At 31.2% G+C, this 105770-nt stretch overlaps 6 protein-coding genes, 2 long non-coding RNA genes and 3 pseudogenes across 13 annotated transcripts; 7 read left to right on the top strand and 4 right to left on the bottom strand.

Moving 5' to 3' along the window:
• The first annotated feature begins 14968 nt into the window (after positions 1–14968).
• Positions 14969–19322, top strand: LOC149882132 (uncharacterized). The gene is made up of 2 exons (XM_090067564.1): positions 14969–15034; positions 18290–19322. Exon 2 carries the CDS (start codon positions 18447–18449, stop codon positions 19101–19103), a length of 657 nt encoding a protein of 218 aa, XP_089923690.1. The 5' UTR covers positions 14969–15034; positions 18290–18446; the 3' UTR covers positions 19104–19322.
• Positions 19323–20567: 1245 nt separating this feature from the next.
• Positions 20568–22135, top strand: LOC149882133 (uncharacterized). Its single transcript, XR_016445283.1, has 2 exons — positions 20568–20715; positions 21131–22135. It is a non-coding gene; the product is annotated as an uncharacterized LOC149882133 (long non-coding RNA).
• An 11168-nt stretch (positions 22136–33303) lies between these two features.
• LOC149882134 (uncharacterized) lies at positions 33304–43240 on the top strand. Its single transcript, XM_090065894.1, has 3 exons — positions 33304–33882; positions 39919–40070; positions 40496–43240. The coding sequence occupies exons 1-3, from the start codon at positions 33351–33353 to the stop codon at positions 43238–43240; spliced, it is 3429 nt and encodes a 1142-aa protein (XP_089922020.1). The 5' UTR covers positions 33304–33350.
• LOC149882135 (uncharacterized) lies at positions 34273–36909 on the bottom strand (annotated as a pseudogene). Its single transcript, XR_016445046.1, has 7 exons — positions 36582–36909; positions 36404–36505; positions 35841–36278; positions 35319–35488; positions 35024–35088; positions 34505–34611; positions 34273–34408 (listed from the first exon to the last, which is right to left on the bottom strand). The product of XR_016445046.1 is annotated as an uncharacterized LOC149882135 (transcript).
• Positions 43241–66367: 23127 nt separating the features above from the next.
• On the top strand, positions 66368–71656 carry LOC145191243 (long-chain fatty acid transport protein 4-like; annotated as a pseudogene). Its single transcript, XR_016445085.1, has 4 exons — positions 66368–67668; positions 67838–68087; positions 68917–69064; positions 70907–71656. The product of XR_016445085.1 is annotated as a long-chain fatty acid transport protein 4-like (transcript).
• Positions 71657–79524: 7868 nt separating this feature from the next.
• LOC149882136 (uncharacterized) lies at positions 79525–81034 on the bottom strand. Of its 2 annotated transcripts, XR_016445117.1 has the most exons (3): positions 80098–81034; positions 79841–79928; positions 79525–79695 (listed from the first exon to the last, which is right to left on the bottom strand). It is a non-coding gene; the product is annotated as an uncharacterized LOC149882136 (long non-coding RNA). The 2 variants fall into 2 exon arrangements; XR_016445116.1 differs by lacking the exon at positions 80098–81034 and having other exon boundaries at positions 79841–80086.
• An 11-nt stretch (positions 81035–81045) lies between these two features.
• On the bottom strand, positions 81046–81770 carry LOC149882137 (uncharacterized). The gene is made up of 3 exons (XM_090065895.1): positions 81190–81770; positions 81091–81117; positions 81046–81049 (listed from the first exon to the last, which is right to left on the bottom strand). Exons 1-3 carry the CDS (start codon positions 81486–81488, stop codon positions 81046–81048), a joined length of 330 nt encoding a protein of 109 aa, XP_089922021.1. The 5' UTR covers positions 81489–81770.
• Positions 81771–82328: 558 nt separating this feature from the next.
• Positions 82329–85699, top strand: LOC145191091 (selenide, water dikinase 3-like; annotated as a pseudogene). Its single transcript, XR_016445074.1, has 6 exons — positions 82329–83155; positions 83288–83510; positions 84025–84241; positions 84567–84657; positions 84872–85184; positions 85326–85699. The product of XR_016445074.1 is annotated as a selenide, water dikinase 3-like (transcript).
• Positions 85700–89795: 4096 nt separating this feature from the next.
• On the top strand, positions 89796–96161 carry LOC145191092 (uncharacterized). The gene is made up of 2 exons (XM_090066990.1): positions 89796–89907; positions 95300–96161. The coding sequence occupies exons 1-2, from the start codon at positions 89812–89814 to the stop codon at positions 96020–96022; spliced, it is 819 nt and encodes a 272-aa protein (XP_089923116.1). The 5' UTR covers positions 89796–89811; the 3' UTR covers positions 96023–96161.
• LOC149882138 (uncharacterized) lies at positions 89918–95288 on the top strand. The gene has a single exon (XM_090066989.1). The coding sequence runs from the start codon at positions 92735–92737 to the stop codon at positions 94358–94360; it is 1626 nt and encodes a 541-aa protein (XP_089923115.1). The 5' UTR covers positions 89918–92734; the 3' UTR covers positions 94361–95288.
• A 128-nt stretch (positions 96162–96289) lies between the features above and the next one.
• On the bottom strand, positions 96290–101936 carry LOC149882139 (uncharacterized). Of its 2 annotated transcripts, none has more exons than XR_016445061.1 (2): positions 100475–101936; positions 96290–99664 (listed from the first exon to the last, which is right to left on the bottom strand). XR_016445061.1 is itself a non-coding variant. In XM_090066991.1 (2 exons), the coding sequence occupies exons 1-2, from the start codon at positions 99825–99827 to the stop codon at positions 99405–99407; spliced, it is 312 nt and encodes a 103-aa protein (XP_089923117.1). In that variant the 5' UTR covers positions 99828–99907; the 3' UTR covers positions 96290–99404. The 2 variants fall into 2 exon arrangements, 1 of the variants encoding a protein (XP_089923117.1); XM_090066991.1 differs by lacking the exon at positions 100475–101936 and adding an exon at positions 99776–99907.
• Between the last annotated feature and the right edge of the window lie 3834 nt (positions 101937–105770).

Here is a 105770-nt window from a genome sequence, read left to right on the forward strand (position 1 = left end):
TTTTACAATAAATGTTTTTTATTTGCTTTTAGCAGCCATAATATTGCTGGCAATTATTGATAATCCAAGTGTCTTTAAATAGTTAGATATAATCGACTTCTATTAATAACTTTGTCTCGAAAACTAACATCATTACTGCTCCAGTTAAATTGCCGAGGAGTAGTAAAACCAAATCACTTGGAATAATCTGTTGCTGCCCCGTACATAGGGGGGCAATTTCAATCTGCTTCATCTGTTTACGCAAACTATTGAAGTTTTTCTTTGACCTATACTATAGTCCCATATCCGTTATCGCGAACATCTAACACTATGTTCCGAACTTTTTCATCTTTGGTAACTAAAGTTAACTCAATAACATCGCTAGAAGCTACTTTTGGAATTGTAAAAAACATTTCCGCCTTGACCATAGATCAGCCCATGTCTACTAGTATCTCCTATGGTTTCCTTAATCTGATAGGGAGAAGCAGTAATACGGTTATTACCCCATTTACTGACTTGAGCACGTATTTCTCTTGACTCCTCTTGCGCTTTTGCCGCATAGCAAATAGGAGCAGCAAGAAAAGTAAAATACATCAGTTTATTACCGGCTCCTGTCGTCTTAATAGTGCGAATTCCTTCAAGATAACCAGCTGTTAGCTCAAATTTTAAGCAAATATTGTACTTCTTTTGAACCAAAAACCTGCTTGCCAAAACTTCTATTAAGAATTTCATTTGCAAGTACTTCAAGCTTTTTGCTATTTATTGTCATGTTCACAACAGTAAAATATATCAATAGGTTAAACATCTCATGCTCTTACTCTGCTGAAGCAAAATATTCCCTAAGCTTTCTTAATCAAAGGTAACCAGACAAGGAACTATATTTTACTAATAAATCGCGCTTGTGATCAGCAGTATCAAGTGTCAGATGAAGCATGCCACTTAAAAACAGCATAACTGCTCGTCATGTTCTGCCTTTTAAGTTTGTTGCTGTTTTTTCTGACTCCAATAACTTTAAATATTATTAACCATTTCAGCACTAGTAGCTTGCAACATTGCTTTCTCTGTTCTGACACTGCCCTGTTTTGTTATTTTTTATTGCAGCCGTAAATTTGATGTAATTTTCTGACACCTTGTGCAGAATACCTGTACCAGAATATCTTGTGCACGCTCTTCTACTTTGCAAAGTGTAATCTCATAAGAGCATTTTTCAAATATTTTGCATAAAATTTGTTGTTTCTGCCCAGCCGGGTTATTCATTCCTGAAAATCAGGGTAATTGTTGACTCTAGTTCTAGCTAAATTATATCTTTGTTGTTTTGCTTCGCTAAAACCTGGCCATAAGTCCTGCGTGTTTATGTGCAGTTTAGTGCCTGTAATACGCTCCTGCTGCATTTGCTGCATACTGATCTCGCGAATTAAATCTACAGATTGCTTCCAGGATGAAATACTAAGCTTTGATCAACCATTGCCGCCGTTAATTAAAAGGCAGTTATCCGTATCCATAATCAAAAATGTGGCAGTTTATTTGGTTTTCATATTTGAACTCTGATGTATAAGTTATTACTTTACCTATGCTCACTTCTGCCTTGGCAAATATAATTCAGATTATTGTTTTTGCATTACTATCCTGAATATTTGTGACTATTGATAATATAATACCAACTTCGCCATTGTAGACACCGCTTCCTAAATAATGAAAAGTTTTGGTAAAGACAATTTGTTCATTCCTGCATAATTCCAGTTCTTTGCCTCGGATATTGATGTTCCAATAGGTGCGTTATCTAGAGCGAAAATAGCACAATTGGGCAATCCTGACAATCTGCGATAGTCCCTGGTTTTATCCAAGACCTTGCCAGTTTCTGTAATACTTACCAGGCCACTTAGTTTATCCCTTCCATTATATGCAATCGAGGCAATTACGAGTGAGATCGCCGTGATCTCTAAAAACGAAGTTTGCTAAAATACGCCTTTCGGAATTTTTAACGACTTTTCCTCTGCAAATTTCCACCAACCAGATACTTTACCATGGAAAAATAGGAGCTGTAAATTTTGAATGCCTGCAACTAGCTTACTTCGGAGACTGTTAGAAGGGTATACGATTCTCTCCTAACAGTAGGTGTGAATCTTTAAGAGCGTGCAGGTATCAAACAAAGTTGATTAAAGAAAGTTGACTTTCATTGAATATTGAGTTCAGTTTAAATGTAATCAATTCAAACTCCGATAAAAAGCTCAAGAGGAAAATCCAATTCATCATCAGCAACACACAAAGCAGACACCAGAAAGAAAAAAATACCAGGTAGCTTAATAATCATAGCTAAACTCGACCACCTCTATCAAGAGCATTTTTGAATCCTCAACGGAACGCTCCTTGACTGCAAAAATGCTCTGCAATCTAAGCCAGACATAGCTCAAAAATGCTTGGAAAGATTTACCAGCAAAAAGTAAATTAGTTACATTTTTGTGCAGGAGGCAATCTAACAAAAATTCATTTCTCTAAGTATTTGATTTTATCAAATACTTTTTTTCATTGGTGTTTGGTCGCATTTCTACTGCAGAAATTAGGCTGAATATTAAAGAGCAAAAAATGCGCACCAGGCATTTTATAAGGGTAGGGCGATTAGTTGTTAAAGCTGGCTTAGATCATATTCCTTCTAACACTTTAAAAACTCCCTTAGTGAAAATGAATCAATTAGCGATCAATCACATTTTATCGGTAAAGCAGCTTTTGATTTTGAAGTTAAAGTTAAAAATGCTGTGTTTTTAAAAACAAGCCCAAAAATGCTGAATTTAGAGCTAAAATTAGATCCGTTGGGGCATAAATAGACTTCCTTACGTCTGGAGGGAGTACAGGTGGGATGTTGAATTGGGATCTTTGAAAGGAAGATTATAAGAAATAATTTCTTATGTTAATGCTATTTCATTCAGGAACTAGCTAATTTGGTATTAACTCGAGGTGAATCCAAAATTTATCTAGTCTCAAATATCAAGGAAAATTTAGGCTTTTTAAAACTCTCTGAGCTAAATATGAAATTATGGAATAATTATCAGGCAGAAATACTCTGCTTACTGATAGAAATATTCAATTACGGCTAAAATGGTATTTCTATGAATAGAAAGTCCCTGAATATTACTCTGAAGCGATTAGAATAGAATATAAAAAAGATGAAATAGTTTAATAGGAAATGAACAACCAACAAAACAATTTTGACATAATATTATAACGGAAAATAATTAAATTTACGGAACGACAAAATTATTTGCATAGGTAAAACAGATTTATTTACGGGTTGGAGGGAGGCGTATTACCATAAGTAATCTAAACTTTTCAGTCAATTACCGTGGCTTTCATAAATTTAGACGCACTCATATTTGAGAATGTAAATTTTTAGTTTTTTAAAGATAAAACAATAACGAAAAAAGATTTCGGTTTAGCTTTTTTTCTATTTATTAGATAAATACATACAGAATACAAAATTTTTAAAAAATTTACAAAAAAAATACAAATGCTAAGTAATAATTAGGTACAACTACATGGTATTAAAAAAATAAGACAAAAAAATTGTTCATAAATTTAGACGCACGATAGATTAGGAAGCGTAATTTATGAACCAATCAATATTTTTTGTATCCGCTTTTTGCTTTAATACAACTAAGAACTCTTCTAGGCATAGACTCAACAAGATTTTTGCACATCGCTTCTGGGACCCTATACCAGGTCTCCTTAAGGACGTCCTTCAGCAGGCCAAGTGTGGAAATTTGAACCTTTGCCAATTCACGGTCAATCCAAGCCCAAATGTTTTCAATCGGGTTCAAATCAGGTGAGTATGGAGGCCACAGTATTGTCTTGATATTATTATCGTTGAACCACTCCTTTGCATAGAATGGAGTATGTGTAGTAGCGCCATCTTGTTGAAGTTTCCATGGTTTATCATTGAGCACAAGCAGGTCAATTGATGGAACTAGGTTGTTTTCCGGTACTTCTACGTATATACTGGAGTTGATTCTTCAGGTGTATGTTTGGCACATACCAACACCTTTGTAATTGAAGCATGTCCAGATTCCTCCACTTTGTACAGTCGGTCTAATGTACCTGGCGTAATACTTTTCATTTGCCATTCTTTTGACTGTTATGTTAGATTTGCGATTGATAAGCTCAAATTTACTCTCATCACTCCACATAATATTTTTCCATTGTTCTATTGTCCAATACCTTCTTTCACGACACCATTTTAGTCTCCTTTGTTTATCATATGGACGCAAGAGCGGTTTCTTCAAATTAGAGTAGACTCCAATCTTATATTTGATAAGTGTTCGGCGGACTGTGCTTTGATAAATAGATAAATTTCGCGTTGTATTGAATTCTGTGTTCAATTCTTTGTAACTAATTCTTGGATTAGCTCTGACAGTTCTAAAAAGGGCACTATCGTCCTTTTTGGTGGTTGACAAGGGTCTACCTGGCGTCGTTTTCTCGCTGGCACCACCAGAGTAAAGAAAGTTTTGCTTCGTTGTCCAAACCCTTTTCTCAGAAACTTCAATTAACCTGGCAATCTCTCTATTAATTTTGGTTCATTCTTTGATGAGAACAATAATTTGCCATCTTTCACCTTGAGTGATACGTCTTTTGCCCATTTTTCGCGTCTTTTTAGTGCAAAAGTAACTTAACTTTTGTTTATTTATTAAATAATGATTAATTAATTGCAGGTAACTTATATCTATATAAGGTTTTTTGACAAAATCAATTAATTTAGGCCTATTAATGAGAAATATGGAGAAAAAACTACTAATTAACTATCAATTAACAAGATATAAGACTTTTTTGATTGCGCGTCTAAATTTATGAATAAAATAAAATCAAGCTTATCAATTAACTTTTTTGTGTTAATTGGTATAGAATGAGTAATAAACATCCTGTAAAAAAAATTTTGGTACTCTTTAATAGGGTTTCACTTCCTCTACTAAATTATATATCAAACATAGCGGCAGCGCTTTTATTTTAATTTTATTTTAAGTATTTTCTTACATTTATGTAAAAAAAAAATGAGTGCGTCTAAACTTATGAAAACCACTGTATATCATTAAATATCATAAATGTACAAAATGATAGTATTTTCATCGTTCATATTATCAATCAATAACTCGTTATATTATAGGTAACAGGAATAGTTTTGTTTGCTTTCATCTCATCCTCATCCTTCGCTTTCAACTTATCCAATGAAGTCAAGCTGTAAAATAATTTCTTGTACTATAACATCAAGATATTTCATCTACTTATAGAAGTATTTGTTATATTATTCGTAAAGTAGTGCTACAGCTCTAATTACTCTATAAGGAGTTACAGTTGCAACAGAATGGTCTTTGTCTAGGGCGTTAACTTCAGTTAAAAGTATTGGTATATTGCGCAAATAGAAACATACTAGTTTTTGGTACTGAACATCTTCCTTTTTTTTATTCTTTCTGCAAATGTTTATATGCCAACATGTGCGAGAACGGCTGTACCATCTCGAGTATAAGTTCCCAAAAGTAGTTTTAAAAAGTTACGACATATCATACTACGACGATGAGACAATTTCTAATATGACTGGATGGTTTTGCAGTGCCTTTTATCAAACAAATGTTGTTAGTTTTCTGTAAACTAAAAAGCCAGTGATATAAAATCTGATATTATTATAAGAATACTTTCATTTCTCGATTTGTCATAGGACAAACGTCGAGATTGAGGTTACTTAGTAAAATGAACACAGTGGGTTGCTATAAATGATTCTTCAGATATAATATTCGTATGATGAACATTACGCATCTCAATAATCTCTATCTGACTCTTCTGGCCTACAATTTTATCTATATTATTATATTTCAGATTCCTTATGTAACTTTGTACCTTGTTATAATTATCTGTTTTAAATCGTTCATCTTTTAGTAGAACTTTAAAGAGTATTATTTCTGAGTGCTGCAAAGTGTAAGAGATACTTTGTGCAGCTAATTTTTTTTCCACAGAACTAATGGATTTAATTCTATTCAGGTACGATTCTTCATGACTAAGGTTCATACGCTCTTTTCTAATTAAATTTTTTGCATACATACCATTTAATTCCATATCTACAAAAGAATCTAATAAAGATTGAATATAGAAGTCTTGCAATACCGTATCAAGTAAATACACCTTTATGTCAACACATCCATTTTGCTCTAAAATAGAAGCAATTTCTAAAGCGATAAGACCGCCTAAAGACCAGCCAAATAAATGATAAGATGTTTGAACTGTACTAGACATTACTTCAACTATAAAGGTTAGATAGTACTTTGCTAATTGGTTTAAATTTTGAATTTTATCTTGAGAATATTTATTATAAGAATCAAGACCATAACAACAAAAGAAATCTGAAAGCTTCTCAGAAAGAGAAGAATACACCTCAAAACCAGCAGCAGCTGGATGAATCATAAAAATAAAAGGTTTACCATTGCATTTACAAAGTTTAACTAAAGTTTGATAACTTTCCTTTGTTCGTAACAATCTACTAAGCAAAGATTCAGCCTCCATGAAATTAGTAACATCAACCAATTTTAAATGTGACTTAAAAGCATTATTAATCATACTTAAAAGTCTTGTAGCAAGTATAATATTACCACCCAGCCTAAAGAAGTTATCTCTGATACCAACCACATCTAGGTTAAGTCCTAAGACTTCAGCAAATAAAGAGCATATCTTACGCTCCAGCTCATTTCTTGGAGCTACGTAAGAATCAGCGTCCCCAATAAACTCAGGATTAGGAAGAGCTTTTCTGTCTAGCTTGCCGTTTATGGTAAGAGGAAGAATGTCTAGATGAACAAATGCACTTGAAGTCATGTAATCTGGAAGTTTAGATGAGACGTGATCGCGTAGAGCACTATCTTCAACCTTCCCTCCTGTGATGCTAGTGTAGTAAGCTACTAGATACTTGCTGTTTCTCTCATAAGAAGTTTCATGCTCTTTTGATATAACAACACATTGCTTGATGTCAAAAGAGCATGAAACTTCTTATGAGAGAAACAGCAAGAAAGAACACTCTCAACCTCACCGAGCTCTATCCTGAACCCACGAATCTTCACTTGGAAGTCTGTCCTTCCTATGTATTCTAAGTTAGCATCTGGAAGCCATCTAACAAGGTCACCTGTTTTATAGAGGCGAGAGTGTCTTCCATTTGGTCCGTAGGCGGTGTCATTCTTCTCTTCTTCTGTCTGGAACGAATTTGGAATGAATTTGTGATTGGTAAGTTCTGGGATGTTTAAATAGCCTCTTGCAAGACCTGCTCCTCCTACGTACAGTTCGCTTATGGCACCAACTGGCAGAAGCTGTAAGTTGTTGTTTAAGATGTATGCTTTAAGGTCAGGTAAAACACGCCCAATGCTTGACGTGCTTAATCCTATATCTTGTTCTGTAATTTCTTTATACGTCACATTTACAGTAGTCTCTGTGGTGCCATACAAGTTAACAAGTTTAGGTTTATTATAGCCATACAAATCGACCCAAGGTTTTAACTGAGAAAAATGGACTGCCTCACCACCGAAGATTACATACTTTAGGTCATTTAGTTTGCCATTATCTTTTTTATCTCTATAGTCTTTGGTTATTTTATTAATTGCAACATAAATAAATTGATAGAAAACACCCGGAGTTTGAGTTAGTATAGTAACTTTGTTCCTTCTGTATAATTCATAGAGTGCATGTAAATCTCTAGTTACTCTATAAGAAGGTATAACGAGTTTTCCTCCATAAAACAAGGCTCCCCATATTTCCCAAACAGTGGCGTCAAAGACATAAGAATTGAACAATGTCCAAACATCTTTGTCACTAAATCCGAACCAGTCATCTGTTGCAGTAAATAGTCTTATCACATTACCGTGCAACTGCATGACTCCTTTAGGTTTTCCAGTAGTGCCTGATGTCATTGTTATGTGATGTTACATTGCAATCCGACTCAATGGATAATACTTTAAATAGGTCACTACCATCTATAGGAATTATTGCTGCTTTGGTTCTAATTCTTCTTAATCTCTCCACATACCTCTCATTAGCAACCAACACACCAGAACTTGTATCATCCAGTATGTATCCAATCCTTTCGTCTGGATACTCTGGATCAAGAGGAACGTAAGCTCCACCTGCTTTGAGCACCCCAAGTATTGCTACTATCATTTCCTCACTTTTATCTAGAAGGAGAATTACTAAGGACTCTGCTCTGACGTTGTGATAGTTGATGAGATAGCGCGCTAGTTTGTTTGCTCTTTCATTCAGCTCTCTGTAAGTGAGTTTGACATCTTCGAATATTATGGCGATGTTCTCTGGTGTTTTAGACGCTTGCTCTTCAAACAGTCCATGAATTGTTTCTTTATTTGGGTATGGTTTTTCGGTATTTTTCCATGTTTTTATTAGGATTTGCTCTTCCTCTTTCGTGAGATACTTCAGATCATTAATTTTTAGAGTAGCATTAGCACTACCCTCTTCAAGAATACTTCCAACTTGTTCGAGTATAGTAAGGTAGGTACTTATAAACCTTTTTACAGTGTCTTCTTTATAGAGATTTACTCTGAAGTTGAACGTACCTCTAAGTATATCACTACTATCATCTATAAATTTCTCTATGTCAAACTTAGCTACGCCGTAGATATTGTTTTCATTGTTGCTAGTATCTGGCTTATTTTTTTTCTTTCAGCGCCAAATCCGTGTACGCCAAAGATTACTTGGAAAATTGGATGCCTGCTTGTATCTTTTGGAACTTTTAGCACGTCAACAAGTTTCTCAAAAGGAAGATCTTGGTGTGTTTGCGCATCTGTTACGTCAGATGCTATGCGTTTCAAGAAGCTTGTAATTTTTGAGTTGGTATCAATGCTCGTCCTTAAAATAAGAGTATTTACGAAGAAGCCAATTAAGTTTTCTATTTGAGTGTAGTGCCGATTTGCTACTGGAGTACCTATTACTATATCGTCTTGTCCTGAATAGCTCTGAAGCATTAGATAGTATGACGCTAAGAGAAGATTATATAGACTAACTCCTAAGCTCTTAGCCACCTCTCTTAAAGAGCTGGATAACTCTCTATGTACCTCAAAATGTACACTTTTTCCTTTATAATCAACTTCTAATGGTCATGGATAATCCGTAGGTTTGTGTAGGATATCATAACCTTCTAGTTTATTTTTCCAATAAGTCAATTGCTTTTCTATTACTTCCCTTGTGAAACAATTTTTTTTATTGCACTGCATGGTTTTTATTTTTTTAATTTTTCTTCTTTCGTTATGATGAATTATTTTGTTTACAGGATGCTCTTGGTAATTCGTCTTCAATCTTTCTATAATCAAAGTATAAATTTTTTTGAAATGTTGGTATAGAATTTGTTTGTTTCTATCAAACTTTAATCTGTAGTATAATCAAAAGTTTGTTTCCTTGGTAAGGAGATTTTTTTTTATTCTTGCTTTATTATTCTTTTAGTGCATCTTGATTGATAATAGGTTTCAATACTTCCATTGTGATATAGAAATATTTGAAATGGTTTAATACAAACCTATGAGATGATGTCGTATTTTTATCGCAAATTTTTTTAAAAGCATTTTAAATTAGGGAATGTCCGGGTCCGATTGGAACCGAGCGAAACCCGACCTGAACGGGTATCGGACACAGATAAAAGCTAAAATCAATTTTATTAGACTCCGATTACCCTAACGGGTTGGGTAGGTGAAGCGTTTAATACCCGACCCGACTAAATGTTTCGGATAAATCAAATTTTCTGTACACAAAAGTTATTGACCCTTTCGTTTCCAGATCCTGATAACCTGTTAAAAATTTAATTCCTGAACGGTTGTGTTGGGTATTTTATTCGAAAGTAATTGATAGTTCTAAAACAATTACGAAGGTGGAATATAACCTTAATAATCGTAATAATTACATTTTTACTTTGATTTTTTGCAGTTAAATAAAATTTAGTATAGTTCCTTATGCTATTCTTTCCCGTTATTTGAAAATCTCAACTCTGATTTGATGATACGAATAAGTCAAGATAAGCAAAAATCAGCAAAAATGATCGTAAGCATTATTGTGTGTTTTCAGAAATGTTTCCCTTTTCCGTTTCATGAAATGATGTTAGAAAGGTTGTAAATTTAATATTTTGAAATTAAAATCGGACACGTATACAAGAGCAAAACATTTCGAAAATATTTGCCAGCCAGTCAAGTGTTCTATCATCACAAGGTCTATGTGATGATGATACTAAAAACGAAAAACGAAGTGAACATAAAAAATAAAATCCAACTTTATCTTAAGATCCAGTTGACTTGCCTCCCCATAAATGCAAAGCCGATAAATTAGGCAATAAATTGCCAATTAGTTTAAAGACTTTGCTAAGTACCTGTTAATTTTAAACTAGGTGTAACTGCCTTCAAGCATTGCTTAAAGTTGCAAAGAACTCCAGACAATTTGTTTACCTGGCTTCAAACTACTTGAACTTTTGTTACAAATGTGAGTGAAAAATCATTTTAAAATATTACTAGTCAAAAGTTGCAGTCTATTTTTATTGCAAGTTCCCAATCCACCATCAGACGTACCAATTGTCAAAAGTTACATTTTAAGTTGGTAATATAAATATGTGCTGTAAATGATCTAAAGTAATGCAATCAGTTGCGAATAACTAAATGAAATGCAAGTAATAGGGAATAACTTCGAATAATTCCGAAAATGTAAATAGTTGGTTAATGTATGAATAAGTCTAATTATCTGCCCTTAAAGTCAGTATTTTTGCCCATTAAAGTTAGACATTTTTAAATCTTTTGTAATTTTCAGACCAATAAGCCGACTTCTTGAAGACCAAAATCAAAGAAACTAAATTCAGTCTCCAGATATTGGCCAAGGATCCAGATGAGCTATCATAGAGTTCTTGTCAAGTTTTTTCGGCAAAAGTAGGAAAGAATATTTCGATAATAATCCATTCCCTGTCAACGACAGCCATTGGCACTCACAATTTGGAAGTTTCTCTTTGAGCGTTAAGCAGCTAAAGAAGCAGAAATAAAGTACGATTGGATTAAAAAGAGAACATCTTGCCTATGAAAATGATGTTAAGGCAGTTTTTGCATGGATGGGAAAGCTTATGCAGTTCTGGGTGACAAAACGGAACGTCTATCTACTTCTTTCCAAAGCTTCCTTTGCTATCCTGAGCATTTATGCAAGAGCAGCATCCTTAGCGCTGCCTTCATATCCAAACAGGAGCCAGAGGATAACATCTAGGAAGCCTCTGTTGATGCAATTTACGTTATAGAAAGGTGTCATTAAAGAAGACAAAGAATTTGACGAATATGATTTTTTAAACCTTGGTTCAGGTTTCTTTCAATTTAATTCATGCTTAGGAACTCCTGAAAACAAACAGCACATCTCCAAATTTTAAATACTTTATAATCTGTGAAAGATAATAGTTCAAATTTTTTTCAAATGCTGGTAAAAATAGCGTTTTGCAAAAAAGCGAAAATGCTATATTGCCAGTGTTTTTTCTCTATAATCACTAATGTAACTAATGTATTTAGAAAGTTAACTTTTGGTACCTTAACAGCATTTATTTTCACATCATTTAACCTCTTTCATTAACTCATGTTGTTTAATTAACTGAGTCTATATATACATATATATATATATAGGGGAAAACCTCAATGAATGGGACAGTTTTTGCAAAATGCTTTTTAAACGTAGATAAAATTGTTTAATATATATATTTAAATATGTTTGATAACCACCGACTCTTGCTCAATAATATAGTAAAACAAAAAAATTGGATTTTCATTTGGCTATTGAAAAAAAGAGAGCTTTATTGGAGCATGACATTTGTCCCATTCATTAAGTATATCTCATTGAATGGGACAAACATGAAAGAATTAAAAATAAACGTATTTAATTTAATCATTTTTCAAATTAGTTTATTAATTGTAAATGTAGTTAAATATATAGATACATACATAAAGACCACACAAAAAATATTTTTAACTTTAAACATTTTAACTCTAATTAAATTTCAATCAAAGCAGAACTTTCTCATTTTAGAATATTATATTTAGTTATTTTTGTTTAAGCAATATTTTGCAGTATAAAAGTGTGTAAATAATACCCATTACCCATGGGGATAAAAGTAAGGGACTGCAGCATCCCTCTGCTGAGCTGTAAATAATACTTTGTTCAATTTATTCAATAAGTAGTATTTTGTCCCATTCAATATGCGCATCACTTTATCCAAAAATGATTAGTCACACCAAAAACACCATTAATTAAGCTTGAATGTTTTACTCACTGTAGTACTAGAGACTGTTATCTATTTAAGCATGGAATTTTATTTTCCATAACTTCACAAATTGCTGCAAAATCAGAAAAACACAATATCATCTATTGTAATTGCGGTCATAGAGCAATAGATGGATGAGTCGGTCAGCTGAGTTCTTGTTTCTATCACTCTTTGTTACAGGAATTTGAACATCCTTACATCGATGCTTCTATAAGAATCTGAGTTTGCCCCATTCAATAATCGTCTCATTCATTAAGGTTCTCCCCTGCCTCTTTAATTAGCTCACAGCTTAAATAAATTTAATTTAGCAGCATTTTTAAATTTTAGTTCATCCATTTAACATGCTCTTCCAAAGATGCTATAATTACCGTAAGCAACAACTTTTAGCAAGTTTTAGCGACTTTCAGTGATTTTTGCAGTTTTTGAAAGTCTTTTTGAAACTCGTTTTCGGGTAGTTGATAATTTATCGGTTTCGGTTCTTTGGATGTCGTTGCTCGTTAACCCGTTTGATGATTGGTTATCGGGCTATCAGGTATTGAACAGTTCTATACCCAAAAGGGCTCGAAAAGATTTTTAAATTACCCGTTTGACGGCCGAACTTGACCCGAAAACATTCCCTAGATAGAACGCAGATGAAGTTAGGAATGGGTTTAAATGTGAATGGGTAAAACATGGGAAATAATGGGAAAAAAGCAAAAAAATAAAAATATCATACAGTGACGCTCAATAACTCAATTAGCTGATGAATTGCATAAATAAAGAGAAAAGAAAAATGGTTGTTTAGATAAAATGTGAACTACTCATCCTGTTGATATGTAAACATTCTCCAAATTTATCAAAGAAATAAAATTCTAACTATTGCTGATATGTCCTGGTGAATCTTTAATAAAAATAAAACTGGTAACACTTTCGCGAAAGCGTTTAAGGTTTTGTTTAAGAGAAAGCCAAGTAAAATTTGGGTTGATTTAGGTAAGGAGTTTTATAATAAAGTTATACACAAAGTATTATTGAGATTTTCTCTACCGAAGATGAAGAAAAATTGAGTGTTGTAGAAAGAAACGCAAATGGCAAAACAAGATACATTTAAGATTGAAAAGATATTAAGAAAAACCAAAACAAAGTCTTTAGCAAAATAGATTGGTTATCCATTCTTATCTACCATTATTGAAAAAAGTTATTATTGAAGATCTTGATAACTTAATATAAAGAATGCGAAAAAGAGTACAAACACTGAATTATAATTTATGACTAACTTCCTTATCATTGATTCAAAACCATGCTATTGAGGTGATTTGTTTATTAACACTCATAATTTTTCATTGTTTTTATTGCTAAATAAATTCAAAAAATTGAAACTTACTTTAATAGAATTAAATTTGTATTGTTTTAAACAATACAAATTTAATTCTATTAAAGTAAGTCGGATTCGTCGAAAATCCTTGGTCTAGCCTAACCAGTCACATCAACTTTCTTTTACTTATCAAAGATAACAGCAAGAGAACCAAGTTTTAAGCTTAATTTTATGTAGATAAACATTCTTGATATTTTATGAAAAACCGCGAATGATGAAAGGAAATTGAGATCATTTATTTGACTAATTTAGTAAATATAACTTGAGATATAATAAATAATACAAAATATCAACAAATATTGAAGCTACCTGAAACTCAATAGTTCTACTATAATGCTTTAGTCTGTAGTCTTCCAGTTTATGAATATTAAAAAATTTTCTATCTTGGCTGGCTCTATCAGACACTATAGCCTTTAGTTTAAGTCCAATGTATTCCATTATCAATATATATATATATATATATATCTGTGTCTGTGTGTGTGTGTCTGTGTGTGTGTCTGTGTGTGTATATATATGTATATATATACATATTATATACAATTAAGGATAAATAATGCATAAAATGAATATAAATACAATAAAGAAAAAAATAATTTGTCACACTTTTAAAAAATTTCGCGAAGCCAATTTATAGCAAACCGCATATGATTTACCAGCTGTAAACAAACTAAATTTTATTTAAGAAAAACTAATGGGTTTTTATGTGCTTTTTATGAGAAATGAAATAATATATGAAATATGAAAAACGAACACATGAAATATCTGGCCGCATTTTGCAAGATAATTAAAAGTTTGAACAGCTTTTTAAAGACTTTTGCTTTATCAAAACAAATTAAAAAAAAAAAACAATTAGAAACTACGCCTACTAAAAATGAAGTGCATAGTGGAGTATTTATTATGGAGCTTATAGTCGAGGAAAAAAATAGCAACATATCAAAAAAATATTAAAAATATACACAAAAGGCTAGTGAAAGACCAAGAAATTGAATGAAACCAGATCTTGACGAAAAATTTTATTTATGCATATTCATATTTCGCTATAACTTTTTTAGTTATTTTAAAAATTATCCTTCGAGGTCGATTTTATCATTGACAGACTTTGTTTACATGAAAAAAGTTCCCAAATTTACAAATGTTCATCTTAAAAAAATAATGAAAATCTGTTCGTGCCGGCAACTAATTTTCTTTACCTTGATTTAATTTGTTTAGTAGTTTGTCAACACATGAAGTGGTTACTTTATCCTGAACAGTCTTTTTAAACAAATGCTATAAACGTTTAAACTAATACCACGTGATTGTTTCGGTTTTAAATCTGTCGGCAACCATTTTAATATATATTTTATTGACAGCGGAAAATTTAGAGTAAGTCAGAAACTCGCATGGCTCGCTGATTTCTGCGACCTCTTAAATGTAAAACAGTAAGTTGCACTTCCTCTCTTATACGCCCAAGACTAAGCAATACAAATAATATATTCCTTACTGTTGAATTCTCTTTTTAGCCGTAATTAGGTTCAGTAGCATTAGCAATCCCCTAACTATTAACCCTAACTTTGTGTGTATTTTATAATTAATGCATGTCGTTAACAACGATTGGATTAAATATATTCTTACTGTCATAAATATCTTTATTACTACAAAAAACCTCTCTATTGGCTATGTTCTTATATTTAGTTATAAGCTCAATGCGAAGACTGAATGCATTGAGCAAAGCAAACCATTTTATACGCTGATTTATAAATGCCAAATGATCTTGTAGTTTGTTAACGAAACTTTGATTTTGAAGAACTGATGTCAAAATATCAAATTAATCTGGTTGAATAAAAAATATTTTATTCAACCAGATTTTTTTACTTTTTCAACATTTCGTTGTCCATAACTATTTTGTGTAACTGCGCTTTTGTATAACTTTTGACTATATATAAATTTTGACAACTTTTCTGTATAATTTTTTTTTCGTATGGAAATTTGTACCACAGGGAAGAGTATAATGTATTAGCAAAAATCAAAAAAAGTCAAATAAAACCTTCATTTACACAAAACAATTCTTCATGAACAGCCACATAAAGCCTTTTTTAAATCTTTTCTTCAAACTAGGTAACTTTGTTGCAAATGTGCTCAAAACGCTCTACGTACGGTTCGAAAAAAAAAAGAAACGAAATAACACGAGAACTTTTAAGATAACGGAAAAGTTGCACTCCATCTTCTTTCATTTTTTTATAACAACGCCGTCCTTTGGTTTGTGCTAGGACATGACAATAGATGGATGTTCAATGCCTTATTTCAAAAATAAGAAATACGTGTTACGGAATTGCTTAAATAACAATAGCATAACAATAGGTGACAGCTGCAAAACGTAGAAATATTTTTATTGGATTTGCCGTCAAAAACAGATCTCTACTATCCAATCAAAATATCTTAAAAATTTTTTCTGAGCAGTGATAAAATGAATATGATATATAATTTAAATGATAATTAAGAATATTAGATTATAAGACTATTCCTTTTTGCTTGAAAAAACTAATAATGAAATTGAAATTGAATTGTGGAGGATTCTCTTGAGCTACATCTTGTTATCAGAGAGTTTCGAATGCTCATACCATCAGCAATTCCGACAGAGAAAATTCCGATTGCAGAGGAAGAAATAAAAAAGCTGTAAAAAATAGAAGAACGGTTAATGAATAAATTTACCTATCCGAAATGCCATAATAAATATTTTAGAATACTAAGTTTTAAACAGCATGAAAAGAAATGTTACATTGGGACTAAAGGTATGTTTATGCTCCCAGGTTATGGAACAATTAGCCTAAACTGGTGATATTTTATATTTGCGATCCCTCCGAAATTTTGAAAATATTGCAACAATTCTTCATTTTGATTTCAGAAACTATTCCTAACTATAAGTTGTTGAAATGTACTATTGAAATTAAATAAAGAAAAATGCAAGTTTTCTTTAATACATTTTTTACATATACCGGTGTAAGAAAATGCTGACAGTTAAGAAATGGGTGCATAAAGATTTGGTTGTATTGAAAAAATTTAGAATTAAAATACTTTCAATTGCAATGCCAGAGTAGTTTTAATTGGTCAAAATATGTTTACAATATCTCTTCAATTTAGAGAATCATTCATAACCTTAAAACAAAAAGGTGTTATAACTTCTAAAATAAAAGCTTAGAAAGACTTAACAGAAAAAAAAAAATCACCGTTTTCCTAGATTTGGTTAAGATAAAAGATAAAGATATCAATTACTTCTTGATATTAAAATCTTAGAAACATTGTTGAGTGCTTTTTAAACTATGGTAAAATAATTATTTATGAAATTTAAGCCTTGTTGGTTTTAATATCCATATATTAAAACCAACAAGGTTAAGTTAATAATAAATATTGAAAAAAGTAGACTGCATGTAAACTATAAATGAGACAAACATTTATATTTATAATTACTATTATTATTATTATCATTATTATTATCATTATTATTGTTATTATTGTTATTATTGTTATTATTACTATTATTATTATTATTATTATTATTATTATTATTATTATTATTATTATTATTATTATTATTATTATTATTATTATTATTATTATTATTATTATTATTATTATTAGTATTATCATTGTTATTAGTATTAATGTTATTATTATTACTATTATTATTATTATTATTATTATTATTAGTATTATCATTGTTATTAGTATTAATGTTATTATTATTACTATTATTATTATTATTATTATTATTATTATTATTATTATTATTATTATTATTATTATTATTATTATTATTATTATTATTATTATTATTATTATTATTATTATTATTATTATTATTATTATTATTATTATTATTATTATTATTATTATTATTATTATTATTATTATTATTATTATTATTATTATTAAAAAAAAACAACTCCTAAAAAACTTGAGCTCAACAGGTCCACTTAATCCATTCCCCTTAAGCACTCTTGCAAAAACAATCCTCAAAAATATTCAAAAACAACCCATTTTGCCGGTCTGGGCGTGGAGTTAAATGAAAAAAGTTTGAAATTTTTTTTTTCTGGGATGTCTTTACCTATGCATTTTAGTAAAAATACATGGTATCATAGCCTTTTTTTCAAAAAAAAATTTTTTTTTAATATTTAGATTTGAAAAGATTACAATATTTGATAATAATTTTATGTTATTGAATTAAATTTACTTATAGAAAGTTAGCTTGAACGTCTTCCAAGTGTTCTTAAAGCACACCGTACTTTTTCAACAATTAGCAATGTGTTTTGTTTATCTTCCTCATTATTGTATCGGTGAATAATTTGTCGCATCATTCCAACAGATCTTTCTAAATGATCATTTAATACAGTTAAAAATTTGGCATAATTCGGAAAGCTTTTAAAAACTCATTGACTAAACCAATACTCAGGGTGAAGCGAAAGCCATTTTTTATCATTTGTTCTTCTAATCAAATTCTATCAAGCATAAGATTTGAAAATTTATCGACTAACAGTGCAAAGGAAAAGTTATGTTCATTAATTTCGTTGACCATTTTTGTTTTATCTTTTTTTGCATCTTTGATTTGTTCTTAGTATTGTACAGGGTGGGCCAAAGAAGAATGTAAAAACGAAATAACTTTTTTATTTTTTGGCATATTTATTTTTCTCTTTTTTTAGGTTATAATTGAATTTTTGGAGATTTATTATAGAACCATACAGAACAAAACAGCGCGTTAAAGTTATCAAGTTTTTCTGTTCTTGTCAACGATCAATTGTTTTGACGCAGCGTAAATATTAGCAACATTATAATTCCAGAACAGCTCCCACAGCCTTCATGATTAGGAGTTTGGTTGGTCGTTTTGAGGAACTGGGTTCAGTGGCCGACCGTCCTGGACGAGATACCCATCGAAGTATTCGCACTGAAGATAACGTGGAAACTGTGCGGCAAAGTGTTGCAAATGATCCATCTGTCTCAACTCGCCGTTATTGCAGCCAATTGGGCATCTCCAGAACAACATTGAGTAGAATTTTAAAGTTGGATCTTAAGATGCACCCATACAAAATTCAAATTGTGCAAACACTACTATCGCAAGATCACCAACAACGACTACAATACGTTATTCGTTTTACACAATTAGCCACACAAATTAATTTTTTAAATAATGTTTTGATGTCGGATGAAGCGCATTTCTATTTAAATGGTTATGCCAACAAACAAAACTGTAGATTTTGGGGCTCTAAAAATCCAAGGGCAACACACCAGCATCAATTGCACCTATCTAAATGTACTGTTTGGTGCGGTGTTATGGCCACTAGAGTTATCGGCCTATATTTCTTCGAAAATGAGGATGAAACGCCGGAATCGATTTCAGGAGCTTCTTACAGAACAATGATTAAAAACTTTTTGCGGCCAATGGCGGAGCAGAATCCTAATTTGTGGTTTCAACAAGATGGAGCAACTCCGCATACAAACTATGGACCTGCTGCGTGAAAGTTTTGGCGAACGTCTGATTTCAAAAAAATTAGATTTCCCTAGGCCACCTCGTTCACCAAATTTGACTGCGCCCGACTATTTTTAATGGGGATATTTAAAAGGCAAAGTGTTTGTTAATAAACCAGAGACTGTTAGACAGCTGAAGCAAAATATTCCAGACGAAATACTGAGCCTTCAACCAGAAACATTAAGTGGTGTAATGGAAAACGGGTTAAAAAGAGCCAATCTTTGTATCGAGAAAAATGGTGGAGATTTGTCTGATATCATATTTCACACATAGTTTCTATAAAATATATTTAATGTATAAAAAAAATTAATCATAATAAATGATTATTGCTAAAGTTATCCATGTTTAACATTATTAGGTCTTCTTTGGCACACTCTCTGTACCATGTTGAATTCGGCATTTTAAAAGTAAGAATTGCTTTCGCAAGCTTTGCTTTCTCCTCTTATGACATACCATCATCCAATAGAGTAAGAGGAATAGCTGATATGTAATGCCAACTTTGTGTACATTGCCAACTTTGTATGACTCCTATTTTTTAGGGGTAGACTAACAAGTTGATAGAGTTGGGCTCTTTCCTAAGGAAAAACCCTTCCTTACTGACCAACTCTCTTATTAACCATAAATTCAACTCTCTAAGATAGGCAAAGCTATGCTAATCTTGAGAAACCACACTGAGACCTACGGCTCGGCAAACCATATGCTTGCATCACAGGTTGCTAGTAGAAAACATGGTCCGAAGGACGCGCCGTTCTCTGCCACATTATTGTCAACTTTCTCCGTAAACCTATATAAACGTTTAAAACCATATGCTCGTGTTTACTGAAACATAGGTGCCAACAAGTCAGCGCTGTGGACACTTGGCACAGCTAGCAAGCGACAGGGTTATGCAGCCAAAACAATGAGCACTCAATATTTTTTTCTATTTAGAGTATCTATAATATAATTAGTACAGAAACGTTTAACGTTTAACGTCGTTTCGTCATTAGTTACTAGGCTTTGAATTAGTTACTAGGCTTTGAAAAAGCGCGTTCTTCAAATGCACGCGGCCATTGGAGAAAGATCTTTTGAGCGAGTTAAAGCTTTTTTCCTTTTGAAATTTAATTATTAGTTTAGATATATTACATAAAGAATCATCTTAATCAATTATATATCATATTATAATTTAAGTAAGTATACGAAATAGTTATATACACATTTTTATCAGATAAAGTAGAAAGGATTAAAATTTTTATTAGATAGAGTAGAAAGGATTTAAAGTAGAAAGGATTTTAATTTTTTAAATCGTTTAGATTTTGTTTGTTTTAGTTTTTCTTTTAGCAGTTTTATTTTTATTATTTTATTTTTTAGAAAGAAAATAGGGGTATGGATGTTATTTAAAGTTATACTAATGCTATTTCCATAAAAGGGTTATTAGTACTTTGAAATTTCTGTGATGCTATTAACTATTTTTGTTCTTTTTTAGAAAATTTAGAAAAATAAATTAAACTTTTGTGCCGACACTGACATGGCATGTCACATGTTATTGTATGTAAAGGTTAAATTTTGTTAAGAGGATTACAGTTCTTATGAAGAAAAAGTACAGTTCTTATGAAAAAAAAGAAGGTAAAAAGTATTGTTTGTAAATATATATTTTGTATCTTTTTAAATTTTCTCGCATCATTTTTAAAGTTTTTCTTTGCACACGTTTATTGTTTGCATATATGCTTTTTTGATATGTATGTGTATGTGGTAATAAGTGCTTTATAGTTGTTTTATCAATGTGTTTTTAAAATAATGTAAAGTAGTACAATAATGTAAAGTGTTTTTATTGTTTGTGTATGTGTTAATATGTATTATGTAATTGTTTTAAAAATGTGTTTAAATATGTATATAAGGTATATACTTAACCTTATATACATACTTAAACGCATTTATTGTGTTTATAGTTGGTACATATGTTTATATTATATTGTTTCCGTGTTTTCAAAGTGCTGTGACTTGGTAAACGTCTACCTGAAAATCAATTTTTGTATTTTAGAGAAGAAGCAGAACAAATGGCTTTAGATCGTGCAGCTCAACGTGATACGCACCTAACAGCATGGTTTAAGTTAAATACTGAAAATGAAAGAGCACATTGCTATTCTTATGTAGACATTCCTTATCACTTTATATTTGATGATAAACATTGTAAATGGAAGGTTAGACAAAGGGGTGGTAATAAGGTGATAGTAAGAATGAAGTGCGTACTGTTAATGGTATTGTCCTTGAAACGTTTCGTGAAGCATGTGTTTTGAAAGAATTGTTGACACTGAATGGCAGAATACTCTTTCTGAGGCGGTTTTAACACTTACGCCAAAGCAAATTAGACAGTTGTTTTCAATTATTTTGACCTTTTGTGAATCTGACAATCCTTTACATCTCTGGAATACATGCAAAGCTTTTATGATGGAAGATTTCATTCACCTCTCAATCCCACTTCTAATAGCTGAACAAGCTACTCTTCATCAAATTGAAAAGATTATTAATCAAAGTGGTAAAATGCTGACTGATTACAATCTGCCTGTTAATGATGAGTTTATTGGCTTAAATCTAGAAAATTTTGATGAAAACGTTCAACAACTGAAATAGTAGAATTGTGTATAAACACAACCAACTGAAATGGTAGAATTTTGTGTAAAATGTTCTTTGCATTAGCAATAGGTGCAGAAGTTTGCATTAACTGAAAATATGAGAGTACAAGATGGGGAAGGTGAATTTTCCCAATGGCTACTAAAACTTGGGACTGGAACAATACCTGTCAAAGAGGAGGATCCTTTTAAAGGATGCATTAAAATACCAAATCAGTGCATTATTAGAGAAAATGAATCAGTTGTTGAAAAGAATTTTGGAGATGCTGATCAAAATGATTATTCTAAACGTGTGATTTTAACACCAATTAATGTTGATTCATTATCAATGAAGAAGTGCTTGAATGTCTGCCAGGTGAGGTCAAAATTTATTTAATTGCTGATCAAATTGATACTGATGACCTTAATCAAAGAAATAATTTTCCTGTTGAGTTTTTGAACACCTTAACTCCTTCATGTATGCTACATCATTGTTTAAAATTGAAAATTGGTTGTGTAATTTTGCTAACTTAGAAATTTAGATCTCAAAGCTGGGTTATGTAATGGTACTCAAATGAAAGTTAGTGCTCTTGAAAATAATTACATTTATGCAGAGGTTTTGACAGGTGTTTCTGGTGGTAAATGGGTTTTTGTTCCTCGAATTCAGTTGGCTCCTTCAGATTCTAATTTACCTTTTGTTCTGAAACGTCGTCAGTTTCCTGTTAGATTGGCTTATTCAATGACAATTAATAAAAGTCAAGGTCAAACATTTGATAGAGTTGGGGTATATCTCAAAAAACCGTGTTTCTCTCATGGTCAACTGTATGTTGCATGTTCAAGAACTAGAGCATTTAATAGTTTGTTTTTTTAAAATTGATAAACATCTTATTCAAGATATGGTAGGTGAAAAGTGTTACACAAATGTTATATTTTTTTTATTACTTTAATATTTTTTTCATAGTATTTGATAAATATACCTGTCATTTAATATGTTTATATGTGTTATATGAAACCATATTTGTTTATAGCTGTATATATGTTTAAATTATGTTGTTTCCATGTTTTCAAAGTGGTGTGAGTTGGCATTATATTGAGCAAGATTGATAACCTTGCCAGCCAAGCGGTGTACTTATAGCAGAGGTGTGACTTGGCAGCATTTAGTGTCAGGCGGTTTTACTGCTTTAGAGCTAGGTTGTGTTGTCTAGCCTTTTTTTAATTATTCTGGAAACACAATAATGTCTGTTAATGTTTAGCGTAATGTGTATGGGAGAGTTTGCAACCTTGATCTTTAAATCTAGGGTGTTTTCATGTCCTAAATTTGAAGTAATTGAATAACTAATATTGAATATAAAAACAAATATACTTTTATGTATTTATATGTTTAGTAAAAAGATAAATATATAGTTAAGTTTAAATTGGTTTTCTATTTTTGCCTTTCATATTTTAATTTGGTTTGTTATTTTCGCTGGATTTTAGGATCAAGGGTGTAAATATTCTACTGTTATGTGTTATTGTTGTGATGTTTTGTGTTGATAGACTGATTGGCTTACCTTCACGTTGGTGTCTATTGTTAAAAATGAGTAATAGGTAGTTTCATTATTGGAACTTACTGCTTTTATTTATTTACTAAAAGCCAACATTATGCTAAAAATGCAGTTTATATCTTAATTTGATTTTTTTTTTTTAATTTATTTTAGTATTGTTAATCCTTTGCACTTCCAAACAGATTTTATAGTTACATTTTCGATAAATGTTTTATTAACTGCCATGTCAAAATAGGTTACTATAAATAGGTAAATCGATTTTTAGTTTTTATGTGGTTTTTTTTTTTTCTTTAAGATTTACGATTGACGCATTTATACGATTTATAAAAAGAAAACCTGATTACCTTTTATTGTAAATTTTTGTCAGTTAAAATGATATAAATAGATGCAATTAGTTCAATTTTTTTTTAATTTTCTCTATTTTATGCCTAAAAATATCTGTTGTACGTAACTTAGGGGATCTTTTTAAACGGGGGGTGAATATTGTAGTTTTGCGCATTTGTCAAATATCGAGTTACTTAAATCTTATTAGGTGTTTAACTAATTTGGTGTTTAACTAATGTTTTAAAATTTAATGTTAAAATTTTATTAGGTGTTTAACTAATGTTTAGCTTAATTTTGAGGAAAGAAAAATTCTTATATATGATAAATTCTTAAATCATTGTTTCACATTTTATTATTCTGGTAAAAGGTCTTCATCAAAAACTTGATTACTCTTAAAAATAGCTCTATTCTCCTGACCACCATTAAGGCAAAAACGGGGAAGGGAGGTCCTTTATTAGTGTCAAAATATTTAAGAGAATTAAATTTCGTGTAACAAAAGGAATTTTTAGTAAATGGTAGCAAATTACCGTTTATTAAAAACTGTTGAAACAAAGAGGCCATATATGGAAATGGTCAGATTAGTGCCATAAATAGTAATGGTCAAATGTTCAAATATTTTTAATTTATTTTGTTGTGTACATTAAACGTTTTAAAGACTATTTCCTTTTTCAAAGAAACATGTATCAAGGGGATACCAAAAAATTAATAATTCATGTATAATTAACGTTCGCTTTATATTACTCTTATTAATTAAAGTTCATGTTATAAAAAATATAACAAAAATTTAGCTTTTTTCGTCAATTTAAAGCATGATTAAGTGTTTTTATTTTCTGTCAGTAACTAAAAACGTATTGTTTTGAACTTTGTAATGTCGAGGAAAATGGTTCTGCCTTACACTGATGTGACCTATGTCAGTTTAAAATTTCTCAAATGATGTTAAATAATTGGTAAATTATTTTACCTCCGCATACTTTTTGTTTTAATTTTACAGATGGTTTAATTTTTTAAATTTGAAGGCGTTTTTTTAAAAGGGTATTAGTAATGGTTTCGCAACTTTAAATTGTGGAAAACAGCCATCATAAATTAACAGACCGACCATAACCCGTATTACGGGTTGCTTATTGCTAGTATATATAATATAGATAGTAACCATAAAGCATTGCCCGTGCCACAGTGCAAGAACTCAAGAGCCATCTCAGAGAGAAAATGATAACTTTAGAAAAGTACCTGGAGGCCTTTAAGAAAAAGGCAGCTTCTTTAAGTTAGCAAAATGCCCCACTCCCCGATCAATCCCACCAAGACCACCAGTACCCAAATTAACCTTACCGCCATGAGCACCAGCACCTAAACAATCAGTACACTCAATTCAATCCCACCACCACGAACAACCGGATCGAAATCGAGCCCACCACCAAAAACACCAGCACCCAAATCAACCAGCACACCCAAGTTGGCCCCACCACCAAGACCACCCGCACCCACAACGGCCAAAACATAAAGACTACCAGCACCCAAACCAACCAGCACAGCCAAATTGGTCCCACCACCACCACGACTACCAAAATCGATCCAACCACCTGCACCAATATTAACACTGAGAAGTTCCCTGACCAGATACTTGAGACTCCGGCTCAAGCGATTAGGGATGAAGATGTGATCGAGTTCTTCAGAGAGTCAGGACGGGAGTGGAATTAGATGTCTATAATCCAACGAATATTGCCAGACAAATCGTCTACCTGAGGGCAAGGCTGAACCGATCCTTAGCAAAAATAATATCGCTGATATGCTAGCGAGATTTAAGCGAAGGATCATAATATTTAGGCAGGAGCCTTGGCTGGCTAAGTACATCAAGATAAACACAGGAGTTGATAAAAAAAACCATTTCAGATTTTGAAAAAAACTTCTTTAAGCTAATGAACAGCAGTGTGTTTGGCAAAACAATGAAAAAACCTCAGGAAACGTATACGTGTTGAGCTTGTTCGCACCAACGAGACGAACCGATTGCGGTAGATAGTTGTTAAATATCCTATCGCATAGGGTATTTAACAACGATCTTGTGGCTATTCACAGTATAAAAGCATGTCAAAAGCTAAACAGACTAATCAACGTCGGACAAGCCGTCCTAGGAATGTTGAAAATTTTGATGACATTTGGTAACCAGATCAAGGCTAGTGATAGATATATCCGAAGAAAAGGGAAGAACTCAGATCTATAAAACAATAGCAAATATCCCATGAGCCATTTCTGCTTTGTCAAGCAAAACAAAGTGGTTGTAGGGAAAATCAAGGATGAATGTACGGGCTACCGAATTTACAAACTCATCGGGCTCTGACCGAAAATGCATTCGCTGCTCGAAGCCGGAAAAACTATGAGGAAAGCTCAGAGAGTTGCCAAAAGTATAGTTAACATCTTTGGCACGAGTCCTATAGCAAGTGCTTAAAAGATCAAAAAGCGATGAGTCCACGCAAGTCACAACCAGAAGTCAAGGGCACCAGATTGGTGTCCATGAGCAAGTGAAGACCTCTCTTAAACTAATCAACGACAGCTACTATGCGCACCTGTACTCCATGATTCCTGAGGATCTTGGCAGCTGCCCCGAGAAACATGCTGGTGTGATCTACATGAAGCAGGAGTGGCCGCGTCAGCAGATTGCGCTTGTATATGTAATTGATAGTATCAGCGACTTCTGCCGCAGTCTTGCTTGGTAGTGGCTTCGCTTCTTTATAACGACGAGCTACAATGACAAAAACTAGAGTATGTTTATACGTCCACCTGCCGAATTGTTATGTGGCAGATAGAGTAATTCGGCTTGGTGGACCGCATTAGGTTTGCTCTCACCATCTATATAGTGAGGGACTGGCAAGTAGATCTACCAATTAGCCTGCTTCCTCAACCACTCACCTCCAACCTTCTCAGAAACTTTTACTGCTGCTGCGATTTTCTTGATGGCGGGTATCCCGCGCCTGTACCGTTTTGGGCTATAATATACTGTACATAGTCTCTTATCCATTGAGAACGTAGGAATAGCCAGATAAGACTCCAACTAGAAGTAGGGCAGTGAAACTCCAGAAAAAAGGAGGCGAGAAGGATTGCATGGTCAGACTAAACACTCTGGCGAGTTCCCCAGTAAGGCTGTTAGTGGCATTTGCAAGCCTTCGCAAGCCCGCTCTCATATTAATTGAGCTGACTTGGTCTGCCATGCAGGTAACCGTGGCAGACCAAGTCAGCTTGATTAACATTTGAGAGCGCGCTTGCAGCAATCTCTTTACCGTGGCAATCGCTTTATTCAAAGCTAGCGCAGCTATCACAGCCAATACTACCACAGTCTGCATCAAAGTTAGTGCAGCTACAACGAACACTATCAAGACCTCCACCTGACTTACAGTTAACGCTGCAGCAACTATGTCAGGATGTAAAAGCGTAACTTGTCAATTTCTTTGATTTGCTTTTCTATTCCTAGTTATGCTTACAAAACAGATCACACCTCTTACAAGCATCAAGAGTTTCCTGGTTAGTACCAACCTCATCTAGGTGTCTACAAAACTGATTTAGCGCATTAGTGCAGGTGTGCCCGTTATCATGACGAGAAACTAACGCCTCATTTATAGCTCTGGGTTTACCGATATCCCATTAAACATCAATATCAAGACCTATGCTTGTCGTGTCCTTAATGAAAGCAATTGTTTTAAACGGGATAGATGAGAAATTATGATCTTCGGGCCTCGCGGGTCTTATTTTTTAAAGGCACATTTTAATCAGCTGGTACGTCAGCTTTACTGAGACGTTTTTTCAGTAGACCACTTCGAATCTCGTAATCCAGCAACATGTTTGTCAAACTCTTCTCTATTTGCTTTGATCAGGTCTAACAATTCACATGGTGGGTTTTTCTGAGCTTTTCTCCAAAAGACATCATTATGTACACTGCAAGTTACCTCACTATACTGAATGAAAACTTTTTTCTCTAAATAAAAGTTAATCTTGAGCACCACGAGAGTCTGGTGCTCCATGAAAATCTTCTCACAAACGTCCATAAGGTCTTAAAGAGCCTTCTTAAGTGTAGGATACTTTTGATAATTCTTCATATAATGTCTGCAGCTGAGACGTCTCTTAGCAGCACGGTAAACATCATCAAACTCCATCGCGACGGCTTTCCTCACTAAAGAGAAAAGAATTTTTCTTTGCCAGAAAGTCACTGGATCATCATGTATCGAAGGGGGTAGGGTGTCATCCAACGCTGAATCTATGTTGGCCAGGGGTTTAGCTAGACAGTGGTGTTGATTGACGCTTTATTAGAAATCCGGGAAGCCTCTATATATACTCAGGAGAAATACTCAGCAAGAAAAAATAATGGCAACTGGTGTGATAAATCTTCAGAACCGCCTCGGACATTGTGAAGGCTGAGTTTCAGCGCCACGACAGCCTCTAGGCAGCATACGACCAATCCCATGCCCAATGACAGTCAGCCCTCACCACGTGAATAGCGCAGATCAACAAAGCCTTCGTATCAGTAGGACAGCCTGGCAATCCTGTGGACCTCGCTATCGCAATCCCGGCATACACAAACGCTCTGGGTGCCAGCACTGATGCAAACCTAGTATCACTCAAAGCCTATTCGGTAAATCTTTGGCCTTGCCGGTGCGTATTTTTTTCTTTTAATTTTTTTATGTCTCGCACCTGACGTGGTGTACCATCCAGCGAGTCCCCCAGCGACTGCGACTGCGGTTGCAGCGACGTAACCATAGTCTCACACCATCTAAGCCTATAATAATTTGAGATTTTGAGTTTTTTAGAAAGACTGAGAATTTCATCATTGGGCTCCTCTCTTTGGCACTCATCACCTCGCTGTAGAGATGGCTCGCTATTACATAGTTATCGAGTCCTTGATACTAGCTTGGTTTTCTCTAAGCCATATATCATATATCGTCAATATATCACAACTTTAATTAGAATCTAATGACCAGTCAAGTCCTATCTGCTCTCTTAGCTCAGCTTTTTACACAATATTGCTCCAAACTTAAGGTGTTGTCTGATCGAGATGCCTGCCTGTTCTTTATAGAACCCGAATTCAATCAAGTGTTCCATCTTGAGGGTGTAGTCCTCAATAAACTTACACTGTTTTCTTAGCTTTTCAACATTTCAGCCAAGTGACATAAGTAAGACATGCTGGGACAAAGGCATAGCGCTCATTCACTGCAACCATGATGTTTATACTCACTCTAACAAAATTGTCTAATTGGTAGTCATCATTTTAGAATGATTGTGCATCACTAATTGGAATGGTAAACCTAATAGAAAGTCATCTTCTTTGCGTCGACGCGACGAACATCGATAAAAAAAAAGAGAGCACAGGTAAAACCTGTTCGATTACCATAAAGATTCTGATATGCCCCACGCTAGATTGGAATAAGATTTACCACACTTCCAACGTGAAGCGCGATAAGAAGTTTCTTATAGTAAAGCGAAAAATCATGAATCTCATCGACGTCCAGAAAATTCTCAAGGTTCTTTCCGAAATAATCGTGGAGAAGAGTGCATCTTCATAATCAACGACTGCATCACTGAAAAGGAAAAAGACTCTCAAAAGTCCCCGCTCTACAAGATTGCCATATGCGAGCACCACACAAAGCATAGCCTATGGATCATCGCGCAGAAATACACAGCAATCCAAAGGCTCGAAAATGATCAGCTGAGTGCCGTGGCGATCCTCCCCTTTAAAAAAAAAAGGAGCTCCTTCATCCATTTAATCAATTAGAATGGAGGTGGTGTAGACTGATGTAAAGTTGATGAATTCCCACTTATATTCGTCTATGGTGATAGGGGTGTTGAGCTGCTATGGTTATAACTTTTATCTAATAGTTTTTGCTAGCGATATATATATCAGCCCTGACTTGTTTAACAATTTGGAGGAAGATCCTGTACAGACATATCTTAAAGTTTGTAATTTCGGAGATCCTAGACGAACTGCTAAGAGATAGTTCGGATTTATCAAACGAGGTTACTCCAGAGCCCCAAAAAGACAGCTCTGTAGAACTCTATCGTACTCGGTTGGCCGCTGCTGTTAGCAGTGGATACAGTAAAAAGCTGATTGGGAGGAAAATAGCGCATGACAATATTAGCAAGAAGGAGCCGGAGGAAGAGTCTGCTGTGTTCACGGAATATACCGCAAGGATGGGCAGGACCATGGGTAGTCAAATGGTAACGTCTTTGTTCACAGGACTCATTAAGAGATTCTTTCCCGTGGATGATCATGCTGCCGTTAAAAATGATTTCGAATTTAACTCAGTACTGCAGCATGCTCTGTGTTTATTCAAGAGAAGTATACCAACGTTTCGGTTTAGGTATAGCTCCGTTGACCTTGATATTGAGCAACGTTCAGCAGGTTTTAGAACTTTCAAAATGGCTACGGACCTTCGTTACAAAATTAACTTGGCGCTACTGCACTTTTGCATCCCCCTTTTTTATAATTGATTACGATAGAGAATTTCATGCTTATTCAGAAAAATATAACAACATAGACTTGAAAATCAACGGGAAGTGCTCTAATTCGAAGTCTAAGTTTTAAAAAATCCCACTTAAAACACTAATATTCGCCAATTTTTATTATAAAAAAATTTTTAACTTAAAGCAATACTCCACGCAAAACTGACTAAGTTTACACATAAAAAAAAAAAAAAAAGAAAAACCTCAACCAACTTTCAAAACGCGTGGAAATTCTTTTAAAAAAAATCGCATTTATCCCAATAAATAAATATTTTAAGTAAATTTAGCAAGTAAAAAAGCTTGGAACCAATAAATATATATATTTTAAAATATATTTTATCAATCAATTAATTTAATTAAGTTTAATGAGTTTAAATTATTGATTCGTACAAATAAAAGAAAAAATTTGTGTTTCAAATAATTTAGGAGTAAATCCGTAATAAGAGCATGCACCAAGTTCCTTTTGTAGTAGTTCTTTCCTTAAAATTTCCCTCACCGAAAGAACGTTTACCGACATTTCATACTATTTTTTCCATTACAATATGGCTCTTCGAAAACCAACTATGGATGAATTCGACTCTATTTCTCTAACACAGATTGGAGCACGATTCATGAACAACTTGGACTCCACAATACTTTGGTGCAGAGAGTCTGGTTTACTGGCAGTCTCTATGAATTGTAACGTATGTGGCGTACTTTGCACACAGCAAAATTATACGCGAGTAGTGGATGAAGTAATTTGGAGATGCCACAATAAACGTTGCCGCAGAACTTTAAGTATCAGAAAAGAGAGCTTTTTTGAAAACTCACTCTTGGAGTTGTGGCAGGTTATATCAATAACTTATATATGGTATAGAAACGCTGGCTCAAGTCGAGGCATGTCTTTAGAAGATGTCAAACACGAACTGAGAATAGACAGCGATCATTCGGTTATTGACTGGAATCAATTTTGTCGAGACATTTGTGTTTCATACTTTATAAATAATCCAAAACAAATTGGTGGAGCATGTTGTGTTGTGGAAATAGATGAACCTTTATTTTCTAGGAGGAAATACGACACACCTGTCCGGAGAGCCTCAAAACATAAAAGTCATGTTCAAAAAATAAAACTAACTGCGTTTGGTAGCCCATATATCGATGTTTCAAAAAATAAAAAAATTGAAATCATCTGCCTACGTTCAAGGAAAAAAAATGACTTTGAATTTTTTCATGTTATTGGCTCCTTTCCTAAAGTCATAAGGAAGAAAAGATGAAACTTATTTATGAATAACTATAAAATTTGATAGATAATCACTAGAAAAAAAGAAAATTTGATAAAAAAATCACCATATAAAATAAACAAAAAGAAAGTAGATTGCTTTTATTACTAATCCATTTTAAATTGCATAACCCTAAGGGTATCTTTACCTGCTAATTCGCTTTCTTTTAAAAGTGAAGTGTTTTAAACGTTTTTTTAAGCCCATATTTTTTGAATAGCTTTGTCCATTTTATTGCTTAGTACTTAATGTTACAGTGTTACATATTTATGTCATTTAATAGTGAAATAAGGAAGCTGTAAAAACATAATTTTTTATTAGTTGCTGACAATAAAATAAGTGCTTTATCAAATGAAAACACAAACAAGTACTTTTCTTAATTCTAAATTTGCTTGGACTCTTTCAAAATGTCCAATACAGCCAAATCTCACGAAGAGTGTAGAAAAACAGTGTGTGTTGTATGTATGAAAAAGTGCAATTCACAAGTTTCTGGTGTAGCCTTTGAGAGGTTCAAAAACATTTTTTCAGCAGACATTAACTTTTTGGATTCTAGAGTTCCAACTGGAATGTGTGGAACGTGTAGAAATCAACTTAGAAGGGTTGAAAGAGGAGTATCTGTCAAGCTGCCTACTCTTTACAATTTTCAAACTATCAATGTCTAGACTATGACAAGAGGTTCCAACTGTAACTGCCTGATTTGCCAAATTGGTAAGCTGAAGTTGACTGAAAAACATCCTTAGGATAATTCTACAACTTAAAATCCCACAAATCCCCTGAAAAAATGTTCAGATTGTTTGTCATCACTAGGCTTACCTTATAAATGCAACTCTACTTCTTTGAACTTAAACCTTAGAGAAATATCAACCGAAAACAAAAAAGTTTTTGAACAGATAGCCTCTGCAACTATCAAAGGTCAATAATCATCATCAGGTGGGACAATCAGGCTGTCAGTGACTGAGGGAGGTCGTCCATTACTTGTTACCCTCGGTAACTTAAATTTTTATATCTTTCCTGTTTTTAATGGTCCCATTTTGTCTGTTCTAAGATTTCATTTCATAACAAGGTTTTTTAAAATTTGTCTTTAGGAGCATCATGTTCAAAATCAACTGCAGAAAAGTATAACAACTGCAGAAAAGTATAAGTTAATGCCCAAGACCTGGTTCAAATTCAGTAAGCTACAGGCATGTCTAATATTGGAGTCAAAAAACTTGCAATAACACTAAATTTGGTTTCCAAATCGCCTCTTTTTGAGCCAAACTATTGTGCAAACTTTCATGAAGCAGGGTTGCAACTTGCAAATTTTTTTACAAAAACTACAATTTCATCATCACAAAGAGCACACAGTTGTTCACTGCAAAAATCTCTCTGACTTTCTAGCAGAAATTTCACTTAAGAGAGAACTTGAAGCAGGTCATCTCATAAAAGTTGGGATTGATGGAAGTCGAGGCTTCCTAAAGCTTACAGTAAGTCTTCAAAGAATGAATGATGAAGATGATTCAAGCAATCCACCTTCAAAAAAAATTGTCACCTCTCGAGCTCTAAAAGACAGTGGAATTAAAAAAAAATTTCAGTTGCAGAGGATCTACATGAGAATTACAGCAACATCAAAAACTTTATTGAGCTTGTTCAACCTGAAAATGTAGACTTTGTGGTTTCTTGCGACTTGAAAGTTGCTAACATTTTATGTGGTTTGCAATGTCACTCTAGCTCACATTCATGCCTATACTGTGATAGTGAAGCAAAGAACTTAGCTGAAAAAGGTGCGCTCAGGACGCTGTCTGATCTTCAAAATTGTTACACAGACTTTCTTTCAAAAGGTGGTGACATTAGTAGGGCAATGTTTTTCAACAATGTTGTCCATAAACCGCTTCTAAAAGCTGATCCAAGCAAATTCATTTTCGAACTAATTCCCCCAATGGAATCTCATCTGCTTATTGGGATAGTTAATCAATTATTCAAAGCACTAAAAGAAGAATTGCCAAAAGCAGACGCGTGAAGCTTTCGTCGAGATAAGACGCATTTCTTTTCTAAAAAAAAAAAAAAAAAAAATGGCTAAAAGTTTAACAATCACGCAAGTGAAAGAACTATTAGAAGCTCATGAAAATACTTTGTTAAAAATCTTTGGAGAGAAAATTGACAAACTTGAAGTGAAAATAGAGCAATTAAAAAACGAAAACATATTACTAAAAAATGAAATTGCTACAATAAACAACGGGATGAACTTCCAAAACGAATGCTACGAAAAAACCATAAAGGAAACAAACGAACTTAATGAAGAACTAAAAAATCAAATCAAAGAAAATAAAAAAAGAACTTCAAGCGAAATTTTTATAGACAAAATTGCTGAATTAGAAGATCGCAGCAGGAGAAACAACTTGAGGTTTGAAGGTTTTGAAGAAAAAGAAAACGAATCATGGGAAGAAAGCGAGTCGAAAGTAAAATATTTTATTAAAGAAAAATTAAATATAAAACACAACATTCAAATAGAAAGAGCCCACAGAACTGGAAAAAAAAATGAATCTGGACATAAAAAGCGACGAACAATAGTTGTAAAGTTCCCCAGCAAGCACAATGACGTCGGTACAACGTCGTTTTGACGTCGCGAGGTTGGTCGTTTTGACGTCGCTGTAAAGTCGTAAAGTGTAACAATTTTACGACGTCGTATCCAGGGTGAAAAATAGACGTCGATGCGACGTCGCAAAAAGGATCTACAGGATATCGGTTATTGGTCGGAAAACCGACTAAATATGCCTCTTGTTTTTACATACAATTTTTATATTTTCTATTAAAAAATCTATTATTTATTTAAACAACTTCTTTAAAGAATTGAACATATGTTGTAACATGTGTAACATGTTCAAAAACTGAACTATTTTAAAGCGCCAAAATATTACCAATTACAGTTTCTTTTACCAATTACACTTTTATTTACATAAAAGAATGGCCACGATAAAGTCTCAAATAAAAATATAATGCAGCTGCTTGGATTTCTTTTTCAAAATTCAAATTTATACATCTTTTTTTTTTTCTGGAGCGTATTTTAACACGTTTTTCACTGAATCCAAAACTTCGATTTCAGTTGTCGCGTGATTTGACAACACACTCGCTAAACAAAATGAAATATGTTAAAACACTTTAAAGTTATTTTTACTCATTTTATAGAATACCAATCTTAAATATAAATATATCAATATAAACTCACCGACAACCACACTACATATCTTTGTCTCTTTAAATGATAACTTTTTTTGCTCGTGTCTATTTGTTCCAAGCATATTAAAACATGACATTACAGAGTAGGACATTAACCTAAATTAAAAGAAATTATCAGAACTGTTAATAAAAAACTCACATAAAATAAGAAACTTAAATAAAATAATTATTTTTGCGTAATTGAGTAAATTGTTACTTAATTTGTTGAAATCTTAAAAAAAATCATTTAAAACAGGTTTAACAAACAATTAATTTTTAACTTTTTAAGGCCTTGAATTCAACCTGCTAAATTCCAATTTTTATAGGCAACTTTTTGAATTCAAGTTTGAACTTTAGGCTATCAAGTTCGAATTTTTATAGTCAACCTTGCAACCTGTTCAAATGTAATTTGAAAAACATTTAATTTGATTTTTAATCCATATTATTGTCTATCAGTTAGTTAATCCATTAATATAGAATACGACGCCATATAGGCCTGGAAAACATATCAATGTATATTGTTGTGTACCTTTTCATGACATTTCTCACATTTTCCCGTACTGTCTTGCCACCGACCATTTTTAACTGACCAACCTAAAATATATATATTTGCTTATACATATTTGAATAACATTTAAACATAAACTAACATTAATAACTTCGAAGCTAGAGGAGTTCTAATTGTTAACTTTATACATAATTTAATATCAAACGGACATGTTGGTAGCACTTTTTACAAAGACTACATTAAAGATTTCACACAAAAAAAATTTTATTGTAGTAAATAGGGTATTTATGAAAAAGAATTCTCAAAAACAATTCACCATAAATGAAAAAAAGTCTTTTTTTGATAAAGACTCCTCTAGTTCTTTGAATTTATCCATGTTATCAATTTTTTCCACATCTTTTGTACAATCATTATTTATTTGGTGAACTTGATTCTCCAATAGGTCAACGATACAAGTTAAAAGAGATATTGTCTTTTTTTGAAATCCTAAAATTACATATATTAAAAAATCCAAATATTAAATTTTGTTTCACTTATTAACAGTATATAAATTACATAATATTTACATTTAAGAAAATGTCAGTTTAAAACCAAAAGTAATAGTATAGAGCAAAAGTTTATTTTCAAAATTGAATCTATGAGACAATTTTCGTCATAAAAAAATTGTGTATTCCTTCATATACCATTTTTTTAAATTAAGTAAACTTAATAAAAGTACTTAGGTAATTATATTGGCAAAACTGACATTAAACAGTTAACCAAATCTCTCTGTGTTTTCTAGATGAATTCGATAGATAATTTTAATCAATAAAACTTGAAAAAAACTTTTTTAACTTACGTGCTTCATCCATTGGGAAATTACTATTCATACATCGAACCAGTTTCTTTGCTTTAGATTTTGACTTTGAAAACACTGATTGGGAATGATTATTCTGTGATTTTGAGTATGATCTAGAACTATGCACAGGTGAAGGGGAGCGAGATTTTGATCTTGGCTTGCGAATAGGCGAAAGTGAACATGAACTTGATCCAGACATTAGGACTGGTGAAAGTGAGAGCGAACATGGCCTGCTTTTGGAGACAGGTGATCGAGAACATAATCTTAACTTATGGCTAGGTGATAGTGACGCAGAACTTATTGGTGATAAATAATCAGAAGAACTACTTTTACAAGATGCTGATTGTGAATACAATTCTTGTTTTAAAATAGATTTACTTGACAAAGAAATTATCGCTGACATAATATTTTCAGTAGGTTTTTTAGGCAATTCCACTTCTATAATAATATCAATAAATTTGTTAACAAAGAAAAAACAATATTTTTAATACTGCAATTAACATTAGGTTGCAAAAAACATTTAAATAAAAATCCGAAATCCTAAATCAAAATGTTTGTCTTACTGTTAAAATCAATATCCCTTTTTTCATTCACTGCACTCTCTCTTTCACTTGATGAGGACATAAAATTGTTTCCAGACACATATTCACACAAATCTTTTTCACCTAAAAGTTTTAAATAAGTAGAAGAAAAATTATTAATAAAAGAGTTAGAACAAATCCGGAAAAACAAAATGATTACCTCGTAATTTTATTTTTAAAATTTCAAATTTCTTCCAAAGAACCTCATTGGGAATTGCCTTTGTATGTTTTTCATCTTTTCGAGAAGGAGGCCAATACAACCATTTCTCATCTGAGGAAATCCAATGAAATGGAACAACTGTTTCTGTCTCCCTAGTTTTTCCAATTTAGTCTTTGCTTGAAGTTACAACTAATGCCCATAAATCTTTCATTGACATCTTTGAATTTTTTATACTTATTTATAATAATATTATAATATTATATTATAATAGTTTTTGTTTAAAAAACTGTTTAAACGATTAATTATTAAAAATATATATTAATTTCTTCTAATAACAATTAATTGTTTTTAGAAAAATTTTGGCTATAGAACAATTTTAGCTATAGAACATGTTAACAGTAACATATTTTACTATAAATAATTTAACAAATAATAATTTTTATTAACATACTTTATTATGAATATTTAAATAAATGAAACAATTTTTTTTGTTTATATTTATAAATATTTAAATAACAATATTAAAATCTTACAACAATACAGACAATTACCAAATAGGTAAACTTTAAAAAATTCAATTTTTTTGATGTTTAACATTGTAAAATATATATTAAGTATATTGTTATTTGATCTAATACTTCACAAAGGTACAAAAAACTTTTCAACAATTATTATTTAGTTAAAGAGTGGGTTGTAAACAAATTTTATATGTCATGACACAAACATGATAAGACAAACCCTTCTTTATAAGCTAGACATACTGCTTTTCTTTGAAAATGTTTTTTACTTAGACAAACATGTTTCAAGTGAGTTTTTATATCTCTAACAAAAACAATGTTAAAGATTTTAGAGTCACATGGATCTGTAAATACGCTTTTGTAAACACAATTTTTTAAAACAACACAGTTAAATTGATTGTTGTCTAATTTTCCAATAATCTGGGCAAATTCGCCTGTGTATAGGAGAAACCAAGAGTCTTTAAATTTTGGAGAAAAAATAACTCTATGTGATTTAGCATACTGATTACAACTTATTTCAAGATTTTCAAGCTCTGAAAATCTTTTTAAAACTTGAGATAATGGACTTTGAGGTTTGCGAATGAACTTTTTAATTACTTGCAAATAGTTTTCAAATTGGAAAGAAGAGATTTCATCTAAGGAACAGTTAAAAAAGCTAACATCTTCATGTAAATGAGTTAAGCTGTGTACATTATACACAGAAAAAGTAGGACCATAAAATTCTTCTGATTTAACTACAAAGTAATTCAATAAATCTTTTGCATATTGAAGATGATTATTTCAGACAATCGCATTAGAATCTAGAAAAATTCTCATTGCTAGAGTTAAAGAAAGAAAATGCTGATAACGTTCAGGAGTAAAAGCATCTTTTAAAACTAAAAAGCCAGTATATAACAAAAATTGCCTAAACTCAGTGGCTTTCCACCTCTTTGCTTCATGTAAACTTCTTGATTGACGAGCAAACTCAGATGGAAATTTACCACTAAACTTTAACAAGTTTTCTGAAATATTCAACAATTGAGCAGAACCCAATCTATATGGGAAAGGTCCTTTGGTTAGAAAAATAAGAATTCGCTTAACAACACCAAGACATACTAAATGCATATAATCCAAGACAAAACCATCAACACAATTAACATTAAAATCTATTAATATGCTACGGCTTATTTGATGTGTATTGGCATAGAAATACTGTTTGAATAACTTGTTAGTACGAGGCACACAATTTGTAGTATTTAAAATCATTCTAAACGACTTGTACTTACCTTTAATTTCACATCTTTCACAACTAAAATAACCTGTATGACCTTTAACACATTTTAGATATTGCCTAGCAGGAGCATCATAAATAAATGCACGGATTTCAACCAACAAATTAACTCCATCTTTATTATAACCACATGCTTTTAAATTCGCAAACTCAATTAAAAAATCATATAATGGTTGGTTTTTGGCTACCATAGAAAATTCGCAAACTCAATTAAAAAATCATTTAAATTGGTTGGTTTTTGGCTACCATAGAAAATTGCAACAATAAATGGTGTAAACTTACTAAACTGGCAAAGTATAGGCCAAAATTGAGAGTTTGAAGATTTATGCAATGGCACACCATCAATGTTTACAAGTAAAGATATGATGTTGTTCTCAACTGGTAATAAAGGATTCTCTCTGAAAGTTTGACTAATACCATTACTTAACCCTAAATAGATATACTCCCCACCACATTTTTTTTCTGTCAAAACACAGCGTTGAGTCTTTAACAAAGTACAAGAAGATTTAGGCAAAGCTGCATGTCCATTGCATCTTAAAAGAGAAAGCAGCTCAGTACTTGCTGTGTGAGTAATTCTATTTTTAATCAACCATTTTTTTAAATTTAAAATAAAATATGTTTCATTAGGGTCAACCGCACTATTTCTCTCATCTATTTTTATTTCATTTTCGTCGCTTCTTGAAGAAGAACAAAATTCACTGAAAGAATCGATCTGACTAGAAGAATCAAGTTCGCTAGAAGAGTCGTATTGATTGGAAGAATCAAGTCGGCCGGAAGAATCAAGTTCATTGTATAAATCAAAACGAACAGAAGAATCAAGCTGGCTCAAAGACTCTAGTTGATTTAAATGATTACTGCAATTCAAAGAACCAAGCTGAGTGAATGAATCTTCTGTGTGGCATGGTTTTTGTTTGCTCGTATCATTTTTTTCCACTTCAAACGTTTTTTCAAAAAAATCTTCATCTTTGTCACTCTCGTATAGAAATTGTCTTAACAAATTATCCTTTCTTCTCCATTTTTTCATATACTCTTTTGTTGTTTTCTCGCAGCGAACACAACGTTTCAGTTCTACATTTTCTCTTCTCCTTAAATCATCTCCTTTACAAAAAGTTTTCCTTCAATTTATACTATACAAAGAACCTCAAATATGCTCATAAAATAAACCGCTTAAACTATATTTACAACATATCAAATAAACTACGTCAATCAAATCCGCCGTAAATAGTTTCTTCACGCAATTCAATTACATCTTTTCTACTCATTTTCTTAATTTCTTTTTAAAATTAGCTTCTATTAAAGTTTCGGACCTGACGCAACAGTTAAACAAAAAAAAAAAAAATCTAATAATTTTTTTTTTTTTATTAGACGACGTTAAACTGACGTCGCTACGACGTCTGAATAAGATTCTTTAAAAGACGTCGTGGATACGACGTCCTAGCGACGTCCTTACAAACTTGAAAATAACCTATTTAACTAGCGACGTCCTTACAAACTTGAAAATAACCTATTTACAACGTCGTTGCGACGTCGTGTGTTTGCTGGGATAAAGACAAAGAAAAAATATTACAGCATTATAAACGACTAAAGCTTTGGAATGAACGTATATATCTCAACGACGACTATAGCGAAAGAACGATTGAAAAAAGAAAAATACTCTTTGCAAAAGCTAAAGAATTAAGATCCTCAGGTAAGTATGCAAAAGTTGTCTACAATAAACTTATAACGCGCGATTAATAATTACGATAACAAAAAGAAATTCTTTAAAATGTGCTCAAAAAATAATTACAAAAATGAATGACTTTCAATCGCTGACCTATAATTTTTATGAAAAACACATTACGTCAGATGAAAACGCAGACCCAGATGTAAATTTTTTTAGTGATATGTACACAGACAGTTTATATTATTACCCTAGCACCATTAAAGAATTTCTTTTTAAAAATGTAAATGATACAAACAGTGAAAGAATCAGAATCCTCCACATAAATATAAGGAGTTTAAGCAAAAATAATGAAAACTTTCGACATTTTCTAAAAGAAACTGAAAACATTTTTAATATTATATGTGTTACGGAAACTTGGTGCCCTTCTATCGAACTTGAAAATAATTCTAATTTTCATCTAAAGAATTTTGAATTAGTCTCGTTAGAAAGACAAACAAATAAACGCGGTGGAGGAGTTCTTATATACGTTAAGGAAAACATTGCGTATAAAGTTAGAAGCGATTTGAGCGTTTCTGACAAAGATAAAGAGATCGCAACCATTGAATTAATTATTAACAATGGAAAAAACATACTTATAAGCAGCTTCTATAGGCCACCTGACGGCGCGTGCGAAAATTTTAGCTTTTATTTGCAACATAATATAGTTCACGCTGGTAACAACGAAAGAAAAAAAAACTTTATAATTGGGGATTTTAATATGGACTGTCTTATTTATAACAAAGACAAAAAAGTGAGAAGTTTCTATGATGAAATTTTTTTAGCTGGCGCAATTCCTTTAATCAATCATCCAACTAGAGTAACAAAAAATTCTACTACTCTCATTGATAATATCTTTACTACAGACATCTTTAATAACTCCATCCAAAAAGGTATCGTAAAAACTGATATATCGGACCACTTTCCTATTTTCCTAACCCTTAACACAACATTATCAAATAAAATTAAACAAAATAGAACTGTAAAAAAACGAATTTACAGCGACAAAAAAATAAATGATTTTAAACATCAACTATCATTACTTCATTGGGGGCACATCAACTTTAATGAAGATGCAAGTACTATTTATAATAAATTCTTTGAAACATTCTACTCAGTATATGACGCGAACTTTCCAGTATGTAAAAAAGTTATAAGTCATAAAACCTTCAATAGTCCTTGGATTACAAAAGGCTTAAAAAAATCTTCGAAAATAAAGCAGAAGTTGTATATTAAATATTTAAAAACTAAATCTTCTGCAAATGAAAAAATATATAAAAATTATAAATATTTATTTGAAAAAATTCGCAAAAATCTAAAAAAAAATTATTATACTAATCTGATCAATAAGTTTAAAAACAACTCAACGCGCACCTGGCAGATAATAAAAGAGATAACAGGAAAATCAAAAAATCACCTAAGTTCTTTACCACAAACTATAAAATTTGAAGATGTAAATATATGTGAACCGAGCAAAATTGCAAACATATTTAATAAATTCTTTACTGAAATTGGAACCAATCTCTCTAAAAAAATTCCTATGACCGAAAATTCGTTTGAAGACTACTTGTGTCCTATAAATAAATCTCATTATAACAATGAGTATTCTTCTGAATTATCCCACGACGAGCTCGATATAGCCTTTAAATCTTTAAAAAGAAATAAAGCTATTGGTGCTGATGAAGTAAGTGGTAATATAGTTGCAGAATGCTATGAAAGTCTGAAAGATATTCTTTATAAAGTGTTTAATGCATCTATAAAACAAGGAGTTTTCCCGGATCAATTAAAAATTGCGAAAGTCATACCAATTTACAAACAAGGCGATAAAACAAATATCAACAACTATCGCCCGAATTCGGTTCTTTCAACTTTTTCAAAATTATTGGAAAGAATAATATATAATAGAATATTTAAATATTTTGACCAAAATAATATACTATATTCCAAACAGTTTGGCTTTAAAAAAAATGTTTCAACTGAGCACGCAATTATTCAATTTGTTAGGGAAATCTCAGAATCTTTCGAAAAAAAACAATATACCCTAGGAGTCTTTATTGATCTTTCGAAGGCTTTCGATACCGTTGACCATAAAATATTGCTTAAAAAGCTCGAATACTATGGAATCAAAAACAACATGCTAAAATGGTTTCATAGTTACTTTTCAAATAGAAAGCAATTTCTTACCTATAATGATGGCCTTCAAAGTGACTATATTGAAATAACCTGCGGTGTTCCACAAGGCTCTATTCTTGGTCCTCTTATGTTTTTAATTTGTATTAATGATTTTAGCAAAGCAGCTAATCTTCGGAGTATTATGTTTGCTGATGATACAAATTTGTTCTTATCAAACAGTAATATTAATGAGCTGTTTTCTGATATGAACAAAGAACTTAAATGGGTATCTGAGTGGTTTAAATGTAACAAATTGACCTTAAACCTTGATAAAACAAAATACATTCTATTTCACCCTATATCTAAAAAACGTTTTTTACCAACAACGATACCAAAAATTCTTATTGATGAACTAGAAATAAAAAAGGAAACTTTTACTAGTTTTCTTAGGATTTATCTTGATGAGAATGTTACGTGGAAACCACATATTGACTACATTTGTTCAAAGGTTTCTAAAAATATAGGAGTCCTCTATAAGTCAAGAAATTATTTAAACAAAACCATTTTAACCCAACTCTATTACTCATTTATACATAGTTATATTAACTATGCAAATATTGCTTGGGGAAGTACAAGCAAAAGTAAGTTGCGTACTCTTTACCGTCGTCAGAAACACGCAATACGCTTAGTTTGTTTTGAAAATCGACTTACGCATTCAAAGTTTTTATTCAAAAATATAAAAGTACTTAACATTTATGAAGTGAATGTATATAAAATATTATGCTTTATGTTTCAATGTAAAATCAATCCGTCCTTACACGTTTTTAAAGATTTTATTACCTTAAAAACAAAAAATAAGTATACACTACGAAATGATAACTCACTCTTTGAACCCTTTTGTCGAACAAAATTCAATCAGTTCTGTATAGCTTATCTTGCACCCAATCTCTGGAACAAAATTGTTTTACCTAATTTTGATTTATCAATTACCTTCCCAGTCTTTAAAAAGAAATTAAAAAAATTCATTCTCTTTAATGACATTATGTTGAAATACTTTTAAAATTAAGAAATTTGTATAAACACGCTCTTTTGTTTTTTGTTTTTTGTCATTTTTATTTGTCTATATCTATTAATGGCTTAAGTTATATTCTATTATAACTTTTTATGGTTCTGGCGACAAGATCATTAGATCTTCTATCAGATACCAAGTTTTTATTTAAATTAGTCTATATATCACGGATTTAATTGCATCACGAAATAATATATCTCGGATTTTGATGTATTACGAGAACATATGTCATGGATTTTGTTGTATTACGAGAACATATATCTCAGACTTTATTATATTACGACTAATTAAATGTAAAACTGAAAAAAAAAAAAAAAAAAAAAAAAAAGATGAGTGGCCAAAAAGACTCAACATCACAATCCAACCATATCATGGCGGAAAATTTGCTGACAATGATTGCCAAAAACTCCTGAAAAATATTGAAGTGATAGATCAGCTCTTTGAGAACCTAGATTCATCAGTTTTGGTCATCATTGATGCATTCAAAAAATTCAGTGCTGTTGTTATAGCCTGCTTTGGAAACGTCTTTGACAAGGAATATGAAAATAAAATCGAAAAATCTCGGACATCTTTTTTAAGTCTAGGATTCGTAAGTGTGACCCCAAAAGTGCACATTGTTTTTTTTCACATTGATGATTTTATCAGAATGAAGAAAATATCCCTTGGTCTTTTCAGTGAACAATCTTTAGAAGCTCTTCATTACGATTTTTCTGTTCAGCAGCAAAGATACAAACATTCAAAATTACATCCACAATATGGAAATTGGCTTGAAAGATGTGTGGTTGAATACAATAGCAAGGACATTTAGGTAAAATATATCTATTGCATCTTTAATGAACATTGAAACCTTGCTACTTTAGAATAAGTGTTTGTGACAAAAAAAATCAACTAAGAAAATACCTATGGATTTATTTAAACTGACTCAAAAATTTATTTATGAGATTAAATCTTTTTAAATATTTATTTGTTTAACCTGTGAGTAATTGTAACTTGTAAAAAAAAACCCACAGTAAATAAAACCTATGATATTTAGAATTTTGAAACAACCATTGCCAAAGTTTAATTATAGACACTACTTTAATAGTTTTTTTTATTTTGCGACAGTGTTTTAAGTTTAGAAATGATTCAAATTTAAAAAAAAAATGGTAATCAAAGAAATCTTTTCCATTAAAAGAAAGGTCAAAATTACTGACAAGTTCAAAGTAACAATGATTTCCTACACATTGACTGATGGCTTAATTTTTTATTTTTAAAGCCTCAATGTATAGACTATACATATCAATAATAGTAATATAAGTTTCATTATTTATTTCTTATTTTTGAGTGTGTCTTTTGTGGTTTGAGGTTCTCCGGGCGATAAAGCAAGGACGTAGGCAGATGATTTCAACTTTTTTATTTTTTGAAATATGGATGTATGGGCTACCAAACCCAATTGGTTTTATTTTTTAAGCCAGAATTTTATGTTTTGAGGCTCTCAGGGCAGGCGTGACGAAGATGGTCGATTAGTTCCACAACAATGGATATTTGGAGGGAATGAGCTAGAAACAAAGAAAGGATTTATAGTTCCTGTTGCGAATCGTGACGCCGTTACATTGCTTCCTATAATACAACAATGGATTTGTCCTGGTTCCATTGTGTGGAGCGACATGTGGGCTGCTTACAATAACTTACCAGCCTTAGCATATCAACAAGACACCGTCAACCATAGACTTCATTTTGTGGATCCTCACACAGGAGTTATAACGAACCATGTGGAAGCAATGTGGTGTTGAGCCAAATCAAAATTAAAAGCAATGATGGGACCAACTAATTTTGAAATGATTCCGGATTACTTATCTGACTTTATGTGGATACAACGATTTAATGAACATCGCCTCTTTCAATTTTAGACCCAAGTTGTAGCAATTTATCCGAATTCGTAGCAAGTAATTCGAATGCAAAAATTCATAGTGAATTTAATCTAAAAGTGTTTAATTTATATACATGTAAATAAATTTTAAAACAGTCTATTTTGTTGTGTTCTTGTAGCATACGTTATTTTGGTCATTAGCTACGCCTGAGCAAGCTCGAGAGAAATTAAAGAAAGTTACGGAATATTTAAAATAAGCACTAATACGATGAAAACCTTTCGCTACCGTGATATTGTTTTTAAAATGACGAATATTAGTGTTTTTAGTGGGATTTTTTAAAATTTTGGCTTCGAATTAGAACACTTTCGATTGATTTTCTAATCTATGTTGTTATATTTTTCTGAATCAGCATGAAATTTTCTATCGTAATCAATCATAAAAAAAGGGTGGGGGGGGGTGCGAGAGTGCAGTAGCGCCAATCATAGGTATTAAAATCAATGGAAAGTGCTCTAATATGAAGTTGAAAGTACAGAAATATACGACAAATCCCTAATACTACTGATCTCTATAATAACTGGATAGCGCAACTCTGAGCAAAACTTCTAATTTTTCGACGCCAAAATCTCCATATTTGAAAGCACCAAAAATTTAAATCCCGTAAGCTTTAAGTTCTGTTTTTCGGCATAACGCTTTAAATACACATCAGATTTCAGCGTTCTGGGGCTTTCCAATATGGCGATTTTGGAGTCAATTTTGATATTAGAGATGCGCTATCCAGTTATTATAGAGATCAGTGCCTAATACTCGCTATCTTGAAAAATGACTTTTTTTTGTTTAAAAAGTTATCTTTTTAAAGTACAAACAACCTGGTTTTTATATATTTATAACAAAAATTTCTAATTATGGAACGTTTTGAGAATTCATTCACCTTTAAATTATCTCGCAAATTTGCTTTAACTGGGATTATTACTTCGTTGTCGAAAATATTTTTTAAAAATTTTTATCAAAGAAGTTGAAAAATTCTTTTATTGATTATATACTAAAAAAAATTTGACAGTATTAATTTGTTTATATTAAAAATAATTATATTTAAAAACTGTGGACTTTCTTTCTCATGCTTTTAGTTAAACCCCCGTAAAAATTTATTTTCATTGCGTCCGTCATATAAAAAGAAATGTTTCATTATATGATTTCTTGTAAATTTATTTACATAAATATCATGGCCCTTCGAAAACCAACAGTATACAATTATCAATTAACGATATAAGACAAGAAATAAATATTGGAAGCGATGATACCATTGTTGAATTGAATCAATTTTGAAGTGATATTTGCGTCTCATATTCCCTCAATAATCCTGATCCAATTGGCAGTCCAGGATGTATTGTTGAAATAGATGAATCTGTTTTTTGTCGAAGAAATATCAAGTTGGTAGAAAAATTCCGCAGCAGTGGATGTTTGGTGAGAATGAACCTGCAGCAACGAAAGACTTTTTAGTCCCTGTCCAAAATCGCGATGCTGCAACAATGATTCCAATCATACATCAATTGATACTTCCTGGTTCTATTATCTGGAGTGACACGTGGAGACTGTTAACCATATTCTCAATTTTGTAGATCCGCAGACAGGCGTGACAACAAATCACGTGGAAGCTATGTGGTGTCTAGCCAAAGCAAATTTCAAATCAATGATGGAGCAAACTAACCGCGAAATGGTAGCTGATTATTTATCCGAATTTACGTGGATGGAGAGATTTCCCAAACATCGGTTTTTTCACTTTTGGGATCAGGTTGTAACAGTATATCCAGTTTGACTTCTACCATTTGTAGCTTTTTTGTGTGTATCGAACGTAACGTACATTTATAATTCATGCCGAGGATCATGTAAATCAAAAACGGCTATTTTCATAGCCACACAAATTAATTAAAAACATTTTTGCAAAGAATATTTAGGAATCCCATTTTTACTATTTGATGAAAGTTCAACTACTTTTTTTAACAATAACTAGCTGGTCAGTATCCTGCGCTCCCCCGGATGAAAAAGAAAATCTCCAAAATATACTTAAAAAGATATTATAAAAAAGATATTATAGAAAAGTCACAATTACAACTTTTGCTACACATACTTTGTCAGATTTTGCCTCCTAGGGGTATTCTGTGTAGTAAATTAGGGGGACCCTAGTAAATAAAGTATCCCCTAGGGTCAAAGTTCTGGGACGAAAAGCAACCTATGATCTTCTCCTGGTAAAATGAGGGGTCTGAGCCAAATTTGGTGTGATTCAGTTCAAAACTGGAGTTGTATAAAGTACACACACACAAACTTTGGGTTTATATATATTAGGTCACAATTTTTACTGAAAAAAAAGTCTAAAATTCTGTTATAACTAAAATTCACAAGCAGGGGCGGATTAGGCCACCGGGACACCGGGACATTTCCCGGTGGGCCGTCAGCAATACAACATTTTAAAATTTTATAATATTTTAAAACGTATTTTCTTTAATTTTTTTAATAAATTTCTAGAATAGTAATAAAAAATTGTGAGTTGAAATTTACTTCAGATTTTGCTTTATTCAATTTTGTTTTCACTATAGATTTTTGTTTAAATAAAACGAGTTAAATAAAAACGCGTTAAATAATTTATTATACATACTTTATATAGAATTTTTAATTTAATGTAACGCTTCTTTTATAATTTATTATTTCAGTAAACATTTTCTAAATCAAAACAATATTATAAATATAATATAAAATATCTAACAAAAAAAGTAATTAGGTATTTATATAAATATTGGTTTTTTATTAATATGGTATTTTACTATTTAAAAATTAAAAGTAATCTATTTATATTTTATATAGTATGTATAATATTAACAAGAAACTCCTACACAGTTTATAAAAATAAATATGAATGATTTATTATTAATGAAGATGTAGGTTTATTTTAATAAAATGTAGCTTTAATAAAATGTAGGTTTATTTTTAAAAATATTAAAATTAGTATATTCTAAAATTTTAAGTTATATTCTTTAAAAATAATCAGATTAACAAACTTCACACAAATAACAATACAGTCGCAGGTCTTCCATTCATAACACTTATTTAAAAATAATCAATAAAAACTATCATAGTAGTTAAAAGGCTAATACAAATGTTTATTTTTTTATTTTTTTACAGGTGTGATGTCTAAGCGAAAAAGTGGACATGAAAAGTTACTTGAGAAAAACATAAAGCTTCTGCGAGAAGATGCTAAAACAACTAAAAATCTACTATCCATGTTTTCTAAACTGAATTCAAATACCCTGCAACACCATGCTGATGTTGAGCCTGTTGATGAGGTTCAATCTCACGTTGCTAAAGAGACCCAAACAAACCTTGATGATGAAGAAGGCGTTCATACTGACACTAATGAAATGACCCAACCAATCCTCATTCTAAACATCACAGCTGATGTGAATCACAAGAAGGAATTACATGTTTCACAAGAGTAACATCTTTTATAGCTCGCTTGTCTGTCTGATTACACTCGAAAGAGCATTCACATCAAAAAACACTCTTTTTTATAGTAAAAAAAAGGTCAGCAATCTTTTACTTTAGAAAACAAAATCAACCCTAAAGTTAGTTTATTCAAAATGGCGAATATTAGTGATATGTCGTATATTTTTGTACTTTCAATTTCAGATTAGAGCACTTTCCATTGAGACCTACTTTTTTATACGATTCATAATCAGCATAAAATTCTCTATCAGAATCAATCATAAAAAAAAAAAAAAAGGGAAGGGGGAGGGGAAGGGTACGAAAGTCGAGTAGCGCCAACTTTGGCCTTCCTCGAACACCAGAAGAAAGAAAAAAGTAGTTGGCTGTTATACCAAGAGACAAAATTGTTTGTAAAAGGCACTGGCCTGTTGCATACATTTCAAAAAAAGATTATGGCAAAGAAAAACCTCGTGATCCTCCATCTGTATTTACGTGTGTAAAACCAAGTTTAATTCCTATGCCATCTTCTTGTCCCAGAACTACTTCAAGAACTCATTCAGAAACTAGAAATTTTCAACCTGATGAGTTGTCTGAGTTCAATTTTAAAGGTGTTATAAAATCGTTTAATGGTCTGAAAACAAACGTAGAAAACTAAAACTTTAATAGAGTTGGTATACTATTTCATACAAAAACAGAGAATCAAGTATTGGTTCAATCATAAGAGTTCTTTCATAACATTAGTGTCATTATTTGTTCTGAAAGTAGATAATAATTTTCATTATAAATCATTTCATTGTGTAGTTAATTGTACTACACAATGAAATGATTCATAATGAAAATTATTATCTCTCTCTAAAAACAGAATTATCAAATTGAATAGATGGTCCCATATTGTAAAAGTTGATATTTATCTACAAAAGGTTTTTTCAAATTTAACAGATATTAGACATAAAAATTGAATTCTTTTATTAGATGAAGCTAGTGTTATGACTATGTTGCAGTACCATTGGAGAACAGTTTTTGGAAAAGCAGTTAAAAATCCAAGTGTTCTTGCTAATACTGTTTTAAATTTTATGGTAGTAACTTTGTTTGGTGGACCCAAATTTTTATCTAAAGTGCTTCATGTGTGTGAAGTCAGTTCAAATTCAAAAATGTTTGATATTTGATAACTTGCGAGAATTAGAAAAAATATTATCTATAGATATCAAAATAATTCTGATTTAAATAGCCGGATATATTGTCAGAAATGATAAAGATTCAGATGACTCGTATTTTATTATGAGAAATTCAGAGATTTTACTGAGAAAGTAAATTGTGGGGGATTAACAGTGCCTGGGGATTTGGTATGTTAATGGGTAATATTTTGCTATATAATGTTTCGTGAAGTAGCTGATAATACATGTATTTCTTCTTTGTGCAATCTAATGAAGCTTTTTTCTGAATCATACCAGCTATATATGAACAGAAACCATGGGGTTACACTTTCAAATATATTCTTTAATAACTATTGTAATTTGCATTCTTCAAAACAAAAAATTTTTGAAACTCAATATTTAATAACACAGGTCAACAAATGAAAACAAAATTTTTTCTGTATATAAAATATGAAAACAAAATTTTTTCTGTATATAATATATATATATATATATATATATATATATATATATATATATATATATATATATATATATATATATACGAGTCATGTTTGTTTGCGGAACAGTGACGACCACGGCGTACTTTATAACAGGTCTATTAACAGGGCCGATGACGTCACATACACTGGAGGAGAGTTTTTTTGAACAGAAAAAAATAAACACCTTGTTCTTTTTTTTTTTTTTTTAACAGCAATACTTACAGTAATTTTTTTTTATCAACAATATGCAGTAAAATAAAATATATGCAATAATGTATATATATTTCTGCATATATTTTATATAAATATATCTAACAGTTCCATACGATTACGATTAAAAATCATTTAAAAAAGTTGAGAACAATTTCGCTTCGAATTTTTCACTTCAAAACTCATCGCTTCTTAATTTTTCATTGCTACTTTGTCAATTTGCTTGTTATTTTTTTTAAATATTTTTAATCTAAAAATTTTCCATATAACTAATCATATCTTCTTTACAAAATTTACCCAAATAATATTTAAACAACAATACTTCGACAGACGGACAATGCGTCACCTCTCCTTCACCGACGTGTCCGCCACAATGTTCAAACCTAAAAGGCGAATCAATGTTTTCTACTTTCGGAACTCCAAACGCTTCGATGTTGAAGGAGAGGATTCGGAGTTTATCGCAGAAGCGTTTTTCGTGCGTTCCGCCTTTGTAAAAAACAATATCGTCCTTCGAAATGTAATTTCGAACAAACTTTCCCATTTCTCTACATTTTTCAATTTTCAAGATTTTATTTTTGAGTGGATAAAAAGACAAACGATGCACTCGATCGAAACAATATTGAAACGCTTTTCGATGCGAAGCAGACAAGTCTTCATAATCCTCGCAAGGCACGCCGTGCACGTTGATGACTGAAGTGAAGGGAACAAACAGTCGAGTAATGGACATTTCGCGAATGCAAGAGTGATTTTCTTTCGTTGTAATCGCTTCAATGTCCATTATCCACCAACACCTTCGTCCTAAAGAAGGAAAAGAATTAATAGCTCCTGTTTCTTCGTAAGTACCCACTTTCATGATTAACGTCTTCAAGATGCTACTGGCGTTTAAATGTGTGTAAGGTGTTAACGAGTGTAAGATGCTAGTGTGTGCAAGGTGTTAATGTATGTGAGGTGTTAATGCATGTAAGGTGTTAACGTATTTAATGTGTTAAAATGATGCAATTTTAAAACAATGTACGAAGGAGCGGAGTTTGTAAAATGCCATGATTCGCAGTCAGACGCGAAAATAACATCAAATTCATAAAGAAAACAGTGACTCAGTGGTGTCTCTGGGAAGGTTAAAGTAGTTCCGTTCGTTATTAAATTTGGCACGATTATTTAAATCAAATTTCATTTTTGTCAAACTAATCTCGCTCGTTGTTTCCCTTTTCGTTTATCCAACACTTTGAAACTTTTTAAGATTTTTCGTACGATTTTTTGTGTTCGTGATCATAATCAATAGCTCCCAATCAACTTTCTTGGATTTTAAATTCTCTACCCAACTTTTTCCAATCTTTACCTTATCAAGAAGCGATCGAACCGAAAAACGAACCAAAATTATATTCCTTTTTTTTTCTTTTTGTTTGTCTAAAAAATGATTATTTTAAGAGAAAAAGATTGGCGTTAATTATCGTCGCTTCTCCTTTTTTGAATTCCCCATTCTCGAATAGTTTTTTTATCGATATTGTAAACGTTGTAATCGCGAAACAGCACATCTAAGTAAAATTCTCTTTTTTAAAGATTTACAAAGCATTCGTGATCTTGCAAAAGTTGAACCAATATTTTGCGTGATTGCTGTAAGAGTTGTTCTTTTTTTTCTTTTTTCATTTCGACATCAACTTCGCAACACAAACACGTGGACTGGACGACTTCTTTTTCAATTTCTTCAAGGGTTCTCTAATCTTTTTTTTTTCTATTTCTGTTTTTATGATTCTGTATTCCGTGTCCTACCTTATACACGGCCGGATATGTTGCATAAATAGGCCGAAAATTTGAAGGCCAGTTCAATGATATACACTGCTGGCCAAAAGTTTCCGGATACTTGGATTTTGTTTAATTCTTTAATTAAAACTCCCATAATTATTTCAATAAAATTCAAATATCATATTTATTTTATAAAAGATACATATAGTTACTTTTAAGAAAAAAAAAAGACAAAAAGTGAAATAAAAAAAAATGCTAACAACATTATTATTATTAAACTGTCTTTTCATTAAAAAATAATCCATGAGTTTTTATCACTTTTTTTGAGATCCGTAGCATTCTATTTATTAACTTATTTATTATTTCAGGTGTAATTGATAACCAGGATTCTTCTAATATCTGCCACAGGTGCTCTTTGGATGTTGTCCAATTCGTCGCACAGTAAATCTATTTGGTTCAAATCTGGTGATTGGCCCGGCTAGGTCATGTTTTTGAGGCCACCAGTATCTTCTTGTTCCTTTATATAGTTCTTACATAGTTTTGAGGTGTCTTTAGGGTTATTGTAATACCCTCAATTTTAACTAGGTCACCTACAGAAGAAAAACATCCCCATACCATAACTGACCCACCACTATGCTTGATTGTTGGCGCTTAACACTCTGTGATGATTTTTTCTTTTGTTCTTCTTCTGATATAAATTCTACATCTTTGCTCAAACAGTTCAAATTTGGACTCGTTGGTCCATAGTACTTTTCCCCAGTCTTCTTCTGTGCAATTTTGGTGGTCTATAGCCCATTATAACCTTTTCTTTTTGTTTCCAATCCGTAGCAACGGTTTCCTGACCGTTATACGGCCAGAAAGTCCTGCTCGTCTAAGACGTCGTTTCGTAGTGGTTAATGATATAGATTTTGAATGACTCCTATTAAAACCTGAAGTTATTTCCGGGGCCGTAAGTCTTTGATTTCTTTTACTCATCAATATTATACTATTATCTTCTTCTTTTGTTGTCTTCCGTGGTCTATCAGATCTTTTTTTGTCTTCAAAAATGCCTGTTTCTTTCCATTGTTTGATGGTATCTTGTACAGTAATTCTGGCAACTTTTAATTTTTTGCAAATTTTACGAACTGAATAACTTTCTTTATTTAATGTAATTATTTCAGAACGTTTTACAAACGTTAAAGAAGGTTTTTTACCCATATTTTAAATTAAATAGTCGAATTATAAAATTTTAAAATTTTTTTGATGATTTTTTAATGCAACTGTCATTAATACCAAATGAAAACTAAACAAAACTAAATATTCTTAATCATTTTAGTCGGCTACCATTACATTATAAACATTTACTTCATGTTTCAACAAATAAATAACTTTAACAAGACCAAACTCTTAAGAGTAATGTAACGCTATATATCAAGTAAAAATAAACAATTAAAAAAACAAACTTATATAAACACTTAAAATTAGTAAGTTTTATAAGTTAATATTATTGATTAAATTAATGATACAGGATAGATTTTAGCTTTTTATATAAAAGTATTAAGTGTCCGGAAACTTTTGGCCTGCAGTGTATATTAACTAGATATCTAACTCGCGCTTCACTCCTGCCTGGAGAGCCATAAAACATAAAAGTTATGCTCAAAAAATAAAACCAATTGGGTTTGGTGGCCCATGTTTCAAATAATACAAAATTGAGATCACCTATGTCCTAAGAAAAAAAATGACTTTAAATTTTTTCATGATAATGGCTCCTTTCCTAAAGGCAGAAGCAAGAAAAGATGATACTAATTTGTGAATAAATATAAAAATTGATAGATAATCACTAGAGAAAATAAAGTTTGATAAAAAAAAACACCATATAGAATAAACAACATAAAACTAGATTGCTTTTATTGTTAATCCATTTTAAATTGCATTACCCTAGGGGTATCTTTACCTGCTAAATCGCTTTCTTTTAAAAGTCAATTGTTTTAAAAGTCTTTTTAAGCCCATATTTTTTGAATAACACCTGACGACTAAAAAATGAGACAAAATTTAAATCAATTTATGCATGCTTTTCATAATCATGCAATTGAAATAAATTAGTATATTTATAGGGAATTAAATACTCTATTAAAATTTCTCTAGAATTATATTTAAAACTGTTCACTGCAAAAATCTCCCTGAATTTCTAGCAGAAATTTCACTTAAGAGAGAACTTCAAGCAGGTCATTTTATAAAGGTTGGGATTGATGGAGGTCGAGGCTTCCTAAAGCTTGCAGAAAGTCTTCAAAGAATGAATGATGAAGACGATTCAAGCATTCCATCTTCAAAAAAAATTGTCACCTCTCAAGCTCTAAAAGACAGTGGAGTTAAAAAGCAGTTTCTAATTGCAGTTGCAGAGGATCTACATGAGAATTACAGCAACATCAAAAACTTTATTGAGCTTGTTCAACCTGTAGATTTTGTGGTCTCTTGCAACTTGAAAGATGAGTGACCAAAAAGGCTCAACATCACAATCCAACCATATCATGGCGGACAATTTGCTGGCAATGATTGCCAAAACTCCTGAAAAATATTGATGCGATAGATCAGCTCTTTGAGATTCATCAATTTCGGCAATCATTGATGCATTCAGAAAATTCAGTGCTGTTTTTAGAGCTTGTTTTGGAAACGTCCTTTCTTCAATATGGAAATTGGCTTGAAATATGTGCGGTTGAATACAATTGCAAGCACATTTAGGTGAAATATGTCTGTTGCATCTTTAATGAACATTGAAACCTTGCTACTTTAGAATAAGCAAAGTTTAATTATTGACACTACTTTAATAGTTTTTTTATTTTGCGACAGTGTTTTAAGTTTACAAATGATTTAAATTCAATGAAAAAACGGTGGTTAAAGAATTGTTTACCATGAGAAGGAAGATCAAAATTACTGACAAGTTCAAAGTTATAAAGATATCCTACACATCAACAGATGGCTTAACTTTTTTATTTTTAAAGCCTCTATGTATAGACTATGCATAATAACAATAGTAATATCAGTTTCATTATTTATTTCTTATCTTTGAGTGTGTCTTTTGTGGTTTGAGGCTCTCCGGTAAATAAAGCAACAAAAGGAACAAAAAAATCCAAAAAATCAAAGTCATTTTTTTCCTTGGACGTAGGCAGATGAATTCAACTTTTTTTATTTTTTGAAACATGGATGTATGGGCTACCAAACCCAATTGGTTTTATTTTTTGAGCATGACTTTTATGTTTTGAGGCTCTACAGGCAGGAGTGGCTTCCGCAGTGAAACAAATTTTTTGCCAGACCAGGTTTGTTTTGCCAGTCTGAAATGACGCAATGATAAATCAAAGCAACGCAAAAATGAATTATTTTCAGTTTAAATAAAGCGGCTACCGGCACTAAAAAACTTTAAAAACTTGCTTCAGTTATTCTTTCGAAATTTTTGTGAAGACATCTAGTTAATATATATAATTGGGCCAGTTTCAGCATTTTTTTTCGCTACGGCAAATAAATGCGCAGTGGTTAATTGTCGACCTGGCTTTATATTTTAAAAAAGTGAATCTAGCTCTCTTTTTGCAAGTAAAGCTGTTTTTAGTTTCCCCAAAGATACTAATTAAGAAGAAAAATGGATTAAATTTGTAAGCAGGAAACCAAGAAAACATTCAGTTGTATGCATGGATCATTCTGAACCAAAGTATTTAAAATACGGAAAACGAGTTACTTTAAAACATGAGTTGAAACCTGCTCCATCCATTTGTTCTGAAGAAACTTGTATTCCATCTTCTGTAAAACCTAAAGTTTCTAACTTTCGTAAACCACCAACTAAACGAGATTCTGAGATGAAATTTATTCATTTTAAGAAATGGATAAAACAAGCTTTTAATTTTACCAGGATTTGTAGCATTTTTCATGACAAAAACAAAATCCTTCTAGGTAAGATCTCCTGAGGCTTCTCTTATTGAAGCTAATGCCAATGTTTCAGCAGGATATTTAGCCAACTTGGTAACCTTAAACAAGGTAATTTTATAATACTTAAGTGAGTAAACTACTTTTTGAATTGGTATGAATTTAATTGATTTATTACTACCTTAGATGTTTTGTTTTCCTCACTTAGATCTTCTTAGTCCTTGTTATTTCTACCTGGACCTGTCTTATCTGTTAACTTTTATTTCTTTATTCAATCAGATTTGCTCATGTTCCAGAAGCTTTAAGAAGGTTCTTTAATGCTTTAGCAATTTTGATTTAAACTTACATTTCAATATTGATAGAGTTTTCTTGAGATTTATTATTTAAGGTTCATCAATACTTCCATGGTCTACACCCTCCAATCTATGAAACTTAAGAAGAAAAGCCTTAAGTACATTATCATGACTAATTCCTAACTCTTGAATGATAGGAGCTAAATGTATTTTCATGATGAATGTAAGCAATGAATTATTATTCGTTATTTTGTATGAAAGTTTTATCTTTAAACGTTCAATTCACGCAGTAGGCCTTAAAACATACAATTTTTGGTTTTTGAGGTTTGAAATTTACCATGATTTGTTTGAGCATGAGTTTTTGAAGGTTGGTTTTTGAGTTAAGATAAATTACTTCTGTAGTGCTAATGTAGCGAGAAAAATGTATGAAAAATGATTAAAATAAAATTTTAAATTTGAATTTTTTTAAAAGGTTTGAATTGGGGCAAGCTCGGACAACTAATTTTTTTCTTTTGCTTTCATATTTATACCTATCAATGAAAAAATGTTAAAATTACCATGGAATCTTGTGGAATCTCTTAGTTTTTCAGTCGAACTTATGATTAAAATCATGATTAAACATCATGATTAAACAAATTAAAAAAAAACAAAAAAAAACAATATGGAGTACTTTTTTTAAGATCTTAGGAATGACAATCTAAATTCAAAATGCAGAGTCAGAAATACTGTTTATAGTTACGAAATATCTTAAGCAAATGCCGAAATATCAAATTTTGAACTGTTTTTACCCATATCAACCTTAAAAGAGTGACACTAAAGGAAACATTTTGTACGCGAGTTTCGCAGTAAAAAATTAATAAGACATTATGTCTCAGGAAAAGGTGCATAAATTAGCGAATCCTTAAAAATTAACTAAAAAGCAATTAATTCCAGTTTTCTGGGAGTATTAGTTACATTATAACTCAGTTTATCAATTCCTAGCAATTGTTTTTTTTTTTTTTTTTTTTGGTTTTTGCCAGTTTTTTTTTTTATTTTTACTCACTGTGCGGCGTTTTTGACATTTTTCAACAACGCTCGTGTTATGATTTGAATCGCTTCACATCGTTTAAATGATAAAAGCTTAAAACATTTATGTAAAACATTAGTGTATGATCTCAAATAATTTTTAACTTAATGCTGATAGTTTTAATGCTAGTTTTGTGTGTTTGTGTGTAACCATCGGATTTAACATTACTATTATGCATGAAGGTAAGAAACTTGTGTTTTCAAACTTTTATTAATAGTTAAGTGCTCATTAAAATTCGTTAAAAATCCAAGTTGAATGAAACCTGATTTATCTTATTAACATTTTGCTTATCTTCGGTAGCTCATCCCATTGTACCATTGGACTTAAAGATAACATTATTATATATAGTCAAGTGACCCTTTGGTCGTGAAAATATGGCCATTTGATTAAACATTGCATTTATACTTCAGTGTATGAAAAAAGCGCTTTAAATCTTTTTCCGAACGAAAACTTACTTAATATAGGTATGATTGAAAAGCCCAGGTTTAGCATGACCATAAAGCACTTAAAACATCTTCTATAACTAACATCTGATCATAAGATCAATTTCTTGTGAAATAATTACGTTATTTCAATACGCTGGCAAATTTGGCATTAGTTGGATGGCATTTTGTAGACATAATCATACAAAATTATTTTCATCTAATAAAAAAATTACACATTGCCTTTATTAATCATCATTGTTTAATTTTTCTTTTGATACCATTTTTATAGAGTTTAGTTAAATTTTTACAAAGTTATGATAGTTTAAGTGTCAAAGCTCTTTTTTTTGGCACAGTTTTTCTTCTAAGTTGTTGAAAGCAGTTTTTGCACAAAACTCGTAACATTTTAGTCTTTCAAGTTATAGAAAAAACTTTTACACCATTAAATTATTATTTCCAAGCAATTGTAATTTCCGAAATTAAATGTTTAAAATTTTAAAAAGTTGTTTCTAACCGTCCGTTTTTCTTTTGGCTAAAAAAAATAAGGTCTTTTATAAAGTTTTACTTTTATTTTATCAAGATTTTTTAAGATGATTTTATTACTTCGTTATGTGTATATGAAGAAAAAAGATATTTTGCTGAAGAGTTTCTTGTAAAAGCTATATAAAAGCTATTTGATGACTTCACTAACCTTAGTTTTTTTTTTAAAAAAAAAGGTGTGCCTAAGAAAACCTTCTGCTGACTAAGCTAAAAGAAAAGCAAATGAACTTAAAACGCCGTTTCTAGCCAACCATTCTTATGTTTGGCAATACAGAAGGTTTTTTATGCAACATAACTTTTGTTAACTATATTTTCGCTTTTTGTTACTTATCTCAATGAATGAGTAAAAAAATGATAGCTTGTTAAATTATCAAATCACAAACATTTGTTTAAACCATCTTCTAACTTTTCATCTCAACAAAAAAAACAATTCTCTTCAAATGCATAAAACAACTAAATATTTTTAATTTAGTTTCTGAGTTACATCACAGAAACTGCATATTGATCCTTTGAGATTTAGTTAAATACAAAGGGATCGAAATATAATCCCCTTTTCCTCTGGCGTTCACTGAAAGCTAGAGCAGATATTTGGTGAAAAGAGCGCTTGCTTAGAAGTTGTAATCAACTCGAATTCAATTATCACCTTTCCGCAAACAAACGTTACTCGTTACGACGACGATTAAAAATCATTTTAAAAAGTTGAGAACAATTTCGCTTCGAATTTTTCACTTCAAAACTCATCGCTTCTTAATTTTTCATTGCTACTTTGTCAATTTGCTTGTTATTTTTTTAAAATATTTTTAATCTAAAAATTTTCCATATAACTAATCATATCTTCTTTACAAAATTTACCCAAATAATATTTAAACAACAATACTTCGACAGACGGACAATGCGTCACCTCTCCTTCACCGACGTGTCCGCCACAATGTTCAAACCTAAAAGGCGAATCAATGTTTTCTACTTTCGGAACTCCAAACGCTTCGATGTTGAAGGAGAGGATTCGGAGTTTATCGCAGAAGCGTTTTTCGTGCGTTCCGCCTTTGTAAAAAACAATATCGTCCTTCGAAATGTAATTTCGAACAAACTTTCCCATTTCTCTACATTTTTCAATTTTCAAGATTTTATTTTTGAGTGGATAAAAAGACAAACGATGCACTCGATCGAAACAATATTGAAACGCTTTTCGATGCGAAGCAGACAAGTCTTCATAATCCTCGCAAGGCACGCCGTGCACGTTGATGACTGAAGTGAAGGGAACAAACAGTCGAGTAATGGACATTTCGCGAATGCAAGAGTGATTTTCTTTCGTTGTAATCGCTTCAATGTCCATTATCCACCAACACCTTCGTCCTAAAGAAGGAAAAGAATTAATAGCTCCTGTTTCTTCGTAAGTACCCACTTTCATGATTAACGTCTTCAAGATGCTACTGGCGTTTAAATGTGTGTAAGGTGTTAACGAGTGTAAGATGCTAGTGTGTGCAAGGTGTTAATGTATGTGAGGTGTTAATGCATGTAAGGTGTTAACGTATTTAATGTGTTAAAATGATGCAATTTTAAAACAATATACAAAGGAGCGGAGTTTGTAAAATGCCATGATTCGCAGTCAGACGCGAAAATAACATCAAATTCAAAAAGAAAACAGTGACTAAGTAGTGTCTCTGGGAAGGTTAAAGTAGTTCCCCACACCACTTTGTTACTCTTTTTCCCACTCGTTTCAATCTCCTGTTCATGAGGTTGTAGTTAAATCGATGTGAATGAAGTTTCAATGATATTTGAACAGCCACCGCTTGACGTTTCCTCTTTTCGTCAGAGAAAAACCCGCAATTTCATTGCGAGGTGATGCGTTATCGCCGAACAAAGGACTTTTTTTCCGCGGCAAGCGCAAATCCAACTCTTCTCTGCACACCACGCATCGTTTGTTTTTCTTTTCGTCTTTCAAAAGCGAGAGTCTTTTTTCCGAAGTGATGAGCGAATCGGTGTGATGGGGTTTCAAAACGCTCAACATGAAATTCTGCACGTTTTTGGCGATGACGATCAAACCGAAGCATCTCAAATCATTTTCTCTGTATTCGCAAAACATCGTTTTTTCCCTGCATTCGCAAATTATCGCTTCGCGTTCCGCTTCCAACCAAGGGTGTCTCATTTTGCGAGACATTTTCGACAAAGGGCAGCCTTACATGCTTTCTTCGGTGTTTTCGTAATACCAAGACACGGCCGAACAGCCGAACAACGAACGAGCCAAAGGAGGATGAGTGCAGAAAAGAGAAAACGTGTTACAAAAATACTTTTGAATTCCCAATTCTCTGGTGGTGGGCGTAATCTTTTCTCGTTTGGGTTTGACCAGTTCTGTTTCAGTCTCAAAAGTTATGAAAAAAGGAAGCATGAAACGACTGTTTCCCAAAAAAGCTTTGTTTTCTTCGTAAAAGTTAATAGAAGGAAACCTAAACGAAGTTTGCTTTTAAAATCCTTTCGCAGGTCGACGAATGGTGTTTCAGGTGAAAAAAAGAATGCATTTCGGACACGGCTGCATCTTTTGCTAGCGAGCCTCGCCTTTTTCGTAATAAAAGCAATATTCCAGCCTCAGCATCGAGTAAGTGTGCAAAGAAGAGTCTTCCTTTTCTATCAAAAAGATTTTTAACGTTTGTCAGTTTTGCTGACGAAATATGGCTTCTTCTTGCTCTTCTTTCGTGCAAAACTTTTTAAACTTGTCGTTTTTGTCATACAAGGTCTTTGGACTTTCGAAAACGCATTTTACAAAAACTTTTGTTTTTCTGAAGGCTTTTCTTTTCATGTTTTTCAAATAATAAATGGTGTTGTTGTTTTTTTCGAGATAAATCCACACTTGCACATTGTAATTCCGAAAATACTCCCCGTAAATAAAATCCTGACACCCTTTAGACATTTCATTAATCGAAAGGAACGGTTCTTTCAAATTTTCCAGTGTTTTTCTCTGCTTCTCCATTTCGCTCATGGTTTCTCCTTCTTCCAACAGCAAGTAAAAGTCACTTTCCTTGCCAATTTCACTGAAAAAAACATGTATATTTATTTGTACTGTACTAAAACAAGATTAATATCATATCTCTTGATTTTATCAAATGTTCGCCACCATTCTTCAAATCAATTTTCATTTTCGTCAAACCAATCTCGCTCATTTTTCCCTTTTTCGTTTATCCAACACTTTAAAGCTGTATTCTGTATTGTAAAAGTTATCTTTTAATAGTATTAACAGCCTGGTTTTTATTTTTTATATTAGAGATTTCGAATAATAGAACAAAGCACCGGCGAAGCTAAAGCAAAGTTCAAACCAACGACGGGGCTAACTAATCGTTAAATAGTATCTGATTATTTATCCGAATTTATGTGGATACAGAGATTTTCCGAACGTCAGTTTTTTCATTTTTGGGATCAAGTTGTAACAGCATATCCTGTTTGACCACCACCGCAACCAGGTTTCTGTGTGCATCGAACGTTACATACATTATAATTCATGCCTAAGATCGTGTAAATCAAAGACGGCTACTTTCATAGCCACAAAAAATTACTATGATCATTTTTAGCGAAGAACTTTAAGGAATCCTTTTTTTATTACACCATGAAAGTTTCCTATTTCAATTACTTTTTTTCTCTAATACCAAAAAAGATTTTTATCGAAAAAATAATCTTAAATTCTGTTAAAAGACTAAAGTTCATAAGAAGGAATTGCATTTTCGCAAGAGCAACATGTTTTAAAACTCGCCTGATTGGCTGATAGCACTGGAATGAACTTTCACGTCTATATTTAATCAAAGCAATTTCTGATAGTAAAAACAAGGCTAGCAACCTTTTGCGGTTTAGAACAATATCAACCGTAGTTAGTGAATTCAAGATATAAAATATTAGCAATTTGTAGTATATATTTGTATTTTCAACTTCAGATTATACCACTTTCCATTAATTTTGAGACCATTGTTTTTATACGATTATTAATCAGCATAAAATTCTCTATCAGAATCAATCATAAAATTAGGGGGAGAGGGGGGGGAGAAAGTATAGTAGCGCCTGCTTCATGAATCTAACTCTCCAAATGGATTTAGTTTTCAAAAATATGAAAGTTTTATTTTATATAACCGTTTGTTTTTTGTAGACTCCACTCCTTTTATCGAATCAATAAGTGTTGATGACAATGTGCATGTAAAACTACATTATAAGAGTTGTCCACTTCCACTTCATCATTGGTTTAGGACTATCAACAATTGTAAACTCACAAGTTTATCTATTTTAAATAATTTGGTGTCTTTTATATGCACAACCTTCTTGAAGGAAATTCTTGTTATTTAGTTAACAAACTTTCAAAACTAATCTTTTTCAAATCTAAAGGTCATCCTCCATATTCTTCAAAAGTGTTACATTTTGCCCTAATGCAAAGTTATTCTTCTTCTCAGGCTCTAACTAAATGTTAGGCGACTTATTTTAGTTAGACTAAATTCTCAGTCGACTAATTTTAGTTTGACTAAAATGTTTGTCGACTAATTTTAGTTACGCTAAAAAGTTAGTCGACCAAATTTAGTTTGACTAAAAAGTTAGTCGACTAAAGTTAGTTAGACTAAAAAGTTAGTCGACCAATTATAGTTAGACTAAATTCTTAGTCGGCTAATTTTAGTAAGACTAAAAATAACCTTAACTCCCACCCCTAATATATATTACGTAAAAATATACCGAGCCACATTTTGAACGAGGTTTCAGGAAGTGCTGCTAAATTATGTTGGAACAAGGATTATATTTTTAGAAGACAGCGGCACACAGTGACTCAAAACAACAAAAAGAAATGATAATAAACCCCTCACAACTTTTCTATAAATTAGGTACCCTTTTTTAAATAATATTAAATTGCGATAATTTTTTATTTCAAAAAGTAGAAATAATTGTTTCATAAAACTTTTATTTTGTATTTTACAGTTAAAAGAAGTAAAAAAATTTGATATTATTTTCAAAGAAATCTGAAAAATGTGAGATTTTTATTTAACTAAAAAAGAGTATTTTTAATTTAAATAAAAGTGTATATTTATTTTGAAAATAATCTTTTGGCTCTATTTATTTCAAATTTACTCAAAAGAAAAAAAAAAGTCTGATTTTTTTGTTTAAATTTAAAAACTTTTCCAAAAAAAAAGGTAAGTAATTGTATTTTTTATTTTATGTATTAGCTAAAAAAATGTTCAACCGAGTTTCAAAAATATATACATTTTTTCTAGTTAATTAACATTTCTACTTTTAAATTATTAAGGGATTACTGCGGTCTTCAGCGGTATTGGAAGTTATTAAAGAAATACAAATGTTGATAAACACTTAAAAACCTTGTTTTTAAGTGTTTACCATTTTTGAAAGTATTTATTATTGATAAGTACAACATGTTTAAAAAAGCTTAACTGAACAACTTTAGTAGTTCCTGTAATATAAAGTTAACTTAGTAATATAGTGTAGCAATGTTACAATTGTTAAAGCCATTACAAAGTAAAGTTTTAAACTGTGTAAAGTAAAAAAATATAAAATGTAATTTAAAATGTTTCTGATATATTAGTTTTATTATATTGATGGTTCTTAAAAACAATAACAATGAAAAGATATTTTAAAAAACAATATGTCTAATGTTTTAGAGATAGAAGAAGTTGATAAAACTTTGGATAAAACCTTTCCCATTAATCGGAGTGTAGAGGAAGCTCTTGCATTAAAAATGAACACTGATCTCAGCAATAAACAATATCAAATGATCAAAAACTCAGCTCTTGTACACAATGTACATATTTATCCTACCTTGCACGATATTTTCGTGGAAAAATTGAAATGCTATCCTGAGAGTATACATTTTTCTGAAATTTCTGCAAAGTGTACTCTTCAAAGCATGTTAGATCACACTGTGAGTAGGATAACTGAAATGATTGATATGCCTATTTGTGGTGAAGGTAACGAAATATTTGGAGTTTTATATGGAAAGATTGGTTTTGATGGAGCATCAAGCCAAAGTATTTATAAGCAGAAATACGAGACAAACAACACAAGTATAGAATTTAAGAGTGAAGAAAATCTTTTCAGTACAGCTTTTGTGCCTTTATTGGCCAAAGTAGAAGATGGCGAAATTTGGAAAAATGGAAATCCTTCAAGTTATCACTTTTGCAGACCTCTTCATCTACAATATAAAAAAGAGAGTCCAATTTTATCCAGAAAGGAAGAATCAGATCTAAAAAATCAAATAAATACCTTAAAGACGTTTTGCAAAGTTTTTGATACCGCAGGAAGAAAGGTGACCTGTAATATCAGCTCTAGTGTTGATCTTACAATTTTTGATAATAAAGTAGTTAACGCACTTACAGAGACAAAATCCACTCAATCCTGCAGTGTTTGCAACGCTAAACCCAACAAAATGAACAATATTGATTTATTAAAAGCAAAAACTGAGAATGAATCAGCCTTAGGGCTTAGAATTTCAGCTTTGCATTGCTGGATAAAATAATTGGAATTTATTCTTCATTTGAGTTATAAAATTGAAATTAAAAAGTGTAAGCCAAAAACGTTTGCGGAAAAATTATCTGTAGACTTAAAAAAAAAGAGATTCAGGTACTCTTCAGAGAACGGTTAAGCTTATATGTTGACATGCCTAAAACTGGGTCTGAAAATACCAATGACGTCAATACTGCCAGATGAGCCACATCTTGTAGATATCCTATTAATATCAATGAATTAGATTTATACTGCACTGAAATAGCTAAACGTATAGTGAGTTTGTATAATTGGTATGTTATGCCTCCTACTGTACATAAACTGCTGCTGCATAGTTCTTCTTCATCACATAAATTACCTTTGCCAATCGGGGTATACTCGGAATATACACTGGAGAGTTTAAATAAACAGATAAGAAATTCTAGACTTAAGCACACGGCAAAAATATCAAGGTTAAACACAATGATGAATCAGATGCACTACCTTGTAAGGATCTGCGTCTCGGAATCGTTTTCTCGAAATGTATCGGGACAAGCATAACGAGACGAGAAATGTCCCGGAAAAATTTATGAATAAACTGTCCCGAAATAAAGTTATAAACCGGGACAAAAAGTTTTCTTTCGGAATTTAAAAATTGTGTCCCGGATATCGTCTTGTCTCGTCTTGAATAAAAAAATAACGAGACGGAGATGCTTACTACCTTGTAGTAAGATCAGATCCAAAAGTATCAAACATATCTTTTAGAAAAATTAAGAGCTAACGAGGAAAACCGTTACCAGATAAAGTTATTAAATTAATTGTAATGTAAATAATAAAATAAATGTAATGAAATGCAGTTTTTTTTCTCTATGTATCAATATCCTTTAAAAACCATTTTTATAAAAATATCAAGTAGAGTAAAAAAACTTGAAAAAGAAATTTTTTGTACGTGTAGTCACCTTTTAAGCGCTTATACGCGCGTAAGCGCGCATTATACGCGCGAAGCTGCGCATAAAAAAAAAAGAAATTAACAAATTTGAAATCTTTGACCCAAAAATTATTATTTTGATATATAACATAATTTATTTACGATTTATGTCAAATTTTATTTAACTTTTACCGTTTTTTGATCGTCCTGAGCCACTGTGCGGCGGCATCCATTTAAAATTTTTAATCCGTTCATCGTGTATGTGTACCCTTAAAAGTTTAAAGTTTGAAATTCAATATAAAAAAATTTGATATCCGTGGGTCCAACGTGCAGTTGTGTAAAAGAGAGCAACTGTAAAGCCCCTACATCTTGCCGTCAGTAAAGTGAGCAGTTAATGCAAAAGAAAATTCTTTTTTCTTTAGTTTTGTTTTAGGCGTAGTTGTTTCTTAATTCTTTTGGAGATTTTTTGTTACGGTTTTTTCTTTAATTGGCTGAAAGGTGAAGAGGTATAAGCAGGAATCTGCACGGTATCTAGATGTGATTGTGAATAAAATAGACTTTTATTTTTAAATATTGTATATAATATAATTATTTTATCGTTTTTCATTTGTTACTCAATAAAAAAATATTTGTATTTCAGATATTATCATAATGTATAGGCTTGTTGCATTTGCTTTGCTAACAGTTTTTGGTTTACAAGTGCTAAATATACCATGGTTATTATACTTTGCTGGGGTAACTGCTCTGTATCTTTTAACTGGTGGATGGAAAATGGTGCGTATATTTTACTTGACTATTGGACGTGATATCAAAATTGCTAAAGCTGTTCTAAGTATAGAAATTTTTGCACGAAAGTTAGCCAGGCAAAAAAAGATTGTTGCAGATATTTTTTCAGAAAATGCTGCTAAAAATCCTGATAAGTATATATTTGAATCAATTGAGACTGGAGAGAAGATTACATATAGAGAAGCTAACATTTTAGCTAATAAAGTTGCTAATGTGTTTTATGAAGCTGGCTACAGAAAAGGTGATGTAGTTGCATTACTGATGGAAAATCGTATTGAGTATATACCCATTTGGATTGGACTTTCTAAATTAGGCATCATTGTTAGTTTGATAAATTACAATTTGCGTGGAGAAAGCCTAAAGCATTGCTTTATCAATTCTGATTGTAAAGCAGTCATTTACAGTTTAGAAATGGATGGTTTTCTTTCTGAAATTTCTTCACAAATGAATATGGAGTATTACTCTTTTGGCACTAAAACAAGTTCTATTAACAATTATAAACAGCTAAATGCATTATTAGCTTCTGCATCAGAGTATACACCACCAAAACCTTCAGATTTATCTATAAATGATAAAATGCTTTATATCTTTACTTCAGGTACAACTGGATTACCAAAAGCAGCTGTTATTAGAGGTACAAGATTTGTTTTTATGGGTCTTGGAATTGGTCTAAATATTAATGCAACACCAAATGATAAAATATACAATACCTTGCCTCTATATCATAGCAATGGTGGTGTTGGAATGGCAGGATTGCCTGTTTTTTTTTGCATCCCAATGATTATGCGAAAAAAGTTTTCAGCTAGTAAATTCTTTGAAGATTGTTATAAATCTGGTGCTACAATAATTAATTACATTGGTGAGACATGTCGCTACTTACTAGCAACCCCTCCTGTGTCATGAGACAGAACACAAGATCAGAGTGGCCACAGGAAATGGGCTAAGAGCTTCAATATGGACTCAGTTTACAAGTCGCTTTAATATTCCTCTTATAGCAGAATTTTATGGATCTACTGAAGGAAATGCTAATATAATTAATGTGTTTAATCGTGTTGGAGCAGTTGGTTTTGGTTCTGTTATATTCCCATGGGTTTATCCAATCAAGTTAGTAAAGATTAACAAAGAGACAGGTATTAAAATGTTGAGATTGTTTTTTGTTAGAATGAAGAGTAGAAAAACATAACAATAAAAGTTTCTTCTAAATGAAATATCTTGAATAGCATTAAAAATATTTTCTATATATTTTATTCCTAAATATTATTTACAGAGTTTTTTTTCAAGCTGTTTTTTATTTTACAGGTGAAATTATTCGTGGTCCAAATGGTTTAGCAGTCTCTCCAAAATGTGGAGAACCTGGTGAACTTTGTGGCAAAATACGAACAGATGCTTTGAGACAGTTTGATGGTTATCTTAATAAGGAATCTACACAGAAAAAGATTGCACATGATGTTTTTTCTAAAGGAGATTCAGTTTTTATGACTGGTGATGTACTTGTTCAAGATGAAGAAGGATTCTTTTATTTTCAAGACAGGATGGGGGATACATTTAGGTATGGATTTTTTTTTTGCAAATAATGAGCTCATTACATTCTAACCATCAGTTATTCCATATTTGTTGTTGGTGATTTTTATTTTTCTTAATTGTTCTTTTCTTTTTTTTTTTCTTTTTGGATAAGTCGTGTCCTAGACTTGCTTAAGGAAATTATCACAGAATATGAGGTTTGGAAGCCATTAGAAGCAATATATGGGTATTCCACAGCAGTTCTTACACAATGGGCATGAAGAAAATTTTATTCTTAAAACCTGTAAAATAGATTCCTGTAAATTGTTTAGTTGTTGATTAAAAATTATTTTTGTTTGCTATTTCCATTAGAAGTTGATTAATTTATATGTTAAAGATGTTAATAATTAAAAGTAAGAAAACTGAAGAATGGAAGAGTACCAATAAAAAAGGCTTAAGTGTTTAAATATTATCTGAGTATAAAAAATGAATCTTATCAGTTCCAAAATACCTTTTCATAAAATCTTTTATCAATCATATCAAAGAAACATATTTAAAGCACTTTTAATGTGGTGAATTTCCTTTTTTAATTTACTTGATGTAATCGTCATAAGATTAAGATTAATATCATATAGAGTTGTGTGGGTGGGAAGTATCAACCTAAGAACACATTTATCAGTTTTATATTAATATTATCTATCAAGCAATAAAAGTAGAAAACACTATTTGGATGTTATCAAACTATATCTACTTAATGAAACAATTTATATTTTAAATTGTTTCATTAAGTAGATATAGTTTGATAACATCCAAATAATATCTTGATTATGCTAGTTCCATGGTTAAAAAAACATAATATATTGTTATGCATTTTACAGATGGAAGGGCGAAAATGTCTCAACCAATGAAGTTGAAGGAATTATGACAAAGCTTCTAAATATGAATGAAGTTTGTGTTTATGGTGTAGAAATCCCAGGAACAGATGGAAAAGCTGGTATGGCTATCATAAATGACCCCAATCGTGAGGTAATCTTTTACTCAACTTTAATTCTGTGACTTCTTTTCTAACATGACAACATCAAGCTAGTGTATTTCCTCATTTTTTGGTGTCTATTCAAAAGTTTCAAACTAGTAGAGCTAAAGTTAGTGCAGATTGTATGGCCACATGCTGCATTCAGATTGCTAGTGTAAAAAACCAGTGTAATTTAATGCTATTGAAATTTATTTTAGTCCGCTTTTAAACTCAAAAACTAAAGATATTTAAAAGAGTATATCATCAAAAGCAGATCATCAAAAGTAGATCAGATCAGTTATTGATAGAATATCCCTTATTTTTAATCACTTCATTGCATCTTCATTTTTAATAACTTTCATGAGGCATAGACTCAATAAGTTTGTCCATATAAACTTGTTTTATTTGTGACTAGTTGGAAATTCATGAATTCTTCAGGATTTCTGAACTTACTATGCAAACATTGTTCAGCATCATTGTTTCTGTAAATCCTCAACAGGATTTAATCAAAAGACTGCAGATCATTGCCTTACAGTGATTTCATTTGTATCAAAAAGAGTCATGTAAGTGAGAACAAAACAAGAATATACTCCATGTTTATTAGTAAATAGTATCTTATAAAATTTTTTCAATTAAAGTTTTATAATTATTTTAAATAATTGTTTCCTAGAAAAACATTTTATTTTATTTGTTCCCTTAGTTTTGGAGGACAGTGTATATTTTGAATCATTATCCTACTAGAAGGTTGATTCTCTTGGCTTTTTTTTTTCTTTCTAGGAGGAGATACCATGCTGTTTTTTATTATATCTTTGTACATTTTTTATCCATACAACCTTCAATGAGGTGATTTGGACCAATTAAAAAATTGACTAAAACATCCTCATATTGTCATGTTTCCTTTGTCATGTTTCATAGTTGACAATTTTTTGGATTTAATCATTGGCCTGGAGAATGATAAACAATATCCAATTCCAACTAATCCAAATAGCATGAACTTTGATCTACTGCTCCAGAGGATATTTCTCACTGTTATAGAGTCAAGTTGCTGACTCAGGATTTTTCATCAATGGTTTGTTTGCTAGCTGTCTTCTAGATAATTTGCCACACAGTAGCCTTCATTTTGTTACATCTACATTTGCATTTTACTTTATAAATACCTAACAGAATTCAAAGTAACAGTCCTCTTTCTGTAATCCGCTGTAAACAAGGTAACAAGTTGTCTATCATCTATTTGTGGTAATTCTTGGATTTTAATGTGTTTAACACTCTCTCACATTGAGGTTTCTTTACTATTTAACAAACTGAGGTGTTTCTTTGATGTAAGAACTTCATTTATTTTTTTTAATTTTTTTTTCCCCCCATATTTATCATTTAAAACAAATGTTATTTCAAAGAACATTAAACTTAACAGGAAATTTCATAAAAAGTAAACAAATATGGGTCAATGTTTTATGCTCTATAAAAAGAAGATAAGTTAAAATAAAAAAGCAAAAAAAGCTTTGTTTCCAAACTATTTGCTACTATAAATTAATGAAATCACAAATATAAATTAGATTTTAATTGATCTTTGGTACTTCTCTTGGTTAACAATAGTATATTAGTATTTCTAAAACTTTTCCATTTCATTTTGTAGTTTGTGTACAATAGTTAAGGTATTAAGTAGAAAACATTTACTTTCAAAATACGTTATCTTGAGCTTCAAATTATTGGCGTCATCTATATGTGTTTTTTATGTTTACAGCAAACTTTCAGATGTAATACAAACATAAATAAAAAAGAGAGAGAGCCAATAACAGATAGTCTTCAATTTAGTTTTCATATTATTTTTATTTGTTTCTTTTTTTTTTTTTTTCCAGGTAAACATGTCTACTCTACCTCAGCAACTTAGCTGCAGTCTACCAGAATATGCGCGCCCTGTTTTCATTCGACTTTCTCACGAAATTCCAAAGACTTCAACATTTAAATTCCAAAAAGAACCATTAAGAGAGGCGAGTTTTAATCCAAGTAAATGCTTTGACACAGATAGTCTTTATTATTTTAGTAGCAGAGATAAAAAATATGTTCCCCTCGACGCAAAAGTTTACCAGACCATATTGGATATGAACATTAGATTTTAGTACTGAAACTTTTTATATAATAAGTAAATTTATTTGACACCACATCAAGAGTTACTTTTTACAAAAAAAAAATTTCCTTCGAATTTTTTCAACGACTTGTTTTAGTTTATATTTAGGTTTTAAACAAATTGTTCGTTTTTTGTTTTTTTTTTAATGCTATTAAAATTTCCTTACCTCATTTTTGAAAAAATTTTTTTTTTACATAAATCAGAAAAACTTTCTTTAAGCTATACTTTGTACACGTGTTTTTTTTTTTTTTTTATTTGTTGTAATAAATCCTATGTATTTTTCTTTTTGAACTTAGTAACATTCTATAGCGTTTTTCAATTAGAACCCTGGGAAACATTTGAGTTTTCTAGTAGATTTTTTTGAGAATATAAAATAATGATTTTGTCATAACTTTTGTAATGATTGTGTTGTTTTAAAATGAAGTATGTGATCGTCCTCGATTTAGATACTTATTTATACAATAAATTTAACAAATAGCAAGACAAATGTTTTTTTAATCATTATTAGATGTTAGTTTGAGATAAAGGAAGAAAAAAAAATTTAGTAAAAGAATATTTGTTTTTGCGAATGTACAATTACAATTGAAGACTATACGGGAAAAACTACAGATGTCCCATATTCATGAATTTTCTCATTTGCGTCCTTTTCATCATATAATGATGCTCACCTATTATTGGTTTGCTACACAAGTTCTCGCCGTTACATGAAACTATTTCTTCTACAAAAACTTCTTGGTGTGGTGAAGTGTTAAATACCATTAGAAAGCCCGTCTATGCTCCACAAGATTCGTTTTTGCCTATTATAATTATTTTGTCTTTTTAGAACCGTTAAATGGATTTTCAAGTCGGCAAAAAATTGCATTTTTGACACCTTTTCGACTTTTATCGAGGTCAAAAAGCAATTGAATCTACCAGAGATATTTCTATTGTGTATGGAGAGGATAGTAGAGCTGAGAGAACTGCTCGGGAATGGTTTGCCAGATTCAAACGAACTCAATGACGTTTCTCGTTCCGAAAGACCAGTCTCAGGGGCCTTTTGAAGGAAGATGACTGCAAGACATGCAGAGAATCGAAAAGATGAATTGTGATTTTGCGACAATTTTACGCCACCTTCAGTCGATGGGTTTTACTCAAAAGTGTGGGGAACTATTTAGACTTTCCCTGAGACACTAAAGAGTCACTCTTTGAACTTGATAATATTTTTTACATCTGACTGCGAATCAATATATTTTACAAAATCCACTCTCTTTTTATACATTTTTACAATCGCGTCATTTTCACACATTTAATGCAATAACAGTTACATACATTAACACCTACACTCATTAGCACCTATAAACATTAAAACCTACACTAATTAGCACCTACAAACATTAACACCTTCGCACATGCTAATTACATCTTGAAGACTTTACTCACAACACCCTCCCCCGATTAAAGCTGAGACTTCGGCTTTAATCAGCTATCTTCCATCTCGTCTTTCATGATGTAATTGAACTTTTGTCTTACATCCAATTTCACCAGTCTCGTTTCTCTTTTCAAGGTATCCTCTTCGGTTCTGGTTTCCAAATTCTCGCCCGATTCAATTCCGATTTCTGCCCCACAATCCATTTCCAAGTCACACGCCAACTGAATTGGTCGTTCAGTCAAATAATCATTTCCCAGTCGTATTTTAAAGCCACGAATAACTCCATCTTTCCCTTTAATGTTGTTTTCAATTCGACCAATGTTGAGAAGTGCCTTGCCCTTCATATCGTCTTTAATGGGTACCATACTTCCGACACCTGGGAGTTTCACGTTGTCTCTCTTTTCCCTTGCTTGTTGTTGTTCTTCCATTAAGTGATTCTTACAACTTTTCACAAATTTGACTCTCCGTAGTGCGCAATCGTCTCTTGTTATAAAATCGATATCTTCTTCAAGCAAAACTGCAGGTCTCCCCCTCATTAACACATTTGGCGTCAATACTTGATTATCGAATTGGTCACCTTGGTAACAAAGTGGCCTACAGTTCATAGCACATTCCACATCCAACAATACTTCTTCCAATTCAGCTTAGGAGGCCCTTACCGATTGTTTTTGACAAACTTTTCTTCATTATTCCAATTAATCTTTCAAACAAACCTCCCCACCACGGCGCTCTTGATAAATTAAACCTCTATTTTATGGCTGTGGCAGTAAGATAGTTTGCGAGATTTTCATCCTTCTTAAGTTTTAGTAACCAATTCCCTGTTGCTACAAATGTCTTATGCTACTCATTGTATCTCCTACTCCCCCGTGTAAAGTTTTTGCGTGATGATGCTCAATAATTCTTAGAGTTAGTAGAAAACCTTTTGGTACAATTATTGGATTATACCCAGAGACTTTTCCGTGACATCTTCAAAGCTGTTTTTCATCCTGTTTAAGTTCCATATCGGACTTTATTGCAACAGCTTCTTGTAGTAACTTAAGATTCATCAACTCCGCTTCTATCATCTCTTTAGCTTTCATTGGTCCTGTTATTTTTTTTTATTCTGACAATTGTAAATAAACCTTTTTATGAAAGATGATATTCTTATGATCTTCCAATACTTGTGTTTACTCAACATTTTAATTATATGATGTCCCTTTATTTCTTCTGTTGCCATACTGACGTTCTCTCTTAAACATATAGTTTCACATAATGCGTTCGGCGCTTCGATTATTTCTGGTTGGGTTGGCCAATTTTCTTTGTGTTTCAACCATATTGGTCCATTGAGCCACAAGCTTGATAATATCTCAGGACTCAATCCTCTTGTTCCAAGATCACTTGGGTTTTCTTTTGTTGAGACTTGAAGCCATTTTACTTCTCCATTCAATAATATATCTGTTAAACTCGGTTCTTGACAAACTGTGACCAACTGCCCCTTTCTTTTAACCAGTAAAGTACCGCAGTACTGTTAATCCAATGATATACTTCAATAACACTATACTTGTTTGTTGTCTTCCTAACATGTTTCATTAACTTGCTCAAGGTGTGCGCCACTATCAGCTCCAGTCTAGGAAAACTAAGATCCCTTGGTGCAATCCGCCCTTTTGCCACAATTAGGTTACTTGTTTTTGAATATTGATGCCTCACTGCAATGTAGACGCATGCACATACTGCTGATTTACTTGCGTCTGAAAATCCATGGAGCTCAATTTCAATGATTCTTTCAGACAGAACGCTCCGCGGAATTGAAATAGTACTTTTAATTCTTATTGCCTTGATCCAGGTTTTCCATTCTTCTGCAAGTTCATTTAAATCAAAATTAATTTGTTGATCCCATTCAAGTTTTAACAAGCATAGTCAACTGTATAATATTTTTCCAGTGATTAAAACAGGTGCACTAAATCCCAATATGTCAAAAACACTGTTGATGGCGGATAGCATTATCTTTTTTGATATCACTTCTTTATTTCCGATAGGGATGCAAGCAGTAAAGTCAATCGATAGTTGATCCGATTCTTTGTTACAAGGAATCCCAAGTATTTTTGTTGATTTAGCATCAGCGTCGCTTTCCAATTTACTTACGTTACTATGCCATTTGTGCAGCTGGAAACCAGCTTCCATTAAGGTTTGCGTTGATTCATTTTTAAACCAGATAAGTTCTTTTTCCGTTTCTCCACCTGCTTGTATATCATCGACATAAGTATCTTCTTCCAGAGCAAGTACCGTTTTTGGATAAATGTCCTTGTATTTTGATTTATGCTTTTTAATCGTGGCGCCGAGAATGTAAGGACTTGAACTTGAACCAAATATCACCCCTGTAAATCGTAACGCCGTTAATTCCATTTTCTTTAAGTCCTTACACCAAATTAAGCGTTGTGCGTCTCTATCCATTTCGTGCATTCAAATTTGTAGAAATGCCTTCTTCACGTCAGCTAAAACGCAGAGTTCATTCATCCGGTTTCGTAAGAGTATGTCAAATATTAAAGGTTCCAGCAATGGTTCCACTTCAAAACAGTCGTTTAATGAAGGTGACTGAGCGTCTTTAGCTGAACAATCATAAACAATTCTCATTTTTGTTGACTCGGCATTTTCTTTGATTACTGCTTGATGAGGAACTTAGTGTCTAATTTCTCCCGTAGGTTTTTCTGGTGCCATTTCCAATATTCCCTCATTGATCTGTTCCATCATTATATCATTATCCTGTTTTAGTTTTTTAGGTTTTTTTAAATCGAATTGTCACACTTCCCAATCTTTTAAGAGCTAGATTTCTGTTGTTTGGCAGTTTAACAATACCCTTTTTCCACGGCATTCTGGTTTCATAGTAACCTTCGTCGGTTTGATGCAGTTTTTTGCTGAAGTCTTGGTGGAACATTAACTCGCTGTTTGTATCTGATAATCCAAGTACTTCTAAACTACACATTTGTTCGAACTCATCACGACCAGTGTTCAATAAGAAACTTTTTTCAATACCAGAACTCAATTGTGTTCGTCTCGCAGAAAGAGTCCATCCCAACATAGTTAATTCGGCTCCTGGATCTTTATCCGAATTTTTTCCGAGAACTACCTGTTTCGTGGTTTTTATTCTCTGATAATCAGCCGCACCGAGTAAGTTGTGATTAGGCTGAAGTTCGTCACTTCCTTCATCATCGCTAAATTTCAGTCTCCTCAATTTTGCAAAGTGCTTCTTAACATCCTTGATCATCGGATTGGGTAAAAAAGTGAGTGTTTCCTTTTCTGCGTTGGTGCATTCAATTTTGATGCTATATTCCGGTATCGTTGTTAATTCTAGCCTAACGTTATATATTTCCACACGCTTGTCCACCGTTCCAGAGAGCTGTTCAATGCTCTTATATTCCTTTCGTGTAGGTTTCAGCTTTAGCTTCGTTATCAAGTTCGTACATATATAGGAACTTCCAGCACCCGTATACAACATTCTCCTTGCTTTTTCACCGTTTACTTTTTAATATGCTCTTTAGAGTCTTTTTTAATAATAATCATAAGGCTAAACTATTTTTAAGTATTATGTTTGATATTATTGAGCCAAGTTTAAACTAATAGTGATGTGGTTTTTGCGGTGCATTTAAAAAGTAAACTTAAAAGTCTAAAACCACAACTAGTATGTTTACTACAACTTCAAATTATAGATTACATTTAAGAAGAACACTAAAGTTATGCATAAGTTCTTTATACATAAACTCTTCGTCACTCTCCAATGTAGCACTATTTGCATCGAATAAGCTCTTTCTTGGATTCGAACTTTCCCTCGTCTTTGTTAATTTACAAATGTTTTCATTGCATAAACATTTCCCTTTACATTTAATCAAGATTTTCTTTACTTCTTTTTTTTCTGGATTTTGCAATAGTTTTCGAACTTTTTTGTCTTTCTTTTCATTTATGTCTGCAACTTAACTCAAAATGTCTTTAGCTTTCATGAACCTGTGAACTTTAGTTATTCGTGTTGAACTGGTAGATAAATTTGGCTTTACTTTTTTAATGGTCATAAATCCTGGTATCTCATGTAGTTGGATGGTTTTCTCGTGCATCTTGTTAATCAAAGATTGTGCAGTTTCAATATTTCTTTCCAGTACAATGCTGATCCTCTTCGTTTATCGGGGGAGACAACAAAAAATTAGTTATAGGTAGTCAACGCTGATTGTATGGATGAAACTGATGGCTCACTAGGAGTCTTCATGTAATTATCTCTTTAAAACTTGTCTTGCTTCCTGAATTCAATTCTCAATGCTTTTTTTATACAACATCATTAACTTATATAACATTCACTTATAAACCACTTGTTTAGTAAAAAATTTGTTTTATGTGGTATTTCCGTTCTAACAACCCGGCAAGCACACAACGTTGAAACAACGTTGAAATAACGTTGATTGACGTTGATCGACGTTATTTCAACCTTGTTTCAACGTTGTGTGCTTGCTGGGAAACTTGGAGCACTTCTAACTCTTCATATGCTCCTTTAAAAAGAAACATGAAGATGTTATACACATCACTAAGTCATTTTAATTGCACCTTAATAGTCTTACTAAAAAACGAAGTAAACGAGTCAAGTGTACTAAGGCGGGAAACCAGTTTTTTTCTAAAAAAAAAAAAGCCGAAAGCTTTAGTTAAATTCGATCGGTTGTTTCGTTAATAACTTATGCATACCGCGGTAAGCTTCGCTACCGAGAACTTTATAATTTAAGATTATGCAAACCGTATTTGGCGTCAATAATTTCTTTTGTATATATAAGCAATTTTTAAAAAAAAATTCTGTTGCGAATGACGCGTAAGAAAATTTATATAATAAATTTACCGAAAACTACAGCCGAGAATATTGAGGAAATATAACCGAGTAAAATACAACCGAGACTCATTTTTATTACATTTGACTTTGGCGCAACCGAACCATAATTTATTTATAAATTTTTATTACTTTTTAGTGAACACGACTGAAAACTGTGCACAAAAAGTACGTGACAAACGTTATCACTTTTGTTTTTGTTCTATAAAAAACAAAGTTTTATTATTGTAAAACAAAAAAAAGATGGTTTTTATTTAATTTTTGAGCTCTATGTTAATTTAAAAGACTTTGTCACGATGTAATTGTATGGCTCAAAGCTCAACGGATATTCTGAAGCAAAATTTAGCCGAAAACGAGCGCTAATCTCTGTGCGCGGACATGTTTTGTAGTAAATATTGGCTACTTTCTAGCGCCTATCCTATCTCGTAGGTTACTTATAAAATATATATTTTAATTGCATCAAGAATTCATCAAAAAATCTTTCCAACGGTACCAAATATGTGGCATTTTGTTTAACTTTTAAACAAAATATCAACTATAGCATAAGTACAGTTTTTGTTGAAAAAAACCCTGGTTTCCCGCCTTAGTTCACTTGAGTAACAAATCTATTTTTATTTGGGGTTTGAAATCTGTTTTTGCGGTAATATAATTTGATCACACAAAAAATATAACAATTATTGTTTGTTGGGAAAATATAAATTTATGAAGTTAAATGTTATACTGTATTTAAAAGATATTTTGTTGAGGAAAGTAATTTTTTTTGTAGTAGATTTTTCTTTTTATACCATTTTTTACGTTAATTTAAAAGCAATCTATTGAGTTTCTATAATTACTATCTTTGTTTAAGCAAAATGTACATAAAAATAACAGCAAAAACATCCGGTGAAATGAAGAGAACTTCTTTAATTCCAGCAAGAATTTTGTTAGGTTATTATTATTTTTTTTTTTATAAATGCTTCCATAATTCTGCGGTCAATCTCTCTGAATAAATTGAAGAAGCAGGTGTCGATAGCAGCTTTCTTGTTATTATATTGGAAATCGTGTTTTACTTGTCTACTATTTAAAAGGTTAAGAGTTTTTTTTTACAACTTTTCTTTAATTGAAACTAGATATTAACTGTCTGTGTTTTACTCCGTTGCGTATAACCATTTGTTAAATGCTTTTATCAGTTTTAGGAGTATTAAAATATTTTCTAATTTTTTTTATTGCCTGGCCCTTCATTTGTCAATTTTCAAATTTCCGTTACTTAAAGTGACGGTAAATTGCCTCGGTTGATTTAAGGCCAGTCTGAGAAAATTTCGTTTTTTTTTTCGTGTTATTTTTGTTTAAACGCGTGTGACGTGTTTTCACCTCGCGGGATTGATCGCATTAAGAGTTAGACGTTAAGTATACCGTTATCAAAGGCAGACATTGTTTTTATAGAAACAGCCGATAATAGATAAAAATATACATCTATCAAATCTATACATTCATATTTAACAAAAAATTGTACTTTATTTTTATTAAATATAAATGATTATATTTACCTATTTAAAGTGTAAGTTCTTATTGAACTTGAGGTTCCAAAATATTACATCCTTCATGAGAATACTGCTCAGAAATGCCTTTATTGGTTCAACCAGATTTTTCTTAAGGAAAAAATTGGACAATTTACTAGATCTTTCTTCGATACGAATGTGAAGAAACTGGCACTAAAAATCCTCATACTTTTTTTGAATGATGGATTTCTTTTAGGCCTTCTAAAATTTTAGCTTTCGTATAAAAACACTTATAGAGTTTAGCTATGTTCATAGGTTCGAATTTAAATGTTCCAAACCTATTCAACTTAGTACACTTTTTTTGTTTGTTGCAAAATTCGAAATTTGCATGGTAGAAATAGGAAAAACGTAGTAAAATACCCCCTTAAAGTCTTTTGACTTTTTAAGGGTATTTGTCACTCGTCTATACAAAAAGGCTAAAGGTCGACCCTGGTGTTTATTTTTCCTGATAATTTTATTTTTTCACTTTTAATTACCCCAAGCAAAAGCTAGATCTTAACATTTGACTCCAAAAAATCAGGAGATAATAACTTACTTGAGTTTAGGAAATAAAAACTTATAGATAAACATAAGGTAGTAAAATATTTTCTTTCTAAAACAAAATACACTTAAAGATTGTCTTTTAAATTGCATTAAAATTAGGTTAACAGGCCCTGCCATCAGTCTGATCCACTATTTGCTTTACATAACCTTGGATATATCAGCCTTTGTCAACTTCCAAAAGTTTTCCAAAGTATTTTCTAAAAATTATTAATAGAGAAGCTGGATGAAAGAATGAAATTTAGCAAAACCCTATCGTGAGACTTAACACAATTATTTAAAGTGATCAATTATTAGTAAAAAAAAAAAAGACTAATTAGTATTTTTAATATTATCATTTCTTACCTTTGCGATGAAACAATCTGCTTAACACTATGATCTCATTCCCATATATTGCATTTTGAAGAGTGCTTGATATTTATTTTTCATTGTCCTATGAGAAACAAGGATTAAAAAATTGTCAATATTAATACAGCACCTTGTATTTTATACACATTATAATGTAGTTATCATATAATGAAAAAAAAAAAGTTTAATGGAATTCAAGGAAGAAATTTAAAAAATTTCTCTCTTATATTAGTATAGGTTTTATTTAGACCCACCACCAATTAAAATTTCAAGGTTGACTAAAGACAAATAGTTAATGAAAAACATTTGGATTTTGCAACTTTTCCTTGTACTTTCAAAGCTTGTCTTGTTTTTTATCATTATTATATTTGCTGAAAAATGAAAATTTCACAAAACTTGTAGTAGTAATTGAAAAATTAACAACTTAAATGTATGTATGAATGCATGAATGTATGTTAGGGTGTTTCAAAAAAAAGTTATGTCTGAAAAAAAAAAGAGCCCTAGCTAATCCTCTGCCCAGACCATGATTTAGTACTTAGGATTTTTTTTTTTTTATATTTGAAAATCCTAAGGGTCCCTCCAGGGGGTAAAAGGGGCAATTTTTTTAGCGTTTTGTACCATTTTTAAAACAGTTTGGAGGAAGTCTTAACATTAAAATTTTTAATTTTTTTTTTTATATTTCTGTTTGTAAAGACCTATTTCATCTAAATAATTAATAAAAAAATATTTAATCTAAATAAAAAAATATTTCATCTAAATAAAAAAATATTTCATCTAAATAAAAAAATATTTAATTTAAATAAAACGGACTCTATTCTCCAAAAAAAAAAAAAGCTTCTAAAAACTGTTTTAAAAAATCCTAAATTTTGGGTTTTTTTGATTTTATAAAACCCATAAATATTAAACAATATTTTTTTGAAATTCATATTAGTAGGTTTATTTTCGATTAAATTTTCAATGCAGTATTATATTAAATTCACTTGTATTCAGCTACAGAGTTTATTCTAGGAAATAATAAAAAGAGAGGGCCTGGGAATGAATAATAAGGAAATGATTAAATATTTTTTGTAATGAAATATTCAAAACCAAATGGTTTTTTCCGAAAACTAAAAAAAAAAATAATTTATGAAACTACAAAAAACTTCAAATCCAATGTAAAATTTGTTTTAAATTGAAATACAGTAATCTTAGTTAATTTATGATCATCTTTATTACAGCTATCTATTAAAAACAAAGTAATTTTCCACTCTTTTAACAGTTTCTCAACTTTATTCCTTTAAAAAATAATATTTGCTTGTATATGGTTTATGGATAAAACTGATTTAGAGTTCAATGATAAAACTTACCTTAGCTTTTGTATTGTAAGCACCTTAAATCCACCACATATCCAAGGACCCATTAGTTTAGATAATATGCAGCAGTCAAACTGATCAACTGGGCAGTTAGGTATAAAAGAGGAACTTTTGTTAGTACAACCTACTAAGCACTTAAGTTTTGCTTCACATCTTAATTTTCGTAGAAAGAGATAATATTGAATTACCTCTTTAGCAGTTGCAAATTTATTTGCTGGAAGTTTTATGATATATTTTTTAACTAAAAATATTTCAACCAATCTATTACTTCTAACTTTTTTTTTCGGTGGCATTTTAACAATTTTTTTATTTTTAATCTAAAAACAAAGTTTTATATAACATATATTTAAATAAAACATTATTTACTGAAAAGATTTAAAATTTTATTTAAAAAAATATATAAATAAGTACACCGTAAAAATATTTGTTTTTGTTATATATTTATGGATTTTTGGGTTTTTTAAAACAGTTTTTAGAATTTTATTTTATTTTTTTGAGAATAGAGCCCGTTTTATTTAGATTAACTAGGTCTTTACAAACAGAAATATGAAAAAAACATTTGAAAATTTTAATGTTAAGACTTCCTCCAAACTCTTTACAAAACGCTAAAAAAATTGCCCCTTTTACCCCCTGGAGGTACTCTTAGGATTTTCAAAAATAAAAAAAAAAAAATCCTTAGTACTAAATCGTGGTCTGGGCAGATGATAAGCTAGGGCTCTTTTTTTTTTTTAAGACATTACTTTTTTTTGAAACACCCTAATGTATGTATGTATTTATGTATGCATGCATGCATGCATGCATGTATGTATGTATGTATGTATGTATGTATGTATGTATGTATGTATGTATGTATGTATGTATGTATGTATGTATGTATGTATGTATGTATGTATGAATGTATGTATGTATGTATGTATGTATGTATGTATGTATGTATGTATGTATGTATGTATGTATGTATGTATGTATGTATGTATGTATGTATGTATGTATGGATGCATGCATGCATGCATGCATGCATGCATGCATGTATGTATGTACTTCCAACATACACCAGATATATTACACAGAAAATGAATCATAAAAATTAGAACAGATTAAGTGAAACATTAAATTTTTTTTCAAGTAAAAACCAAAAACCAAAAGATAAACATAGCCACAAGACAACTGGTTTAACATATTTTCATGCAAAACTTTCAAACTAGAAAATGATTTTTGCTTTGCTTGAAACAGCTGTAAAATATTTAAAAATCTAAAATTTCATGCCAAATAAAATGTAAATTTGATCACATGGTTTCACCCGACAAAATAAATCTTAATTGTTCTTATCGACTTTATTGCTCAAAGTGCCGTTAACGATGATTGCTTCTTTTAGTAGTGTTAGGGACGACGCCGGAAGGTTATAAAAAACGTCGGATTTTCTAATCGTACCACAAATCACTAATTGTACAAGTGGATAATAACAATTATCGAAGTGTACTAGACTGAACATTACTGGGAAAGATGTGCATAGTGATCATTTTGTTTATTTTTAAAGATATTCTCCTTTTTCAGAAAAGACAAAATCCGTCATAACCCATAGAGTCGTAAAAAATTAATATTTTAATTTTTAACAGCTTTTGCCTGGTAACGTTCATTTTAGTGAATTGTTTGCCAAAAAAAGTTTATGCTCAAAAGAAATGTTTAGTGGTGCAACCGAACACTCATAAAAGCGAGACATGCCTTAAATCACCCAAGTGGGAGGTTCTGCTTTTTTTGACGTGGCGCTCTTTCTTCTGGAGTGACGGTTCTTTTTTTTTTTTTTTTACTCAATTCTAGACCCTACATGTCGAAAATGGCATCTAAGGAAGAAACCCAATCAGAATGGAAGTTCTGTCCAGAGGAATATGGCTTACAACCCTCGTTTCGACTGACTGATTTTACAAAGTTAAAGGGGTGAGGATGCAAGTTACCTCAACAGGTACATTAGAAATGTTTACACAGTTGTATATATATAGTTCATTGTTATACGACTGTCAAATTTAACATAATAATAGAATATACAATTTTTTATTAGAACTAAATTAAAACTTGTTCATATTCTTTATTTTAGGAATTGCTCAAACTGTTAGAGGTACTAAAGCATGAAAATACTTCTGTTGATGATGATTCGTATGGTTTTCTTGGAATTGGTTTAGATTCTTGTATAACCCCAACACGTCATAATGATATTAAAATTGTGCAAACAACAGATTTCTTTTACCCACTTGTTGATGACCCTTACATGCAAGGGAAAATTGCGTGTGCTAATGTCCTCAGTGATTTATATGCCACAGGTAAATTCAATTTTTAAAAATTATTTGCTGTTCAATTCTTTTTTCGTGAGATTTTATTTTTATGGTCTTGGTAACAAGTATTTTGTACAATTCAACATTCTCTATTGTTTGCAAGGTTTATATAAAAAGGTTAAAATTTTTTTGTACAGTAATTTTTTATAAAAATACTCTAGCAGTATTAATCTTGTGAGAAAAGAAAAAATTACCTGTTAAAGAGTCAGTTTATTTTTCTTTCCATTCGAATAGAATACAGAAATACATGAATTTATGAATTTCTCATTCAGGCTATTTGACTAATACTTTAAATGATTTTCTTCTAGTAGTACAACTAACAGAAGAAAATCGTTTGAAGTAGTAATCTCGATTTTATAAACTTACCATTGCAAGTGTTTTTTTCTTATCTAGAATAACAAGCACCATTTAATAATTTGAACTGCAAAATAAGTGGGCAGCTAATTTACTTGCAACATTGTTTCTAAAAATAATTTGAAATTATTTTTATTTTAATTTACAGGAATTTCAAATTGTGATAACATGTTAATGTTGCTGGGTGTAAGTACTGACCTTTCACATGTGGAACGTGAGGTTGTTACTAAGCTTGTCATTCAAGGTTTCAAAGATCTTGCAAGTGAAGCTGGTACAAAAATCAATGGTGGTCAGACTGTTTTGAATCCTTGGTTTATAATTGGAGGTGTTGCAACAAGCATAGCTTCTTTAGATGAAATTATTTTGTAAGAAGTATTTATTTAAATTTATTGTTAAAAAAAGTGTTCTCTTAATTATAAATAAATACTAAAAAGAAATTAATAGTCATTAGTAGAAATTAATAGTACATTAATAGCATTATTTATATAAACAGCTGTCAGTGAGATACTAGTATGTGGCAAATTATGCAGGTCACCAGCATGTTGCAAAATCTACAATTCATCCATTTAAATATTGCAAAATTTACAATTGATCAAATTAAACACAGTTTTGCATTTTTAATTTAGAAAAGTCACAAACACAAATGTAAGTATTACTAAAAATTGTCAATGATATTTATTGCATTGATAGACCTGATGGAGCAATGGTAGGTGATCTAATTGTTCTAACAAAACCAATTGGCATTCAAATTGCTGTAAATGCACACCAATGGTTATACAAGGTTATACTTTGTTGATCTTATTACCTTAACTTGTTATACAGTTTGTTTATTGTGTAATTTTTTCTCTGTTAAAAGTGTTTTATCTTAGTTCTACTTTTAGGATCCTCAATTTTAGCTCAGGATGCTCAGTTTTAAAATAAATCAAAAAAGTTGTTTCTTCTGAAAATAGTTTTTGTCTATCTTTAAGTAATTTGAAGTATTCTTGTTATGTTAGCCAGAAAGATGGGTAAAAGTAGAGCATGTTACTTCTAATGAGGAGGTTGAGGAGGCCTATCAAAAAGCAATGTTTAATATGGCCCGACTCAATAAAAATGCTGCAATTTTAATGCACAAGTATTGTGCACATGCAGCCACTGATATCACTGGCTTTGGCATCTTAGGTCATGCAAAGAATTTAGCAAAGAGTCAGAAAGCAAATGTAGATTTCTTGATCCATACTTTACCAATCATTAAAAATATGGTGAAGATTTTTTCAGCCTCTGGTATTAACTTTAAACTAACTGACGGTTACTCAGCTGAAACATCAGGTATGAATTGACTTGTGTTCTAATTTATAATTTGAAATTTTTGGTACTAGTTTATGTTAGAAATTTTTTGAGTAAAATGGTTCACATTGACAAATTTCTTTTTGAGAAGAAATTAGTTATTTAAAAATTAATTGATTTTAGGTGGTTTGTTTGTTTGTTTACCAAAAGAAAATGCGCATGCGTATTGTGAAGAGTTAAAAGCATTAGATGGGTATGACTCATGGATTATTGGGGAAGTAGTAACAGGAAACAGAGATGCACGAATTATTGAAGATAAAAAAATCATAGAAGTATAAATGTATATTTGGACTGCGAATTACATGCGTTTGCATGTGAGTGTATATAATATTTTTGTTGATTACTTAAACTTTTATTTACGCAAGCATTTATGATGTAACAGTCTTGTTTGTTGAGCAGAGCAATGACGTGATACAAAATGCTATGAAAAAACTTTTTTTTGCTGATGACGTTACTTTTCAAAATCTTTTGATGAAGTTTAACTGATGTACGTAAAATTTTTGTATTTTTTCATCAAGTATTCGACAAGTGTTCACCTTGTTCCCTCTTTCCCTTGTTACCTTTTTTTCAGGAAAATCCGAGCAACAATATTGGTTGGTTTATGTGATTGTTTCCAGACTCTGTTTCACACAAGGCTTTATAAAAAAATATACAAAATTCTATAAGCAAAAAATAGAAGCGAGTTATTTAATATATCTAACAACAAAAATGATTTACAAAATGTATAATTTTTGTATATAATATCCCTTGCTTTTTAACGCACTTGGTCCTTGGTTCCTGCAGAAGCCTGAGTCTTGACTTTCTTCATAACTGGCGGTCCAGGATGTCTCCACTCCTTACTGTGTCTTATCAATCCTGGCTTATAATGATAGACTCACATTTCATCTCCTGTGACTATCCTTCTCAAAAAATTCTCGCCTTCATTGTTGTGCAGGGTGCGGCAGCGATTCGCGGACTAATTTTTGGTTAGGTATCGTGATGTAAAAAAAAAACTTTCGAAATTAGATTTTGTAGGTTAATGTTTAATGAACGTCTTTGATTTGAATAAAAAATATTTTAAAAGTTTTACTATGGAAGCCAAAAGAACCGAAGTTTTAAAAATTATTTTCGCGGGTTTGCCTGCAAGTGAAGTGATTCTTGGGTACAAACTGACAGTGGTTCGTCCATATTTACACTGTATCAACACAAAACTAACTGGCTTAAGTCTCAAAACTTGATCGCGTAACCACAACTCTATAATAACTATTATTACTAATGTGCAGAACAAAGTGTGACAATACTAAATATGTGCTATGGCGAAAGTGCATATAATTTTTGACTTAGCCTCGTACAAAGTTGGGACAAACGATTTGGAAATCAGTATAATTCAGAGCTTGGCAAAAGAAATGATTTGAGTAAAATTAAACTTATTGAATGTTAAGTTAAATATTACTCAAATCTAAATTACACTTATTTAATGAGGAACTTTTTTGATTTAAACATGAAAAGTAAAACCGCGTTAGTGGAGTCTATTCGCAGCTATGTAATCGTGCCCTCTCTGAGATATTTTTTATGACTTTACGCAGGGTTCTTTACATTATAGCTTAAATATTTTGTTAAATACGGGCGTTTAGTTGAGGTATAGTCTCTAGATTGTTAAAGCTTACACGTTCTTTCAAGTATCACCATCTGCTTGTTTAATTTCACAAACTGAATTCGAAACCATTTAAGAGATCTCTTGTAATTCAGTACTCAAAAATCTCTAATAACGTATACTAGCGCGCAAAAATTTAAAATTTCATCTAAAAAATTAACTCAATTTTTGCTTTCATAATCATGACCTCCTTTAGCACATATGACAGGCTTACGTAAATTTAGCATTCTAGACAGTAACTTTTCCATCGTTTCACAGTTTAAATTTTTTCCGGTATCTTCCTTTCAGAAACTTTGTGAATTTTTTCTCAAAAGGATTGATATGGTGATTGATCTGGTGATTATGAGGGATTTCTGGGTTGATTTAGTTTTTAAATAAATTTAGTTTTTAAATAATTTAGAAGCAGTTTAGATTCGTGTTTAGAGTTTGTTATCTGCTTGTTGTTGTCTCGATGGAAATTAAATCCTTGACTAATATCTCTAATACCAGATGGCATTGCGAGATGAATTAAATTACTCTGATGTGAATTTTTGCCAATCGTTGGTATCATTTTTACCAAATTATTAAACTTTTCTTCTCCAAAACCACCCCAAATCGTCACATGACCTCCACCATGTTTCACCGTAAAATTTAAGTAAATATTCACACGCTTCCAGACCTTTTTTCGAACATATTGACTATTTTCAGTACCAATTAATTCAAGGTTCGACTCATCTGAACACTCTGTTCCATTGATGTAATGTTTAGTATTGACGTTCTTTGGCTTATTGAAAATGTTTTACTATGTTCGTCTTCTTCGTTTTACTTTGTTCGGTTTCCGACAAGCTATTTAACCATTTAGACTTGCACTACGCAGTCGATTTTTAACCGTATTACTAGATACTGGAGTTCGTCTTGTTTGATTCTTTTATCATTGTTGCTGGAAGTCTTCTATTTCTTTTGCTTATGACAAAGATCGGTTGTCTTCACTTTCTGAAGTACATATCGGCCTTCCGCAAAGCTTCCTTGTAGAGTTTGTCAATACATTATTATTTTTGTTTTCATACAAAAAACATGAAAAAAAGTAAGCAAAATTAACGAAGTAACTATAAATACGAACAAAACTAATTTTAAAATAAAATTAGCATAAATATTTGGATAGATTCTGAACGTAAAATCGAAATTACCTAATTGACTAAAACCATTTAAACACCAGTGCATATCAGAACAACAAGTACAGAACGGTCGCCAGGATTGACATTCTTAGTAATTCTAAAAAGCCGCTTGAATGACACTGAAAAAGATATCTAGATGATATATATCATTGGCTTCGACTTCGGATTTAGGACAATATAATATTTTTATTTCGTGATTTGACCAAAGGCCGTCCACGCAACCTCGACTTCGAAGTCCAAAAATACCCGAATTTTACCAAAACGAAGCGAAGAACTTCGCCTACCTTCGTCAGACCACCGTTCAATTAAGATTATAACCGTTATTATAATAATAATTACCTTTAATTTAACGCTTCTACCATAATGTTTTAATTGCCATCACCCAATCTCAGTTAACACTTCGCAGGTTATTAGATAACTTCGTAAATCTACTGTTTAACTAAACTTTATGACTAAGATGTTTTTAATCTAATGAAAAAAAATCATTTTTTAAAACATAAAATGACAAAAAAAGGTTCATAGTCCACAGCCCATCTGCGCGCCGGCATCTACGGGGACATCAAGAAGCGGTGCTTCTGCGAGGAAGGGGTCTTTTCATCATTCACCTGAATCAAAACGATTAGCTATTAGAAGAAATACTTTCATTATATGAAATGAAATCGAAGTTGACGAAGTTGAATGAAGTTTGATACTTCCTGGTAGGTCTTGCAACTTCACCCTCAGGCAAAGTCCTTTTTTTATCACTTGGTGTTGACACTATACCAGACTGCTGACCAGAGCCGCCTCCGATGCCCTGAACTGATCCAGAAGTCTGACACTACTTGGACGTTAACATTGATGTTAAACTAGGCTGAGACATCTGGACAGGTAAGTCGAACTTTCAAAACTACAAGAGTGACTTGACCAAAAATAAAATACTTTTGAGATTTGACAAATTGTAGCACGACCGTTTAGCAACACTGCTCGATAGCAACTAAGCGAAGATTCTGATCGGTTCCCAGAATGCAACTCCTTTTACTTGGTTATTTCAATATAGAAAACAAAAGTAATTACAAAAATAAATGTGAAAATAAATTTTGAAAACTGTGTTTTATCTTGTAAATTGACAAAAAAAAGGTAACAATCTTTAAAAACAGCATTTCTAACAAGGTTAAAGGTGTTCTGTCGAAGTTATTCGATGTTCGACGCCGAATTCGGTGACCGAAGTTGGTTATATAAAAATTTTTCAACTTCGCTTCCACTTCGACGAAGTTAACGGTGATTTCCCAAGTCTGAACAAATTAAAAATCCTTCGAACCTTATAAACTTCGTTTCTTTTAGTATCGATTTTTCATATCGTCGAATTTTTTCTCCAACTTTGGTAACAAACTCACGCCGATTACAAATAAAAAAAAATTTTATTCACTTTTTTTCATTTCACTCTATATCACAAACTCTCACTAATTCGGATAATGCGTAACATTCTAAAATTGAAATATTCATAATGGAGTTTACCATCAAACTGCAATCTTATTCTTTATATGTGTAGATAATTATAAATATGTACATATGGGTATAAACATCCATGTTTAAATAGGCTAGTAATCAATGGTGCATTTTTCTCAAAGTATGCTTGTATTAGTTTTTTAAACAAAATAAACAATTCTAAACGGCATATTAAGAGGGTTTTCATTATCGTTATAGTACATCAAATATATATATATATATATATATATATATATATATATATATATATATATATATATATATATATATATATATATATATATATATATATATATATATATATATATTAAATAACTTTTTAAAAGGTATATAATAAATGGCACCGAACTATCAAGATCCTGAGTGCACAGTGTTTGTATCTAATATAGAAAGTCGTGTCACAGAAGAACTGCTGTGGGAACTGTTTTTACAAGTATGCACCATTTTTCATTCCTAAACATTAGTTATATAAATTTTTACCAAAATCCAATCAAATTTTTTTTCTAAAATAACAAAACTTGTTTCTTAGTTTTAAGTTTATTAAAAAACCTTTGTCTATAACTTCTATTTGCACTCAAAATTAAGGTGACCAACTTTTTTCAATGAAAAGGAGGACAAATAAATTGAAAAAGAAATTATTTTAAATAAAATATACATTTTATTGATTGCAGCAATAATACACTTTAAAATGGTATATGCACAATAGACATATCTATTACATTTTAAATTGTAATTAAACTTACACTTTATGAGGAAGGATAGAACTTACAAAAGAAGGACTGCCCATAAAGGAGGATGATAGGTTATATTACACAAGATTTAAGAGATGTTTTTTAGAAGACACAAAAAGACTATCTTGTAATTTAAAAAAAAAAAATTTTATCCTCTTTACTTTTTAGTCTGAAAAGAGATCAAATAACAACTGATTTGGTTGAATTCTACTAGCTACTATAAGATACTTGATAGCTTTGTTTAATACTTGGCTTTAAAGTAACTAAATTAGAATAATTAAATGTTTTATAGTATAAAAATAATGTCAGTGTGATAAAAAAAGATAACATTATAAAGTTAAAAACAAGACAAAACAAAAAAACATTGGGAAAGCATAGTTGATTTGAAATTTATAATAAAAGGCTCTTAAATTAAATAAACTATTAAATAATCCAAATTTGTTTTCTGTATTTTAATCATGTTTCTTCTATATGCAACTATTATATACAGCTATTTTATATGATTTAATTGCAAGTTATCTTTTACATGAGAAAATGTTTGTTCCACTGAAGTCTTAAAAGTAAAGTAAGTGGATTTATCTGGGACTTTCATTGTAGATTTCATACATAACCAGTCTTACTTTACAAGTTATACTGTCATTTTGCACAAAAGTCTGTTAAGTAATACTGATTTTAGTTTAAAAAAGATTTTTTTTTTTGTAGTTTTCTGTATTTGTTAAGTAATAGTGTTTTATCTTTACAAGTTATTTTCTGTTTTTTTAAGAAATGATTGAAGCTTTGGCTAAGCTCATGGAAATTACCCAAAGCACCTAAAAAGGATTGTTAAGCATAGATTTAATGATGTAATGATTATTAATATATTGTATTACAATTTTAAGCACTTTGGTAGAAATTATATTTTCAGCTTTGCAAAACTTTTCTAAATGAATATTAAAGTATGTACAACAATAAAAATCACTTCTTTACTACAATATTTTTAGCCCTTTTTCTATCATAAAACATTTCAACACTGCTCCATAAAGAAGATCACCATTTTCTAAAGTATATGCTACTAACTATTTTTTTTGTTAAATTTTTCTGCCAACATTAATCCATTCATAAATTACTTGTAAAATTTTATGTCTTTTGGATCTTAGACTTGACAGGATGGATGCCTGCAGAATTTATGATTTCCAAAGTATTTAAGTTTAAATAATTAAAATGCAAAAGTTATCACATGTTATGAAACCTACAAAATCAGGTCACTACCTATAAAATCTACATACAAACCTACAAAATCAAATCGCTAAAGAACTTAAAGAAATTTAGCACTTTTTAAGGCTGTTTAAAACTACTATTTGTTGAAAAGATTTCTATTGTTGTCAAACTAAAGTTTAACAGTTATTGTATTGTAATTATATTTTATCATGATATAAATAATCTTCTTAAGATCTACAGGTAAAGGGATCTCAAAATGTTAAGTGTTTTTAAGGATTTAGCTAAGCCCCAAATATTTGAGCATATACTTTGTTTTTACTTATGAGAGTTGAAAAAATACTCCTGCTAGATTGCCAAAAAAGTTTAGTAGTTTTTAATACAATTTTCATATGCCTTTAGATAAATATTTAGAACATGCTTTTTTCGTTAGGGACCTCAGAATGTCAGGTTTAATAATAGGTAGTAATGTTGCCAATATTACTTAGTTAATCATGAATTTCTGCATATATTATTTATTTTCAATGCTGAATATATTTTTAAATGTTTCGTTCACTTATCTTTTATACTTTTTGCATTCCACTACACAATGCTAGGTTAAGGGACCTCAAAACGCTTGGTTAATGAAAGCTAATTAACATATTAAAAAAAAGTTGTTTGCATTCAGTTTCTTCTCGACATTATGAAATGAATATTCTGCTTATAATTTCGTCACAAAACCTGATTCGAAACACACTTTAGTGTGTTTTCTTTGTTTGCTTTTGAAAAAATAAATTAATTAAACTAAAGTGCGTTTACTAAAGTAAAGTGCAAGTACAAAAGTGTGTTTTGATATTCCTTTCAGTAAAGAATAAATAAGAAATGGGAAAGTCCTTTAGAATTAAACCAACATGCAAATCAAGATGCAATGTTCTAAGAGATGTCATAATGATGAAAAGTAAGCAGTTAGAGGAAGCAGTTGAGTGGTGCCAAATCAACAATAAACGTGGTTGGGCCGCAATCAATTCAGGAAAATTTCCACTAATTAAAGATCTTAGAACAATTAATAAACGAATTGATGGTGTCATTGTAACTGGAAACGAGAAGGAATATTGTTGAATTTTTACAAAAGATGAAGAAGAGTTGTTAGTCTCTTATATAAGAAACAAGAATAGGTAATGTCTACACATAATTGAGAAATGAAACATTTTTTTTATAAACTGTAATAAAATCCTGGTTTTTTAATATTGTTTGTTAAGAAAACTAAACTTATACTATTAAGTTTTCTTGTATTATTATTTCAATAATATATTTAGGTGCCTCTAAGGTTTGAACAAGTCGGAGTTGACAAGGATAATGTTGAATGTTTTGGAAGTAAGAAAGCAAGCCTGTAGAAACCTTCGTGGACATCAGATCACTAAGCTATCACCCAATGCTCAACGAGCACTTCAAACAAAGAAGCTTAGCAAGTCTTTTTGGAAGCGTTGGGATGCAAAATACCAAAAGTACATAACCAAAAAGAGACAAGGAACTGTATCCATAAATCGTGCCCTTAATTGCACAAAAGTAATGGCATGTAAACACCTCAGCGAATTAGCTGAAGAACTTATAGAATGTAATATCTTCATTGATGCAAATCAATTAGAAACAGGTGTATGGCAGGGATATATAGATACCACTAGAATTTACAATCATGATGAAACTCCCCAGTTTGTAAACTATGGAGTTGATGGTACTCCACATGGTTTAGTGTATGCTGGAAGAGGGGAAAGTTGTCAAAAGATGATAAGAGAAAATAGAGAATGCGTAACTATACATCCTTTTGTTTTCTTTGGAGGAGATATAGCAATGTGCCAAATCATATTCAAGGGAAAAGGGATTAGTGCCCACATGGCTCCAAAAGAAGCAGTTGTATGTATTCCAAATCTTTTAATCTCCACAAATGAGAGTGGAAGTCAGGATCACAGTACACTTCTAAGTGCATATCAAATGTTTGACCAATTTTTAGAAAAAAGCAATATAAAACGGCCTGTTGTTGTGCTATCAGATGGTCACTCTTCAAGATTTGACAGTGATGTATTAACATTCCTAAGAAGCAAAAATATTAGACTTTTCATCACTCCACCTGATACAACTGGCGTTACCCAGCTCCTTGATCAAATCAATCAGAAATTGCACTCTGAGTACAGAAGTACTAAATCTGTACTTTATTCTCCGTTTATGACAATCAACAGAGAAAGTTTTATGAATATACTTGCAGAGTTATGGCCAGCGTGGGCATCAAAACAAACAATCATAAATGCAGGTAAAAAAGTTGGCATTTCAAGCGGAGGACTTAGTGTTAAGTGGATGCAGGAAGATAAGTTTTTACGAGCTGAGCTGTGTATTCATGAAAATACCGAAAAAGATCATATATCAACAGCAGTAACAGTTTCATCTCCAAAAGATGTTCGCTGTGGCTCAGCAAGATATTGGAAACATAAATACAAAAGTTCCATGGAAGCTTTTCAAACAATATCTGATAAATCAATATCACTGGAAGAAATACCTAACTTGTTGCCTGTAACCAAAGTAACACCTAAATTGAAAAAAGAAAATGTTAGAGTTACCCAGGTTCACGGCTCAATGGAGGGGAAAAAAATATTGGAAACGGTTTCTTTAATCAAGGAAGACAAAGCCAAAAAGGAGAAAGCAAATAAAGAAAGGAAATCCAAGCTACAACAACAAATTGAGGCATTCTATAAATGTAAGGAAGAGTGTACATGTGGAAAGAATGTTTGCGCAGCAAATAAACTTCGAGAATGCTCGTGTTGCCATAATGTTTTGAAATCTACATGTAGTAAAGCATCATGCCGAGGTAAAACAGGCTTAAAACCGAATATGATCAAACCCTTTTGTGAAATAGGACCCAAAAAATGCCTTCACTTTGAGTTTGATGAAGATAACATTGAAAACTTCATTCCTATAACTGATTTTATCTAGAATACAACCTAGCGTTATCTATTCGCCTCTTTGTGAATTAAAGTTTACCTGGATCTTATTTTTATATTTTTTGTTCATTACATTTTTTTTAAGTTGATTAATGTTATAAAAAAAAAAAATGATAAAAAGTAATAACTTAAGTTTGTTATATAGTTTTTGATTTGGTACCTCAAAACGTTAGGTGCAACACCTCAAAATGCTAGGTATTTAAAAAAGCGAATTTAAGAAAATTGGACTTATTCTGCGCACGCATCTTTTTAGCACTGTTTTTTGGAGTCTTAAGGCAACATTTCTGATAAGGTTCTGCAAACTTATTTTCAGAAGGGATTGAAATATTTAACATTATTTTAAAAAAATAACTATATTGCTTTTAGATTATTTTTAACGTTTTCGTAATTTAGATTATTTTTGTAAGGATTTTATGTAATATTTTTTTGTTTATGACTTAACATTATTTTCTTTAATCAGATTATTCAACGCTTTTAGAAATTAATTAAAAAAATTGAGTTCTATGTTGGTTTAATTCAAACCTAACATTCTGAGGTCCCACTGCATTCTGAGGTCCTTTTACCTGTATGGTCTCAGGTCATGAAACAAAATGCATAAAAGGATGAATTTTTTTTTTTTAACGAAGAATTATGAATTTTTTAAAATTTTACTTTAGATTTTTTACATTTCATATTGTACTTTTGGAAGTTTGCACTTTCATATTTGAGACTTATCTTGATTCAATGGGTTAACTATTGACTAATACCTTCTAAAGACATTTTCTCTGTTCACTACTTTTAAACAAATTCACAGAAAAATTACTTTTAAAAAATCTAGAGAACTTTCTTGAAGAAATGTTTTAAAATATTGTAAATAATTGTCTTATATGTAGCATTAAAATTATACAAACCACTGCATGTTATGTAGATTTTTTAGTTTTATAATATTTAGGCTGGACCACTAAAAAGTGTTCATATTCCGATGGATCGTTCCAATGGTAAACAGCGCACATTTGCTTTTGTTACTTATAGTGATGTTAGTGCAGTGGCTTTTTCCTGTGAGCTATTCAATTCCTTGAAGTTATTTAACCGTCCTATTTTTTGTAAACCAAATAAGGACAGTAAAACTCCAATCAAATCACATAATACTGATCACTCTCCTATAGTAACCCCAGATAGACCCGGTCAGCCTCCGCTAAATGAATCTTTAAGCAACTCATGGATGGGGGATGATAGATCACCCCAGTCTGGAAGAAGAGACTACTATTTAGGTCGGGAAAGACATATCGATTATCAAAGAAATAATTGTGATTACAGAAATAGTCCTCCAGAAATGCGCAGCAATAGCAATGGTAGCAGGTATGATAGAGAAAATGATTTATTGTTTTATGACCATGAAGATAACAGAAGAATGGAAGATCATCATCGATCAGATATGTTATCAAGATCATATGACGAAAGTTTGTCATATAGACTTGATCCATATGAAAGACATGATAGAAGGGGATTAAGTAATCAACACAGTCCTATATTTTATCAATCAGTAAATAATTCTTTAGACCAATTAAGAAGAGCAAGCAGTTTTGGTAATACACCTCTAAGATATGGTCCTCAGAGAGATGATCTGATTCCACGACATCGATCTAGTAGGCGGCAAAATACACAACCTTACTAAATAGATCATCATGATGAACTAACTTAACATCAAACGGGGTTAAAATCAGAGATATTAAGCCATACACTTGGTATTTTGTTTGTATTTGTATTTAAAAATGGGGACGTAACTCTTTTCAAAAAGTTTAACTTTCATTTTATTTATTTATTTTTTTCTTTTGCGAATATTAGAAATTTTTTTAAATTAAAAATTATTACGTACAACTCATTCTTATAAGTTAACATATTTCTATATTAATATATTATCAACGAAAAAAAGTTCGTTTCTAAAAGCATTTAATGCAATTTCTTTCTTCCATATACTTAAAGGTATCCAGAAGTAATAATCGAACGAATTAAATGAACAAAGGAGTGAGATATTAAAAACTGTTATTTAAAATTTCAAAGTACGTTATTTTAGTCAAAGTATCTTTTTTCAGTCAGGTTAGGCTTGATTTTGCTAACAAGCCAAAAATCATAAGGTGCCAAGTCCGCCAAGTACGGTGGATGGTCGATAACTGCGATGCTCTCGTTGTTTAGGCAACGTTAGGTTTTGCGTTGTTATGCAAGGTTTTCATGTTTTTGGTGCCTAACGTTGTCTTCCGGTGGTACTAAAAATAGGCTTGAGGCAATCTTCGATGTATGTATGATCACTCATGGTTTTTCCCAGGCAATAGATCAGAAGGGGGCCTGTTGATTTAAACATGACGGTAACAATTTATTTAGGCTTAAATCGGCTTTAACGGACGTTCTCAGGGATTCTCCGACAGCCACAGATGATAAATTTGATTACTTGCAGCCAACTTGTCTCTATCACCTTTGATGAATTTGGTCGAATTTTACTGATAAAAGACTGCACGATTTGCTTTTTGACCTGTCTTAAGCTGATGGGATTACACAGCGTGATGCAATTTTGAAGATAAAGGTAATTGTAAATTATTCTTTCGGTAGTATTGTAGACGACGATGGTATTGGGCTTCAAGTTAATGTAAAAAAATATGAAGATCATCGTCGATGAATTGCCGTACGGTTTCGATGTTCTGTGGCGTTGTGGTTGTAATTGGTGCTATAGGATGGTCTTGGGCTTCGAGGTCCTTCATGCCGTATTTTATAAGAAGTAATGATGAGCTAAACATACCACCCACAGCTTTCACAGTCTTAGCTACGGTGAAAGAAAATGAAATGAATTTAGTAAGTTTTGATTTATCGTAGTTTTATTATTGATTTATTTTATTGAGTTTGATAACATTTTAAAGTACAAGGTGGCCCAAGAGTCGCTGCACCATTTAAAATTTAAATATTTTTCTACAGTTAATTCTTTTTAAAAATTTAATTTTAAATTAATAAACCATTATCTTTGGAAATTAACTATGGAGAAATTCACGGCCTAGTAACGTGTTAAATTAATCGAATTCTTTATAAAAAAAACGTGCTGGGAGGCCACGTTCGGGAAGGTCACAGGACAACATTCAGCGTGTACTCTAAAGCATTGAATAAGATCTAAAAACCAGTAATTAGTTTCTTGTTCGTATTAATCGGAAACATTCAACGATATGACAGTTCGTCAACCGGTAAAATAATACAAGTATTATGCAATAGCTTATTTAATTCCTTTCCTCAAATTGGAATTACTATAAAGAAGCTTAATTAAAATGAAATAAGATTCAGCATTCCCTTTGCGCGGGTTTTGATTAAATTTTAAAAATATATTAGCAATTAAAAAAAAGTTTTCGTTGTATTTTAATCGATTTATTGTCAAATTTTGGTAACTGACGAATATTTACGTTTACGAATCATAAATAACGATTAAAATAAAAGTAACAAAAAATCCTACAAATCTTAAATCTGGTCTGTAGCAAATTTTTTACTCAGTCCAAATTTGTTTTAAATTTCAAATTCAACAAATATTTTACAATTGTACTGGTGTCATCAACATGTCAATATTGGCGATGGTTTGGTAAGATCAACAAAGATGACCAGGTCAAGACCAAGTGCAAAGTATGTGAGTATGAGGGTAAGCAAACCACTCATGGAAAGGCAAAGGGCACTACTTCAAGCATCAGATACCACTTTCAGCTGAAGCACCCTAGTGAATGAAAATAAATCTAAGCAGAAGAAAGACCGTGGTAAGAAGAGGAAGCATTCTGGAACCACAAACAACCTGTTCATTCAGTTGATTAGTTTATAAGAAACATGGCAATAATGGAATGGTTGGCGAATGAGTATCTGTCCTTCAACCTTGTCAACACATTTGCTTTTTCTAAATAAATGGGGGTTACGTCCCCTAAATACAACGCGAGGCATTCTTCTACCTATGCCAAGTAAGTTTAATAGTAGTATTAACAATCGTTATTTATGTAAAGTTTAAACCAAAACAATCCAATTATTGACAATAAGGAAACGTATTCTTTGTCAATAACGAAAAATAATGGTCAATATGTGTCACTGACGAAAAAATACCGATCAGGATTCGGCACTGAAGACACTGGCTAACAATTCTTTTAGTTTCAAGTCCCTCAAAACAATTTTTCTATTCTATTTTAGAGACAAGCTGCTTTGCTTTACTAAGGCATGAAAGGTTTCGTTGGTGAATATTTGGATGCGGAACTACCCTAAGTTAGGTGGCCTTAAAATTAAATTGTTCGACATCGTGGTCTTATGACGCCTATCAAGCACTACATCAATCATAAATTAAAGGAAAGAAGCTGGATCTTTGGTGTAAGTTCCTCTCAATGCGTCATACTGGTAGAAATATAGCAGAATATCTCGATGAACTGATCGAGGATAACGTAGCCTTGATCTCTGTTTTGCGATAAGTTGCTGTAGTTGACTAGCCATACAACATGAAGGCTTAACTCCCCCTATCCATACATGTGGAATCACTTAAAGAAAGTTCAATCACAAATTTAAACATAAACCGCTGCAACACCTGTAAGAAGGTTGATATTTTGAATTCTGGTATTGAGCTTGGGAAAAAAGTGATTTGGTTACATCAACCTCCTCTTGCACAGTCTTTAGTAATTTACAATAAATATTGTAATGAATTAATTGATGATTCTCGCAATTTTTAATGGAAACTTTAAGCTACTTTTTTGATTTACGTCACTTTTGAGGAAAATAATTGAAGCTACGAATTAATTGAATTGTGAATTTACTTTTAATCATTTCATATTGCTTATCATGTGAGTTGTTACATGTTAAAAGTTTATTTTGTAATTTGTAAATTTTACAACGCAACACGCAACGGTAAAATGAGAAATCACAGAATAAATTATAGATGACAAAGAGACAAATTGTAGAAAAAAATAATAATAATAAAAAAGAAATGCAAAATCCGAGTTAACTTAAATATGCAGAAGACAAGAAGATAAATAAATTTATACTGATATCCATTGATTTATTTATCAAATGCCGAAAAAGATTTTGTCAGGAGGTTGATTTATAATTTTATCATCTCCTGGTTGAAAAAAATCGTTCAATTCAATGGCATTCAGTTCTTCCAGTCGTTCGAAGTCAATCGCGTTGTCACTAGCATAATCAAACGTTTCTGTAAATACTTTTTTACCACTTTGTTTTGGTAAAAATGTTCCTTCTAGTCCTTTTTTAATATCGTAACCTTCACTATTTTTAATCGATAGAGGTTTTCCAATACTTGCAAACTCATCTAAACATAAATGAGGTTTTAGAAATCAGACAGAGAGTCTAGAGCAAATGTTAGGCATGCCAAAAGTTAAGATTAATGAAGATTTCATAAACTTTAAAGAAACATAACCACCTCCTCGATTTAGATCAAAAAGAAGAAATATTAAAAGATTCTTTATAATCATTGTTTTTAGTGAAGAATATTAGTACATAAAATAGTTTAAAAGCAAGTTTTTATCTTTATTAAACTAAGTGACGTAAAATTGATTTTTTTAGATTGGTACATGATATATATATATATATATATATATATATATATATATATATATATATATATATATATATATATATATATATATATATATATATATATATATATATATATTGTGAGGGCGGCGGATTTTTTTTTAATTTTTATATTATATTATTTTATTGATGTGATGATATAAAATGTGACTGCGGTGGTTGGTTCTATGTAAGTGTAATGGTAGCGCAAATATAGAGAGTGATAGAATGTGAGGTAGGACTATCAGTGTGTAACGCAGATGTGGTAAAAGCGCGATAGGAGCATCAGACTTTTTTAAATAAAAATTGTTTACTCAAATAAAGCAATAATAAAAATATTATAATGATAATGTTGCCTTACTTAAAATGAAAGCAAAAGTAAAAATACTTACGACTGATATTTCTTCTCTTACTTATTTTTCTTAATCAATATTCTCAATTATTTCTCATCAATATATATATTCTCTTAATATTAACTCATACAAATAACAATACATTAATACTTATAATAACGCAAATTGAAAACTACTCAAATACATTTCCTTACCAAATCCTTCTCATATGTTCCTCTTTAAATTGTCCATAAACTCTTTTCATTAAATTTTCTTTAAAATCTTCAAAAATCCTTTTCTCATAAATCCTCTTTTAAAATTTCTTAAAACTCTTTTAAATTCTTTTCTCATAAATCCTCTTTTAAAATCTCTTAAAATTCTTTTAAATCCTTTTCTCATAAATCCTCTTAAAATCTCTTAAAACTTTTCTTTCTCTTAAAATCCTTTTTAAAACTCTCTTTAAAACATTTCATCAAAATTTTCCGAAAACATCTCTCTAAAGAGAGGTCTCAAGAAAATCTACTAAAAAAATCTCTCCCAAAAGAAAACATAAAAATCTCAAAAAAATCTCCATAAAATCTCCAAAAGATTTTCTCAACCGCTCCTTTTCTATCTGTCCGCAGGTGTTATTTTGAATCATCGTCCAGACAATAGATTTCTTTTTTTTTCTTCAAGTTCGTTCAGTACTTTATTTTCAACTGCTGAGTCATGGTATTCTTTAAAACAAGTTTTACTGGTTTTCTTTTTATTAGTCTTTATATCAGAGTGGCTACAGAACTTTCTAGAACTTTACCAATTAAAATCATATCATTGTGTTACAATTCGTGTTTGCGAAACAGTTTTAATCATTTATGGTGTGACTTATTCATTTTTCATGTTATTAGACATGTGTGTCCACCTGGTGTTTTTTGGTTGACTTACTCTTTTCCTCGTTCGAATGTAGCGTGTTTGAGTCGGTTAAAACTTAAAGACAATGTTTACAATTTTCCTCATCTTCCCTCCTCACAATATATATATATATATATATATATATAAATTTTTAAAATAATTTTTAAAAGATTTAAATAGTTTTGACTTTTAAAAGATTTAATTAACTTACACTTTTAATTTTCAATGACCAGAGCACGTTTCTTTTGGTCCTGGGTATATAATTGATTATAATGAGGGCCCCTTAAAATAACTTCCCGGGGCCCGAAATTTCTCTCGGCTGCTATGTATATATATACATGTGCTGCTTAAGCATTCATTTCTTTATTTACTAATAATTAATTTAAATAGAAGTTATTTTGAAGAAAATTGAAATTGACTTTTTATAAAAAGGTAAACAAACAATTGAAGGCTCCAGGGGGAAAAGGATGAGATTCCAAATTTGCCTGAAAAAATTGTGCTAGTGCCATTTTTTCTAGTAGCATTATTTGTCGCCTTTTAGAATATCGTATTGCGAAAGGGAAAAAACAATGGCAATTCTACGAAAAATGCGTTTTAAAATTGCCCATTCTATCCCTTTACAGCGTGGCGTCATACATTGTCTCTCTTTAATTTTTTTACTGTAAGTTATTGCTTAAATTAGTATTTATTGAACGTTATTATATATCATTATAAATTTTATTGATTAAAAGAAATTTAAGAATGATAAATACACGTTATTACTGTTTAAAATGCATTAGTGGACTTTATTCTGCAAAGTCTACAGTATGCAAAAAAAATAATCGTACACTTGAAAAAAAATCATAATTTTAAAGATTGCATCAAAAAAATGAGCTTTCTGTTAAAATACCTGAAACTTTTTTTTAGATATCTTATCAAGTATTGTTTAAAGAATTTATTTTTGTATTGGTGAATTAATTGCTTTTCATACCTATTGAATTTTACGCAATTGATCTAATAATGCATAAAATTGACTGCAAAAAAAATAATCGTACAGTTAAAAAATGATGTCATACTAATCAAATTTCATGAAAATTAGTATCGAGTGGGGCCTCCTTTGGCCTTGATGATCTCAGCTAGACTATTTGGCATTGAGTTGACCAAACTTTGAGTCTCTATTGTTGTTATATTATCCCATGCGCTCATTATAGCTTCTTTCAAGTCGTCTTTGCGTTTAAATGCTCAGCCACCAATTTTTCTGTCCAAAATATACCACAAATTTTCTACAGGATTCAAGTCTGGACTTTTAGATGGCCATTCCAAAACATTAATGTTGTTTGTTTCAAAGTATACCTTCGTTTTCTTAGCGGTATGTTTTGGATCGTTATCCTGCTGTAATATAAAATCGTTTCCCATTCTCAATTTTTTAGTAGATGGTCGCAAGTTGGGTTTGAGAATTTCACAATACATTGAAGCATCCATTTTTTCATCAATAAATGTCAATATCCCCACTCCTTTCCAACTCATACTACCCCAAACCATCACATTTCCTCTTCCATGCTTTACACTACCTCGCAAACAACTTAATTTACAAGCTTCTTCTTTTTTTCGCCACACTTTCTGAACTCTATCCAATGAGACGAGGTTGTATTTTGACTTATCTGACCACAAAATTTTTTTCCAATATGATATCGGTATTTTTTCGTACTTCTTTGCAAATTCTAATCGACGTTTCATTTGTTTTGCAGTTAAAAAAGGTTTTTTTCGAACAACTCTACCTCCATATCCTTGTTCTCTAATACGATTTCTAATTGTTCGAGGGGTTACTGTGGTATAGTGATCTTCTTGAACTTTTAAAGCTAATCTAACTGCCGAAACAAATCTATTTTTTGTCACATTAATGATGATATTGCAATCAATTGCACTGGTGGTCTTGCGTTTTTGTCCTCTCCCAGCCACACTAGCAACGGTTCCAATCAGATTATGCTTCTTAACAATTGAGGACACTGTCGTAAAAGGAATTCCTGTTTCTTTTGGATCTAACGGAAGGATTTTCCTTGATTTTTCAACTCAACTACAAGGCTTCGTTGATGGAAAGACAAACGTTGTTTTCTTGACACCATTTTGCTGAAACGCTATATTTTACTTCTAGAACGAAAGTGTATTTAAAAAATTACTATTTTCAATTTTACAAACTTCAGTTTGATCGTTCAATTTGCTCGATTTATGCTAAAATAACGACCTATTTTGACAGCGTACGATTATTTTTTTTGCAGTCAATTTTATGCATTATTAGATCAACTGCGTAAAATTCAACAGGTATGAAAAGCAATTAATTCACCAATACACAAACAAATTCTTTAAACAATACTTGATAAGATATCTAAAAAAAAGTTTCAGGTATTTTAATGGAAAACTCATTTTTTTGATGCAATCTTTAAAATTATGATTTTTTTTTTCAAATGTACGATTATTTTTTTCGCATACTGTATATCTCGGAATAGTTATTTTATACGCACTTCATATACACCCACGTTTTTATCAGTTGTGAAAGTTTCTTTTTGCTCATATCTCAAAATGAGATTTTTGGTTATCTCATCGTTTTTCCCCTGGACCCTTCAATTATTTTACAAGTTGTTGACAAAATTTTATCAGGTTTTCCCCTGGATCCTTCAATTATTTTACAAGTTGTTGGCAAAATTTTATCAGGTTTATTATTGTTAAATTTTTAGTCGAATTGGAAAAAGAGGAAAAGGTTATTACAAAAAAAAAACTTAAAAAAAGAGAAGAGTTTATTTCGATCCCGTAAAAATGATTATCGTATCTCTTGATACAAATTCGTAAAAAATGTAAAAAAAAAAAATTTTTTTTTTTTTTACACAACAAAATTTTAAATGTGGAAAAGACTCGCAGAGATTATGATTTGAAAAATATTTAGGTTGCACTTTGAAATAGTAATCGGAAATTTGAGTGCAAATGACTATTTTCTTAATATAATTTTAACGAAGAACTACTTTCTAAAACTATTTTTTAAAAACAAGCAGAGGCTTAAAAGTGCAAGTAAAAATGTTTTTTCCAAAAAAGATCATATTTCATTCTTTAGTAGATTGGAAAAAAAAAAATTTAAAAGTAAAGTTTAAAGTTTAGAGTAAAAGAAGTTTTCACCTTAATTTAAAAATACTTTTAAAGTTTGAAATTTTTTCATAGTGTCACATATTTCATGGTTTAATAACTGTTTTGTGTATTTTTAAGTACTCTTAGGTGTATATATATATATATATATATATATATATATATATATATATATATATATATATATATATATATATATATATATATATATATATATGTATACCGCATAAGGAATGTGTAAAAATCTCGTTTTCTTAAAAAATTGATAATATATTAGTTAAAATAAAAAGATGTACTGAGCTTAAAGAGTCAGTATAATTTTTAAAATGATCAGCATTAAATAATCAGACGTAGTGTTTTGTTGCTAAAGAATATAAAAAATAACTATACTTTTCTTTATAAAATACTCAAAGAATAAAGAAATGCAGTCCTAAGGGGTATGTTTGCTTTTAAGACCTCTGCAATCTTTCCTATACATTCTTCCCTTAATCACACATTGTTAAAGTTCTCAGAGTGTGAGGCCACACATTAATGTGTTGTCAGCTTAAGGAGCTGAACTTCAAGTTGTTCAACACTTAATTTAACACTTTTATCAAACACTTTTATTGAACTACTTAAACTGGCTGTTATGGATAGAATTTAAAGGTGTAACTGTATGTTACAACTGTAACAGCATGTTGAAACTATAATTGTTTTTTTTTTTTTGTCAATGGTAAAAATTAACAAATATCAACAGTAGGGTGGTAATTTTTTTTTAATTTATATGCCCATGGTACTACAGCATGAGGAATGGTCTAAAAACATTATTTACATTGTTTTTACTTACTATTTGATTGAAAACCTCACCCACCAAATAAAACCTACTTTTAATACTATACCAATTGTTTACTATTGATAACAACAGTATTATTCAACAGTAATATTCTAGAATGAACGTTTGTTGATGGATATTTCATATTTAGAAATCACTTACAGTTAAGCTATTATATTTCTTACCAACTGACAGCGAATCTAAAACTAATTAAAATATTATATATATATATATATATATATATATATATATATATATATATATATATATATATATATATATATATACAATACTGCTCAAAAATTTAGCACACATTAGATTTAAGTTGCGTTTTTTCTTTAAAAATAAAATAAAAGTAAAAGAAGAGAAATTTAAGGTTTTTTAAAAAACGAAACATATTTATTTGACTTTTTTAATTACATTAAGAGAAAAAAAACTAAAAAAAACAAGTGTCTTTCACTAAATATCTTTAATCAAAGTTAGTATATAAAAAAAAAGTTAAAAAAAAGCTGCTCATAAGTTTAGCACACTTGGATTTAAGTTTGCTTTAATAGCAAGATCAATAAGGGATATGTCCACCTTTGTTCTTTATGCATAGTTCACATCTTCTTTAATCGAATCAAAAAGTTTTCGGCAATAATCAGTTGATAGACTGTCAAACGACTCTTTGAAACTTTCCCTAAGATGTTCAGCTGATGTTA

This window comes from Hydra viridissima, unplaced genomic scaffold, assembly GCF_058129835.1.
Source record: "Hydra viridissima isolate aposymbiotic clone 2 unplaced genomic scaffold, HvirCarnegie_v1 scaffold_11, whole genome shotgun sequence".
Taxonomy (NCBI): Eukaryota; Metazoa; Cnidaria; class Hydrozoa; order Anthoathecata; family Hydridae; genus Hydra; species Hydra viridissima.

Coding starts and splice junctions, on each gene's coding strand:
- LOC149882132 (XM_090067564.1), top strand. CDS start 18,447: ATGATTAGGAGTTTGGTTGGTCGTTTTGAGGAACTGGGTTCAGTGGCC.
- LOC149882137 (XM_090065895.1), bottom strand. CDS start 81,488: ATGCCACCGAAAAAAAAAGTTAGAAGTAATAGATTGGTTGAAATATTT. Junction 81,118..81,189: donor CTTACAATACAAAAGCTAAG/GTAAGTTTTATC, acceptor TATTTTTTAAAG/GAATAAAGTTGAGAAACTGT.
- LOC149882138 (XM_090066989.1), top strand. CDS start 92,735: ATGTTGAATGTTTTGGAAGTAAGAAAGCAAGCCTGTAGAAACCTTCGT.
- LOC149882139 (XM_090066991.1), bottom strand. CDS start 99,827: ATGATTATAAAGAATCTTTTAATATTTCTTCTTTTTGATCTAAATCGA. Junction 99,665..99,775: donor TTTTGATCTAAATCGAGGAG/GTGGTTATGTTT, acceptor ATTTATGTTTAG/ATGAGTTTGCAAGTATTGGA.
- LOC149882134 (XM_090065894.1), top strand. CDS start 33,351: ATGGCTAAAAGTTTAACAATCACGCAAGTGAAAGAACTATTAGAAGCT. Junction 33,883..39,918: donor CAGCAAGCACAATGACGTCG/GTACAACGTCGT, acceptor GCTGGGATAAAG/ACAAAGAAAAAATATTACAG. Junction 40,071..40,495: donor CCTCAGGTAAGTATGCAAAA/GTTGTCTACAAT, acceptor TTTCATCTAAAG/AATTTTGAATTAGTCTCGTT.
- LOC145191092 (XM_090066990.1), top strand. CDS start 89,812: ATGGCACCGAACTATCAAGATCCTGAGTGCACAGTGTTTGTATCTAAT. Junction 89,908..95,299: donor TGTGGGAACTGTTTTTACAA/GTATGCACCATT, acceptor TATAATATTTAG/GCTGGACCACTAAAAAGTGT.